General features: G+C 42.4%; 2 protein-coding genes, 2 long non-coding RNA genes, 1 other non-coding gene and 2 pseudogenes across 10 annotated transcripts; 3 read left to right on the plus strand and 4 right to left on the minus strand.

The window, feature by feature from the left end:
- Positions 1–3,107: 3,107 nt before the first annotated feature.
- LOC131493748 (U6 spliceosomal RNA) lies at positions 3,108–3,210 on the minus strand. The gene has a single exon (XR_009252839.1). It is a non-coding gene; the product is annotated as a U6 spliceosomal RNA (small nuclear RNA).
- Positions 3,211–12,825: 9,615 nt separating this feature from the next.
- LIPN (lipase family member N) lies at positions 12,826–34,256 on the minus strand. 5 transcript variants are annotated; one of them, XM_058696281.1, is made up of 12 exons: positions 33,107–34,255; positions 29,879–29,956; positions 29,477–29,553; positions 28,518–28,633; positions 27,685–27,802; positions 25,441–25,639; positions 24,010–24,119; positions 21,327–21,463; positions 20,380–20,526; positions 18,665–18,736; positions 17,824–17,895; positions 12,826–14,128 (listed from the first exon to the last, which is right to left on the minus strand). In XM_058696281.1, the coding sequence occupies exons 4-12, from the start codon at positions 28,620–28,622 to the stop codon at positions 13,895–13,897; spliced, it is 1,194 nt and encodes a 397-aa protein (XP_058552264.1). In that variant the 5' UTR covers positions 28,623–28,633; positions 29,477–29,553; positions 29,879–29,956; positions 33,107–34,255; the 3' UTR covers positions 12,826–13,894. The 5 variants fall into 5 exon arrangements, with proteins under 5 accessions (XP_058552264.1, XP_058552265.1, XP_058552262.1 ...); XM_058696282.1 differs by lacking the exon at positions 28,518–28,633 and having other exon boundaries at positions 33,107–34,256; XM_058696279.1 differs by lacking the exon at positions 29,477–29,553 and having other exon boundaries at positions 33,107–34,254.
- Positions 34,257–42,315: 8,059 nt separating this feature from the next.
- On the plus strand, positions 42,316–55,616 carry LOC131492601 (uncharacterized). The gene is made up of 3 exons (XR_009252156.1): positions 42,316–42,495; positions 49,289–49,399; positions 55,142–55,616. It is a non-coding gene; the product is annotated as an uncharacterized LOC131492601 (long non-coding RNA).
- On the minus strand, positions 45,589–72,347 carry LIPK (lipase family member K). Of its 2 annotated transcripts, XM_058696283.1 has the most exons (9): positions 72,243–72,347; positions 69,091–69,205; positions 66,102–66,300; positions 63,840–63,949; positions 62,450–62,586; positions 56,283–56,429; positions 54,121–54,192; positions 51,175–51,246; positions 45,589–46,421 (listed from the first exon to the last, which is right to left on the minus strand). In XM_058696283.1, exons 1-9 carry the CDS (start codon positions 72,345–72,347, stop codon positions 46,182–46,184), a joined length of 1,197 nt encoding a protein of 398 aa, XP_058552266.1. In that variant the 3' UTR covers positions 45,589–46,181. The 2 variants fall into 2 exon arrangements, with proteins under 2 accessions (XP_058552266.1, XP_058552267.1); XM_058696284.1 differs by lacking the exon at positions 54,121–54,192.
- A 692-nt stretch (positions 72,348–73,039) lies between these two features.
- Positions 73,040–73,218, plus strand: LOC131494185 (U2 spliceosomal RNA; annotated as a pseudogene).
- Positions 73,219–78,221: 5,003 nt separating this feature from the next.
- On the minus strand, positions 78,222–96,898 carry LOC131492600 (uncharacterized). Its single transcript, XR_009252155.1, has 3 exons — positions 96,778–96,898; positions 91,545–91,689; positions 78,222–79,308 (listed from the first exon to the last, which is right to left on the minus strand). It is a non-coding gene; the product is annotated as an uncharacterized LOC131492600 (long non-coding RNA).
- A 3,835-nt stretch (positions 96,899–100,733) lies between these two features.
- On the plus strand, positions 100,734–109,107 carry LOC131493660 (10 kDa heat shock protein, mitochondrial-like; annotated as a pseudogene).
- The last annotated feature ends 14,053 nt before the right edge of the window (positions 109,108–123,160 follow it).

A 123,160-nucleotide genomic window follows, 5' to 3' on the forward strand; every position in this document is an offset into this window, starting at 1 on the left:
TATCTGAGGAGTTGGAAGCCGGCGATCCTGACAATAGACGGCGCTCTTTTAAGCGGCTCCCGTTTGCAAGGTCAGGTTTAGGCGGACCTGCCTGGCCCTGGCTCTGAGGCTCTGCTCACCACCGGCTTGGTCACGACAACGCTTGGCAAGGAGGAAATATGGGAGTTTTCTGTCTAACAACCTGTACAGGCAGCTGAAGCAGAAATTCACTTTAAGGCTATACGATCTGATTTGATTGCGTTGATTAAATCAACTGGGTGCCTCCCACAAGACTTTTCTAATAAAGGCGAAGATTTTGAAAAGAACTTCCCCATTTGCCGCAGTGAGAAATGTCCATGCGCCATATCTTTCTGTGATGGGAAAACACGACACGAGACGTGTCTATAAGCTCATCTAGATATTCTAGGGAAAAATAGTCTCCCTTGCTTTTTTTTTCTTTAAGGAATTGCTCCATTTCTAGAACATCTCTTTCTATCCTTTTTCTTTCTCCAGTAAGAAAGTCAAGCGGAAGGTAAGCATGGTCTCTTATTCAACACGCGTAACATGAAGTGAAAAGGTTCTCCTCATTCTTTCCCCCCAGATAGTCACCACTTATTACCCTCTCTTTTACTCATTCAATCTTGCAATTAATTCCAAAAGTAAATATTCTTAGTTCGGAAATTTATTTCTAGGGGCCATCCCTGGCGAGCAAAAACAGCATAAGTACCGTATGAGGGAAATGGTTACATAAATTTTAGTTCATCCTGAGAAAAATACTCTCCAGTCATTACATATACATTATAGCAGCGTATTAACGTGTCCATAATAAGTTTCAAAGGGGAGGATGAAGGCTACTAAATAATCTTTACTGAATACTTTTAAGTGATAAACAGACATGAATAGAAAGAAGACCAGAAAGAAATCTATCAAAATATTAACCGAGTAGTTTTTCTCTGGGTGGTGAGAATTGTGGTTATTTATTATTTTCTTTGTTAGTGTCTCTGTTCTCTAAGATACCTAGGATGAGTATATTTTACTTTTGCCATTGAACACAAACAAAATAAACCTTTTTCTTTTAATTTAAGAGACTATTCCCAAACCTACTTGAAACCAGAGAAAGGCAGTGCAATTTAGGAACAGAAAGAATCATAGGATGACCTACCTCAGGGCAAGATGCATTTGCTGAAGGAGGGCTAATTCAGGAATGCTGTCGCCTCAGCTCAGATACTGAAGGAGGGGAGGAAGCAGGGCACTGACCACACGCGCCTCCCCTATAATCAGCCATCATCTCGGCGACCAGCTTCGCTGCCTCAGGCGTAAATTCTTCCGCAGTTGCTTTAATCTAAGGCTACCCTTCTCCCTGATGACCCAGTGGAGGTCCCTGTTTCCCCCAAAGGTAGGCCATCCTCCGCTGGGACTATGGACGATTTTAGCTGCTGCACAGGCTACTAAATAAACAATGGTCTTAAGTCGTATTGAACCACAGGATGGGAGAGTCCGTCTCTATGTTAGTTTCCTATTGCCACTGTAACCGAGAACCACAAATTTCGTGGTTTAAAATTACATAAGTTTAGGGGCGCCTGGGTGGCGCAGTCGGTTAAGCGTCCGACTTCAGCCAGGTCACGATCTCGCGGTCCGTGAGTTCGAGCTCCGCGTCAGGCTCTGGGCTGATGGCTCAGAGCCTGGAGCCTGTTTCCGATTCTGTGTCTCCCTCTCTCTCTGCCCCTCCCCCGTTCATGCTCTGTCTCTCTCTGTCCCAAAAATAAATAAAAAACGTTGAAAAAAAAAATTAAAAAAAAAATTACATAAGTTTAGGGGCACCTGGGTGGCTCAGTGGGCTAAGCGTCCGACTCTGGCCCAGGTCATGATCTCGCAGTTCGTGGGTTCGAGGCCCGCGTCTGGCTCTGTGCCGACAGCTCGGAGCCTGGAGCCTGCTTCGGATTCTGGGTCTCCCTCTCCCTCTCTGTGCCCTCCCCTGCTTGTGCTCTGTCTCTCTCTCTCAAAAATAAATGACCATTAAAAAAGGAAATAAAATTACATAAGTTTATTCTCTTGCAGTTCTGAGGGTCAGAGAGCTAAAGCTAGGATCAAGGTGTTGATAGCTGCATTCTTTCTGAAGACTTCAGGGGACAATCTGCTTCCCTTGCATTTCCTGACTCTGAGAACCTCGCACCGCTTCTGGTCGTTCCAAGGTACTCTGTCTGACTTTGACCTTCTTGCTGCTGCCTTTTCTTCTCTCCTTCTTCCTCTCCTTCCCCTCCTCCTCCTCCTTCTTTTTGAGAGAGAGAGAGAGTGGAGAGAGGGGCAGAGAGAGGGAGAGAGAGAATCCCAAGCGGGCTTCATGCTCAGCAGGGAGCCCAATGTGGGGCTCAATCCCACCACCCTGGGATCAGGACCTGAGGTGAAATCAAGAGTGAGAGGCTTAACTGACTGACCCATCCAGGCGCCCCACTTGCTTCCTTCTTATAGGAACCTTTGTGATTACATCGGGCCCACCCCGGGTCCCAGTGTCCTAACATAATGACATGGACCAAGTCTCTTCTGCCTTAGAAGGTAACAAACGCATTCACAGGTTTCTGGGATTAGGCCAAGGACATGTTTGGGGACCATGATTCATCCTACTACAGTCTCCCTAGTGAATTTCTTTCCACTTTCTGGGCATCTGGCTGCCTCAGTTGGTAGAGCACATCACTCTTGCTCTCAAGATTATAAATTCAAGCCCCACATTGGGTGTAGAAATTACTCAAAAATAAAAATCTTCAGGGAGCGCCTGGGTGACTCAGTCAGTTAAGTGGCCGGCTCTTGGTTTTGGCTCAGGTCCTGATCTCACGGTTCGTGAGTTCGAGCCCTGCATCAGGCTCCACACGGGGAGTAACGCTCTGTCTCCCTCTCCCTCCCTTCCCTTCTCCCACTCAAAATAAATAAATAAACTTAAAAAAAAAAAGGTAAGAATATTAAATTTTTTTTCCAAATAAAAGAAATAAAAATCTTTAAAAAACAAAACAAAACAATTTACTTTCTGCTTCATTCACGGTGTATTCTCTACATGGACAGAGGGTGGGCCAGGAAATCGGGAGAGACATCTTCTTCCATTCAGGGAGAATACAAATTAGCAATGGGAACATCGAACAAATATGGAACGCTTCATGAATTTGTAAGTCACCCTTGTGCAGAAGTGACGCAAATCTTCTCTGATTCCAACTTTAGTTTATGGGCTGTTCACACGAGCACTTAAAAGTGCTTATTACTTTGATGAAGCTTATGAAGACCCATCGTATCCCAAGTAAGTTAGCTTTCTCAGCCCAGGGGACTGAGGTTTGGTTAGGAAAGCCATCTGCACAGATTAAAATGACAAAGAAAAACCAAAGCAAACCAACCAAAAACGAACCAACGGACCCAGCCACGGGCCCGTGAATACAGAGAGCAAGCTGACAGTTTGCCGTGGGGACGGGGGTGGGAAGTTGGGCAAATGGGTGAAGGGGAGCAGGAGACACAGGCTTCCAGGAGTAGGATGAATAAGTCACGAGAACAAAAGACGCGGCACAGGGAATCGGGTCAACAGTATTGCGATAGCGTCGCGAGGAGACAGATGGGGGCTACGCTTGTGAGCACGGGTTGTCTAGGGTTGTCGAGACCCTTGTCTAAGGGTTGTCCACCCATTGTGTTGTGCAGCTGACACGAATGGATCGCTGTGCCACCTATGCTTGAATAAAACACTTCTTTTGAAATGGCAAAGGTGCAAATTGCTGAAAAAAAAAAACAACACCGGTGCTTTTCTTTTATTTATGCTTCACACAGATTTTTAATGACTGCTAGGTAGTATTGTCATTCTTCTTTTCATTTGGCTTGGCTCTGTGGGAGACGGGATGATGCTGATGGAGATTTTGAGGAGACCGAAGTCCCCTCGCACCCCGACGCTGGCTGGGGGAGTGTTTCGTAACCGTCAAGGTGTGAACACCAGCGATCTGTTTTCTCTACACGCCCAAAGCATTCCTGACATCCCATCGGAACTCTAAAATGTAATGAGAACCACATCAATGTTTTGTGATCTCTAAATATCAGATTAAGATAGGCGTGAAGGACTCTGCAGTCAAGTCAATGGAATCGCAGAGAAACTGACACTTCTCAGGGCAACGTATACAGCAGGTGTCAGCATGGAATCCAGCTTTGGGTAGGACTAGCAATTAATTCAAATTAATGACTCCAACCTGAGCGTTTTCTTCCTTCAAGTCACCTTGCTAAGCCCTGACAAGTTAAAAGGTAAAAGCCCGGGGCGCCTGGGTGGCTTGGTTGGTTGGGCGTCCGACTTTGGCTCAGGTCATGATCTCGCGGTCCGTGAGTTCGAGCCCCGCGTCGGGCTCTGTGCTGACAGCTCAGAGCCTGGAGCCTGCTTCCGATTCTGTGTCTCCCTCTCTCTCTGCTCCTCCCCCGTTCATGCTCTGTCTCTCTCTGTCTCAAAAATAAATGAACGTTGAAAAAAAAATTTTTAAAAAAAGGTAAAAGCCCGAACTTGGAAACAACCCAGAAGTCCTTCGGTGGGTAAATGGTTAAATAAACTGGTGGGCCCTATCATGGGTGCTACTTGGCAACAAAGGGGAACAAATTTCATACACATTAACAGTTAACAGTATGGATGGATCTCAAGTGAGTGAAATAAGCCAGGACTAAAAGGTCACGTACTGCAGATTCCATTCACACAAAGTCACAGAGATGAAGGAACTGATTCCTGGTCAGTGGTTAGGTTCAAGGAAGGTTGGGGAGCACTAAGAGTGGTATTTGTGTATACAGGGAAAGTATGAAGGAAATTTCTGTGACGATGGACAGTTCTAGATCCTGATTGTAGTGGTGGTTACACAATCTACCCAGATGATAACATTTCATCGCGTGCAACGCACACACGCACGCACACGCACACAGGAGTGCATGGAAACCTTGTGAGATCTGAATAAGCTCTGTGGACTGTACCAAGGTCAATTTCATGGTCTTGAGAGTGCAGTAGAGTTAGGTGAGATACCACCTTTGGGGGAAGCTGAGTGAAGAGTACGTGGGAACTTTCCGTACCGGTTTTGCAATTTCACATCAGTCTATATTATTGCAAAATAAAGATTTTAAAAGATTAAAAGGTTAGAAAGGCGCAGAAGCTATTCTCAAGCCACTTAAAGTGCACTAGGGAGATAGACTAAAGAGATAACTCAGAAGCATAATAAAAAGTGATTTGGGGCACCTGGGTGGCTCCGTCGGTTAAGCGTCCGACTTTGGCTCAGTTCATGATCTCGCAGGTTGTGAGTTCGAGCCCCGCATTGGGCTCTCTGCTGTCAGTGCAGAGCCACTTCAGATCCTCTGCCCCCCCCCAAATAAATAAAAATTAAAAGATATTTTAAAAAGTGATTTGGAAGAAGTATTAATTTGGGGGCCTGAGGTTCAGGGAAGTCTTGTCAAAAATGGTGGTGTTTGGGCCAGACCCTGAAAGGAGTGGGTGAGTTTCACAGGAGGAGAATGGGGAAGTGGTCAGAGCTGAATAAGCCCCGGGGGGTCAGATAACTTCCTTGCTCTTGGATTAATGAGTCTCAGAAAGCCATTATTTTAGTCTGGTTTCACCTCTCTGAAACTAATTGTACTTCCTGAAAGAAATTCACCAAAGGCTTTACATTTGACATGGATTCGTATTAGAAATTAATGTTATTATTTACCTTGTTCTACACAAAACATTAATGCGATATTTAGGCTTGAGAAACTATGGCACCCTAGTGAGCCTGTTAGGGGTTATGAGTTTCTTGCTTTGTGTAAATGTAAGGGTAAGACAAAGAAAAGGAGAAACATTGCCGAATTTTCGATAACTTTACATTACAAGGTCTATACTCTAGTGGATTGCTAGATTCTGCGCTTACTTGGAAGTGATCCTGGTATTTCAGACAAAGGAATGACAAACGTGTTATGATTGACCTGATTGGCAATCTCCCACTGATCTGAATTTTTCATCCAGCTTTATGGAGATATAACTGACATATAACATTGTATAAGTTTAAGATATACAACGTGATGATTTGATACACTTGTATATAGTGAAATGCTTACCTCAAATAAGGTTGGTTAACACATCCTTAATCTCACATAATGACTATTTTGTTGTTATGGTGAGAACATTAAAGCTCTCACAACAACTTTTAAGTACACAATACGGTATCGTGACCTATGGTCACCATGCTGTCACAATCCCCAGAACCTACCCATCTCAGTTACAAGTGCGTACCCTTTGACGACATCTCCTGCCCCCCACCTCAACCCCCTCCCCAGAAACCACCACTCTACTCTGTTTCTATGAGCTTGATGTTCGTAGGTCCCACAAATAATTGGGATCATGAAATATTTGTCTTTCTCTGTGTGACTTACTTCACTTAGCATGATGCTCTCAAGGTCCATCCGTGTTGTTGCAAATGGCAGGATTTCCTTCTTTCTTTATGGCTGAATATTACTCCGGTATGTGTGTGTGTGTGTGTGTGTGTGTGTGCACGCACGCACGCACCACATTTTGTTAATCCCTTCATCTGTGAATGGACACTTCGGTTGTTTCTGTGTCTAAGCTCCTGTGACTAATGAGGCCACAAACACGCAAGTGAATATCTTTTTTAGAGAGTAATTTCCATTCCCTTGAATATAGACTCCAAAGTAGGATTGCTGGATCATATGGTAGTTCTATCTTTTCATCTCAATTTGGTGGCTAGGGTTCGCAAAAAACACAGCAATCCACCCCCCGCCAAAACAAACAAACAAACAAACAAACAAACAAAAGAAACCCAAAACATTGTCTCCTCTTCTGCCTTAATTTTTCAAGTAATTTTGGTCTAGGGCAATACAAACATGGTTTTCTCCATGGGGTCCCATTGTCATATATATACCGCTTCGGGGGCGCCTGGGTGGCTCAGTCAGTTAAGCATCTGACTTCGGCTCAGGTCGTGATCTCAAGGTTCGTGAGTTTGAGCCCCACATGGGGCTCTGTGCTGATGGCTCAGAGCCTGGAGCCTGCTTCGGGTTCTGTCTCTGTCTCTCTCCGCCCCTTCCTCCCCCCTCAAAAGAATAAATAATAAACATTAAAATTTCTTATATGCCATTTGAACATATTTATACAGATATGTGCTGTCAGACTCCCTGGATTAAAATCATGACGCTTTCACTTATGTAATCTGAGGAAAATTTGGCTTTCATGGCTCTGTGCCTCAATTTTCTCATCTATAAAACAATTATGACCATGGTACTATCCCACAAGCTTGTAAGTTTTAAATGAGATAGTTGATGTAAAACTCTTAGCAAAAAATAAACTGTTACTCAGAACTACAATAGTCAATATATTTGCTACCATATGCAGTGCTAAGGTATAAAAAGTATTTATATAAAAACATTAAAAGCGTGAGGCATACTTCTGTACTTTTTAGCTTGTCGATTTAAAGCCGAAAAGCTTAGGGTTTTTAAAAAATATGTTTTAGGCAACCTGCGGAATGGGAAAAGATATTTGCAAATGACATATTAAACAAAGGGCTAGTATCCAAAATCTATAAAGAACTCACCAAACTCCACACCCGAAAAACAAATAATCCAGTGAAGAAATGGTCGGCAAACATGAACAGACACTTCTCTAAAGAAGACATCCGGATGGCCAACAGGCACATGAAAAGATGCTCAACGTCGCTCCTCATTAGGAAAATACAAATCAAAAACACACTGAGATACCACCTCATGCTGGTTGGAGTGGCCAAAATGAACAAATCAGGAGACTATAGATGCTGGAGAGGACATGGAGAAACGAGAACCCTCTTATACTGTTGGTGGGAATGCAAACTGGTGCAGCCGCTCTGGAAAACAGTGTGGAGGTTCCTCAAAAAATTAAAAATAGACCTACCCTATGACCCAGCAATAGCACTGCTAGGAATTTACCCAAGGGATACAGGAGTACTGATGCATACGGGCACTTGTACCCCAATGTTTATAAGAGCTCTTTCAACAACAGCCAAATGATGGAAAGAGCCTAAATGTCCACCAACTGATGAACAGATAAAGAAGTTGTGGTTTATATACACAATGGAATACTACTTGGCAATGAGAAAGAATGAAATATGGCCTTTTGTAGCAATGTGGATGGAACTGGAGAGTGTTATGCTAAGTGAAATAAGTCATACAGAGAAAGACAGATACCATATGGTTTCACTCTTATGTGGATCCTGAGAAACTTAACAGAAGACCAGGGGGGAGGGGAAGAGGGGGGAAAAAGTTACAGAGAGGGAAGGAGGCAAACCATAAGAGACTCTTAAATACTGAGAACAAACTGAGGGTGGATGGGGGGTGGGGGAGAAGGGAAAGTAGGTGATGGGCATTGAGGAGGGCACCTGTTGGGATGAGCACTGGGTGTTGTACGGAAAGCAATGTGACAATAAATTTCACATTTAAAAAATAATAAAAACAAGTAAAAAAAACCTTTTTATTGAAATGTAACACACATAACAGAAAATGTGCACACATTGCAAATATAGAGCTAGATAATTTTGATTGTGGTGAGAACACTTAAGATATACCCTCTTAGCAGATTTTCAGTTGTAATGATTATATCATTACAACATAAAAAATTAAAAAGAGTAAGTCACTCATCAAGTTTCTACCCTGATGTTGTATTGTCTCTGTTTTATGTTTAATAAATAAATATATATATATTTATATATATATTTATTTATTAATATGTGTATATATTTAACATCATAGAATTGTACCATTTTTACTTTGCTTCTCTTCACATAGCATTATACGGTAGATATTTTCCCCACTACTGCATGGCTTTCGTGGTGATCACTGTCCCCCATCGAGACATATACATCAGATTGATGAATGTTAGTTTGGGGGCAGAATGGCTCCAGATTATCCAGGAATCACCGCTTTGGAGAACACCGTACCCAAGCACAGCCTGCATCAGGAGACTTGGTCAGATGTATGGATTTGCCTGGAATCTTTTATTGGTCCCTTCTAACCCATTCTTGATCCAGAAGCTCAAGTGATCTTTTCAAAATACAGGGACTGAGTGTCCTTCAGGTAGAACCTTTAGGTGGCTTGCCATGGCTCTCAGGATGAAAGTCTTTAACATTTAGACGCTACCTTGCCTAGCCTCTGCTTCCATTCCCAGTTCAATCTCTGACTGTGCTTCCATTTGTCAGTTGTTCATGAACTATTAAAACACTAAAAAAAAAAAAAACAAAAAAAAAACAACCCACAAAAAAACCAAGCCCCAATCCTGTAAAGGGGGCACTGCTTGCTGAACAATGCAGCCTCCCTCTGATTATAAAAGGGAACTGATTGATAGAGGAGTACAACTCGTTTATGTTGCAGCGAGGATGGTTTTATCCATGTATTCTACTATGGGTCCAAGGACTCACTTACCCTGTAGCCATGGGTGGGATTACAGGAAGAGGTTGCCCCAGAGAACTTCCTGGATCTCTGATGCAATAGAGGCGTAGGAATGTCTAGCACAAGCCCAGCAAAGGCAAGACACTTTGACGGAGAAATTGCAAGTCTGTCTCCCAAATCCCTACCCTTCCCATCGCCCTGAAAACCCACGTGACTAAAAAGATAAGAGAAACGTCCAGACTTTAGAGGACTCTCAGCTGGGCTTTGAAGGTTCGGACCTTGCCATACGCTAAAAGCTGTAACTGAATTTGACTGAAATATCAAGTAGGGTAACAACTTTCTTACTTTTTGCCCAGTCTGTCTCATTGTGCACAAAGACGGGCAGATGGCCCCATGCATAGGTGCCTCTCAACATAAATAAAAGACTAAAGCAATCAGCTTGGAAAAGAAAATCCACTATCCTCTCTCCAAACTTTCATAGCCTGTCTGCTTTGAGACACTGTGTTTGGAACAGTTGTCGAACATAGTAGCTTTTCTGCCGCTCAGGTCATTCCTACTGCTATGCCAAGACGCTTTTTTACTACGAGGAGTGTATTTAATAGCTAATTTTGTTCCTCAACAATTTATATTCTAACAAATTATGTCTGGGCACGAGCTCTGTGCAGGCTGAGAATATATTAAGACATAATAGCTGTGGTCCGGGATCTTCTCTACTGGAGGAAGAGGGATAGGAGGAAAATGAGAAATGATGGCGTTGGGGGATTTCTTGGAAAATCAGAGTGCAAAATTGTTGAGAGTTTAATCTAGAAGTAATACATGTCTAACGATTCCAAGCGTGAATGAAGGGAGTTCTCTTTCTGGTGGTGTTACATCAATAAAGACATATTTACGACCTTCAGATAGAAACTCAAAACAGATTGCAACATACACTGAAGCCGAAGCTTCTTCCTTGTTGACTACACATGGCCAAGGCCGGAGGGTGACTGTCTTAAAGGACTACCAGGCATTTGCCTGGCATTCTCTAGAGTAATGATCACTTCTCTGTCATTTGGGGAAGGACACAGCAGGAACATTCCATTCTTCAACTCCTACAGGACACATGGCCTCGTGGACATTGTGGCCTGATTTAAAAAGAGCAGCAAACGCTGTTTGACCCCTTCTGCTAGGAAACCTAATGATTAATGTTACACAAAAGTTGTTATTATCGGTGGTCACTAGTATGGTTTGAACGTCAACAGACATGTTATTACCGTGTTTATCAATCTGCTCAGTTTCTAAGATGGTTGTGTGTTTCCGACGGAAGACTGCCGGGCGGTGGGGTTTGTCCACCACTCGGCAGGGAGCACCTGGGGGGTGTCCAGTTGGTTGAGTGTCCAATTCTTGACTTGGGCTCAGGTCATGATTCCAGGTTGTGGGATTGAGCCCCAAAGTGGGCTCCAAGCTGAACATCGAGCCTGCTTGGGATTCTCTCTCTCTCTGCCCCTTCCCAGCTTGCATCCTTGCTCTCTCTCTTACACAAATAAATAAATGAATAAATAAATAAAACCATTTAGATCACTCAGCAAAGTTAAAAATATTTTCATCCAACATTAAAATTCTACGTGGTCTTTGAATGAGCCACTATGGTTCAAAGACATTTCCTGTAGGTATAAAGGGGTATTTGTATCAACACTCGAAATGGTTTCTGTACAATATTTTTTGGAGTAATGTGGGTAATTGCGAAAGATCCTACTCCGTCTTCATGTCTGTTGGTAATGGCTTTTCAAGTTGTCTGTAATAACGTGCCAACATATATTAAGCGATCAAAGCAAAATGGGGACGCACGTGGTACATTTAGGTGAGAAAAACAAATGAGTATCTACGGATCTACTTGGATAGGCATGTATGATCCACAGAAGGTACTCAAAACCACCGCTGAGAGACGGTTGTCTTTGAAGGCGAGACCGTGTGACCAGGAGCTGGGGCGAGGGGAGAGACTTACTTTGTATTGCATTCCCTATTTTCACCTTTTGAGTTTTGTGCCTGCATGTGGTAGAATGGATTCTGTCCCAATTCTGCACCCCCGCGTAATCGCATTATGTGTGCACTTTCTCTGTCATGTGATTTGCAGCCTCTCCTTGTAGGTGAAGCAGACCACCCCACCGGCTGGGGTCGGCCTTGGCTGTGTGATCTGCAGCTGCCAAAGGCATGTTAGCAGACGGGCAGCAGGCGGAGGTTGAACCGTGCCGGTGTGATGGTGACAGTCCCCTTGTGCTCTTGGGACCTATCAGGTGAAGAACACGATCCCATGTTCTTAGCTGCTAGTTCCAGAATGAACTGGCCTGTGGAGGAGACCAGAACCCAACCCACAGAGTTGAGCCAAGCCCAAGTGATCCCAGCTCAAAGCCCAGCCAGGCCGCACGACTGTGAGCACGGAAAATAAATGTTCACTGTTGGGGCGCCTGGGTGGCTCAGTCGGTTAAGCGTCCGACTTCGGCTCAGGTCATGATCTCACGGTGCATGGTTCAAGCCCCGCGTCGGGCTCTGTGCTGACAGCTCAGAGCCTGGAGCCTGCTTTGGATTCTGTGTCTCCCTCTCTGCCCCTCCCCGGCTCATGCTCTGTCCCTCTCGGTCTCAAAAAAAAAAAAAAAAAAAAAAAAAAATGTGCACAGCTATTCACGACTATTTGTTATACAGCATTATAGCAACAACCAAATAAGAGAAATCCCATATAGGAACTCACTTAATTAACCTCTGCTTAACTAGATTACTATGTCAACTGATGCCTTCTTTTCTCCCGTAGATACTTGAACTGACATCCAATGACTCCTAAATGCTCATAACTAGTAGGCTGATTTGTTATAACATCTTTCCACTCTTTCCAGTTGAACTGTATGCTTGCTGAGAGTTAGAGATTTGTTCTCAGACTTACTTATGCCTGTTCTGTTTGTTATAACAGTTTAATTGTTTAATGCATTTTGGTTAATTTGGTTAAATGTGACTTCAAAAGACTGTATTGTTTGCATGAAGATTACATTTTACTCTTTGGAAGACCTCAATAAAAGTCACTAGAAACTGATAAAAATTCAATTTTTATCATTTTATTTTAGTCTACTCTTGGTAAATAAAAATCATACAAATATGGAAGGATTTGCATTTAATGTTGGGGTTCCCAAGTGGGGTGCCTGGGTGGCTCAGTGAGTTAAGTGTCTGACTTCAGCTCAGGTCATGATCGCATGGATCACGAGTTCAAGCCCCACGTGGGGCTCTGTGCTGATAGCTCAGAGCCTACAGCCTGCTTCGGATTCTGTGTCTCCCTCTCTCTTCCCCTACCCCACTCGCACTCTCTCTCTCTCTCCCAAAAATAAACAAACATTAAAAAACTCTAAAATAAAATAAAATAAAATAAAATAAAATAAAATTGCTTCCCAAGTGTTTTAAAATTGTCATTCCTTTTAAAGACACTGAAACTGAGGTTAAAAATCATGAATTATGGATTATTTATTGAAGAATGATGATGTGGCATTTGACATCCCCAAAACCCTGATCCTACGTGCAAATATCAGTGACCTAATCTACATTTACCCGTTTTAAGTTTAAATAAACTGTGGGAGGTATGCATGTGTATCATTTATTTATGATTCCTTGAGGATCGTAAACAGTTTTCAGTTAACGACATTATCATAGAAGGTCCGGAACTTTTGCAACTGAACTTCACGCTACTCTTGGAACTCTGTACTTAATCCTAGAATCAATGTCTGGCATCATTTAGAGAACGAAGGAGAGCAAGACTTAGAATATTCCTGTGCCTCCCTTGGGGCTTCTCAAATAGGTTTTCCGGAAGATGCTTTAAATGTCTCTTGTTAGCAGGCAATAGTGTAAAGTCCACATCGACAAAGAAGTCACCAGTAGTGATTGGTTTAGCTTCTCTTTAGAGCAAAAGAAGAGAGAATTATTTCTCATGTGTTCTAACTTAAGAGTAATCAGTAATTCAGCTTATCTTACCTGCTCATTCCCAGTTTTGTCTCCCTCTCTTTTCATTCTTTGCTTGGAACGGTAAAATGTGCTCCCGGAATACTTAAATTTTGTTAGTTTTCCTAGTCTGCCGTTTTCTTTCATGCTTGATGTGGACTGGGCCTTATCTCGTGGCTTGTTTACAGATAGCCATAATGACTATGGCCCTAACGTATGGCCCTATGTCACCCCAAGTACATTCCCAAGTGGCTGCCTTTACAGAGCTTTTCCTTCCGGGAAATTTTACTTTAACTAGGAAAGAAAAAGTCCTCTTTGAACTACTCTCCCAAGTGTACAGTTAGCAGAGGTGGAAAATCGGGCCTACCCTTGACAGAGGGGAAGGGATTTGGAGGGTGTGCGCATTTCTTAGAGAAAGAACAGGACGGTTGAAATAATTCTTGCTTGGATGTCAGCTAGGGGAGCATCTCGGCAACAGCAACGAGGCGAACGAGCCTGGAGAAGACTTTCCTGCTGATTAGTCTCTTTTCCAGGGCCTCTCATGGGCTTGCACGCAACTTTGAGCCCAGAAGTGCATGCGTCAGGAGTATGACTTCATCAAGTCTATGATTTTCCTATACACACGCTGAGGAGCGTCGAGGCCCCAGATGAAATCAAAGTGGTTCCAATCAGGCAACAGGTCGAAGTAACGGAGATTCCTGATCTGGGGGAGTATCCTGGCCACATCCTGGGGCGTTACAAGGACGTCATTGCCCCCAATCCACATAGCGGTAGGCACTCTCATGGTGGTCAAGTCATAGAGTGGGGGGCGGCTCTGGAAGAGACAGAAAGAGCATTCGTGACAGAAAACTCCTCATGGCCACCACTGGGTTCCGATAAGCAGACAGGCTGCTCAGTGAGCATTTGCTACAATCACAGTTCTTTCAGGCTCTGGGAAGTAGAAATATTACCTGCAGTGGTCCCTGTCTTCAAGGAGTGGGAAGGAACAAGGCAAGATAGGTACATAAGCATTTGCCTACAAAGTAGGGTATGTCAAAAGCCAAAAAATGGCAGGGAAGGTAAAGAAGAAATGACTTCCGACTGGGGGTTTCACAGAAAAACGAGTCATTTGAAATGACTTTTGAGGGAGCGTTGGATTTTGACAGATAGGGTTGAAGGCAGGAGGGCTTTCTAGCCAGTGGCAAGAGTGCGTACCCCCTGGTAAGGACGGTGAACTGTCCCGGGAACCCCAGGAAGAAAATACGTGAGTGGATGAGGTAGGAGACAGACAGTCAAGGTCCAGACTCCAGGCTAAGGTATCTTGACATCTTTCAGAAGTCGGGGGAAGTGAGGCAGGGTCACTTTTCAGAGCTCTGTCTTAAGATGACTGCATGGGCATCGTATGGGATGACCTTGAAGAAGGAACAGGCTGGAGGTAGGTCCTGAAACCATCTAGACAGGCAGTAGGGATGGTCCAGAGAAAGGGATAATGGAAGCCACAGGGATGATTAGTTTCTCCAAGGGAGAAAGGAAGAGGGGTATGAAGAATCTTGGAAGAGGTTGACAGTTTGCGAGTGCAGGGAATGGAAAGTAGCCAGTGTAGACGAAGGACAACAATCAAAAAAGGAAGGAAGGGGTGCCTGGGTGGCTCAGTTGGTTAAGAAGCCAACTTCGGCTCAGGTCATGATCTCGTGGTTTGTGGGTTCGAGCCCCGCATCAGGCCCTTTGCTGATAGTGTGGAGTCTGTCTGTCAAAATAAATTTATTTTTAAAAAGGGAAGGAAAAACGCAAGAGCACTACGTTATTGAAGTCTACGTTGGGGCAGTGAATGGCAAGGAGGCTATGGTGACTGGCAGACCATGTTACCTGAAGGCAAGAACGGGCCATTGGATTTGGTAATGAAAAGCCACAGGCCACTTTACATAAAGTAGCTGTATAGAAAGATGAAGGCCCAAACTACATATCCCAGGGTTCAGGAATGAGTGGAAGAGGGGAGGAAGTGGAAAAAGTCAGCCTTTTTAAATATTAAAAAATGTTGGTTACAAACAGAGGGATGGATTAGTGAGCGATAGAATTGGTAGGTTGACAGAAGGTTGTTTGTTCATTTTCCAAAAGGAATAACAGTTCACTGAAGATGATAGAAGGAGCCAGGAGGAAGAGGAGGTGGGAAGAGATGGGGTCAAGGGCACAAGCCCTCAGACTCGGGAAAGAAGAGGGCCTCCATTTTGGGAGAGAGGAGGGAAGAAGAGAATCAAGGGGACAGAGACATTTTAAGGTGGATAAGAGGGGCATTAAGAAATTTCATTTATGGGGCGCCTGGGTGGCTCAGTAGGTTAAGCGTCCGACTTTGGCTCAGGTCATGATCTCACGGTTCGTGGGTTTGAGCCCCACATCGGGCTCTGTGATGACAACTCAGAACCTGGAGTCTGCTTCTGAGTCTCTCTCTCTCTCTCTCTGTCCCTCCCCCACCTCTCAAAAATAAACATTAAAAATTTTTTTAAATTTTTTAAAAAAGTTAAAAAAAAAAAAGAAATTTCATGTATGCAGCCAATAAGTGTTAAGGGCCCAGGACATGCCCAGTATCTTGCCAGGTGAGAAAACACCGGTGAACAAAACAGAAGGGAATCTCTGCCCTCACGGAGCTTACACGGGCTAATTCTCTTGTTCTCTATCAAACACAGTGCACACAGAGACTGCGCTGGGAATTTAAGAGGGCAAAGTGTTGAGACCAGAATATAATAAAAATTGACTTCAAATGGCCTAAAATCAGACACACATAAAACAGGATTGGCCTGAACTAAGGTAGGACCATCTATCGAACCGCTGAGAAATTCTAAGCACGTTGACGCTCTCCCATACTTAAGTCAGCACGTTGCACCCTTCAATCTTACAATTCTATTTGTTAATTTTGCCTCAATAAAGCTGAAAAAGAAAGGACTGTGACTAACAATGGTCTTAAGGGAGTGTGTGAGATTTTTGTTTCATTCTCTCATAAACAGAAACAATATATAAATATAACATGCTCATTAAAAATAATGGAAGTGGAAGTATGTAAAATCCCAAATGAGAGCCTCCTTTATTCCTTCACGTTCTTCCCCTTCATTCTACCTTTCGTCTCCTCTGTGAAGGTAATCTCTTTAACATTTGTTGGTGGGTTTGTTTGTTTGTTTGTTTTCCTGGCCCGATTCTAAGACTTTGCAAATATATGCATCTGTGACTATACATGGTCTGAGGGGCAGGGGAAAACTTCGGGGGTAGCAGAAATGTTTGGTATCTTGATTGTGGCATGGTTACATGAATGAATGTATTTGTCAAAACTCACCGAATTGGAAAATCAGCGAATCTTATTGAATGTAAATCACGCCTTAATCAAGCTTAAAAAATAGTAAAAACATACATACCTCTCTTAGTCGTCTTAAGGTCTGGTAGAATAATTTCTCTAACAATTCAATCCATTAGTGAGAAACTGACTGGTCTAATAAATAGCCTTAATTATATATCAGTCTGGGAAAACATTGGAAACATTTAATTTAGCGAAAGAAATGATGCCAAGAGGATTAATCCCAAGTACGGAGGGTTAAGCGGGTGTACAAATCGTAGTGTGAAAAGTCAGAGGGAAAAAAGATACCAAAGGCTCAAGTCTTCATGGGTAGATAATATTCCTTTAATGTTCTTGCGGGATCCTATTTTTTTCCTGTTGGTATCAGGAACTGGGTATTCATCTACTCTGTACATTTTCATAGATTTTTATAAAACAATTTCCATTAATATACAGTCAACAAAATTATGTTAAAGAAAACATCTCAGTAACATTGACTAGATCTTGCCGTTACTGTAAATGAAAAAGCAAGATTAAAAATTGTGTCGGGGGAGTGCCTGGGTGGCTCAGTTGGAAGAGCATCCAACTTTTGATCTTGGGGTCATGAGTTTGAGCCCCACATGCGCTGTAGAGATGACTTAAATAAATAAAACTTTAAAAAATATGTCTAGAAGCAGCGGTAGTGAGAAGATTGGAAAAAATGCAGTAAAATATTGACACGTCTAGTGTTCTCTGGGTGGAGTGATTACAAATTATTTGAATTCCTTAAGATATGCTTTTTTTATTTCTAGACTTTCTGCGATGAATGCATATTTAAATGAGACGTTTCTTAAAAAGCTCTATCAATGAGAATGCCACCAATGGCCAGGTAAGACTCTTTTCACTCTCTGATAATTTCTTTCTCTTTTTTAGTGTTTATTTCTTTTTGAGAGAGAAAGAGAATGTGTGAGTGTACCTGTGCGCATGAGCAAGGGAGGGGCAGAGAGAGGGAGAGACAGAGCATGAGCGGAGGAGGGGTAGAGGGGCAGAGGATCCAAAGTGGCTCTGTGCTGACAGCAGCGAGCCCAATGCGGGGCTCCAACTCACCGACCGCAAGATCATGACCTGAGCTGAAGTCGGAGGTTTAACCGACTGAGCCCCCCGGGCGCCCCTCTGATAATTTATTATAATTTCTCAAAAGCTGGCTTCTGGGGCAGTTCCGAGCCGCTCACCTGATTGTAATGATGCATGTTCTCAGCTTCGCTTCCCCAGTCATACGCCCTGAATTCATCTGATCGGTAAAGCTGAAATAAATGTGTTTTGGAAAAGTAATTAGAGTAACAGCCACAACTGTTAACAGCAAGTCTTGGGAAACCACTAGGCACTGGTTAGAAAAAAAAGGCTCCTGGAGCACCAGAAGGATATAAATACATTTTCACTACTAGAAGCACAAGGTCAACAGAAAGGGAAGCAAGGATCTCCCTTGGTTTGAAGGAAGAACTCATGGAAAATCTACACCCCTCGGGGGGGGGCAGTCAAATCTCTGGGGGAAGGTTTGGTCTCCTCAAGCTTTCCCTGGCTACCTCTCGCTTCAGCTCAGGGTCTATTTTACAAGCTCCGATCTAAGATAGAGTTCACTTATGTCACCTGCTTGCTCTCCACCATACCTTGCCCTTTCCTTTAAAATCGGGGGACTCAGGGGCGCCTGGGTGGCTCAGTCGGTTGAGCGTCCGACTTCGGCTCAGCTCACGATCTCACGGTCGGTGGGTTCGGGCCCCGCGTCGGGCTCTGCGCCGACAGCTCGGAGCCCGGAGCCCGCTTCGGATTCTGTGCCTCCCTCGCTCTCCGCCCCTCCCCCGCTCACACTTTGTCTCTCGCTCTCTCTCAAAAATAGACATTGAAAAAAAAAATTTTTTTTTTTTTAAATCTGGGGAAATCGAACCAAAGACCGTGTCAAGGACAAAACAGACACCGGCTTTGAACTTTGAAGCTTCCTAGGGTAGACCGGCTAACCCTCTTCTTTCGGATGTAGTGAAATAAGCTTGGAATAGTTTTCCACGAAAAAGACACTACCTGTTTTATATGCAGGATGTTCTGTATCGATGATCCAGTGGGAGCGTGTGACATATACACGTCCATTCGACTCTGAAGGGAAATAAAACATGGCACAGCAAGACCCACCCAATGAAATAAACTACGCCTTCCAGAAGCCGAGAGCGATGGTGATAAGAATCAGCAATCGGAAGCTGGGGTTTTGGAAATGACCAGGGCGGGTAAGATAAATAAATCATGCCAGGCGCTTGAATGTGAGTAAACCCCGCGTTGCTTGGGAGCAAACTGCCATCAGCTTGGAAGCCGTGCGGTTAGTTGGCTGGTTTTGAAGTAGGAGAAGCAACGATGGTCATCACGGGGCAGTGTGCTTTAGGAAGGTGCTGTGTGCGAGTGCAGGGATGTGGTGTGCGTGTGCAGGGGTGTGCACTGTCACAAATCACGAGGCCGAAAAAACCCGGGTTTCAGGAAGTAACTTTGTTCATTAGGAGCTTTGTGACTTCGGGCAAGTCATTTCACATTTCGGAGTTTCTGTATTTTCACCTAGTCAGTGAACATACTAAAAAATCCTACCGTGCCAGGCTTTTGTGAGGATAAAAATAAAGTATCGCAAAAGAAAAGCAAAAAACAATCGCTTCCCTAGGTGCTGTACTTTGGCCTTTGCAAAACAATAGAGAGATGAAAATTATAGAGCTATAATAGTAATTGTAATCCTATGTCCTAGAATACCGTGTAATGAAAGTGATCAAGGGAACGATCAGAAATATTTACTTTTGGGGCGCCTGGGTGGCTCAGTCGGTTAAGCGCCCGACTTCGGCTCAGGTCATGATCTCACAGTTCCCGAGTTTGAGCCCCACCTCGGACCCTGTGCTGACCGCTTGGAGTGTGGAGCCTGCTTTGGATGCTCTGTCTCCCTCTCTCTCTCTCTGTCCCTCCCCCACTCGCGCTCTCTCTCTCAAAAATAAATAAACACTTAAAAAAATTAATAAATACATTTACTTTTGAACAAGCAGGCTTTGAACAATGGTTCCCATTGTATTTCCGTTGGGCACAACTTAGCCTCTTGAATAGGGGTAGAGCGGGCTGGCGGAGACCAGCTATTTGAGAACTAGCCTCACTGTCACAGCCTCACTGGCCGCCATATGGAATTCAACCACATCAGTCCGCAAATGTAAACTCCTCCTTCTCCTCCTCCTTGAATTCTCCTACCAGGAAACAAAGACTTGATGAAACAAGACTGTTCCTTTTCTGTGGGAAAGGGATTCGACCTCCATTCCATTGTGTCTTGTGCTTTCCAAGTGACGTGAGGAGTTTTATCTGAGGCCAACAGCACCCAGCAAATGAAGGCACACAGGAGATAAATTCAATGCTTGGATGTACTTCTTTTCTCTTCTGGGATTATTATTATTATTATTATTATTTAGGGCACAGGAGTGGTTGTAAAATGAAATGGACGGTAGTAATGGTGGCTGAGAGTAAACAGGTGAACCCTCTACTCGTGGTGGGACATCATCGTTTTCCTGCGTGTGACCAGGGACCGAAGGATGACGCTGCCTATTCTTTTCCCCGGTCTTCACAGTCGTGGTCCATTGAATACCTCATCTATGCTTAGCCAATCTTTGCCCTTATGCTTTAGAATATCGTATCAACCTTTGCCGTTTAATAGATACATCAACGAGAGCCAAAGAAAAGCTGGAATTTCTTAGAGCATCCAATGGTCCCCTGATCATCATACATACCACGTTCATATTTTTCTTGTTGGCTCCAGCCCATAAGGACATAATTTCACTACATATCACCCATAATATCTTATTGTTGCAGATTTTGGTAGCAGGTGCCTTGCCCATCTTGTCTTCTAAAAAGAAACCTTTGGTACCAAAAAAACGCTGTGAAAAGAAAAAAGAAGTATCCTTTCAAGAACCATTTGCAGACTCCTTGATGTTCCCCTCCATCCCCAGGAATGAGGATTCTCGGGAGATCGATCGGTTTGTGTTTGTATTTGCTGTTTTTGCCAAGGAGACCAAGTCATCCGGGCAAAGAAACGACTCAAGAATCCATCTCCCTCGAGGGAAGACTGTCTGCTCAACTCTGCCCAAATGTAGAAAATGTCCCAAACTGAACTGAGGTCAACACCCTTTGCAGCAGACCTGTCAACCACACAAAAGGGAACTTACGTCACTTGAGCTTACAGTGAACAACACAATAAAACCACTATGAAACCAGTCATTAGGGACTATCGAGATTCTTCCTTGTATTAGTTCACAATTGTTTTTTTCCATTCCCACCACTTCGCCCTAAAGCAGGGCTTGATTTTATATAAAAGTTACTATGAAACCTGAATTGGTCTCCTTGACTTCATTTTCGCCCCAATCCATTTTAGCCGACACCCCAATTTTGGCAAAACATGATGCTTTTTCTGGCGTGAACTTTTTAGAGAATCAAAAAGCAAACAGAAAAAAAAAATCTTTGGATGGATAAAGTCCCAAATCCACATTGGGCACCAAACTGTTTTTTCAGCCCTTGGAAAATAACCAATAAATGTCTGAATGAATAATCGGGCTGTAGGACATTTGGGTTTGGGCATCTTAACAAACCTCCCCTATGAGAAAGGGTGTATTATTCAGGCTTATGTAACACATGATCCAAGATGGGATCCTCAGATACATTTCGGTGAAAACGAGCCTACCTTGATTACGGAATTTGGAAGTAGAAAAAAACTGGTAAAAATGCCCGTGGGATATTTGAATGAGACCACAGGACCCAAGGCAAAATTCATTTTGATTCTTTGTGCCAGTTCAGGCATGGTGCAAAAGGCTACAAACCCTAAGAGAACAGGAGACAAGACAGTCTTGTAAAAATTAGAAATACCGAGGCAATGTCTGTACTAACAAAAGTAGGACTCTGCTTTGACGGGTTGTCTTTCTATTGCAATAATCTTGCAGATGAATTGGGAAACTTCTGAAATGTTCTGCAAAGATAATCTGCCTTCAGTACCTCTGCTGTCAAGTGTCCATTTTTCTTGGATTCTGAACAATGTACCTTGGTCGGGGAGAGCGAGGGGATAAGCTGTTGGAGCCGCCCCTGCCGAGGGGCCGGGGGCGTCTTCGCTCACAGGCATGGGCTAAGTGCGGGCAATGCTGTCATTTTACCACCAGCTCTGAGATGCCAGGATGAGTCACAGAGCTTCCAGGAGCAAATAATTGGTTCATGGGAGGTGGAACAATCAGTTCTTTATGTAGTATCATCCAGTTATTCCACAATTTGTCTTTCTCACAGTGCAACCAGATTTCACTACTCCCAGTGCTTAACTGGATGCTTACCAGCCTCCAGAATCTTCCCTGCTTTCCCTCGGTCCACTGTGGTCCTGGGAGACCAGCAGTATCCACCTGCTCTGATTTTCCTGCAACACTACAGCACCTGTTTCTAGTCCTCCCGGGACCCTGTCAGTGTGTGTGTGTGTGTGTGTGTGTGTGTGTGTGTGTGCGCACGTGTCGCAAACGCATGGGGACACAGCCGTAGCAGAGAATTTTTTTCCCCTGAAATTCTTCTTGAAACATTGAAACCATCTTGGCCAAAAAAAGAACTGACTTTGTATTGATGGGCTGAACAGCTGCTACAAAGACTGAAACGGGAATGCGGGTAGGGGGACACTTCTCCCCAGATCTTTGGAGATGTGCGGAGAGGAGTTTTTCCACGCTCACACTCACTAGTCTTGAGCTGGAGCCTGGGTTGCTAAACACCTTGCCAGGGACGGGCCCTTCTCACAGGCCAAAAATTGCTCTGCTGCAAGTGCTCCCTGGAAAAGAGCATGCCCTAAATGCAATGCAGAGCCCTGCTGATGGGATCATTTGTTTTCTTTGCAGGTCAGACGGAAGAGCATCCCTACGTCCTGCCCACTTTTCTAGACCCCACTCGAGTCATTCCTTCTCCTTCCGGTCCTTCCACATGTCCCACACCCCACTGGGGGCTGTCAGACTGACCTGCTTTGAATCTGTGCTCTTTCTGCTAAGACACCCTGACCAAGGGTCCTCAACACAAGACCCTAAACATAGTCAATGCTCGCTAAGTGTGCGCTAGGATACTGCAATTATTTGCCAGTTAGTGGCAGGTTTTTTGTTTGTTTGTTTGTTTGTTTGTTTTGTTTTGTTTTTGTCTCATTAAAATTTTTTATATCCTTTTATTTATTTTTTTCTTTTTTTTTTAATTTTTTTTTTTAACGTTTATTTATTTTTGAGACAGAGAGAGACAGAGCATGAACGGGGGAGGGACAGAGAGAGAGGGAGACACAGAATCTGAAACAGGCTCCAGGCTCTGAGCTGTCAGCCCAGAGCCTGACGCGGGGCTCGAACTCACGGACCGCGAGATCGTGACCCGAGCCAAAGTCGGCTGCTTAACCGACTGAGCCACCCAGACGCCCCTATATCCTTTTAGAATATGTCCTGGGATGCTCACTGGCTGTTCCAAACATATCAATATAAAGCACCAATAAATATACATCTGCTGTTGATGCTAATGGTGATAAGGAGACTGTAAGATTACTTATTTATTTTGCATAGTTTCACCCCAGCTAAAATATTGCATTCCACGTAATCTCTTAAAATGGAAAACGTTAGTGGAAGATCGCTAACAAATTGGCATTATTAATAGTATGGCTTCCTCTAAATTTGTACTTGGAACTGGATTTTTTATTTCTTTCTAAAAGATGTAGTAAATCATTAAGAAGTACATTTTCAGAGAGTAGGATCTTGGGCTTTTGAGAATTTTTCTACATAGTGCTTACATTTAATTGCGATGCCATAAATATTAAGTCACATGCTAAATGGGCCCAGTTGACGTATGCTTTTGTGTTTCAACTAAAAAAAAGTGATCGTATGTTTTCAGTTTGTTCATATAGAGATATAACCTCACCCTTTTACTATTTTTTAAAAATCCCATAGGGGTTGTGAGGCAGGTATGATTGATACATATTTATCATTCTTCAGGGTTATTTCAAGGCATCAGGCTTTACTTTTTCAGCTCAGAGGAAACCTAGACGCTTAACTCTTTGGAAATACTTCTTTAGATTTGGGGCACATGGAAATTATATCACGGTTACAAATGTGCTGTTGGGACCAGACATGGAGGAAAGATTTGTCCTACACACGGTCTCTGAAATTCAAGTTCACAACCACATAGGGCACTAGGATTTCACGTCCGGCACAAGACAGAGAATTAAGGGCAAATTCACAACCACTTAGGGCACTAGGTTAACACGTCCAGCACAGGACAGAGAATTAAGGGCATGATAAATGACAGTTACTCTGTTCCAGTTTAAAGGCGAACTCTTGCAAGGCTCCGACCTTGTAAAACACGGACATTTGTAAACATACCTATTGTCGTGCCAAGGGAGTGTCCAATGAAATACAGCTTCTCCTGACCAGTTTTATTTACAATGAAGTCTATTATTCCTGGAAGATCGTATTTGGCCATTTCATCAAAACTGTAAAATAAAACAGGGGCTTATAAACACTCGCTCCTAAGTTTAAGACGCAGAGCACCTGCTCACTTAGTTTTTATACACAGAATTCTGTGCTGTTCACTCATTTGCCTTGCATTTCATTATTTATCCGGTCACGTGCGGGCTATTGGAGCCTTGTTGGCTGCATTTCTAGGCGTTACTTTTAACGGGGCTGATTTCAAGACTTGTGTGTGCTGTCCGACGGTCGGTCCTACCCTTTCTCCCCTTCATCCCCTTCCCTTTTCCATCTGGTTTTTCTGCCTCTACTTCAAACACTCCCAGGGCGCGTGCAAGATTCATGCTCAGCTTTGGAAACAGAAGTGGTTGCAAATCACGACTCTGGCTGAGTAACTTCTGATGAATTACTTAAATGCTCTGAGCTTCAGGTTCCTCATCTGGGAAAGCAACATAATGCCAGGGATGTAGGAAGGCTGCTAAAGGTCGTCTTGTAGTAAACAGGCTCCACCTTTCCGACCAAGGGCCACGGACACAAAATATTATCCTGATGTTTGCCCCTGCCCCAAATTTACTCTATCCTTCCTTTATTCTTCCCCGCCAGTGGGTGCTGACCATTTCATTCGTGTGCTAGGAATGCACCTTCTGTTCTGGCAGCTGGCTTGCAAACCAGCAGGGAGGTTAGCCTTGGGAAGTCTCTCGCAGGCATCAGCCTGTCCTCTGATGCCCGCAGAGAACACTTTCCCTAAAAGAAGCAGGCAGCGTATTAGACCATTGTTCTCCGTTGTCCATTAGCAAGGTTTTAAAGACCTCCTATTGGGTCTGTGCTGAAAATGGTATTTAATACCATCTCAACCAGAGTTTCTGTAAATAAAATCGAGTACTGGTACACATCATCTCTGCAAAACTGAGTGACCGTCCGAGGGGAAAGACCTGTATTCGTAGCGTCGGAATGCACATAAGCTTCTCGAGGGCCGGTACTTTGCCTACCGCTGAGCGCTCAGGGCCCAGAACTATGCAGAGACGAGACACTCCGCAAACATTGGTTGAATGAGTGTGTGCACCGGTCCTAGAAACGTCCTGAGCTGCCCCTTGAGACATGCTTATAATGCACAGTACTGGAAAGAACTGGATGTTAAAATGATCCTGGGAAAATGATGTAACTTGCTTGTGGGAGAATCAGTGGAAATCAAACTCCTTGCTATTTCTCTGCTTTGAGAAGTTAGTAGAAGCTACACGGAACCACGTGACTCCCAATGTTACAGATTATTATTAATATCACCCACACTATTATATTCAAAGCAATGGTCCCAAAGTCTCTTCATGATTTTTCTTAGATACCGCTTACCTAAAGGCCCAGAATTTTTCTTCAGTCACTGAGAGCGTCTTGTGTCTTCTTGACCAAGTGTTTCCCCGACTGTTTCCCATCCAGACATCGTAACCTGCATCTGCTAGGAGGAATCCAAGGCTGCCATTGGCATAATTCTCAAGCCAAGAGGCATTGTCTGCAAACAAAGCGTGTTGCAAGTACACAACTGGGCGGGGACCTGGAAGGAGGGAGGAAGAGAGAGAGGAGAGAGAGAATAATTTATGATAAGTAGACCATCTCAGGAACATGAAAGAAACACACACATGCCCAGAAAAAGCAAAAACCTAATCAGCATTCACCTTTCCCTTTCCTATAGAGCATTTGGTTAACATGGTGTAAGTTTCTTGAGCACATGCGTTGCACCTAGTGGTATGTTGACAGATGGCCACAGATGAGCTTGTTAAATTCTCATAACAACTCCAGAAAGTAGCTACTATTTTAAGGATCCTCATTTTCCAGAGGAGGAGACGTGGCTTTAGAAGGTAGTTAGGTGACTTTCCCAAGGGGCCACCCAATTAACGGGGTGCAGAGCCAGGACTCAAGCCCGGTTCTGTTTCACAACCAAGTGGGTGCTTGTAACGGTGCTCACTGCTCCATGAACTCACTTTTGCGTATCTCCTGGGTCTGGCTGGCGGAGACGTGAAAATGATCATGCTTGATGGTGTTCTGTGCCTCTTCCAGGAAGGAGGGGGATGTGACCGTAAATGGACAGCATCTGGCTCCTTGCCAAGCTTCTAGCCAAACCCCCCGCCTCTGCCTACTGGAGAACATTTGAAAACCCAAATACAATACAACCAGCTCAATACCCCTCTGACAACAACCGAATTCCTGAGGGAGAGAGTCTTCAGGGTGGAAGGTTCCAAAAAGTCACCATCATTCAATGGGTAAGAGCACATGCTCTCTGGAGCCAGGCTGGATTTGAATTCTGATTCCATCACTTGCTATTTGTGTGACCTCGAGAACCTGCTTTGCCTTATCATCTGTAAAATGATAACCATGAATAGTACTGACCTCATACGGATGCTGAGAGCTTTATCTGATATAAATTGATGTAAAGCTTTTAGAATAATACACTTAATAGATGGCTCTTAATTCCAAATCTTCCCCAAACCCTCCCTCCTTAAGTAAAACCTTTCCTGGAGAAATCCTCTCCTTTTATGCTTCCTGGCCATTCCCCCCCCCCCCCACCCCCCCACCCAACTTGGGCTGGTATTGAAACGAAACGAAGATTAATAGAAGACCCAGGATGCCGTGTTAATGTGAATTTCAGATGAACGATAAAAAAACGTTTTGTATAAGTACATCCTAAAGTGGAACTTGTATGAGAAACCGATCTGTCATTGATCTGAAAGTCACCTTTCACAGGGTGTGTCCTATTTTATCTGGTAACCCTACCTAACCCCATTCCCAGTTTTCATTCCAAAACCCTAGAATTACACATTTCTTTGTTAGAGGCAGAGGAAGTTAAACAGCGTGATGTTAGTTGCCCCTGAATGTGACTGGCAGGAGAGCCCGTGCAGCAATCTGAGTAAATGACTTTGCCCTGGAGCCTCCCCAGATACTTTGCTCAGTCTTCCCTCTTTCTCATCCCGAGATCTGCAGTTATGTGTCCCTATTTAAAGAATAATTCCTCTGCTTTTGTCTGGCTGGCTCTTTATTCCAAAATTCAGACCTTCCTAACACCATGTTCTTTCATTCCACAAAACTTCTGTCCCTCAAATCAAAACATAGGTGAGTGTTCCAGGTTTCCTTCCTGGAAAAAAAGTTGCAGATATGTCACGATCATTTAACTTGATTTTTTCCCCCGTTTAGCCTACAGAGAAAAGCCTGCTGATCTTTGCAGGGGCAGGAGAGACTTCACGCAACCCAGTCAACCTCACACAGCCCAGCAAACGTCTTTCCAGCAGCCAGGAAATCTGCTTTCCTGGGATGTAACAATTTTCCGCATGAGAGATCAGTAATGAACCAGCGAAATGCATGCTTTGCCTTTGCATTTACACCCCTACCCACAAGCCAAGTCGGCCGCCTTCAGCAAGATCAGTCTTGCCCTGTGTATTTTTAGCTTCTTGCCTGGCTTCAGAGAATGAGAAAAAGAATGAAGCTCCCTGTTGACTATTTAAAGACTCATCCAGTTTTGACAAACCACTCATTCCGTTAAAGGAAAGCCAGCAGTCAATGTTAGTCATTTGCTCTCCTCCTTCGCAGGAGAGACACATCTCATACCTGTGTTTCTATCATCTGTTCGCCCGTGGGGGATTCTATTGATGCTGAGGATGTACCCGTCTTGAGTGGTGACTTCATACTCTTCACTGGGGTAGCCATTATAGGTGATGATCTCACTCTGTCCAGTGAAAATACAGGTATTAGCTCAACATCTTCTCCAGAGGTCATCAAAAGAAACCAGAACAAAGAATCTGGTGTGTGTTTATTGGGGTGAGTGATCTGAAATCTGTAGCCCCAGGTAACTGTAAGGTTAATTTACTATGTAAAGTCTTGATAACGAATAAGCAGACTATTAGAAAAGGTCTACTATTGGCAAATCTGGGGGTGAGTGGTTGTGTGGAGATATTATTTAGTATCGACCCATTCTTCCTTTTATTTTTAATATGAAATGTATTGTCAAATTGGTTTCCTTACAACACCAGTGCTCATCCCAACAGGTGCCCTCCTCATTCTTCCGACAAAACTATGTTCTCAAGCCAATTCTCCAGACCCCTCTTGGTTTAAAGATAATAAAACCACAGTCCACTAGAAGGCTGTCATATCTATGATCCAAATGGCTTAAAATATAAATTCTTAATGTTTTAAAAATATAATTTCAAAAGAGGAGGTTGCCTACAATCATGAGTTCGCTTTACGTGACTAGAGAGTATTATTTATTCAATCAGAAGAAAACATCAGCTTAGCTTGACTCAGAGAAACGTTAAAATCACCTATTTTTTTTTTTCCCATTGGTTTCCTTCTCTAAGATTTTTCTGCTATCACAAGACCTTTGCTAATCTCACAACCCACGCACCAGCCCTATGTGATGTCTTTCGGAACCTCGCATGACTTACAATATTCATCCACACTTCAGGATTCGCTTCATTTTCCAAATTAAAGAAGCTACCAGCATTTAAAGTTCCACAGAGCAAACAGGTTGTTGTGAAAAACAGCCACATCGTGGGAATGCCTGACATAAGACATTTAATAATCACAGATTAATCTTATACATCCACGTTGATGAAGGGATGAGAATAATGCCCTGGTGAAAACCGAAAGACGAGCGTCCTAGAAACACCGAGAAAGCGTGGGAGGAAGCCAACACAGTAAGCTATCTCTGAGCATGTGAATCCATTGCTCACATGGAAACTGCTATGACCCCGTCCAGTTCTTGAAGGAAATTTAATTTAGTATGGAGGCTTATTTCTTGGTTTTCTCTTACTCAAAGTTTTTCAATGATGTCATTCAGTCTCTGCTCACCTTCCAGTTGCCAGACACCTGAAGACACCGAGGACAGGTGTCTAAGCCACAGCAAAGTGGAAAGTGCCCCTATTCTCTACCCCAACCGGCTTCCCACAAGACAAACGAGAGCAATGAGCAGAGAACCTGACTATCAGTTTCCAGGGAAGGGATTATTTGCCTTGGGGACACCCAGAGGGGAAGGTAGCGCGTTGAAATGTGTTATCTCTTCCTGGGCACGGCTTCAAAGCATTTCTTCCAAGGCAGCCCGACCTCATTGCGGTGCAGAGGGCTCGTCCTATACGAGCTGCAGCCCCATGGTCCGAGATTGGGATCCAGCCTCACCACGGACAAGATTTCTGACCTTGGGCAACTGATTTAACAGCTTTCTCTCTTGGTTTCCTTGTGGGCAAAATGAGGATAATGACGTAACGTCCCTCACAGGGTTACAGGAAGGATTAAGTGACCTACCGTGCAGTAAGGGTATGTAAGCCCTTTCACTATTTTTCCTAATCTGAGCGTGAGCCAGAAAGGAACATCAGAGAGCTTTTCCTGGAACAAATTAATGACTCACTTCTAGAAATTGAGAGCTTCCTTCTGAAGTTAATAGCTTTCCATACATTTGCTGTCCGGTTGAAGATAATCTTCTACCTGCAAACGTTATGTAATTTTAAAGGTTTTTAAACCTAGCGGTAGCTAATGTCTACTCAGTGCTGAGTTCGTGTGGAGAATAGTGGAGAATACATACTTCGTGTATGTTATTTAAATCTCAAAGAAACTCCATGAAGTAAGTTCAATCATCCTCACCTTAACAATGAAGGAAACCAAGGCTTAGAGAGATTTTAGATCTATCTAAGGTCACAGAGCCAACAGGTGACAGAGGGGGACCAGGAAGGTCGGCCAACTCCCAGCAGCACCCTTACATCTGAGAACCATTCCCGACCCACCTCCCGGTTGTGATCTATCTTGATCTTACCTACTTAAGGAAGCTTCCCCTGCTCCCGAAGACTCCGTGCCGATTAGGAACCTCCGGACTTCTGCATGTGACATCAGGCTGAAGAATGAGATGTAGTTGCAGTGACAGTTAGAAGCTGGAGAGAGGAGAGACCGGAAGCCCATGGAAATGAGGAAACCCTGCACTAAGGCACCACCCAGGGCGTCTTCCTGACGCCCCAAATGTCATGATTCGCTTGTAGATTGGGAAATAGTGGTCTGCACGATGCCAAATAACCAGTTTGACTGAATCCTTCATGTTTCCACTGAGTGTCTGCCACGGCAGGGAGGGTTCAGCAACAGTTTCAAAGTCTTGCATGAGATGGGGAAGTAGGATGTACCGATCATCCTAATGGCCGAAACCAGGCATAACAATGCCTACCTTTCCAATGCCGTAGCGTTTTTGTCGTGAAGCCATGCATGGAAAAGCACTGATGTCAACCATGCAGCGTGGAGGGATGCGATTGATTGTGGCTAAGTTGTGGCAGTGAGACCATCCAGACTCCAGGCCCTGGACGCCCGGCGGAAACCAGTACTAGCATTGTGCCAGAGGAAACTGACCATCGTGGGTGCTGAACCACAGACCACGCCCCTTTACTTGAAACAAAGGGGAAGCGCACCTCGGTGGCTCCGTCTGTTGAGCGTCTGACTCTTGACTTCCGCTCAGGTCGTGATCTTCTGGTTCCTGAGTTCGAGCCCCACACTGGGCTCGCACTGACATTGCAGACCCTGCTTGGGATTCTCTCTCTCTCCCTCTCTCTCTCTGCCCCTCCCCCGTTCACTCTCTCTCTCTAAATACACAAATAAAATTTTATAAAATTATAAATAAAAAAAAGCAGAAGCAGAGGCCAGAGGAGAAGGAAGGGAATTTAGTTCTACACCCCACCTCCAATAGTGGAGGCCATGTGCATCAATTTTCTGTCCCATTCTGTATTCTGTACGCCTGTAGGACCCTAGCAGCCACCGAATCTCTCGGGGACAAGAAGCAGGAAGAAAGCTACCTCCTCCTTGGCCCAATCCAGTAATTTCAGTTCTTAGTTTGGACTCATTCTCCAGTTATCTCAGAAACAAAGATATTATTTGTGTGTATCCAAACCCTAAGATCTGCTGCACTGGAATGAGAAATTTCATGCCAATCACACGAGTGTGAATTCAAAGATGGCACTCAGTTTATTGGAAGAGGTGGAAGGATTATGGACCCTCCAACCTCCTTCTGCCTTTGAGGAAAGACACCCCCCCTCCCCCCCTCCCCTGCCTCCCGGTTCTTCATGGCCCAATGGCAGAGGCGTGCGGGGGTGCTGGGAAACGCTCAGGGCTTCTGACTTGAAAAAGCGCTTCTAACAGAACTTTAGTGGACTCTGGAGAGTTCTAGGAAGCACAATGTTCATACTATTAGTGTTGATTCATGGTCATGGCTCCATGTGGAAATAGCATGGATGGAGTTAAACGTCTCAGGCCTTTACAGGTTGTAGCCCAGCACAAATACAAAATAATAGTGCCTACTCTCTAGAAGCTCAAATTTTCCCTGCCTTTTTTTTTTTTTGCCCATACTTTTAGATGCTATTAGAACTAGATCGTGATCTTGGGCAAAATGTAGATTGAAGGGCAACTTTCTGAAGCTCTGTGGTATTTCTGATATCTTGATCCAAAGATCATACTGCAGTCCGAGCAAATTAAAAAAAAATTTTTTTTAATGTTGATTTATATATTAAAAAATTAATGTTTATTTTTTGAGAGAGATATATATAGAGAGAGACAGAAAAAGACAGAGCACAAGTGGAGGAGGGGCAGAGAGAGAGGGAGCCCAGAATCCAAAGCAGGCTCCAGGCTCTGAGCTGTCGGCAAAGAGCCCGACACGGGGCTCAAATCCACGAACCACGAGATCATGACCTGAGCCAAAGTCGGACGCTTAACCAACTGAGCCATCCTGGTGCCCCATGAGCAATTTTTTAAATGATGGCTGCCGGTTCAAATATCCAGGTAGCTAAAAATATGCAGTTGAGCATAGAACATAGGTCCTGGAATCTTGGTGTCTATCTGTGAAAATAATTCTTATTTTCCATCCAATGTTCTCATTCAAAATACATTTGCTATTACATCACATCTTTTTGTTTGTTTGTTTGATTCTTTCTCCCCCAAGGCTGGTTTTTCATAATATATACATTTGTATCAAAGGGGGATAGCTTTCCCCTGAAAACAACTGGAGGTTAAAAATATCAGGCTGTGGGGCGCCTGGGTGGCGCAGTCGGTTAAGCGTCCGACTTCAGCCAGGTCACGATCTCGCGGTCCGTGAGTTCGAGCCCCGCGTCAGGCTCTGGGCTGATGGCTCGGAGCCTGGAGCCTGTTTCCGATTCTGTGTCTCCCTCTCTCTCTGCCCCTCCCCCGTTCATGCTCTGTCTCTCTCTGTCCCAAAAATAAATTAAAAATGTTGAAAAAAAAAAATTAAAAAAAAAAAAATATCAGGCTGTAACTAACAAGATACAAAATAGAAGCTAATGAGAATTTTGGAAAAATAAATGATTTGAAACTTTTGCCCTGGAATAAAAGACTTTGCATGGGGCACCTGGGTGGCTCAGTTGATTAAGCCTCTGAATTTTGGTTTCAGCTCAGGTCATGATCTCATGGTTTGTGAATCTGAGCCCCACATAGGGCTCTGCACTGATGGTGTGGAACCTGCGTGGGATTCTCTTTCTCCCCTCTCTCTGCCCCTACCCCGATTGCTCTCTCTCTCTCTCTCTCAAACAAAACAAAACAAAACAAAACTTAAAAAATTTTTCCAAAAGACTTTTCATGAACAGGAACACAGAATTTGTTGCTTGCTCACTGGATAATTTATCTAATTCATTATACATCTTAAAATTCAAATAAGGCTCAATAAAGCTGCACACACACCCACAGTGTGATTGATTAGTACACTTGGGCTTTAGGAAAGGCACTTTAAATTACGTGTAGCAATTTTATTTCTTCACCCAGAAAGCAAAGTTGGCCATGCTCATAACATCTGTAAGATACAATGCTGTTTCTGAGATCGTCTGTGAGACTAAAGCATGTTGTCGTAAATGCTGCTGTCCGTGAATCTCCATGTCACCTCCACTAGACTACACCCACCTTCACACACCACATGGTGACAGTAAAGATGCAGAAGGGAGAAAAGGCAAATAAAATCTAAAATGCGCAAAGGAAAGACTGCTTCCATTTAAAGAGACATTACCAAAAGCGCAGGTCTGGGATGACCTCCACGTCCCCAGAGAGGCAGGATCAGGACTGTGTTCGTGGCAAAGGTCAAAGCTTTGTGAGAATGGAGAGGAGGGGCCATGCCATCTAATAGGAGGAGATTTATAGCATCTGATCCTCCAAGTAGGTTTACCTGCCCAGCTGCTTACTTAATGTGCAGAACTTATGTATGGTATTCTCTACAGGTCATTTTGTACTTGAATGCCTGTAGGAGGTATGTCCCAGCGGAGGTGCTTTTTTAAACACACACACGCACACACACACACACACACACACACACACACAGCACTTGGCCAAAAAATTCAAGTTGACTCTAGTTTGAGATACAGTCTCATCAGTTTGTGTAGGTGAATGAATGGAATGTGCAGTAAGGGTAACGTTGGTTGTTTTGATACATGGTCCTATTTCTTTTCTGAATTAGCTTTTTATTGCTTTAAACTGCTGTTGAATCACCTTCAAATCTCCCCAGCACCCCTGAGAATGGGTAGATGGCTTTTAGCACAGGATCTTGATTTCATCCCTCCCCTCATCACCATCAGCATCAAACATAGTCTCTGGGTGAGTGAATTAATGAATGGATGGATGAATCTGGAAGTCCAGAAAACATCGCTTAGTTACCCAGGAAAACTAATATTATTGTTATCCATAAAAAGGGTGAACTCTTGATTATTTATTGAATATTTACTTTGCATCAGGCATCTTACCTTGTTACTCTACCAGCCTGGCTATGAATTCTGCTGGGTCTCTTTGCTTTAAAAGCATACTTACAGTATGCTGCAAAGGACATTTTTCTTGATATTATTATATGGTAAATTTCATAAGAGAGCAAGCTCATAGGGAAAGTCAATCTTGCTTTGTTTTTGTACTAAGTTGGAATAATGCCACCGCTAGTTATAGATTGCTGCACATACTGACACAGTAAAAAATTGCTGCTGGATATTCCTTTTTCTGCTTCCAATTTGTCCTTAAATCTACCCATTAGGGCACAGTCTGGTATCTTTCACGCAATCTCTCTTCTCAACCTTATAAATGCAGAATTATTCAAGTTTTTCCCTACAAATAACCAGATTTCTTAGGCCATAATAACCTCTTTTCTCTAAGCCAGCACTTTCCGATAGAAACATGATGCATACTACACATATCATTTAAAGTTTCTTACGGCCACGTCTCTTAAAGTGTAAGGAAATGGGTGAGATTAAGTTTTACCTTATACTTCGTTTAAACTAATAGATCTAAGGGGCGCCTGGGTGGCGCAGTCAGTTAAGCGTCCGACTTCAGCCAGGTCACGATCTCGCAGTCCGTGAGTTCGAGCCCCGCGTCAGGCTCTGGGCTGACGGCTCGGAGCCTGGAGCCTGTTTCCGATTCTGTGTCTCCCTCTCTCTCTGCCCCTCCCCTGTTCATGCTCTGTCTCTCTCTGTCCCAAAAATAAATAAAAAACGTTGAAAAAAAAATTAAAAAAAAATAAACTAATAGATCTAAAATATGATCGTGTCAACATGCAATCAATATTATTCATGTGAGACTTTAGTTTATTTCTTGTTTGTTTTGTTTTGTTTGCACTAAGTCTTTGAAACCTGATGATTCTGAGACACTCACAGCCCATCTCCGTTAGGACTAGCCGCATTGTAAGTGCTTACTAGCCACATAGTGACTGTGTATTAGAGGCTAAATCTGTCTCCTATGGGTCTTGAAACTTTTCTCCAACTTGAAGGGACTCCCCTCAAAGACATAACTTTGTATCATATATTTGACCTTAGTTGAATATCCGCCTATCCAACTACTTACAGTCTGCGTCTGTGTCATCAAATTACTTTCTCAAGTGCTTGGCCTCTGCTCCCCCACCAAGACTTGAGTCTCACTATCCCGCAAAACGTTTTGCTCACCAATATGTAGCGACAATACTTTATCAAAAGCACAAGGGACACCAGTGTTCTCAAGGTCAGTAAATCTAGAGAGCTTGTGACGTTGACGCTACTCCAACAACAAACGCCAAACTATTGTTTAAAGTTTTTTATTTATTTATTTATTTATTTATTATTATTTTTTTTTTTAATTTTTTTTTTATTTTTTGGGACAGAGAGAGACAGAGCATGAACGGGGGAGGGGCAGAGAGAGAGGGAGACACAGAATCGGAAACATGCTCCAGGCTCCGAGCCATCAGCCCAGAGCCTGACGCGGGGCTCGAACTCATGGACCGCGAGATCGTGACCTGGCTGAAGTCGGACGCTTAACCGACTGCGCCACCCAGGCGCCCCTGTTTAAAGTTTTTTAAAAATGATTTCATATTTCCTGGTAAAGCAAATGTCACTGAAATGATTATGCCATCATTTATTTGTTTGTTTATTTATTCTAGTGTTTATTTTTGAGAGAGAGCTCGAGCGAGATGGGGAGGGGCAGAGAGAGAGGGAGACACAGAATCTGAAGCAGGCTCCAGGCTCCGAGCCGTCAGCATGGGCAGCCCCACGCAGGGCTCGAAGTCACAAACTGCGAGATCATGACGTGAGCCAAAGTTGGATGCTTAACCCACTAAGCCACCCAGGTGCCCTGATTATACTGTTACTTAAATTCATTTACAAGTTCGACAGCTTCCTGGATTTACCTCTTCCAAGAGTGTTGGTTAAACAAACAAGAGTTAGAAGACATGTGTGCAATTAGTACGGATTTTTGGAGAGGTTTTGCTTTGAGATCACACTTTGACTGATTGTCCCTAAAAGATGACTGAGTCCTTAATATGGAACTGAGAAAGTATTTGTCCATGGCTAATCTTGGGGTTCCAAATAGCCATGTAGTAGCCAAAGCTTCCTTATCTCAGCTGGAGCTCTGGAAACTTCTATCTAGATTCCCTGGATCTGCCTAATGCCTTCTCCATGTTGTGGCTATTGTCATCACTTGATTTTATTTTATTTTATTTTATTTTATTTTATTTTATTTTATTTATTATTTTAAAGTTTATTTTGAGAGAAAGAGAGAGAGAACTCCAGAGAGACAGGGAGGGAGAGAGAGAGAATCCCCAAACAGGATCCGCACTGTTAGTGTAGAGTCCGATGTGGGGCTCAAACTCACGAACCGTGATGTCGTGACCTGAGCCGAAACTAAAAGTCAGACACTCAACTGACTGAGCCATCCATGCGTCCCTACCTGTCATCACTTTATTTTTATTTATTTATTTATTTATTTATTTTTAAATGTTTATTTATACTTTAGAAAGAGAGAGAGTGCACATGAGCCAGCAGGGGAGGGCCAGACACAGAATCCGAAGAATCTGAGCTGTCAGCACAGAGCCTGACGCGGGGCTCGAACTCACAAACTGCGAGATCATGACCTGAGCCAAAGTCAGATACTTAACTGACTGAGCCACCCAGGCACCCCTGTCATTGCTTTAAAACATGCATCTGAATCTGTTTTTTTTTTCTTTAATGTTTATTTATTTATTTTGAGAAAGAGAGACAGTGTGAGTGGGGGAGGGGCAGAGAGAGATGGAGAGAGAGAATCCTGAGCAGGCTCTGCACTGTCAGCACAGAGCCCCCACACGGGACTCGAACACACAAACCCTGAGATCATGACCTCAGCCCTAACCAAGAGTCCGATGCTTAACCGACTGAGCCCTCAGGGACACCATCTAAGTCTCCTTTAAGCACTCTTGAAATTAACACTCTGCAATGGCTTTGCAGTCACAGTTCTGTAACCGGCCAGGAAAGCCTAGAGCCCAGGCTCTGCACCCCTCTGGCACTCACCTCGTCCCCTCTCTCCCTGGTTCTCTGTGCTTCTTCAACTGTCTCCAGTGAGCCTAGCTCCTGCCACCCGAGCCAGTCCCCTGCCTGGAATGGCTAAAAGACTTTACAGATCTGAGATGTACTTTTATTTGCTCAGACAAGACTTCCTTCCCCATCCACCTTGATGAGGGTGCCCTTCTTGTTGGTGGCTTCACCACAGTTATGATTAAAGATTTAAATTCTGTGAGGGGGCAGTTGTTAAATATCTGCTTTTACTCTTTAGTCTATAAATTTCACTTGGGCACAACAGCCTCTACCTTGTTGCTCTTTGTGGTCTGAATGCCTACTTAGATCACAACAGGCACTCACAGCATTGTAGCATTAAGAGTCAGAGCTCAGTACAGACGAGATTCTGAATTTTAGAAAACTGCTAATTTGGGGGAAATATCTACAAGCTTCAGTTCCTTAATCGATAAAGAAGGGATGAGAAAAGTACCACTTTTATAAGACTATCGTGAAGAGTAAACATACATGTATACTGATTAGACTGTTAGTTGCATGTGGAAAAGGCTCCATGTATTTGAAAGATGTGTAGGTGATGATTTTATGTCAAATCGTATACTTCCTCTGTGGTTTTTTTCCCCTGCACTCCTAGGATCTCCTATGTGTTTTATTACAGGGAAAGAATACACTAGTTTGGCCAAAAAATGGATACGATTCTTGTGACAGCTGTGGAGTCTAATGCAGATTCTAAACACATGTTTTGATTTATGCTTTGTCCCTTGCAAATTTCAGTTATGTGACTCAGCATGTGTAAGTGCAGTCATTTTCTGGGACACTGACAGTATCGAGTCAGGATATGCCAGTCTGAGATGCCATAGTCACCAAAGAGGTGCCTCTCTATGCAGCCTCCTGGCACTCTGCCAGCCACCCTTTCCCATTCTATATGACAAGAAATTCTTGACAAATGAGTCTTAGGCAAAATATATTAAATTGCATGTCTTGAAAGTACCCCTATTCCTATAGGACCTACTCCAGTGCTTGGAGGACAGAGAAGGTACTCCTAACCATTCAGCAACTATTTATTGAGTATTGGTTCTGTGTAAGCACAATGAGACAAATCCACTGTCGTTGGGCAGTTGGGGTCCTGCGCAAGTTCATTTGGAAACCAAATTGATCTCCACATTCTCTGCCTTTTACTTTCTGTGAATATCTCCAAGGCTGTCTCTACAACTCACGTCGTTCTCTTCCTCCTCTGGGATGTCTTGTCTGTCCTCAGCTTTCTATGATCGTTCCTGTCTTTGAGGTTCAATAACACTGTGCCCCACCATTCATGTGGCGCTTAGGGTCTGTGACGGTACGCCATCAACCTCCATGTACACGTGATTATATCCACACCGTGGAGACATACAGAAGTGCTCTTGGGAATTAGAATAACCAGTGAGCTATTTGCCATTTGACCTTGGGTACCTTAGTTAATTATTTCTGGTACTGATCTCCTTCATGTGCAAAATGGGCATACTAATATCTAAGTCATAAACTATTATGTGGATAGATGAGATAATGTGTGTCTTGTTCAGTAATGTCTTGTCACATAGCAGGGAATCAATAAATATTAATCCTCGTTCCCACGTACACACTCAGTACCTCCCCACCCCCCATAGCACTGGATAGTATGGTGTCAGATAAAATAATAGATATCATTTAATTGTGTGAATAAGTGGAGAATAATTGATTGACAAATACGATGATGCTGGTCATACTGCACCATGAGACTGTACTGGCTCCTGTACTGGACAGCTTTGGGTTCATCCCCTGCCCCCCAAAAACACTCCACGACCTCAGGAAGTTATTAACTTTTCAAACATTTGGACTTCTTATCTGTAAAACAGAGGAAACGTGGAGTCCATCTTCAGGGCTATGATGAGAATCCAGTGAGATAAGCATACAGAAAACACTGAGCTTAGTGCTTGGCAAAAAATAAGTAGAGATGATTTCTATTAATGTTACTCACATAAATGTATTCAAGTCTCAGGAGGCCAAGGAAAAAGTTCTTGGGATTAAATATGACTTTACACACGCCATTGAATGTCTTGGTATATGTAATTCCTATGCGAATTAAGAATTCTATTTTTCCATATAGGATATGGGTCATGATTGAAAATATTAAGCCATTATCTGTGCCCAGCACTTTACAAATAATAACATCTGCTAACCCTTTTCTTTGGAACTGGTATTGAGTTTAAGTCTTTCATGTTATCTCACAACTCAATAATAGAGGTACTTAACAATAGCTCCGTTTTACAGATGGGAAAAGTGTAGATCAGAGTGATTAGTTAACTTGTTTTTGGACATAATGAGAGCAATAGAGCTAGGAACCAAACGTAAAGACTTCAGGGCCCATACTGAAGGGCTGTGCTATACAAATATACTTCATATACAGCTTTTGTCTTCATGACAGCATATGGGTTAGTCAAGAATGAGTGTCTCCATGTTTGTTTGTTTGTTTGTTTTTAAATTTTTTTTTCAACGTTTTTTATTTATTTTTGGGACAGAGAGAGACAGAGCATGAACGGGGGAGGGGCAGAGCGAGAGGGGGAGACACAGAATCAGAAACAGGCTCCAGGCTCCGAGCCATCAGCCCAGAGCCTGACGCGGGGCTCGAACTCACGGACCGCGAGATGGTGACCTGGCTGAAGTCGGCCGCTCAACCGACTGCGCCACCCAGGCGCCCCGAGTGTCTCCATGTTTAAAAAAAAAAAAGAAAAAAAAAGAAAAAGAAATAGCTAGAATCGATGATAAATGACTTCCCCAGGGTCACGTAGTTAATCAGTAGTGGTGCTGGCTTTGAACTTCTGTTGATTTATGTTACCATGAGCACTCTCTCCCCAGCAATTCCACGTTACTGCTCGGTCAATAAGAGAAGGGGTAATTATACCTATGAGAGCCCTTTAAAATTTATTTTATTTTTTTAAGTTTATTTATTGATTTTGAGAGAGAGAGAGCTCAGGGGAGGGGCAGAGACCGAGGGAGAGAAAGAGAAGCCCCACGCGGGGCTCAAACTCGCGGGCCGTGAGATCGTGGACCTGAGCCGAAATCAGGAGTCGGACGCTTAACTGACTGAGCCCCCCAGGCGCCCCATTAGTTTATTTTATGTTTACTGTTGAAGTTCGGTTGGCATACGATGGTCTATTAGTTTCAGAGGCACAACATGCTGATTAGATAATCCGGCACATTGTTCAGTGCTCACCGCAGTAGGTGAGTTGCAGCCGGCTCCACAAGATGGCGCCCGGGGGATGGACCCCCAAAGGTGTGAAACCGGTCAGCCTCTTGAAAGAAAGCTCAGGTGCAGACAAAGGAAAGGCCTCTCCTTATAGAGGATGGCAGCTTCTCAAAATTTCCCATTCTACTAAATACAGACGGAGCAGTGTTTTGTTGAGGCTTGGGTAACTCAGCGTGGCGGGGCAGGGCTTCGCTGACGGGAATTAGATTGCGTAGGGCCAAGTGGATTGGGTAGGGCCAAGACGATGCTACCGCAAGGGGCTGTGGCTGTGGAACCGCCTGCCGACACACCTGTCAACAGATTTGTCAGACAAATACCAACCAGGCTGGCAAACCTGGCCCTCCTCTCTGCCAGTCTGGTTTTGACTCAGAACTGGGGGAGCCTGTTTTACATACACACCTACGTGCCTGCTCTGTCCTGACATGGTCCGTGTCACCCCCTGCCCTCCCTTGCTGGTTCGGCCGCTCCCTCTCTGCACTTCTGGACGCATAGATTTTTGCTTTAGTTTCTCTGCTTACTTTAAATCTGTACACAATTCTGGCCTTGCCCCCTGTATAAAGCCCCGAGAATCCCCTGACATCAGGAGTCTCCCTGACCGGGCAATCTCGTCGAGGCTTCCTCATCTGTATCTCTAGGGAGATAACACAAGGAAGTGTGAAGAGTTGGATTTTGGATTCAGATGACTCTGGGCTCAAGACCCAGATTTGCTCCTAATTCTTTGATATTTGGCCCGAGCCAGCGTGCACGTCTTCGGAGGCTCTGTGGTCTTTAAAATAGGATAAGCATAGCACCTTTATCCCAGAGATGTGGGCAGGGATAAACGGCTTGGGCCATGCCTTTGATAAATGCCCCAGAAGTTAGTAAGTGCTCAATGATGTTATTACTACCCTCGTTGGCTTGAGATTCCCCAGCATATTTGAAATTCTGTATAAATCACAGGATGAGGACCATGTTTTCCTGTTTCACGGCCTATCTCCTGCCTCTAACACAGAAGAGGTGCAGGGTACATTTTTGTAAATGAACGCCTTGTAACTTTAAGGGGGTCGTTCGAAAACCTCTTTGGCAAGGATCTCAAAGACACTCCTAGAAAAGTCTAGTCCTCTGAGTTCCCAAGTCCTTGCACAAAGTAGGCTTAAGGTGGAACTGAAAAGTTCCAGGTTAAAAGCGTCTCCCCTCTGGAAGCTACCAGTGTTTGGATTCCCGGGCACGTAATACCAAATCAAACTAAAAATATTAAATTCACATGATTTATGAGCGTGATGGTGACGTATCTTGAGGCTTCTACCAAAAATAAATTACAAATGAAAAAAGAATGCTTGTAAATAAAGCACGGAGGACCAGAAAATCCAACCTGATTAGGAAATGCAACGTTGTGATTTAATTGTAATAGAATTCCATTCAGCTTAAGGCAAACAGTGTGGGCAGATCCTGTCAAGGGGAATGAAGATATGTGTAGGTGTAGAGCCCTTATTTGAATGAAAGGTATGCATTTGATTAGGGAAGCAGAAGCAGATGTAGCTGGAAAAGCAAGGTGTGGGAAACTCTGAGCTATAGCTAGGGAAGTCAGGATTTGGTGGAATAAAATAAAAAGCAGTAGAGACACGGTAAGTTCTGGTGCAGCGGTATCTCGCGGTGAAAACACCCTTGGAGGGAGGAATAGGGAAGATGAATCAGTGGGAAAACTTGTAATTGAAGATGTTAAGGAGGAAGCAATAAAGCTTTTGCAGAGAAAAGCTGATGCAGTCGGTTAAGCGTCTGACCCTTGATTTTAGCCCAGATCATGATCCCATGCTTCGTGAAATTGAGCCCCTCATGGGGGTCTGTGCTGACAGAGGGATTCTGTCTCTCCCTGTCTCTCTGCCTTACCCTGAGCTCGCAAGCTCTCTCTCTTCCCCCCCGCAAAAAAATAAACTTGAAAAAAAAAGAAATACTACATTGGATCAGCATTTTGGAAATACAGTTTTAATCCCAGTTTAGGATTAGACTAACTCATAGATATGCCACTTCAGCTCTCTCTGTGTGTAATACTCACAGCGGAAAGCAGAGGGCTGGATTCCATTAGTTTCCTGCAACATACGAATCCTAAGAGACAAGTTTAGATAAAACATGGAGGAACTTTAAAATTGTTAATAGTTGTGGTTTTTCTTAATGACCTTATGTCGGGTTATGCTAGCTATGCATTGGCAGAATGATACAATCTTTAAAAAGAATCTTGACTTTTGCTTCTAGCCACAGGAGAATAACAGCGTCTGGAATTACCATTCTGCCACAAAAAAACCGGAACCCTGGAACCCAAATCATAACAGTTTTGAGACACTGGACATCGGGCCGCACAGGACTGTTATCACTGAAGGGAAGGACACAGATGAGGTATTCTCTATGCAAACCTTACTTTTCTGCCTACTGATCATTTCTAGATCACAGCAAAGGTAGAGGAACTCCAAGAAAGCTCAGTGGGGGTGGGGTAAAGCCACGGATGCCAGGGAGGCCACTGTGGTTGGAGAAGAACATGGGCCAGGTGCTTTGGGATCTGCACGCCCTGGGTTCTGCTCACACAGACCCCCATCCCTGGGGCTTCCTGGAAAACCACTTCCCAGGTGAGGAGGTGACACTCATCAGGAAGATGTATGACCATCTGACTCCCCTCCACAGCCTGCCTGGGGCCCCAGGCCGTCTGCATGGGTATCTCTTTGGAAGGCTCACTCTGATGCACAAGTAGGACAGTCCAGAGCCCGGTAGCCTTTGAGGGGCCCCTCTGATGCCCCCTGGTGCTGGGGCTTCTGCTTGAACCCCTCCCTGCAGCCACTGGGCAGCTTTTTCACCACCCTGGAGCCCTCTCCCAAGATGTGGACCCAATGGAAACAGTAACGCCTTTGGCAACGACAACAACAATAACAACAACAAAGGAAAGAAAGAAAGAAAGAAAGAAAGAAAGAAAGAAAGAAAGGGAAGGAAAGGAAAAGAAAAGAAAGAAGACAAAAAACTCAGGGGTTAGCTGACTAGTGGAGGCAGAGACTGGAATTCAGGGAGAAGGACAATAAAACCTGTGAGTCAGAATACCAGAGAAAGAAGTGCAAGCCAGAGAAAGAGCTTCTGGAAATAGGGGATGGCATCTCACGGAGCTCTGGCTGAATAATAATGTGTCCATGCTAAAGGCAGAATCCCACAAGAGTGGACAGAGTAAAACTTTCAGAGAAGGAACAAGTGCCAGGAAACTATAAGCAAAACAACTTCTAGAGTGCACGCAGTACCCGTAGGGATTCATTGAAATTCTCTCCGGCGAGCATGAGAGACCTTTCAGAACACCGCAGGGGTTGAGGTGGGGGACGGGAATTCAGTAGAGACTTCAGAAAATAGACGTGTCAGTGGCAGGGCAGAATTTCCTTAGAGGAGAGATTGCTCTAGACTGGCCTTTAGGTGATGAAAAACAAAAACAAGCGTGTCTCGAAATAATCAGACTTAGCTGCAAACAAACTGACTGCCAAAAAATTCCTAACCCCGTCTAAAGGAATAAAAGTTAGCACTCAGTGCCTGGCAATCCAATAGCCTGGCATCCAATAGCAAATGATTCAGCATGCAATAAGGCAGGAAAATATAACCCACAGCCAGGAGAGAATCATTCCATAAAACAAACTTATAAAAGGAAAGATAATTGCATGAACAGAAAGTATGTTGAAATAGGTCCTGAAAGATGCTTACTGTGTTCAAGGATTTAAAGGAAAACATAAAAAGGGGTGCCTGGGTGGCTCAGTCGGTCGAGTGTCTGACTTTGGCTCAGGTCATGATCTCACAGTTCATGAGTTTGAGCCCCGCGTCGGGATCTGTGCTGACAGCTCGGAGCCTGGAGCCTGCTTCACATTCTGTGTTTCCTTCTCTCTCTGCCCCTCCCCTGCTCATGCTCCATCTCTCTCTCCCTCTAAAAAAATCAATAAACATTAAAATAAAGAGAAAAACATAACATAAAGAAGGGAAAAACAGAAGATATAAAAGAGACTCAAATGGGATATCTACAGATGGAGAATAATAGTCTCCAAAATAGACAATGCACCAGCCAGGATTATGGCAGACTAGACACTGTGTAAGAGAGAATTTATGGGTATGAGGACACCCACAGACACTATTTGAAATGAAGCACACAGAGGGAGGACGCTGGGGAAAAAGCACAGCTTCTTTGACTTGTGGGTCAACACCAGGTGTCTAACATACAAATTAGACACCCAGAGTAAGTGAAGGTACCAACGATACTCAGACAAATGATGAACAAAACGTTTCTAAATTTGATGAAAACTGTAAATCTGCAGATCCACGAAGCCAGTTGAATTCCAAGCAGAATACACAACAAAACCACCTCAAAGTTCAATGAACTCAAATTGCTAACACTCCATTGGTAAAAAGAAAATCTTAAAGCAGACAAAGAGAAAAAAAGACAGTCCAAAGACACGAATATAAGAAATCACAGACTTATCAGCAACTGCATGCCAGAAGGTAATGAACAGCATTTAAAAGGACCGAGGGAGTAAGAACAAATTAGGAAGCACGTCAGTCTAAGGTTCTCTTGTCCGAAAAAAAAACAAGTCTTTTAGAAATGAAGGCAAAATGCCTTCACTGATCAGCCCAACCGGAGACTCTGGGGGCCTCTCAAACTTTTCCCAAAGATATACATCCACCATTTCTCTCCCTCTCTTTTCCCAGGGTGGGGATGAGGCCCCCAGGGACATACAAGTCAAAACCATGATGAGATATGCTCAACTCCTGTTGGTGGCTCTAACAAAAGCAATACTAATAATAAAACAAAACAAAACAAAACAAAACAGAAGTGTTGGCCAGGATGTGGAGAAATTGGCCCCTAACACATTGCTCGTGGGAATATAAAGTGGCACAACCTCTGTAGAAAACGGTATGGAAGTTCCTCAGAAAATTAAAAACACAACTACTGTACGATCCAGCAATCACACTTCTGGAATCTATTCAAAAGCATTGACATTAGGGTCTTGAAAAGATACATAGACGTCCATGATCATCCCAATAGTATTCACAATAGCTAAGGTATGGAAACAACTTAAATGTCCGTTGACAGGTGATTGGGCACAGAAGATGGACTTTATACGTAGATATAATGGCGTATAATTCAGCCTAAATGATGGCAAAACAAAGACTCTTTCAGACAAACACTGAGAATCCATCGCTGGCAGATAGATCTGCCAAACAAATTTGAAGAAAGTTCACCAAAACAAGAAAAATAAGGAAACTCTGTCAGCCCAGAGCCCGACGCGGGGCTTGAACACATGAGCCGTGAGATCATGACCTGAGTCGAAGTCGGATGCTCAACCGACTGAGCCACCCAGGCGCCCCTCAAGCTTTTAACCAAAGAGACAAAACAATAGTCACAATAATAATAATGATGATGATTTGTTATTACCATTAATAGTAGTTTACTATTGCTGATAACAAATTTCCGCAAACTTGGTGGTTTCAAAGAATATACATTTATTTTGTCACTCTGGCTGTGGGTCTGGGTATGGCACAGCTAGTCCCCTGCAGCTCAGGGTGTCTTCCCGGGGCTGCAGATGAGGGGTGGCCAGGCTTCTTTCTCAACTGGAAGATTTACTGGGGGATTCGTGGGCTTTTGAGTTCATCCAGGATGTAGATGTAATTGATCTCACAGCTGTATGATTGAGAATCTGGTTGTTTGCTGGTTATCTGCTATAGGCACAGATCCTAGAGGTCATGTAGGCTTCCTCCACATATCTGTCCTCTTCATCAAACCAACAAGGGAGATGTCTTCTCCAGTCTGCTTGATGGATTCTCCTATAATATGACGCAATCAGGAGTTGACGTCCTTTGCCACAAACATGATCCAAACAAGGGTGTGACAGCATGACCTTTGCCAATTCTGTTGGCCAGAACCAAGTCTCAAGGGCGTCCCACACTCAAGGGGAGAGGGTTACACCAACACACGGGCACTAGGAGGCGAAAATCATTGGAGCGGTCACCTTAGGGTCTGGGCGCCACAGTATTATTTTAAGAATCCACTTGCTTAGAGAAAGGGAAGCTATTTAATTTTGCAAACACCCGTCCATCAGTCTAATAAGGTCTTGGTAAATTTCCTGCGGTGCGTCCTGTCCAAGGTAAAAATCCACATGATTGTAGTGTGGAATCAACTTATAGTAAATAAGCCTGGGAATTTGGGGCAGTAAATTCTCAACGTCCTTGAGGTCAGCCACACGGTCGTGTCCTCCGCTCCACACAGCTGTGGGCACTCGCATCTTGGTCACGTTGTACAAGGGAGGTGTGAGCTAAGTATGATTAGAGACGGAGAGAAAAAACCAGATTTCGCAGAAAACCACATCGGGGGAGTAACCTTATCGATTGTTAAGCAAGTTCTTCAAATGCTAAAAGTATGCAGTTAGAATGCACTTAATGATTTCCAAACATTAAAATGTTAGAAGTGCTCGAGAGCACTTCTGTGCAATGGTATGAACTGTGAATAAAGAAAAAGGTAACCGTGATATTTCTGATTTGCACGTTGGGGAAAATAGGAAAGAATCCTCGAGGAAGGGGGCTCTTATTTCTATGGGGGACCATCTTTCTTTCTTTAAAAAAACTTTTTTTAAGTATATTTATTTTGAGTAGGGGGGATGGTCAGAGAGAGATAGAGAGAGAGAGAGAGAGAGAGAGAGAGAGAGAGAGAATCCCAAGCAGGCTCCATACTGTCAGCACAAAGCCTGACATGAGACTCGATTCCATGAACCATGAGATCATGACCTGAGCTGAAATCAAGAGTTGGTTGTTTAGGGGCGCCTGGGTGGCTCAGTCGGTTAAGTGTCCGACTTCAGCTCAGGTCACGATCTCACGCTCCGTGGGTTCGAGCCCCGCGTCGGGCTCTGGGCTGACGGCTCGGAGCCTGGAGCCTGCTTCCGATTCTGTGTCTCCCTCTCTCTCTGCCCCTCCCCCGTTCATGCTCTGTCTCTCTCTGTCTCAAAAATAAAACGTTAAAAAAAAAAAAAAAAGAGTTGGTTGTTTAACTGTCTGAACCACCCAAGGCACCCTTATGGGTGACCATCTTTCTAGTAGGGCTTGGCACTCGGAGTATGTCCTTTTGAAACAATATATATGTGTGTATATATATATATATATATATGTACACACACACACACACACACACACATATATATATATATGTATAGGATAAATGTAAATACCTCTTCTCTGGTGCAGAAATCTGGGCTTGGGGGGATTATTGACACTTGAGCAGACTCTTTGGGGAGCATTGAGACCAATGGATGAAAACAGTTGAAGTATGACGTGAACAAGGAGCCAGCCTGTTCCAGAGAACGTGATGTCTTTTCCCTTCTCTCTGGGATCCAACAAATCCCATCCCCCAGCTCCTCAGTGGCCCCGGATGACCCAGCCTGGCCAATCAGTCCTTCATCCCTCTGGCCTCAGTGACTGGATGAGAGATGGGCACATGGCTAAAACTGGGCCAGAGTTCTCTCTGGAACTTTCTGCCAGTGCTCCTGAGAAAAATACTGGCTTTTTCTTCGGGTTTGTGGTGGAAAGAATGATACGAGTTGAGCACACGCAGTCACAATCTTACTATTTTTGAAATAGCCTGAGAAGGGAAAGAGCATTTGTGAGTAGAACTGGGAGAGAGAGGGAGGGGCGCAGGGAGAAGGAGAGCCCGGAGGACAGCGTTCCAGTTCCCAGCCATTGTGAGTTGATCACCACCCTGTTCAGTACAGTAAAGCAGAAGATAGGTAGGTTTTTTAAAACCTAACGTAGAGTTGTCTCCTGCCATGCACAACTGAGAGAATACAGACTGCCACCATATTCCAGGGACCGAATTGTGTTTTCCCCAAATTTGGATGTTGAAACCTTAACCTCTAATTTGACTGTATGAGGAGATAAGGCTGTTAGGAGGTAATTGGGGTTAAATGCAGTCATAAGGGCCAGGTCCTAATTAAGTAGGACTGGCAGTCTATAGGAAGGGGAAGAGAGAGATCTCTCTCTCTCTCTCTCTCTCCAAGCGCACTCGCAGAAGAAAGGGTACGTGAACACATGACAAGAAGGTGACTGTCTACAAGCCAGAAAGGGGCTCCTCCCCAGAGCCCCACCAGCTGGACACTGACCTTGGACATCCAGCTTCCAGAATGTGAGAAATAGATTTCTGTGGTTTAAGCCACTCAGTCTATGGTCATTCTTTTTTTTTTTTTTTTTTTTATGGCATCCTGAGCAGATTTCTACACTGTTGTTAACAATTTTTGGCAGCAAGGTTAGGAAAAAAAGGTAACGTGGACAAAGACGCAGATCCTTGGGAAACTGTAACCTTGGCCAGGGAGAGGTTTCCTAGACTAGTAATGTACCCGATGACTGGGTTGGGGGCGGTGCTGACTTGGGGACCGTGCACCTTCAGTTCTCTCGGCAGGGCGATATACAAGCAGAGATCACAGGCTCGATCATCACAGAAGTTACTGTTAGTCGATGGGCTGGTGTCCGGGCCTTAGAGTTACTGAATATCTTAAGTATGTCGCCTGTCCCCTATCTTGCTGGGAGACCGTGGCCCTGGGCTTAGGAGCAAGTGATAAAGGAGGAGGTGAGAAGGCAGCGACAAGGCAGGGAGGCCAGTGAGCACAGATCAGGGCTCACAGTGGTGCTTTAAGGGCTGGGGAGAGCCCGCGCAATGCCCCAAAGGCCAAGAGCAAACTGGGGCAAGAGGAGGCATGCTTTTCCAGACTCTGGGTTTCTCAGCGGGATAATACAAAGCATAAATACTTAGATGCAAAGATGGAGAAAGTTAAAGAGTAGAAAGACAGCTGTAAATATTAGCAAGCTTCGTGGCAGGAGAGTGGGGCTGAGGAGCCCCTGAAATCAGAACACATTTACCACAATGATTTAGGACACTGTGAAGGATGAAAGGAAGCTCAGAAGAAGGCAGAGCCAAAAATGAATATGCAAATCAGGATGCAAATGAGACATGCTGACTTTGGGCCAAGACTTTTTTTTTTTTTTTTTTTACTTAGTAATGAAGGTTTGGTGATTGCACTGATAATTATGCCCGTCTTATTTATGGTCATTACTCATAGTTGTGACAAAGGTTATTGCTTTTTACACATACATGTTGTTCACCCTCAGCTTGTTTGGGGTTTTCCATTTCTTTCCCAAGGTCCCAAGCAAACGATTCATGTGTAAACTTGAATCACCATGTATCCTGAAGATGGGAAAGATCATCCCTGTGACACAGCTCTCATCCAAGTTGACGTTTAACTCTCACAAAGTAAGCTCATCATCCAAGACTCTTTCCTTTTAGCAACTATCTACTCTTTCTAGGGTAAGAAATTCGTTACTCACAAGACAAATTGGGACTTTGACATAGTATGTGGGTCTGTGTGTGGCAAGCAGCCTAGAAGAAAACTATAGCAGTTTGGGAGGAAAATCAGATTCTTCACTCCAGCTAAAATTATGTATCTTCTCTATCGCAGTTACTACAGTGGCACTGAAAATCTGCTTTTTTGAAAAATTTCCAAATTTCCATACCCCTTTTTTGAAAAACTCATGTATCTTTGATGGCCACTTGTGTAACCTGAGTTCCCTCTATCAGCAGGAAGCCAAAATCATGTATGGATTTTCTTATAAACACTGGGAAAAATAACAACAAATAAAACACCACATATTTCCATTCAATAGAGAACTTTGGCTTCAAAAGTTTTCATAGATTATGTCAAGAAATATCTTGACATACCACTCTCTGGCAGATATCAGTACTTCTTCCTAAAAGTGATATTTCTGTCTAGTATATTTTTAATGATATATATATATATATATATATATATACACACATATATATATACACATATATATATACACACATATATATATACATATATATATACACACATATATATATACATATATATATACATATATATATATATGTATATATATATACACACACACACACATATGTTAAATGAGCAGTAATTTTCATCCCAAAGAACTAATAGGGCAGTGTTAGTTCATTTTATAATAGATGGGTAAGAAATGAGAGCATATGTTCCAGAAACAAAGATTACATATCTTTAATTCTCCTTTTAAAATATGGTCTTGGGGTGCCTGGACAGCTCAGTCAGTTAAGTGCCTGACTCTTGATTTCGGCACAGGTCATGATCTCACAGCTTGTGAGTTCGAGCCCAAAGTCCGGCTTTGCACTGACAGTGTGGAGCCTGCTTGGGATTCTCTTTCCATCTCTCCCTCTGCCTCTCTCTCTCTCAAAATAAGTAAATAAATGTTAAGAAAAACATGGTTTTAATTAAGTGCTGAGAGTGTCTACTTTTTTTGATGTTTATTTATTTATTTTGAGAGAGAGAGAGAACTGGGGAGGGGCAGAAAGAGAAAGAGAATTCCAAGCTGCTACCTCGGGGCCCGACATAGGGTTCCATCTCACGAACTGTTAGATCATGACCTGAGCTGAAAGAGTTGGACGCTTAGTCGACTGAGCAACCCAGGTACCCCAAGAGTGTCTATTTTTTGAGAAGGAATAAGTAGGGCTATAAAATCCAGGAACCCCTGAGTCATATCCTGGTTCATTACTAAGCTAAATAATTTTGACAATTTACCTAACCTCTCTGAGCCTCTGCAAACGTGGAGGCAACATATTTACCTTGTAAGGTCATTGTAAGGATCAAAACTAATATGGAAACATCAAATTTTTTTTTAAAAAAGGGGCGCCTGGGTGGCTCAGTCAGTTGAAGGTCCGACTTTGGCTGTGGTCATGATCTCATGGTTCGTGGGTTCGAGCCCCGCGTCGGGCTCTGTGCTGACGGCTCAGAGCCTAGATCATGCTTCAGTTTCTGTGTGTGTGTGTCTCTCTCTCTGCCCCTCCCAGCTGTCTCTCTCTCAAGATATAAAACATCAAAACATTTAGAAATAATGGTATGGAACATGGTAAGAAACCGATAAGTGGAATCTGATCTATATAAAATATGTGGCACAGTGTCGGAACCTAGCAGGTACTTAGTGAGTGGAGACTGATGACCACGGTCATCCATGTACCTGGTGAAAGTGCATCATGTTCTCATCAGGGTTTCCCCAGTCAAAAGCTTGGAACAGACCAGAATTAGCAGCCTATGATAAAATAGAAATAAAACCACATTACGATGATGTAAGGAAACAACACGCATTTAAAGACTGTAAACAGAGGCACACCTGGGTGGCTCAGTCAGTTGAGGGTCTGACTTCAGCCCAGGTCATGGTCTCATGGTTCGTGTGTTCGAGTCCCAAGCCGGGCTCCGGGCTGACAGCTCAGAGCCTGGAACCTGCTTCGGATTCTGTGTCCCTCTCTCTCTGCGCTCCCCCTCCCCACACACACACTCTCTCTCTGTCTCAAAAAATTTATAAACATTAAAATAAATAAAGACAGTAAACAGAAAATATACAAAGAGGATGATATTACATCCCACTCTTTAGGCATGAGAGCTAAAGTCCAGTAAAGATTAAGAAGCTGGATAATAAGACTGATACGAGCCGATATAGTAATTCACAGAACTGACTGACCGTCTTTTACTCTCCTCTATACCTCTCCAGTGAAAATTCTCAGATAGCAGTGTGTTTATTTTTTTAAGTTTATTTGTTTATTGAGAGGGAGAGGGAGGGAGAGAATGAGTAGGGGAGGGGCAGAGAGAGAGAGAGAGAGAGAGAGAGAATCCCAAGCAGGCTCCGTGCTGTCAGCGCAGACCCCGACACGGGGTTGGAACTCATGAACTGTGAGATCATGACCATGACCTGAGCTGAAACCAAGTCAGACGCGGAACCGACTGCACCACCGAGGCGCCCTGACGACAACGTCTTCGGGTGTTATAACACTCTACAGAGGAACGTCTACAAGGATGCTGCGATTGAATGATTCTTGACCATCTTAGCTTCAGGAATTGTCATAATTTTTTTGAAAGAGGCACGAGCTGTTCATCGACATTGAAAAGTGACCGACGTTTTCCTACACAGCTGTGTCCAGTATCCCTGTCAGGGTGTCGTCACTACATTCCCTGTTCTTGAACACTTTTTGTTGCTCCTGAAGGGAACGTGCGCGCGGAGTAGCTTCAGCGCTTCCCGTGTGAGGGGCTCTGTCCCCCCAGCAGCCAGCCGTGTCGTCAGGAGCGGGGCCACCTGCTGAGTGTCTGAGACACCGGGCACGCCACTTGGACATTTTCATGTTCAGACTTCCGCTACGAGAATGGAAACGGTCATACACCTGCACGCCTGGGGCTTCCTTCTTCTGTGACTTGCCACCCACGCTGGACCGAAGAAGGAGGTCACGTTCACGTTCACCTCACACGTTCCGGTAGGTGATTCTCAGTCTGTCCCACGTTTTTGTTTTTGTTTTTGTTTTTTTCCTGAACTTGAATCTCAGAGATTTTTTCCCACACTCATTGATTTAATCCTGATGCTTCGTTTAAAATCATTCCCATCATGCTCTCTATTGACAGAGGCGGTCTGCTGCGGTGGTTTTTCACCAATGGGAAGCAGCAGCGTGGGCTCCTTAAGTATCTGGGTTCTAGCAGCAAACAGACTTGGTCTCAGTCCAGGCTCAACGGATTATTGAATGTGTCATCCACGGCAAGTTACGTATCTCCCCTAATTCCCGTCTGTGAAATGGGAATGATAACATTCTCCTCATAGTAAAGATTCAATTGGGTGATGCATTAAACAGGGTGCTAGGGTGTAGCACCTAGAAATGCTCAGCAAACCTCTTTTTACTAACATTACTACTCTCGTCATTGTCGTCACCCTTGCCGTAGCCGTCCGCATAACTTATGACCAAGTGTCTCACCTCATCCCCCTCCCCACCCCCCTGACTTATTTCTGTCCTCAAGAGGACTTTCTGCCACAGGAGAAGAGATCTTTTTAAGAGCAGTGAGCTGTGAGACACGTAAGGGACAGGCCAGGACATTTGTGGCATAAGGGGTATCGATGCCTTCGTGGAAAGACTGTTAAGCGAATTCAGTGAGACCGAAGGAAATCACACGTACGAACAGCAAGGACACATAGTAAGTGCTCAGGGAAAGTGAAATTGGAGTTGTGTTACCCACCACAGACCCTCTCTGTCTCCTCACTGGGGGGAGACATTCTGTCCTGAGCATCTTTCTTCCTGCAGGAACTTGAGGGCTTATCTCCTGGGCGTGGAACTCTTCAAAGGAGTTCAGAAGTCCTCAACTAGTGTTTCAGGCTATCTACAACAGTGATTCTCAACCGTAAAGCATGGAGCAAACTTATCAGGGTGGAGGTGAAAGTGTAAACTCGTAGGGATCTCAGATATGTCAAAACTTCAGGAAGACCCTTCTCTCTCCCCCCCCCCATACACACACACACACACACACACACACACACACACACACTCATCACACTTGGTTCAGAAAGCTGGGCCAATTGAATATGACTTCTCCCTGAACTTGCTGAATATTGAGCAAAACGGTAGCACACACACAAATTTAAACTGAGAGTGAAAACAGAAACCGTTGACGGTAGCACACACACAAATTTAAACTGAGAGTGAAAACAGAAACCGTTAATCTATTTTCATCTCTATCTCATACTTAACTTGCGCAGAGTAAAGCATTATTTCCACACTCTGAAATGGCCCATTCGCCAATAGGAGGATGCACAGATCTTTCCGGAATAGCCTCTATCGTGTTATATAAAGTTCTGTTAGAACTGATGGTTTCCCAAAAGAGGAAGTACAAACCTTCCCTAGAAAAGGCAGTTGGGAGTAATCCAAAAATCAGAGTTCAGTCCGAATAGGTGGGAACCAGGCCCAAACACCAGCAACCGAGGACACAGAGAACAGAAGAGAGAACAGGGAATGAACACGAGTTGATGCTGATTTCGGAAGCATCCACCTGACAGAGGCAGGTGCCTGAAAAACCCCGCGATGGGCTCTGGGAGTCCTCCTCAGGGCTCTCGGGGCGATGTGTGTGCATCAGACCAGGAGTAGGGAGCACGTACCTGGGCCCAGTGCAGCATGGTCTGCACGGATGTTCCCGCAGAGCTCTGTGCCAAATAAACATCCAAGCGACTCTGCAAAGTGGAGATTATTTCTCACCGGGAGGCTAATCATATGACCACACCACAAGTAAACTTGAATATTCTCTTTCTCTCTCTGGGGAATAAACATGGACCATGCCCTCTTTAAGAACTTTCTCCTCCCGTAGCTCTGTTCTGTCTCGTACAGTCTTCATAAAGCCCACAGAGGCCATCCCGCCGGTCAAAGACACGAATATGCCTTTTCTCTCCCGCCTCACCTCAGATGGCCCAAGAGTACAGGGGGGTTGAGGGGTGAGAGCCCCAGTGACCTTCGTCACCCTGTGTGAAGTCCCAAAGGACATTCTGAGAGAGTTGTTCATCATGAGACATTGAGAAAAGATCTAAATGTTTCCTTTGCCTTCTGATTTTAAAAACATAGTGAGTATTCCACAGGGCTCTCTGAAAGTTTGTGGAACATAATCCATCCAGGATTGTAACCTCCACTGACATTTAGACTTTTTTTCTGGATTAAAAAAAAAACAAAAACACTTGATATTTTTCATTGCCTTTTTTTTTTTTTTTTTTTTTTTTTTTTTTTACATTTTAGTATACAAAACGGTTATTTTTCCACCAAAGTGAGCACAGAAAGAGCATGGAGCTTTAAAAAAAAACAACACTACCCCTCATGAGCTAGCCAAACCTACTGAATCAATATCAAAATCTCCAGGGTTGAGTCCTGGACATGTGTATTCCTTCAAAGTTCCACAAACTCTACTCAGACATCCCTGGATATCCTCCACTAAAATAGACATCCTTGCAGAGATTCCATAGGCCGGCCCCCAACAGTTAAAAAAAAGGGGGGGGCAATTTGACTGTATAAATGTACAACGAGGGCCCTCAGTGAATGTTCTAGAGGGTCACGTTAGGAAGTCTTCCTCTGGCAAACTCTGAGGCCATGTCGAGAAGATGCTTTTGAAATGATCCCTCTTGTGCTTGCTTACAGCTCTTTGCCAGCTCTGCCTACATGATATGCTACCATCTAAGTGACAGGCACGTGCAATCCCCTTGGCAAATGGAGAAAACAGAAAAGGAGTGTGAAAAGGCAGGGGTTAAGGCGTGCTTTGCATAAACGGCTATTTGCAAATCTTGTCTGAAAGCAAGACAAGTGTTTAATCCGTGCTCTCCAGTAACAGAGGGAGACTAGGCTCTGGGCGGAAATCTGTGAGATAGTTGGAGACCACTTTCAACCATGTCCTGCTTCTGGTTTCAAAGATACCTCCTCTCTGGCTGGGGAGTGAACAGTAGCTTTCCGTCTTCCACCTCCCCCCAGTCAGCTCATGGTGACTAAAGAAGAAAAGGATTTCAGCTGGAGAGGACTCCCCAAGAAACCCAACTGATCCCTCTCAGTGTCCCTTCAACTGTGAATCTGTAGCTGTCATTGGAAAGCCATCCCTTAATCCCAATGGATTAAAGAAGTCAGTGGTGGGGCGCCTGGATGGCGCAGTCGGTTAAGCGTCCGACTTCAGCCAGGTCACGATCTCGCGGTCCGTGAGTTCGAGCCCCGCGTCGGGCTCTGGGCTGACGGCTCGGAGCCTGGAGCCTGTTTCCGATTCTGTGTCTCCCTCTCTCTCTGCCCCTCCCCCGCTCATGCTCTGTCTCTCTCTGTCTCAAAAATGAATAAACATTAAAAAAATTAAAAAAAAAAAAAAAGAAGTCAGTAGTTCACAAAATGACTATTTCTAGATCACCTATGAAAGTGGAGAATTGGTTTAAAAATTACAGATGCTTGGGCATACTGAAATTCTACTTCAGTAGGTCTGAGATAGGCAGACCTCAGGCACAGTGAGATAAATTTCAAAACCATAGTCTTCATGTCAGTGGAGGACTTTTCCAATGGTGGTGCTTTGGCCAACAGCAAGAGTTGGTGAGAATGTTCAGTGGCAAAGCCTTCTCAAATCCTCCTGCTAAAGCAGGTGGAACCGCCTCCCGCCCCCCAGCTTCAGTTGGAAGCCATCAACATGTAATTTCAAATCAGGAGACAAAAAGGAGACCTTGAGATGTGGCTTTCGCGCAATTCAGAACACATTCTCCTCTCCTCTGTGAACAAAATAATTGCTTTTCTGGATCCGACTACTTACACATACCATGTTTAAGTTTTTTGGGTCAAATCCACTCAAAGTAAACAGGAAGTTGCTGCAGAGATGACGGAATAGCTTCCGGTTGCATACCTTGGTGGCAATGAATTGGTCAAAAAAGGTATGAGGGTAGAACATCTTGTCACCAAATAACGCCTGCAAGATCAATTTAAGATGCCATCAGATTTCATGGATGTGGATGTCAAAAGTGGAAAGTGAGTGGTCATTCAGCCAAGGACTGGACAGAGGTGATATCTGCTCAGTGCTAGTCCTCAGTAAAATGGAAAGGCCTGGTAAATTTTGTTTTTGGTTCTCCCAACCCACCTTTGTGGTCTTCTCAACACCTCTCATGATTCCCTTTCCCAAGGTCCTCTACTTGGGGTGTTTTTCAGAATGCCCTGTGAGAAATTAGCCACCGTAGGAAATTGATAAGGCTTTGGAGTCACAGATACCTTGGTTCGATTCTGGACTCTGTCTTTACACCTTAGGGAAGTATTTAATTTCTATTATCCTGAACTTTCTCAATGATAAAATAAAAAATTAACATGCTATGTTGTGAAGGACTGTTGTCAAGATAATAAGTCATGTTTAAAATGTACCTACTGAATCTCCTAGAACCTAGTAAACATTCCCCAAACAATAGCTATTATTACAAGTAGTGAATGATACAGACTTAATGAGCCATTCCTTCCAGAATCTTTTAGTAAAAGCTTCCAGAGGCAAAACTTAATTACCCTAAAATGAATCTTTACTAGTGAAATTTCAGGCAATGTTGCCAGTGAGTTGAACTTACTTTTTGAACTTTAGGAATCCCTTCAAATTAGAACATACATTCATATCAAACTCCTGTGCATATAAGACGAATCTTACCTTTGCTTCACAAAAACTAGTTTTATAATCTTAGGATAATAAACTAGATATTAGGATGAAAAAGTATCTTTTAATTCTTTTGGAAACATCCATTTACAGTAAAAAACAAAAACAAAAACAAACAAACAAAAAAAACAACCAAAACAAAACAAACCTCGCTTATCTTTTTCCTGGAATCCTTTATTGACTGGTGATTACAACAATCAATTAGATTAGATTAGAACAATAATAACTAGCATTTATTTTTATTGCATTAGTGCACGACAAGATCTCAGGCTATCTTTGGTAAACTCGGTCCGGTGAATTCCTCCTGGGTAGAGTTGGTTGAATTCTGAATTTGAAAAGTGGTTATTTTATATGATCAAAGGTAATCTTCATTTAATGGAATATTTGATATCCCATGGAATATTAATGAATCTATGATACACCATGACTTTATCTACCCCTTCCTACAGGAGAGGGGGAGGGAGGAAGGGAAAAAAAAAAAAAAAGAGAGGCTATAATTGTTAAGCTAGTTCAAATCATATTTCTTTAGGTCGGGAAGGCAATAATTAACCATGGCAGACATTATCTAATTCATTCTGGCCTCTTATTCATTTTGTCTCAATCACTGGGACACTTGAACAATATATTAGATAATTTATTAATCCACTTATCAAATTGTAACTCTTCCTGTGTAACTGTCTACACGGTAATTAGTAATAGCCACAGACACATAGAGAGAACTTTTTTTTTGTTTTGTTTTTAAAGAATGGCTTCTTTAAAAAAAAAAAAAAAAAGACTTTATTTTTAAGTAATATCTACACCCGGGGCACCCGGGTGGGCTCGGTCGGTTAAGCATCTGACTCTTGATTTTGCTCAGTCATGCTCTCGCATTTGTGAGTTCAAGCCCCGCATTGGGCTCTGTGCTGACAACGACTCTCTCTCCCTCTCTATCTGCCCCTTCCCTGCTTGCTCTCTATTTCTCAATCAAAATAGAGAAAAATAAACTTAAAACAAAGTAATATGTACACATGGGGCTCAAACTTAAACCCTGAGATCAAGAGTCACGCGTTCTACCAACTGAGCCAGCCAGGTGCCCCTGAACTTACCTCTGAAAAGAACGTTTTCATCTATTCTGTTCTCAAGTGCAATAATCTAAAAGGAGTGGCTGGCACATGAATACGTAGTGAAGGTAGGAAGCAGGGTCTGGTTTTCACCAGTGAACATTTTTCTTTTTCTTTTTAACATTAAAAAAAAATTTTATAGTGTATTTGTTTATCTGGAGAGAGACAGCAACAGTGCGACCAGCGCAGAGCCCCATGGGGAGCTCAAACTCACAAAACCACGCGATCGTGACCCGAGCTGAAATTAAGAGTCCACTGCTTACCCGACGGAGCCACCCAGGCCTCCCCTAACATTTTTCGTTTTCAACGACCAATATCTTCATCATCCACCCTTGGCAGAAACTCCGTATGAAAAGGAAGTACCAGTTCAGAGAAGTGAGCAACCGTGGAAGCATGATGTGAAGAAAGAGGTTAGGGGCACCTGGGTGACTCAGTCGGCTAAGCGTCTGACTCTTGATTTCACCTCAAGTCATGACGTCACGGTTTGTGAGATGGAGACCCAAGTCGGGCTGTGCGCAGACAGCGTGGAGCCTGCTTGGGATTCTCTCTCTCTCTGACCCTCCCCCATTCACATGCACTCTCTCTCTCTCTCCCTCTCTGTGTCTCAAAATTAAATAAACATTCAAAAAGAAGAAGAAAGAGGTTCTATCTGCCATAAAAGACCCTTGTTCTTTATTCTGACAGCCGGTATTTCCAAATACTGGGTGAATTAGCATGGCAGTCGCTGACTTTACCTCTACACCCATGCATGAGTGACTCAGCAAAACGGTCATATATTTACCCAGGGACAAATAACTGCTCCTACCCCCTAACCTAAAAAGAGAGGAGAGTAATGCAGGCCAGCCAGCCACATTGCACCCATTTGTACAGCGTGGTAAACATGGCTTGTAGAATGTAATTCCAAGTTCATTCTGGAGGGGGCGTGTGTGTCCCATAACAGCACAAGATTCTTCAATTTGCTCTTTGGGTAACTGGGTGAATTTAAAAAGGCACCACTTCTTTTGGGTACACGGCTCCATGCAGGGTCACATGACTTGCCAAGCCGACCATGGGCTGGATGCCGCTGTCCGTGGCTTGCTGAGCGGGGCACCCTAAGGATCCCGGACTGACTTCTTCAGGCTGGCATTGAAAAGGTGGGGGAAATAACTACACAGAAGAAAGAGCACCCACCATCGATGACCTGGTCAGATCTGGGTTCAAGTTCTGGTTCTGTCACCCACTAGCTGGGTCATTCGGGACAGGCTGCTTAGGCTCTTTGAGCCTCACAGTTTTCTTTTAAGAAACGAAGACAATACTAACAATGCTCACTGTTTAAATAACATGTAAGGAGCAAAGGGTCAAAGCAAGCAAGATACAAGAACACGTAAATGCCCAGGGACCAAACAAGGGGCGGGAGCGAAGGAGGGGATAAACAACTGGCAAACAGGAAATCTGAAACGCCAAGTGCTGTGGCTTTGAATCCAAAATAAATTCAGTGAATTCTACTAGATAATATCTACTGAATACCTGCTGTAGGCCTGGTACTATACTTAAACATGTATCATCTCAGTGACTCTCCCAAACAACTTGACAAATTTTTACCCATTTTTTTACTCATTCATCCATGCATGCGTGCATTCATTCATTCACTTTCAACTTTATTGAGGAATAATTGACACCATAAGACACTAAATATCTTATAAACGAAAGTTTGTACACTTTGACCTACATTTCCCCATTTCTCCTTCCTCCAGCCCCTCGTAGCCACCGTTCTATTCCCCTTTTCTAGGAAATTGGCTTTTTAATATCAGATTCTACATATAAGTGATTCAGTACAATATTTGTTTTTCTCTGTCTGGCTTATTTCATTTGGTGTTATGCCCCCCAGTTTCACCCATGTTGCAAATGGCTGTATTTCCTTACTTTCTTTTGGCTCTTTAATACTCTTTAAAATTTTCCCATTTTCGTTTGTTGAGAAATCTCTACACTGTTTTCCATAAGGGTTATACTAATTTACATTTCCACCAGCAGTGTATAAGGGCTCCCTTTTCTCAACATCCTTGCCAACATTTGTTATCTCTTGTCTTTTTGATAATAGCCATTCTAGAGGTGACTGGGTGGCTCAGTTGGTTAAGTGCCTTACTCGATTTCAGCTCAGGTCATTATCTCAGGCTTCATGAGTTCAAGACCCGCATCTGGCTCTTGGTTGGTAGCTTGGAGCCTGCTTGGAATTCTGTTTCCCTGTTTCTCTGCCCCTCCCCCGCTCATGATCTCTCTCTCTCTCTCTCTCAAAAATAAATAAACATTAAAAAAGATAATAGCCATTCTAACAGGTAGGAGGTAATACTCCATCGTGGTTTTGATTTGCATTCCCTGATGGTGAGTGATGGTGAACATCTTTCCATGTACCTATTGGCCATTTGCATGTCTTCTTTGGGAAAATGCCCTTTTTAAAATTGGATTACTTGCTTTTCTGCTATTGAATTGTATGAGCGTTTATATATTTTGGTTATTAATCCCTTATCAGATACATGGTTTGCAAATATTTTCTCCTATTCTGTAGGTGGCATTTTCAACATATTGAAATGTTCCCTTTGCTGTGCAGAAGCTTTTTGGTTAGTCCCATTTGTTTATTTTTGCCTTTATTGCTTGTTCTTTTGCTGTCTTACCCAGAAAATCATTGGCCAAGACCAAGGTCAAGGAGCGCTTTCCCTATGTTGTCTTCTAGGAGCTTTATGATTTCAAGTCTTAAATGTAAGTTTTTAATCCGTTTCAAGTTAATTTTTGTGAGTGGTATAACATAAGGGTTCGGCCTCATTCTTTGGCACGTGGCTATCCAGTTATCCAAACACCACGTACTGAAGAGACCATCTTTCCCCCACTGTGTCCATAGCACCCTTGTCAAAATTTAGTTGACAATAGGAGTGGGTTTCCTTCTGGATCCCTAACACACTGCTCTATGTACCTGTTTTTATGCTAGTACAATACTGTTTTTATTACTATAGCTTTGCAATATAGTTTGAACTCAGGAAGTGTGATGCCTTCGCTTTAGTTCTATTTTCATAAGATTGGTTGGGCTATTTGGGGTCTTTGTATTTCCACACAAATTTTAGGATAGGGTTTTTTTTTCTATTTCTGTGAAAAATACCATTGGAATTTTGATAGGGACTGCACCGAATCTGCAATTCACTTTGGGCTGTATGGACATATTAATGGTATTAATCCATCCAATTTGTGAACATAGGCTATCTTTTCATTTATCTGTGTCTTTGTGGGTTGTATCAGTATAGAATTGAATCCCCATGGGCTAATTTAATTACTTCTCACAAACCCAAATCTCTGGCTTCCGTAAAGATTATCTTACTTTTATCCGCTTTCACTGAAATCACTGAACACAAGGATCGCTCTTAGTCAGCCCTGGGAGAAGCCCATATCAATATGGAAGAGAAAAACACATTAAGCCACATGGACCAATTCACTTCAGCTGAATAACTGATCAGATTAGTTAGCCGTCAGCTAGCACAGAGAATCTGGACTTCAGGATATTGTCCAGATTTTGAGGACTTGACAGACTGAGAATCACTAAAAGCTGGACTTTCAGTGATGGGGGGAAGGTATGGTCTGTGCAAATCATGACAGCAACAAGTAGCTGATATTTATTAAAAGCTTAGAACGTGCAAGTCCTGGTTCTAAGGGATTCACATGTCTGACCTCAATCCTTAAAGCAGCCCTATGCGTGGGAACTATTATGATCCCCCCCTTTACAGATGAAGAAAATGATTCCCCAAACATTTCAGGTCTTGGCCAAATTTACCCAGCTAGCTAGGATCCAACCCCATGCCATCTGGCTCCGTGTGGTGATTTTAACTACTACTCCATACTTCTCCTGAAAAACCAAGGGCTGCCAGAGAGAAATTTAACCTACTAGATTAAACAAATCAATTAATCGAATCAACATTTGCTTTATCTGTGGTTGAGGAATGACATGGACAGAAGCCTGTAGATGTGTATTTAGACAATAGTGTATAATGGCATCGGAGTGAGCCCTCTGAACCTTGTTGGTAAAATTACACCACGGTACGTCTCTATCGATGGCTTATATCTGTTATGGTCTCAGAAGTTTATAAAATGCCATTTTGTCTAAGGTTCTCTTCGCTTGAAATCAGCGAAAACGGAGCTCGTTTTAGTTACTACAGATTTAAACTTGGAGGAGCCACATACCTTGACTACTTTTCTGGAAATAGTTGTTAATTTTTTCATAGGACTTTGGGTGTATTTCACCGTGATGACTGGAGCCAATGCGAAAAATATCTTAATCCTTTTAGCCAGCTCTGGATTTGTAGAGAATGCTATGAAAGCTGGAAGGGAAGAAGACACTAGTTTGTAGGTTTCGAACAATTCTTCATTCATCGTAAATGATAGCAAAAGTAGTCCTATTAAAAAGAACAACAACAGCAACTGAAAAAAAAACAACAACAACTTAGAGTAAGTACCATCTGTAGGAAGAATTCTCTAAACTTCTCAAGGGTGGAATTGACTAATTCAAAATACAGTGACTTTCTTGTCCCTGGAGAATTTAAGTCTACTGGTAGAGAGTGTTGCAGAAAGGGTTCAAACACCCACTGTGGGGCATACCTAGGTAAACCCCGAGGGCCATTCTCCTTTGGCCACGCTCCTTAATACTAGACAACATTGGGCTATGATTGTGGCTTCCCATTCAATAGATGCGTGGAGATTTGAGCACGTTACCTCCCCACGCAAGTCTCCGCTTTCCCAATCTGCAAATGTGGAAAACAGGATCCTTCGCGGATGAATCTTTTGAAGGTTAAATTACGTATGCATAAAACTGAAGGTATTATTTGGCATTCTCACCATTAGAAAGGATTTCCAAATTCAGTCGTTTGTAATACATGGATGATAGCGATCTCAAATGTTTGTAGGTCGCATGAGAGGTGTGGGGAAGATGCATTGCCTAGTACGGGCGTGGAAAGACCTACTTTACGCCAGAAACCTGATTAGGATCCAGATACAGAAAAGAGCCTGGTGGAAATGGTGTTGGTATTGTTGAGGCGTCTAGCTAATGGGGATCAGGGAAGGGAGCGAGGTGCCTCGTGGCATTGCCCACACGGCCTCAGTGCCTCTCGGAACTGCAAAAAACACTGATGGTGACATTTCATCCCCACGATCTGTAATTCTCTGCTTTCTTTTTGGTGTCCTCATTAGACTGCAAGCTCTTTAAGGGAAAGATGCATATGATTTTTGTCTCTACCTCCCCAGCATCTAAACCGGTGTGACAAATGTGTGTGGTATACACAAATGAATAATTCTCTCTCCCTCGGGCTTAGCTACCAATCTCCAACAATCTCCAAATTCAACCGGGGGTGGGGGGGGGGAGGGGGGGCAGCCCGTGTGTGTGTGTGTGTGTGTGTGTGTGTGTGTGTGTGTGTCCCTGTTGTCATCCTTGTTTTAGTTACTCTTTAGAAACCAGCCAGAGGGTTTCCCAGGTCGAGTCCACAGGCTAGAGACACTGCGCAGAGGGAGGTAGCCCTGACCCCTTCCGTGAACACAGAAGGTCCTCTGACACTCTCAGGTCACCCCTGCCCAAACACACCGATGGTGGTGCCTTGGGAGTGGCCCACGTAGTAGAGTCGCTCTTGTCCCGTTTTCTCTGCAATAAAATTGATTGTGGCTGGAAGGTCGTAGTTAGCCATCTCATCCAAACTGCCAAAGAGAAAGAACAACAAAATTGGAGAAAAAACACCTCATTGTCAGGCCTACAGTGTTCGAATACCTTTACTGCAGCCACAGATACTTGGCGCTTGTCGATTTAAGACTGGAGTCAATATCTAGCATTAGGCATCTCTGCAACTTCTGAGGATGTCACCTTGATTGCAAGAGTAACAGGGTTAAGAAACCAGAGTCAGAAAAATCTGCTTTGCAGAGGCCCACAGAGGATCTTCCTGTAAGGCTGGTCATGTTTCTCCTCACTCTACGGCAGATTTACCAAACTCCCTTGAAAAGAACAATTCCTGGAATGCCTACGTTGTAAACAGAATAAAGCAAGTAGATTTGTAGACCTCAGCCTGGACAGACTGCCTCGGAATTTCCGGGGAAGAGGCCTGGTAATCTGCACGTTTTTGCAGGGCCTCTTTTCCTGTGCAGAGTTGGGAAAACGCTCCCCTAGGGCATATCCTCATGCTGTCTGTCATCACCCGTGACACAACAGCACTGGGGTGTGGAGTCAGGAAATGCCATGTGGCTTCTAAGAATGAAACCAAGGAACAAATGACTTCAGGGACCTTCAAGGCAGGCTTCTTAGCTCCTGTGTCAGCACGGGGCTTCCTGCTGTAATGAAGCAGCCGTGCCCCAGGGGCACTGCTCCTCAGTCATTCTGTGGTCAGGATTTCTCTTTCTTTCTCCGGGACCTGGCTCCAGGGACGGCTTCAGCCCCGCCAGCCTATGGTTTGTTCACTACGGAGTGAATCAACATTTAAAATACCATTTGCGCAAACTCTCTCTAGGCTCCCTCTTGGCTTATCAGGGATGTCTGGCTCCCAGAATTTTCGCCCAGAATCTTGTTTCTGGTCCCATTTCTCGATTGGTTTCCTTTTTCCTCTTTAGTAAGCACACCTTGTAACCTTCCTCTGGGGTCCACACTGACAAAGTGAGAGTCCTGGAGTTAACCTTCTAAAGATGACCTTTGCGTTTTGATTTTTTTTTGCATATATACCTTGCACACACACGTCCTCCAGACACCAACACATGGGCTTTTTATTGCTTTTACTTATTAAATTTTTTTTTAATTTTTAAATTTTAAAGCTGGCTTTAAATTGAAGCTGGCTCCAGGCTCTGAGCTGTCAGCACAGAGCCCAACGCGGAGCTTGAACTCAAGAGACATGAGATCATGACCTGAACGGAAGTCAGATGCTTAAATGACTGAGCTACCCAGGTGCCCCAACAAGTGGGATTTTTTTTTTTTAATTTTTTTTTCAACGTTTTTTATTTATTTTTGGGACAGAGAGAGACAGAGCATGAACAGGGGAGGGGCAGAGAGAGAGGGAGACACAGAATCGGAAACAGGCTCCAGGCTCCGAGCCATCAGCCCAGAGCCTGACGGAGGGCTCGAACTCACAGACCACGAGATCGTGACCTGGCTGAAGTCGGACGCTTAACTGACTGCGCCACCCAGGCGCCCCAACAAGTGGGATTTTTTTTTTTTTTTTAAATTTTTTTTTTCAACTTTTTTTTTATTTATTTATTTTTGGGACAGAGAGACAGAGCATGAACGGGGGAGGGGCAGAGAGAGAGGGAGACACAGAATCGGAAACAGGCTCCAGGCTCCGAGCCATCAGCCCAGAGCCCGACGCGGGGCTCGAACTCACGGACCGCGAGATCGTGACCTGGCTGAAGTCGGACGCTTAACTGACTGCGCCACCCAGGCGCCCCAACAAGTGGGATTTTTAAAACAAATATCAGTGCAATGAATAAGGACAATTTCTTCAGAGCCTGGGTAGAGGAAGATACGTTTGTTTCTTTCTTGAGTATTCCACTGGGTGTGTTTGCACAGTAAGGGAAAAATCAAAGGGTGTTGGTCCATATAAATGAACAAAGCAGAGGCACCTGGGTGGCTCGCTTGGTTGAGCATCTGACTTTTGGTTTCAGCTCAGGTCATGATCTTGTGGTTTGTGAGATCAAGCCCCACATTGGGCTCTGTGCTGACAGCACGGAGCCTGCTTGGGATTCTCTCTCTCCCTCTCTCTCTGCCCCTCCCCTGCTTGTGCTCTCTCTCTCTGTCTCTCTCAAAATAAATACACATTAAAAAAAAATAGATAAATGAACAAAGTACACACTTCATCAGTACGTATCTCTTTACCTGAAGGCCCAGAATTCTCGTGATTTGGGTGAAAATTTCAAGTGTTTTCTGGACCAGGTGTTTCCCCGGCTGTTCCCCAGCCACACATCATAACCGATGTCTGCCAGAAGGAAAGCCAAGCTGTTGTTCGGAAGGTTGCAAATCCAGTTACTGGCAGACGCAATTAACCCGTGTTGCAAATACACGACAGGCTTTGGAGCTGCAAGACACGGGCGACAAGAATTTCATGTCTGAACCCTCTGAGCATCTATAGGAAAATTCTGTTCCTGACTTCCTCTGATATAGGACAGAGGTTAAGGGATGAAATGTGGCACGGGGTAAACCTGGGTTCTAGTCTTTTATGAACTACTTACTTGGGCAAGTTATTTATCCTCTCGTGTCTTGTTTTCCTCCTTGTAAAATTTTGATTTAAATAATATATTGTGTTTTCCATAGGTGCTGGAGTCAGGCTGTTCTTGCTTAGAATCTATTCCTCCCAGCACTAACCCCTTTGTGCCTCAGTTAACTGATCTGTATAATGGGCAACAGTAACAAATGCTATCTCATAGTAGAGTCACAGGAATTAAATTAGGATAAAAATACATAAAAGACTGTCCAACACAATAAATCATTTCCCCTATTATTATTATTACTTCTACGAATAACATTTTATTTCTTAAGGAGTCTCTGTTTAGAAAACTAAATTTTTCTCAAAATAATAACAGAAACAATAAACATGCCAGTTTTGAATATTGACGAATGTCAGGCACTAGGCTAGATTTTACACACAACCGCATCGTTTCATTTACATCGTCGGGAAGCAAAATGCAGAGACGTTCAGTGAAATGTTGTGTGACATAAAGTTGTTAACTTGATATAAAAGTCCTGCTCACAATGTAGAATTGGAGCAGCTTGACTGAGGAGAAAAGAAAAGGAGGAGGTAGGGAGGTGGTGTTGAGACACAGACAGTAGAGAGAGAAGGGACTGCCATGTCCCTGGCTTTTACAAATGGTTTGTGGTCCTGTGCTGGTACCCACGACCCCCTGAGCTCACTGTGGCGCTAGCCCAGCTTCCTGAGATCAGACAGGCTACACGGGGAGATACTCTGGAAGAGGCTCTGGCCACCACGACCCAAGGAACCGAAGTCTATGTCCATTCAATCGAACTTTCCAGGGAATGGAAAGAAGAGGTGTTACTAATTCTCCTAAATCATTGCCAAAGAGCAGTCAGAGGCCGTAGGCCCTCTCTGATCTGAGCCCCCACAGCTTCTCATCATACAGACAGCCGTCCAGCTCATGCGTCTTGGCAGCTACCTTGCCTGGCAGAGCTGAAATCGAGTTTGGGCAGACAGAGTTCTCACGAGTGTTTACAAAGGTCATGGAGTTTTCTGGGGGCTGGCGGTTGGTTCTATAAAGTCAACAACATCTCCCTCTGTTTTTGAAAAGCTAGATTTTCTCTTCACATGATTAAGGATTGTGATACTGGGAGGTTTTGTTATACAACACTCCAAAGTATCGAAGGAGCTAAGAAATGAGAGAAAAAAGCAAATAGTGACTTTGCTAAGTGACTTCCTCTTTCCTCTACAGGGATCCATCTTGATTGTAGGGAACTAGAAATGGGTGTTTAATTAAGTTTAAGTATAGTACAAATAGGGTCAGACTTGCTTCAAAAAATTTTTAATATTGGGGCGCCTGGGTGGCTCAGTCGGTTAAGCGTCCGACTTCTGCTCAGGTCACGATCTCGCGGTCTGTGAGTTCGAGCCCCGCGTCGGGCTCTGGGCCGATGGCTCAGAGCCTGGAGCCTGCTTCCGATTCTGTGTTCCCCTCTCTCTCTGCCCCTCCCCCGTTCATGCTGTGTGTCTCTCTCTGTCTCAAAAAAAAAAAAAATTAAAAAAAAATTTTTTTAATATTTATTTATTTTTGAGAGAGAGAGACACAGAGCAGCAGGGGAGGGGCAGAGAGAGAAAAGGAGACACAGAATCGGAAGCAGGTTCCAGGCTCTGAGCTGTCAGCACAAAGCCCGACGCAGGGCTTGAACCCACAGACCATGAGATCGTGACCTGAGTTGAAGTCAGACGCTTAACTGACTCACCCACCCAGGAGCCCCGGGTCAGATTTACTTCAAAAATGAAGTCCCAATGCCTTAGGAAGAGAACTAATTACAAATGAAGTACGTTGAAAAGCTATCATAGTAGCTGAAGCAAAAGATGGTGATCACGTCCAAGCTGAGAGGAGTTTTTGGAGGAGAGAGAAATTTAGAGGCAAAATTGATAGATCTTGGTGATTGGCTGGATATAGGAAACGAGGGAGAAAAAAGTGTCAAGGTGACTCTTAGGGTTCTGGTTTTTAAGCCTGAAGAGAGGGTATCTCTAGAATATCCTGTGTGTGTGTGTGTGTGTGTGTGTGTGTGTGTGTGTGTGTGTGTGTTTTGGAAGGAAGACAAAATGATGGAGAAAAAAGAAGACTACATAAACAGTATACAATTGACTTTTGAACACCATAGGTTTGAACCTTGTTGGGTCCCCTTATGTGTGGATGTTTTTTTGAGAAATACAGTACAATACTAGAAATGTATTTTCTATTCCCTAAGATTTTTCTAACAACATTTTCCTTTCTCTACCTTACTTCATTATAATAATACAATATATAATATGCATAACGTACAAAACATATGTTAATTGACTGTCTATGTTCTTGATAAAGCTTCCGGTCAACATTAGATTATTAGTAGTGAAGTTTTGGGGGAGTCAAAAGTTATATGTGAGCGTTCAGCTGCTTGGAATGGGGGTAATAGTGTCCCTCACCCCCCTGTTGTTTTAGCCAACTGTATATCTAACTGCTTTCAAAAGTCCCAAGGATTATACAAGTGAAATGGAGTCTAGCGGTGGAGGTGATGAGTTTCTTCTGGAACAGGCCAGACTATTTCAGAACAAAGGCTACCCTGGTACTGTGAGGAGACCTAGGAATCTCTGCTTTAGGCATGATTCCTTCCAAAACAAAATAAATCCTACTTTTTCTTGGACATCCTCTTCCGTGGGGAATCCTGTAAATTCCGAGGACATAACCATCCTTGGTCACTACGTCATACTCTTCATAAGGATAACCCCAGTAGGAAATAATCTGGCTCTGAAAAGAGGGGAGGAAAATAGACACATTCATGATGTCATGTCTTGATAAACTGCAATGTGGTACTTTAAGTTATACAACTACTGTTCCATGACGTCCTGGGACAGAATGCAGCAGGAAAATCAGGATAACTTGAGGAGGGTTTTAGGAAGAGGTTGCATACAGAAGCATGGGAAGGCGAGGTAGGGTGACCGTACATCCTGGTTTGCCTGGCTTGGTATGACGAATGCACCCAGGGTTCACTCTCAAAACATTTGCAAACGAATTATATGGTCATCTGATGAGGGAAACCATGGGGGATTGTGTGGTACCCTGTGGCTAGTTATGAGTGAGTTGTTCCCAACCCCCCATGAAGGGAGGTGGGAGAAAGTGGTCACCAGGCCCAGAGTGAGATAGAGAGAAAAGGGCACATGGAGAGGAAGTATGGCCTTTGGCAGAAGGGCACGGCCCGCTTAGGGTGACCTCATGGAGGAATCCAGGGCAATAAATCATCTGATCTCACCCTCTTTCCGCCTTCTGATCTCCTGCTCAAGATCTCAGTTGGCTGAACTGAACGGAAAACCAAAGTCAAGGGAACTTGTTGCCTCACTTCTGACAGGTCAGCTTCTTGGGCAGAGAGAAAGGTGTGGAGAAGACAGAGCGGACCCAGTTAAAAGAGACGTCCCACAGAGATACACACGCAAGAGGGGAAGTACCGTTTACTGGTCATCTTCCGCACAGAGCAGTTTATGTCCCCTGCTTGTTTAATCCTTACAACAGGTCTTTGAGATGGGATTATACCCATTTTACAGCTGAAAGAACAGTGTCAGCAAGATGAGCAATCTACCTGAAACTGCTCTAGGAAAAGCTAAGGACAAAATGAAAGTCTGAGTAAGTTGAGCTCCAAAGCTCACGCCTTTGCCACAGGATTCTGCATTTGCCCATGCAACGTGCACCAGACATGTGCCTATATTATGGGACTATTTAAAACAGTGGTTATGAGCCTAGATTCTAGAGACAAACTGCACGGCACCGAATTCCCGCTCTTTCTCTTGTTAGCCAGGCAACTTTGGGCAAGTTATTTAACCTTTTTGTCCCTCGTTTCCCTCAACCGTAAAATAAAAATAATACTAGTGTTTTTTCACAGATTTGCCCTGAGGGTTATACATAAAATATCTAGAACGATGCCTGGCACAACGTAAGTGCTCTAGAGATGTTTATAATTCTTGTTATCTTTATAGAATAATTAAGAACCAAAAAGCACCCAGGCTGGGAAGGAAGAGAATGTGTGCGAATATGACAGGAAGAGGGAAATTTCGATACGAGGACATATAGCCATGGACTGTGAGTTCAGCCATGTAGGAGGTTAGGGGCACCTGCTGGATAGTGTGGAGAGAGGAACACACAGGAGACAATAATTAGAAACTTTGACAATTTCATTCTTCTTAAGGTTCTAACACAAACTTGGCACTGGTGAAGACATCAATGGTGCATAAGGTATACAAGCTGTGGAGCATCCCATTGGAATGAAGCCCTAATGGTGGACATTGTCAGTCATTTGCCTCCTTTTCTTTTTCTCTCTCTCTTCCTTCCTTCCTTCCTTCCTTCCTTCCTTCCTTCCTTCCTTCCCTCCTTCCTCCCTTCTTTCCTTCCTTCCTTCTTTCCCTCCTTCCTTCCTTCTTTCCTTCCTTCCCTCCTTCCTTCCCTCCTTCCTTCCTTCCTTCCTTCCTTCTTTCCTTCCTTCCCCCCTTCCTTCCTTCCTTCCTTCCTTCCTTCCTTCCTTTCCTTCCCTCCTTCCTCCCTTCTTTCCTTCCTTCCTTCCTTCCTTCCTTCCTTCCTTCCTTCCTTCCTTCCTTCTTTCCTTCCTTCCCTCCTTCCTTCCCTCCTTCCTTCCCTCCTTCCTTCCCTCCTTCTTTCCTTCTTTCCTTCCTTCCTTCCTTCCTTCCTTCCTTCCTTCCTTCCCTCCTTCCTCCCTTCTTTTCTTCCTTCCCTCCTTCCTTCCCTCCTTCCTTCCTTCCTTCCTTCCTTCCTTCCTTCCTTCCCTCCTTCCTCCCTTCTTTCCTTCCTTCCCTCCTTCCTTCCCTCCTTCCTTCCTTCTTTCCTTCCTTCCCTCCTTCCTTCCCTCCTTCCTTACTTCCTTCCTTCCTTCCTTCTTTCCTTCCTTCCTCCCTTCCTTCCTTCCTTCCTTCCTTCCTTTCCTTCCCTCCTTCCTCCCTTCTTTCCTTCTTTCCTTCTTTCCTTCCTTCCTTCCTTCCTTCCTTCCTTCCTTCCTTCTTTCCTTCCTTCCCTCCTTCCTTCCCTCCTTCCTTCCCTCCTTCCTTCCCTCCTTCCTTCCTTCCTTCCTTCCTTCCTTCCTTCCTTCCTTCCCTCCTTCCTCCCTTCTTTTCTTCCTTCCCTCCTTCCTTCCCTCCTTCCTTCCTTCCTTCCCTCCTTCCTCCCTTCTTTCCTTCCTTCCTTCCTTCCTTCCTTCTTTCCTCCCTCCCTCCCTCCCTCTCTTCATTCCTTCCTTTATTCCCTCCTTCCCTCACTTCCTTCCTTCCTTTCTTCCCTCCCTCCCTCTCTTCCTTCCTTCCTTCTTTCCTTCCTTTCCTCCCTCCCTCCTTTCTTTCCCTCCTTCCCCCTTTTCTTTCTTTCTTTCTTTCTTTCTTTCTTTCTTTCTTTCTTTCTTTCTTTCTTATATTCTTTGACTAGCACACTATTCCATTCCACTTTTGATATAAATTTAATATAAATTTCTGATATAAATACATTTTGATATAAAGATCATCAGTATGAACTCTTGAGACTGTTCTTCAGGAAACCACCATCAGATGGTACCTCAAGCCACCAGGAAAGGGAATATTACTGGCCCAACTTGGCTTGGGTCTTTCAAAGCTTAGATTAGTAACTTTCAGCTACTGGCTAACCACACCAGGGAAAGGGGAGGAAGCACAGATTTAGTCGATGTAGAACTGGTTGTAGACAAGCACATCGATTATATCTAAATTATTGTATATAAAATGATGATAAATTACTACTTCTTTATCTTAATGTTTTCTTTTCTTAATGAATGACTTACAATATTCATAGTAGCCTCAGGATTTGTGATGCCTCCTTTCTTGTGATAACCATGTATAGGTCCAAGAAGAAGCATCCAGTAGGCTGCTGCTAAAAGCTGCCACATTGGGGGTCTTCCTGGGAAAGGAAATATTAACATACGTGTCATCAAACAGAATTCTGAAAGTGAACTTTGCTGGAATCCTTCTATAATACTACTGCGAGAGAGCATGGGAACATGCTTCTAGTGTACACTTTACCAGGCAATAAACTTAATATTCAAGACTCATTCCATGAAAAATCAGAAAGTATAAATTTTTACTAAGAAAGAAGGAAGGAAAGAAGGAAAAAAAGAAAGGAAGGAAGTCAACTTCAAGTAAGTCTCCAATAGACAGCTGAACAAAAGAAGGGAATGTAGAATTTGCAGAAAGAGAAATATAATGGCCAATATATTAATAAAGCACACTTAATATCTCTAGTTATCAGATAACGTAATTCCTTTTCTTCTGATCAGGGGAGTGAGTGCTGGCATAACCTTTATGGAGAGAAATTTATTAGCATGTCTTGCAAATTTAAAAATATTCATCGGGGTGCCTGAGTGGCTCGGTCGGTTAGGCATCCGACTTTGGCTCAGGTCATGATCTCACGGTCCATGAGTTCGAGCCCCGCGTCGGGCTCTGTGCTGACAGCTCAGACCCTGGAGCCTGTTTCAGATTCTGTGTCTCCCTCTCTCTCTGCCCCTCCCCTGTTCTTGCTCTATCTCTCTCTGTCTCGGAAATAAATAAACGTTAAAAAAAAATTTAAAAATATTCATGCCTTATTGCTTCTTGGCCTTTTGGCTAAGATCTGTTCTTTTCAGTGTAATATCTGATGCATCTTTTATCTGAGGACAATATATTAAATAGATTTTTGGAACTAGAAGAGGGAATAGGAGCTTGCTCTATTCCCTCCATGCATCAACCTGGTATTGCTGTAAGTCCAGGAACAATGCACCCCCTGGGGGGAACAAAAAAAAATTCGTATCTTTCACTCAGTAATTCTATCTCCAGCAGTCTAGCCAAAGGAAAAACAATATATGTGTAATAATAAAAAAATATATTATAAAATCATTCCTGATTATGTATCTTAATATAGTGAAATTTACCACATAAGAGATCGATAAAATAAATTATGGGTGAGAAAGAATGGAATTGTTCAGCCACCAAGTATGTTTATAAGTGTTATGTGAAATTTCTATTATATAATATTGAGAGAAAAGCGATGTGAATTGTGCATATATTTTGAAGCCCAGTGATAAAACAAATTATAAAGAGGAAAAAAAAAGAAAGAAAAAGAGAAACCCCTCATGATTGACCGCAAGACCTGACCTTTACTGCCCACCTGCATGTACCTGTCTATATTTGTCCACACTTTCCTAAAGTTCTTTTTTAAGAACTTACTTCTAAGCTTATATCTTAACTCAGGAAAAACCCATGATGGGCACAGCATCCCATGATGGAAACAGAAACGACCCCGCAAGCAATAATGACTGCCGGAGGGAGAGCTGTGGTGGCCCAGACCACCCAGACCAGTTTGAACTCAACCCCTGACTCACACCTGCACAGAGGACCATGCTGTGACCAGCTGTTAACCTCTACCTCATTATAATACTAAAATCTCCACCCAAGGAGGAGCAGAAGCCTCATTTACATAACATACAACCTGTGTATAAGCATGTTTCCTTAAGGTACAAGTATGACCTTATGCCTACCTCCATATTGGATGACGAGGCTCCTCTCTCTAAATATTCATCCTAACCCTATGTGAAAGGAGCCCATCCCATCGGGGATTCCTGGCTTTGGAAGTTATTCCCCATGATCTCCTTATTTGCTGCCCATAAAGTTTATTTTGTGTGACCACATAGACCAGTCTCTACCTATGACTCACCAAGGAGTGAAGTCATGTGAGTTCAGTTACATAAGCACCAAATTTTAATTACGGTTATATTTAGATGGTGACTATTTGGGTGATCACTTTCTCATTTCCTAGGACTTTCCATGCTTTGTAATTTTTAAATTTTATTTGTATTTTTTGAGAGAGAGAGAGATTACGTGCACAAACACATCTGTGCATGAGCAGGGGAGGGGCAGAGAGGGAGGAAGAGAGAGCATCTCAAGCAGGCTCCCCGCTCAGCTGGAGCCCAACACGGGGCTCAGTCTCACGACCCTAAGATCATGACCTGAGCTGAAATCAAGAGTTGGATGCTCAGTCAACTGAGCCATCCAGGCTGGATGGAAATTCTGGAAATGATGGGGGAGAAAGATGATTATATTCCTCATTTGGCTTTGAGACCACCTAAGTTTATTTTTTTAACTAAAAAAAATTTTTTTTTTTTATTTTAGAGAGAGACAGAGAGCACATGAGCAGAGGAGAGGGGCAGAGGGAGAGAAAGAGAATCTTAAGCAGGCTCCAAACTCAGCACAGAGCCTGACATGGGGCTGGATCCCACAACAACGAGAGCATCGCCTGATCTGAAATCAAGACTCTGATGCTTAACTGATCCACCCAGCTGCCCTGAAACCACTTAAGTTTAAAAGCAACAAAATGAAGACAGATGGTAAATCGCAGCCGGTAGGAAATGGAAGGATTTTTCAGAAGATGCCTTCAGTATTGTCATAGAAAATTCCATGAATCTCTCTCTTGGATTCATCAAGATCATAATCTCTGTTGAGTATATGTATGAACATAATTAATGTATAGTATAATTAATACGATTAATGTAGTAAATATGTACTTTTATATCAACATAGCACATTTGTATGTAACTAATATTGATTAATAGAACTTAACTCTGGTTGATCACAATGGTAGTGTTAACACCACCAACAGTAACAATGATCACTATCACAACTATTGAAAGCCGATTATATGCCAAGTTAGGTGTCAGACATATATGATCTCATTTCATTCTCAAAATTATCCCAAGGGATAGGAAATATCATCTCCATTTTATTTCAAATGAAATTGCGTCTCAGAGAGGTCAAGTCATGTGCCTGAGCTCAAACAGAGTGATGACGGCAGAATCTGACTCTTGTTGCCAGACCGTGAAGGAAATTTACCGACCATTTTGTGCCCTTGACCAACTGGTGGATGCAGAAAAGGTTTACAGGGCCCTCTGGCTACTAAGCGCCTGATTAGTATAGGCATCATGATTACCATTAAAAAAAAACCCGCCCCAAACCCCACAGTGATAACTCTTAGAATCCACCCCAGCCAAAGTGAATGAGACTCTGTGGCGGTGTCCAGGGATCTGCATTTTCAGATTCCAAGTGATTCATATGTCTTCCAGCGAGTGAGAAACAGCTAGGTGGCTGGGTTCCTTGCGAACAGAAATGTTTTCCTTCTCATTTCTGTCTCTCCGGAGCTGGCACGGAGGGTCTCACAAACCGTGAGATTACAGCATGGAGGTTCTTATGAAGGCTTGTCAAATAAATAAATGGGTGAAAGACTGAATGAGTGCACGACTTAATCTTAAAGATGACCCCATGCTGACTCACTATTTCGTCCGCCAGTGAGCCCTCTCGCTCAGGTGTAGACACAACAGGGAGAACCAGAAACGGAGCTCCACACACGCTCTAACTAGAACCCCTTGTACTTACTCTTTATCGCACTTCCCTGAGGCATTGACCAAGACGTTTTGCAAGAACATTCCAACCAGCAGACCAGAAAAGCCCTGATGGCAATAACGAAAGGCCTAGAAGACCACCCCCACAGGTGCCCTTCCCTGCCTGTGGCTACGCACCCCCATCCAAGACGGAGCACCCTGCCTCCTCTCCTGCACGTACCCCTCCCCCTGTCCCCAAACTCTCCCATGAAACCCTAGGTGTCCTTGCCACAGAGAGGTGGGTTGTTAAGACAGGAGCCTGTCACCTCCCCCAGCTGCCACCTCTCCCCCCCCCCCCCCCAATTAATCCTTTTTTTCTCTTCCAAACCCTTGTCTGGCTTCTCTTGAGCCGAGTTTATCTGAGTTTGTTGGGCAACAGTGCTGGCAGGCCAGCCCAGAACTCTGTTCTCTATTCGTCGGGACCCCTGGTCCCCACCGAGAGGGAAGCTGGCCTTCGGAGTCCCAGGGCTTACCTGCTTGTTCCCTGAGTCCGCTGCTGTGATCATGGATCAGTAACAATTCCTACCCGCCCCCACCCCCCATCCCTTCATGGGTCCTCTCTGACAGGTAGGCTTTGAGAGTTGATTACACCCTTAACTCAGGATTTATCTTATGGGAAATCATTAGGGAGTTTTTTGTCTTTAATGGTCTTTTGTCTCAAAGCATTTACAATTTAGATGCCCCGGTGTCTGCAGAGTGGTTGGCATTTGAGGCCTCCGAGTTACAATCCTTGCAAGTGAATCTGAAGGCCACGCTGGAGAGCTGAGGTGGGGTGGGAGGGGGGGAGGGGTAGCGGGGGAGGGGGCCTGTGCAGAGGAGGAGCGCTAGGTGGCTTTCCCGGGGTGCAGCTGGTAGAAAGAGCTGGAGTCTTCCCAAGGGATGGCGCAAGAATGTACCGGTCATGACAGGCTGTGCTTTGTAGCCGTGACATAGAGCCCCTTTGGCCGCTTTGTTTCATACCTCTGTGCAATGGGTCTGGGTTTGGAAGGGCGACGTGTCCCGACAAGAGGAGCCTGCGTGTTCCATCCTGTGGCAGGTTCTAACCCAACAGCCTTTCTTCAGGCACCCCTCCCCAGGCCTCTGCTTACCTGGCCTTTCCAGGGGTAAGTGCCCTGCTCGGCCCTATCTGAGCCTCGTAGTATTAGCTATCACTGTCGGGTGAGTCTGCCCGACTTAGACACCTCTCCTTCGCGACACTCCAAGAGTCCTCGTATTTCTCTGACGTGTTTCCATGACAGCATCTCACGTTGACATCCTCCTGATTCACAGCGGTGCCCAGAGATGTTAGGACTAAGAGCGCAGACACGACAAGTGCCAGGGGTGCTCAGTCCTTAAAGGTGAGATCCTGGGGCCTCAAGTCGCCAGACTTGGTCAACACAGGTTATGGGTATTTTAGATTTATTTATATAAAGAGATTATATATTAGACATATATATATATATAATCTATCTATCTATCTATAATCTATATATATAATCTATCTATATATATAATCTATCTATATAATCTATCCATATATATAATCTATCTATATATAATCTATCTATATATATAATCTATCTGTATATGTAATCTATATATATGTAATCTATATATATACAATCTATCTATAATCTATATACATATATATCATCTACATATATATAATCTATCTATATACATAAACTATCTATATATAATCTATATATATAATCTATATATATAATCTATATATATATAATCTCTCTCTATATATAATCTATCTATATGTATATAATCTATCCATGTGTATAATCTATCTATATAATCTATCTATCTATATAATCTATCTATAATCTATCTATAACCTATATATATACAATCTATATACATATATATTATCTATCTATATAATCTATCTATATAATCTATCTATATAATCTATCTATATATATAATCTATATATATGTAATCTATCTATATATAATCTATCTATAATCTATATACATATATATTATCTACATATATATAATCTATCTATATATGTAATCTATATATATATATAATCTCTCTATATATAATCTATCTATATAATCTATATATATATAATCTATCTATATATAATCTATCTATATAATCTATCTATATATAATCTATATATAATCTATATATGTAATCTATATATATAATCTATATATATATAATCTATGTAGATTATATTGAGTTATCACTCTAAATCAGCATTTCACACTTCTTTTTCTAGTAAACATGATTCCCGAAAGGTGCTACTTGTAAGAGCTCAGGGGAAAGCATGTGTTAGACTGTATATATTATACACACATAGGTATGCACATATATAGCTTATATCATATACATAAATTACATATGATCATATGTTTATCATCCCTGGTTCTTGCCCATGAAACGACAAAAGCCACGCAGTAGATCATGCAAATACCCCTCGTCATCTTTCTAAATGTCCCCTGGAGTGAAAAATACTGCTGTCGTTATAAACACATATATATACAAATGCTATATGATGACGTGCTCAGAGAGTCTTGGTTGACAATATTATAATTAAGGATCAGTGTAGTTCTGCAATTCTGATCCTGTTTGACTATAATCTACTTTTCTGCAGTTCCACTTGCTTGTGAAATTTTATTCATTGACTAACACCCGTAAACATACTGTGGCCCAAATTTTCTAAGGAACGCTCTTGGGAAATGCTGCTTTATTACATATATATACATGTATATATATTCTTTTTTTCTATTCTCTACACCAAAAAAAAAAAAATCTGTGTAATTAAGTGAAGACTAAAAGGACACAAGTAGCCAAAAATTGGAACGTCATCTGTGAAAGTTTTCTGCAGGCAGATGTCCTCCGCGGTGCTGAGACCCTGCTATGCACTTACCCAAGTTCGCTTGGAGAAAGGCGATCAGGAACGGGACTGCTTGAAGGACTGTCCTCCGCTGCTCAAAACTCTTTCTCTCCTGGTCGTTTTCTGTCTCCCCCTCCAGCTAGTGCAGCCAGGGAGACGCAGGAGACGTCCTAGAGAACATTGTCCTGCTGCCTTTTCTGTCTCACATTGAGTTTCACTATTTTATATCACGTTCATGTGGATCATCGGGAGGCAGCTCTCACGATGCATTTGGCACTGACAAGATACATTGACGATCGCATCAAGGATACCGATTTCTCAACCCAAAAATGATAGAAATAAATAGAAACTTTCATTCTACTTTTCTCATTGCTTCACAATAGTTGCTGTCAGGCTTATTAAGCGGACGTTCAACCAGGGCTGATGTCGATGCTTGGACAGCACTCTCAGTGAATCCGCACCCCAATTTTTCACTCTGTTGCAAAAATGGGGTGAGAATTGGCCAGAATATGAAGGTACAGAGACTCCATCGTTAGCTTTATTCATTGAGCAGACTGGGATTCATCAGAGCCAGACACAGAAACTGGCCTTCCTGGGTTTTCAAAGCTTGCTTAGGAAATATTTGCAATTGAGTGAGTAAAAAATATTACATGTCAAAATTAGTAATATGTAATATAATTATGTTAATTTATAATGTAGCATATAATAATGTATATTCACTTATATTAGGAAAGAGGAAAGTTAACAATCAATGACACAAACTTCTACCTTATTGAAGGAAAATTAAGCCCATAGTAAATAGAAGAAAAAAAGTAATAAAGATAAGAGGAAATAATCAATAAAGTAAAAAACAGAAGATTAGAGAAAAGTAACAAATCCCAAAGTTGGTTTTTTGAAAAGATTTATAAAATTGATAAGCACTGGGAAAAAAATAGAGTTATATAAAGCAGCAGAATAAGAAATTAAAGAATGAATATCATGAATGATATTACAAATGATAAAATTATAAGAAGGGAATACGATGAAAACTACAAGCTAATAAATTTGATAAATTAGATTAACTGGACGAATTCTTTGAAAAACACAACTTTAACAATTTCTGTTTCAAAGAAGAAGTAGAAGATTTGATGAACTGTATTCTATTAAAGAAATTAAATTTGGGGGTCCTGGGTGGCTCAGTTGGCTAAGCATCTGACTCTTGGTTTCAGCTCAGGTCATGATCTCACAGTTCATGGGTTCAAGCCCCGCATCGGGCTCTGTGCTAACAGTGCAGGGCCTACTTGAGATCTTTTCTTTCCCTCTCTCTCTGCCCCTTCCCCGCTCATGCTTGTGCCTACTCTCTCAAAAATAAATACAAACAAAAATCTCACTTCTGAGTATCATGACTAGTAAATATTAGTCTTATTTGTTAAAAATGATTTTTGTTTGAGTTGGGGCAGGTTATACTTCAGTCCTTAAAAAGACTTATGAATAATATGGGGTGCCTGGGTGGCTCAGTCGGTTAAGCATCTGACTTCTGCTCAGGTCATGATCTCACGGTTTGTGGGTTCGAGCCCCTGCATCGGGTTCTGTGCTGATGGCTCAGAGCCTGGAGCCTGCTTCTGATTCTGTATCTCCCTCTCTCTCTGCCCCTCCCTCATTCACACCCTGTCTCTCTCTCTCTAAAAAATAAATAAGCATGAAAAAAGTAAAAAAAAAAAAAAAAAAAAAAAAGATTTATGAATAATAAACAAAGGAAACCCTCATTGTTTCCTTAGTGAATATCCTATTTAAAATTTAAGGAAAATGGGGCGCCTGGGTGGCTCAGTCGGTTAAGCGTCCGACTTCAGCTCAGGTCACGATCTCGCGATCTCACGGTCCATGAGTTCGAGCCCCGCGTCGGGCTCTGGGCTGATGGCTCAGAGCCTGGAGCCTGCTTCTGATTCTGTGCCTCCCTCTCTCTCTGCTCCTCCCCCGTTCATGGTCTGTCTCTCTCTCTGTCTCAAAAATAAATAAACATTAAAAAAAAAAATTTTTTTTTTAAAATAAAATTTAAGGAAAAAATTATGACAATTAGGCCCCCTCAAAAAAAAAAAATAGAAAAGGAAGAAACACTTCCCAAATCATTTTATGAGGCAAAAATAAATTTACATCACATTTTAAAGTGATCTAGATAGCCAAAATGTATTGGCAAAAGACGTGAAGTTGGATGACTGACACGACTTGATTTCAAGGTGTACGAGCTGCGGCAATCGGCACTACGGGGCAGTGTCATATGATAAATGTCTAGTGCAATGGGACACGACAACTGTTGCACAAATATAGACACACACAGAGTCAACTGATTTTGGACAAAGCCTCGAAGGTAATCCAATGGAAGAAAATCATATTTGCGAAAACAGTGCTAGGAGGGTACATAAGAGAGAGAGAAAAAAATCTCAGTCCCTAACTCACACCGTTGGCAAAAGTTAAAAGTAAATTATTAGCCTGACCATAAAAGCAAAAACTGTCAAGCTGAAACAAAAACAAAGGAAATCTTCATGACCTCAGGGTAGGCAAAGATATCTTAGGACATAAAAAGCATGAAACACAAAAATGATGGATTGGATCTCATCGAAATTGAAAACTGTACTGCTGAAAAGACAACACTAAGAAATCCAAAAGTCAAGCCATAGACTTTGAGAAAATATTTATTTGTTTTTAATATTTATTTATTTTTGAGAGAGAAAGAGACACAGAGTGTGAACAGGGGAGGGGCAGAGAGAGAGGGAGACACAGAATCCGAAGCAGGCTCCAGGCTCTGAACTGTCAGCACAAGAGCCCAACGCGGGGCTTGGGCCCACGAAACGCGAGATCATGACCTGAGCCGAAGGCAGACGCTCAACTGATTGAGCCACTCGGACGCCCTTAGAAAATATTTGTAAAACAAAAATCTGACAAAGAAATTTTATCCAGAATATGTAAAGATCTCTTGCAATTCAATAGGAGGTCGAAGAGCCGCTAATAAAATGGACAAAGACTTTGAACAAAAGAAGGTATATAAGTGACTAATAAGTACTATAGTCCATAGTCTTTTAGGGTTAAATATACAGTATTTATGGACTAAGTCCATAGGCTTATAGGGTTAAATATACAGTATACAATTACCACATGACTCACTATTTCCACCCTTAGGTATTTACGAAGAGACAGGAGAATCTATGTTTTCTAAAGGATTTATAAATAAATATTCGTACCACGTTTATTCACAATAGGCTTCAACTAGTCATAACCCAAATAGCTGTCAATTATGGAATGGATGAACAGATATGGGTTATCTGTCCAGTGAAATGCTACTTAGGAATAAAAAGGGAACAAATGACTGATACGTATAACCACATGGGTAAAACTTAAAAGCATTATCTTGAGCCAAAGAAGAAAGTCAGATACAAATATATATATATATATATGTATATATATATATATATATATATATACATATATATATATATGTATATATATATATATATATATACACAGATATATACAGATATATAGACAAAAATCAATATTAATATGTGGTGAGAGAAATCAGATCGAAGGTGATTTGGGGCTAGGCAGCAAAGAAACATAAAGGGATTGTCTAAGGTGAGGGATATTTAATATCAAGACTGATCTTACGGCAGTTACATGGGTATATTTGTCAAAGGTCCTGACTTGCACTCTTATAGCAGCAAATTACATCATGATATGCAAGTTATACCTTAAGAAAGTGTCGAAAACAGAAAGAAGACGCAGCCACAGTGGCCCAATATCCTTGCCATGTTAGGTCCATCCACTCTGTTTCTCAAACCTCAGACTCTTTGTTTGTATATGTTAAAAATACTGGGATCTTCAACCCTATCTCTCAGAGATTCTGATTCTAAGGTAAAGTATAGACTCAAGAGCTGCATTTTATTATTTTATTGTTTTAAGAGCTGCATTTAAAAAAGTTTATTTATTTTTGAGAGAGAGAAAGTGACAAGGGCTGGGGCAGAGAGAGAGAGAGAGAGGGAGAGAGAGAGAATCCCAAGCAGGCTCCACACTGTCAGCACAGAGCCTGACACAGGGCTCGATCTCAAGAACTGCGAGATCATGACGTGAGCCAAAATCAAGAGTTGGAGCTTAACCGACTGAATCACCCAGGCGCCCAAGGGCTGCATTTTTAATTAGTACCTCCAGGTGGTTCTGGATCTAGATGGCTCCAAATTCATACTTGGAGAAGCATGTCACCAGACAGATGGAATTCTTGTTTCTCTGCCTTTGTCCCTGTTTCCCACACCTGTGATCTCCCTGCCTTCATCCCTCCCGATTCTCTCTCTTCTGCCTGGTTCAACTCTTTTGAGTTAATCCCCGCCCTTTGCTCTGAAATGTGCTTCTAATGAGCTTGAAGATGATACCACAAAACATCAAACCATTTTCCAATTGTTGGTAATTCTAAGTGGAAATTGTTCCAATTCTCTTAAATTACATAGAAAGCTGCTTGTCACACCCTTTCTTCATAAACATTTCGAAGACGAGTAGTACGAATTTTGGTAACAATTGTGTAAGCTTGAATTCTTAGCCTTTTCCTAGGAGATCTGAATTACGATGTCTGTAGAAATAACCCCCAGATCCCTTCCAGATCATCAGCCGGGTTTGCTCTTTTGTTTTGCTTCCTGGCTGACATTTCATTTAATTATTCAAAAAGAAAATATCTTGGCATTCTGCTTTGTATTTCACCTCTCAGTCTTCATTTTAAGGGCAGTTTTACAGGCTTAGTTCCTGAAAGAGAACTTACAATACTTGGCACATGTTAGATACTTGATAATACTGTTCGATTCTAACTCAACTGACAGGTCACAGAGCCAAACTCATTCAGTCTCCACGTGCTGCTACGTTATTCAAACTGATTTCTTTTTCGGTTATAAGTTTTGCAGAGAAATGGTACTAGTCTCTCCTTTGTAAATGATTCTGGCAGGACACAATTAGTCATGCCCTGGCAGTGAGGGAGCAGAACCATGGCTATGCCAGAAAATCCAGTCCATAAAATCATGTCTCTTTCAGGAATACATATATTTTTTGCTTTGAATACTCATCTGTCTCTCTTTTCCAGTCATCAGCGATAAAAGTGGTATTATTAGTGACATTTATAATGAAAAAATAAAATACAATGATAATAATAGCAGCTATGGGGGGGTGGGGGGGGAGGTTAAGATGGCAGAGGATTAGGGACACCTTAAGCTTGTCTCATCCCTCAAACAAAGGTAGGCAGTTATCAAGTCATTCTGAATGCCCAAGACACCAACTGAAGGTCTGAGAGAACAAAAAATGCAAGTCTACTAGCAGAAAAGCGACCACCTTCTGGAAGGTAGGAGAAGCGTAGAGTGGTCTTGGGAGAGATATAGCTGTGGGTACGGTGGGGAGGGAGCCTGTTTAGGGAGGCTACCACAGAGTATTATAAGCAGTGGAGCACAAAATCTGACCTTCTAGAAGTCCGCTACAGTGGGGATGTGACTGGCTTGAGGGTGCTCTGATGGCAAAGCAGGGAGGAATCTCAGGAGTGACAGTGTGGGTCTGAAGACCCCCCGGGGTGGAAAGAAGGATGGGCGACGCCCGCGTGCTATGCTCCAGGCACAGGAGCAGGTTACTAGGGCTGAGGGCAGCAAGCAAGGATTCCAGCCTTCGGCTCTGTTTTGACATAAACTCTGAACCACTTCTACAGGTGTGCCACCACTTTCCTTGCACAGGCGGGCAAAAGCCTGGCAAGACCCTCCTCCAGGAGAACAGAGCAGGTTCTCCCAGGGGAAATGAGTCCCTACAATTTGGAATTTTCTAATTCAGTTGCACGCCTGAGATAAAAAAAAAAAAAAAAAGCTTGGAGACAGGCCGTGTGACTGCAGGATTCTGACAGAAACCAGGGACGCAAGGGGGTGATTGATTGTTCTTCTATGAGGGTTCCCTGAAGAATGGGGAAGCCCATCTTTCAGCTCTAGGGCCAGGGAGCTGGGCGCCATCATATTTATTCTGCTCATCAGAGCTGACAGCCGTCAGGGAGCCAAACAGCGCCACCTAGTGGAGGCCAGAGATGTTTACACCAAGCCCCAACCCGCTGAAGCCTGGAATCGCATTTCCCCTGAAATAAATCAGCCTCAGAATGAGCACGGCAAGCACTTCCCCCAGAAAACCAGCACAAACCCCTTGCTCCCACCAAGTCTACTGAGGACAGGCTGCTACCAAGCTACACCTCTAGGGGAAATAAGATCTAGCTTCCTGTTTACTTTTATTCTTTATTGTTTTATTTTCTTATTTTTCTATTTTTATTTGTATATATTTTATATTATTTATTATTTTTTTGTTTTCTTATTTTTATTTTATTTCAATTTTTGGAACTAGATTTTTTTTTTAACAAGCAAACCAAAACACACCTAGGAATTTTGCCTTTTTTTTTTTTTTTTTTTTTTTGTCTTTCTTTGCTTGTTTTTTCTTTCTTCTTTTTCTTTTCTGGAAAGAATAACAAGATGGAAAAATTCACCCCAAAAGAAAGAACAGGAAGTAGAACTCATGGTTAGGGGTTTAATCAGTGCAAATATAAGTGAGATGTCTGAAGTCAAATTAAAAAAAAATGATTATAAGGATTCTAGCTGGGCTTGAAAAAAGCATAGAAAATATCAGAGAATCTCTTTCTTCAGAGATAATAGAACTAATATCTAGTCAGGCCGAAATTAGAAATGCTATAGCCAAGATGCAAACCTGAATGAGTGCAATGACAGCAAGAATGGATGAGGCAGAGGAGCGAATGAATGATAGAGTAGATAAAATTATGGAAAATAATGAAGGCGAAAAGAAGAGAAAAACAAAAATTATGGATCATGAAGGCAGACATAGGGAACTCAGAAACTTATTAAAACATAGTAACATTTGTATCATAAGAGTCCCAGAAGATGAAAAGAGAGAAAAAGGGGCAGAAGGTTTATGTGAACACATTACAGCTGAAAACTTTCCTAATCTGGGGAAAGACAAAGACATCAAAATCCAAAAAGCACAGAGAACTCCCATGAAATTCAACAAAATTCAGAATTCAACAAAAGTCAACCATTGCCAAGACATATCACAGTCAAATTCACAAAATACACAGACAAGGAGAGAATCCTGAAAGCAGCAAGGGAAAAAGTCCTTAACCTCCAAGGGAGGACAGATCAGGTTCACAGCAGACCTATCCACAGAAACTTGGCAGGCCAGAAGTGAGTGGCAGGATATATTCAACATGCTGAATAGGAAAAATATGCAGCCCATTTTTTTTTTAATCCAGTAAGGCTGTCATTCAGAATAGAAGGAGAGATAAAGAGTTTCCCAGACAAAAATGAAAGTTCATGACCACTAAGCCAGCCCTGTGAGAAATTTTAAGGGGGAATCTGTAAGTGGAGAAAAAAAAAAAATACCAAAAGCAACGAAGACTAGAAAGGACCAGAGAACATCACCAGAAACACCAACTCTACAGGTAATGCAATGGCACTAAATTAATATCTTTCAGTAATCACTCTGAATGGAAATAGAATAAATGCTCCAGTCAAAAGACACAGGGTATCAGAATGGATAAAAAAACAAAACAAAACAAAATAAAAAAACCCAAAAAAACTTACCCAAGATCCACCTCTATTCTGCCTACAAGAGACTCATTTTACACGTAAAGACACCTTCAGATTGAAAGATGGAGAACAATCTATCATGCTAATTGACATCAAAAGAAAGCCAGAATAGCCATACTTGTAACACACAAATTAGATTTTAAACAGACTGTAATATGAGATGAAGAAGGGCATTATATCATAATTAAGGGGTCCATCCATCGAGGTCTAACAGTTGTAAATATTTATGCCCCCAACTTGAAACACTCAAATATAGAAATCAATTAATAACAAATATAAAGAAACTCATTGTTAATAATACAATTGTAGGGGACTTTAACACCCCACTTACAACAATGGACACATCGTCTAAGCAGAAAATCAACAAGGAAACAATGGCTTTGAATGATGCGCTGGACTGGATGGACTGAACAGATCTATTCGGCAAATTTCATCCTAAAGCAGCAGAATACACATTCTTTTCAAGTGTACATGGAACTTCTCCAGAATAGACCACATACTGGATCATGAATCAATCCTCAACAAGTGCAAAAAGATTGAGATCATACCATACATATTTTCAGATCACAACACTATGAAGCTTGAAGTCAACCCTAAGACAAAATTTGGAAAGCCCTCAAATACATGGAGGTTAAAGAACATCTTACTAAAGAATGAATGGGTTAACCAGGAAATTAAAAAATAAATTAAAAAAATACATGGAAGCAAATGAAAATATGATGGTCCGAACCCTTTGGGATGTAGCAGCAAAGGCGGTCCTAGGAGGAGAGTACATTGCAATTCTGGCCTACCTCAAGAAGCAAGAAAGGTCCCAAATACACAACCTAAAGGAGCTAGAAAAGTAACAGCAAATAAAGCCTGAAACCAACAGAAGCAGGGATAGAATAAAGATCAGAGCTGAAATAAATGATATAGAAACCAAAAACACAGTAGAATAGATCAACAAACTAATAGCTGGTTCTTTCAAAGAATAAACAAAAATGGTAAACCCCTAGCCAGATTTATCAAAAAGAAAAGAGAAAGGACCCAAGCAGATAAAATCATGAGTGAAAGAAAGGGATCACAACCAACATCACAGAAATACAAACAATTATAAGAAAATACTATGAAAAATTATATGTCAACAAACTGGACAATCTGGAAGAAATGGACAAATTTCTAGAAACTCACAAACTACCAAAACTTAAACAGGAAGAAATGGAAAATTTGAACAGGCCCATAGCCAGCAAAGAAATTGAATCAGTAATCAAAAATCTCCCCAAAACAAGAGTCCTGGGCCAGATGGCTTTCTAGGGTAATTCTACCAGACATTTAAACAATTGGGACACCTGGGTGGCTCAGTCAGTAAGCGTCTGACTTCAGCTCAGGTCATGATCTCAAAGCTCGTGAGTTCAAGCCTCCCTCCGACCTCTGTGCTGACAGCTCAGAGCCTGGAGCCTGCTTCCGATTCTGTGTCTCCCTCTCTCTCAGTTTTTGCCCCATTCATGCTCTGTCTCTGTCTCTGTCTGTCTTTCTCAAAAATAAATAAACATTAAAAAATTAATAAAAAAAAAAAAAGAGGACACTTGGGATGAGCACTGGGTGTTTTATGTAAGTGATGAATCACTGAATTCTACTCCTGAACTCATTACTACACTATATGTCACCTAACTAAAATTTAACTTAAATTATATGTATTTATATATAACAATAATAGCAGCTACCATTTTCAGTATGTGTCCTGTATAACAATAATTTTTGAAAATAACCTTGAGCCAGGAGCTTTTAGAAAGTGGTTGATATGAATTAACGTATTTCAGCCACGGAACAACTTTATTCGTAGGTCCTAGTATTATTATCTCCTTTTCATTTGTTTGGCAGAAGGAGAAACTGAGGCACAGAGAGGCTAGTTCGTTCGCTAAATTCACGCAGGCCGTAATTGCTGGCACTGAGATTTACGTGGAGGTCATTTGATTCAAGATACTACAGTCAATCCCTCCTCTACACTCACTCTCCTGTGTGTGCTCGAGCGTTCCTTCAATCATTTCACGCCTTTTCATGACCACCAGCGTGATCATGTTCATGGACTTTTCAGTAATTCAATATACAAAGTCATAAGCTAAAAATCTCATTCAAAAGAAGTTGGTAAAAAAAAAAAAAAAAGCGGCCGTTCATCTGGCCGCTTCCTCATTTCTGACCCTTTGGTAAAAACTGGGATAAACTACTTTATTCAAGACAAGGAGAAATTACTGATGTTCGTTGTGCACCGTTCGAAGGTTTCCCTCTGTCTCTCAATCTCTTCCTCCTTCCCTCTCCCCTTCCCTCTCTTCCTCCTTTTTCCTTCTACGTCATTCTTTGTCCCTTCCCCCGTCCTTCCCTCTGTAGCAGGAAGAATAGCATTCGCTTTTTGGTGTCAAAGGGCTTCTACAGAGGACCATGCTCTCTGAGGCAAATGAACAGAAGTGAAAGTGGAAACGGCCCAGATAAATCAGGTTTAGATCCCCACAGAGGCCGTCATTAGGCCGAGCACGTGCTGTGGTTCATAGAAGAACGCAAACTTCGGCTCAAATGGCTCACAGAGCGGAGTCCGGAGAAATCAGGAATTATTCTGAGGAAGCGGTAACGTGTTTATAGCAAGCACTTTAGCTGTCCACCACTTATGGGAACTCAGGCCATTAATCTGTGGCACATGGTAGGTCCACAGCCTGGATTTGCCGACCAAACGTGAGAATGGAAGCAGGTAGCTGCAGATTACTTGCTTCCTTAGTTGTTATTGTCATTGCCGGTTCTAGCTCTCTTAGCTGAAAATACTACTGAACTGTATGGTCCATTTCTTATGTGGAAAAAGTGGCAAAAGAAGATGTGACTTTAACTGAGGGAGCTCGGTTGGGATACTTTCCTTCCCGATATATTGTTCTGAATCTTCTGGTAGCCAGGACAGTTAGAAGACTACAGAAATGAATCAAATTAGCAAATAAAAGATTCGTTTCAAAACTAGAAAATATATTTGACAAAACTCAATTCCTCTTCCTAACCGAAAGTTCCCAGTGAAGTATAAATAGAAAGTCCTCAGTAAGTCGAAGGGGTCGTGTGAAAGATTCTCCAGCTGTAATTATGATCAGCAGTCAAATACTGAATACTTGCCCTTTAAAAATGGGACAAAAGACAGGATACCTGCTCCTCTCCCTTCTATTCAGCAGGGAGCTGCAGGTGGTATGGAATAAAATAAAGCAAAAAGAAAAAGGGAAAACGAAACAAGAAAGCATAAAACTGGCAAAGGAGAAGTGAAACCGTATTTAGCTGCAGGTGACGTAAGAGCACATTTAGAAAATCTTAACTAATCTGAACAAAAATTGCTAGATCTAATGAGGAAAAGCGGAAAAGCATCGGGACGTCAGGTTGTATAAAAAAAAAAGCAATTGTTTACCTTATGCTAACCAAAAATGCTTAGGAAACAGCACTTTCAAAAAATGAGATGATTGGCATAAAAAACAAAAGTAATACGAGACAATCTGAACAAGAGACCAGCAAGATCTTCACGTTGAAAATCACAAAACTTAAGGAAACGTAAACAAGCGAGAGGTATTGCCTACTTTATACATAAAAGACACCATATTGTTAAGCTGGCAGTTCCCAAATTGAACTCTATATTGATTAAGTTCCAAGGAAAATCCCAGCAGACTCTGTCTTAAAAAATGACAGGTTGATTTTAAAATTCCTATAGAAATACAAAGTCCCTACAGTAGCCTAAGGTATTTAAAAAGAACAGTGAGGCAGGAGGGCTGACATTACACAATTTTCAGATTTCCAACGGAGCCACCTGTAATCAAGACAATGTGGTATTGGCATAAGGATTGGAAATGATGCATCACAAGAATAAAGTACATAAATAGACCAAATTGTATGTAATCTGATTACTTTTGACATAGGTTCTAATGCCAAACAATGAGAAAAGAAACATTTTTTTCAGTAGTTACTGGGTAATTACTGAGAAATTACTAGTAATTTCGCTGGGACAACTGGATATCAATTTTGGAAAAAAAACGATGCACTTCTTCAACGAGGCATAAAAGCACACTTGAGGTGTATTGCAAATCTAAAAGCAAAAACTAAACTGTAAAGCTCTTAGAAGAAGATAGAAGATAATATTTTTACAATTTTTTTACAAATATTTTTACAATATTTTTACAAATTTTTACAAGTTTGGGACCGACAACTATAAAAGAAAAAATATATTTATACAATATTTATATCTTCATATCTTTATAAAGGAGGCTTTATAAAATAAAAAAAACTTGTGGTCGTCAACAACACCGTTAAGAAAATAAAAAGGCAAATCACAGATATGAAAATATTTCAACCGATATCTAGTAAAGTACGCATGACTAGGAGCTTTCAACATATAAGTAATAGTAAGACATACATTTTTTTTTTATTTTTTTTAAGACATACATTTTTTAAAATAACTTCTTTTTTTTAATATGAAATTTATTATCGAATTGGTTTCCATACAACACCCAGTGCTCATCCCAACAGGTGCCCTCCTCAATGGCCATCACCCCCTTTCCCCTCAACGTGGATGGAACTGGAGTGTGTTAAGACCTACAATTAAATTTAAAATGAGCCAAACACTTGGAGAGTCACTTCACAAAAGAGGGTACAGGAAGGGCCAATAAACAGGTGAAAAGATGCTCAATATTGTTTATCATCAGAAAAATGCAGAATAAAACCCTCGTGATCGACTGCTAAACACCTGTTAGATTGGCTAACTTTAAAGAGACCAACAAGCGCAAATGTTGGAGAGGAGGGGCCATCAGATCTTTCATACATTGCCGTTGGGAGTTTATAACATTACAACTGTCATAAACTTAGGCAATGTCTCCACTCGGGACTCTCTCTCCATCTCTCTCTGTCCCTCTCCTGCTCTAAATAAATAAATAAATAAACTTAAAACTCAGGCAATTTCCTAAAACCCTATAATACTACCGTCCTATTTTTAGGTAGTTGCTCAAAATGAAAGAAAATATAGGTCTATGCAAAGACTTGTCTTCGTCTTGTTCCTTGAAACTTTATTCAGAATAGCAAATTACTGAAGGTAGCCCAAATGTCCATCAATTAATAGAAGGGATACGCAATTGTGTTGTATTAACACAGTGGAACTCACGGACACATATAACAGAGGTAAACCTCACAAACATGTTGCTGAGTGAAAGAAGCGAAACGGGAAGGAATGCTTACTTGATAATTCTTCTTCTACGAAGATCGAGAACAGGTAAAATGAGGAGTGCCTGGCTGGCTCAGTTGGGTGGAGTGTGCAACTCTTGATCTCGAGGTGGTGAGTTCGAGCCCGGTGTTTGGTGTAGAGAGTACGTAAAAGTAAAATCTTCGGGAAAAAGAAAAGAAAAGAAAAGAAACAGGTAAAATGAATGTATTGGAACCGAAAAAACGACAGCGTCTGGCGGTGGCATTGGCTGGAAAGGTACAAGAGAAAATTTCTGGGTGACAGCAGTGCTCTGTATCTTGTCAAGGCTCACCAAACTGCATCCTTAAGATTTGTGCATTTTTATTGAACATAATTATTACTCGAGTGAAAAGAACCTGGAAACTATGTTGCAAAGCAGGTGTTCTCAATGATTACTGGTTTCAGCATATATTAGTGCAACTCATTTGGTAAACAACATTGCTATCTTTACAACACCCTCTTAAGACTATTCATGTCTTATGTCCCAGAGGTTCTACTCAATAAATGGATACTAATAGAATACATTTTGCAGGATGCCTGGGGGGCTCAGTGGATTAGCGTCCTTTTCTTGATTTTGGCTCAGTTTCTGAACTCAAGGTCATGAGATCGAGCCCTGGTGCTGGGCGTGGAGCTTGCTTAAGTTTCTCTCTCTCCCCTTCTCTCTGCCCCTCCCCTGCTTATGCACACGCATGCGTGCGTGCTCTCGCTCTCAAAAAAAAAAAAAAAAAAAAAAAGAGGAAATACATTTCTCACTTTTAAGATGGGGTGGGGGGAATCTTTTTGTACAAAGCTGCTTTCACTCCTTATTTGAAATAAAACTTAAAAACCTGTTCAATCGTAAAGAGGTGCTTAAATAAAATATAATGCGTTTATTAAATATACTAGATAATTATTTAATGACCGTAGATAGAGCTAATGTGGGAAACAAAGGCAAAAGAAAACAAATAAATTTCCTTACAACTTAACAGCCCACTGACAAGTCTTTGAGACAAGGCAGAGTGACTGTCCACTAAGGAGCTCAGCTGCCTTGATGTTGACACTTTGTTACGGTCAAAAGGCAGTCTTAGCACGATCCCCCAGGATCCTGTAAGTCTACTGTAACATATGAAAATTCCTTTGGAAACTTCCTTTATCTCTACTCTCCAGATACATGTTAACAATCATCCTCCAAGCGTATGGCCCCCTGATACACATGTGAAGAGTCTCATGACTAAGGTTTTACTAGACAGCACTGTATGACCTTCTCCTAACAACAGCTAGTCCCTCAAGGTCCTGGAAACCTTGCTTCCAAGTTCCTTAGAGACTTATGCTATCCCTGACCCCCTGCCAACTTAAAGGCATATAATCATTCACTCCTCATGACCCCTGTGCAGCTCCTTCTGCCCACGGGTCCTGTCCCTGTGCTTTCATAAACCCACCTTGTTGCACCAAAGATGTCTCAAGAATTCTTTCCTGGCTGTCTCTGAACCCCAACATTTCCATATCAAAGCCCTTAAAATGTTTCTGGAAACTATACCATAACATGAAGGCACACTTAGGATATCACATTAAGTGGGGAAAAATTGTCGGGAGGAAGAATCATATATGCCAGTGGTCTTCATTCCAGAATAGGCAATGATTTTCCAAGAAATACATAGACACATAAGTAATTTTTAAGAAATCAGATTCTAGATCTTTGACTCCTAACATTGATATGACCTGAGAGTTTCTAGCTTCAAGCTGGTTCTCCTGTTCTAACTCTACAAAAGTCAGGTCTGCCTCTCCCCTCTCCTAAATCTTAGTAGGATGTAGGGTATGCAGGAACACTTGATCACATTGACATTGGTGTCGGCAAAGATATTGTTGATAAAGAAGCAGTTCCTTTCCCAAGGGCAATTCACCTCTGCAAATGTGTTAGGTTTTACTTCTTTGCTTTCAAAAAACTAGGAAAGAATCTACTTGAGTTGTTAGGGGGTAGATGATTAAAAATAACTTTTCTGGATCTATCACTATGTGATTTGTGACACACAGCTGCAGAAAGAATTAAAAGAATTGAATAGCATTATATAAACACAGTTTTTCAATGCGTTGTATAAACACGTTTTTTTCAACACGGTTGAAAAATAAATGGAAAATAACTGATGCTGAGTTTTGTTTCATCTGTCAATAAATAATCATCACCGGGTGTATGAATTAGAAAATTCCATTCATGTCATTAAGAGATTCATTGCTAATAAAATTTGGTTTTAATGCTTAACAATTATTCATTAAAGTTTTAATCTATTTACAATCCTTTGACCAATTATATACTAATAAAAATTACAATGAAATCCCTGAAAAATTATAAGAAAATGCAACTTGGTGGCTCAGTCGATTAAGTGTCTGACTTTGGCTCAGGTCATGATCTCACAGTTTGTGGGTTCGAGCCCCGCGTTGGGCTCTGTGCTGACAGCTAGCTCAGAGCCTGGAACCTGTCTTTGGATTCTGTGTCTCCCTCTCTCTGTCCCTCCCCAGCTTGTGCTCGCTCTCTCTCTCTCTCTCTCTCTCTCAAAAATAAATAAAACATAAATACGAATTTAAAAGAAAATGCAACTTGATCATCACAAAATGAAAACGATTTAAATTTCAAGTGCCTCCCTTGCAGTTGTTTAAAATTACGATAAAAAAAATTATATGTTGGCCTAAAAGTTTGTTCACATTTATGGAGTTTTGCACAGTTTGTCTGGGACCATAGAGTAAAAAACTATTTTAAGCAACTTAAAGATCTAACTACAATTCTACTTGTAAAATATCTTTAAAAAATAAGCCAAAAAAGTATGATCTTCAAAAAGACTGGAAGGATTACTCTAAAATGCTAATGATTATTTTTGGACACTAGAAATAAAAATTTTCTCTTTTGCTATGCATTGGTTGTATATTTTCCTTAATGACTTTATCAGCTTGAATTACTCTTGTAATAAAATTGCACTTAAGACTTTAAGAAATAATTAGGTGTAAATGTAAATATTTAAATAATAATCAGGTTTAAATTTAAGCCCAGTGTCTACTGGGGTCTCCCCTGTTAGGGTTCACCTGGGCTTGAAGCACAGAGCTACTGGCCTCTCAACCCTATTTGAAGATCCTGCCCAAGCTGGCAGTCGGTTGAACGTCCAACTCTTGATTACGGCTCAGGTCGTGATCTCACGGTTTGTGAGTTGGAGCCCTGCATTGCGCTCTGCAATGACAGTGCAGAGCCTGCTTGGGATCCTTTCTCTCCCTCTCTGTGCCCCTCCCCTGCTTGTGCTCTATCTCTCTCTCAAAAAATAAGTAAATAAACTTTTAAACCTAATGACTATTGAGTAAACGCCCTAGAAATCTTATGGGGCAAATCCACAAGTTTGAGTATTTCAATTTTGTAATAACCATCTCAGCAGCCCCCAGACCCCACCTCACTTTTTGTTGATCACAGGCTTTGGGGCAGTGGCATCAGGGACTTTGCTGGCCGCAAGACTCTCTCCTGTCGATTAAGATGCTTTGGTGTTTGCCACTTTTTCCCTTTTTATCCAACATAATCCATCAAAAACCAATTGGGCTGTTTACAAAAATTCAAATTCTGTCTTGTCCTCACCTCAGCGTCCTTCACAAAGCTCTGATATTCTCCTCTCTCACCAAAGAAGCTTGACTCACAAGGTTGCACAACTGTTAGCAGCCAAGTTAATCAGAATTGGGATCTAATTTGGTTCTCTGTTTTCTGAATTCCACCACCCACAGAGTGAGAGAAGAAATCTGGAAGGGTGAGGAGAGTATTAACAAGTGAATGGGATGAAGTCATTACACAATAGGATTTTCAGGCCTGCAAATCTCAGATCTGGGGGTTTAGCACTTTGTACCAAAGGAAGGACTCTGGCAGCTTGGGCAGGATCTTCAAATAGGGTTGAGAGGCCAGTAGCTCTGTGCTTCAAGCCCAGGTGAACCCTAACAGGGGAGACTTTTAGGATAAATGGGGAATTAAATGCTCAAGGGAGAAAAGAAAAAAAAAAAATTGACCAACACTAGAGGGCACCATACTTTCACGGCTCTTCTGCAAAGTGGAGGGCCAAGCCCTTGAACTCTGGAAGACTGTTGCTTCAAAATAAAAAATAAAAAATAAAAAATCAATCAATCAATCAGATAACAAAGGAGGAGCGGTGGAGGAGATAATTGATCCCTCAGTTTCTTGTATGAAGTAAAGGAGACATAGAATAAATAGGTCGGTGAAGGAACATTAAAACCAGTTCTATTAGAATCAAATGACCCTGGACACTATGTTCTTATCCCCACTCGCAGTGAGTTCCACACGGTATCACATATCTGAAGTCTTTAGTGTGCTAAAGGGATTATATATTTAAACAGGTGTCTTTTTTTCTGAACGTGAAGAAAGTCTGCTACCAACTTTTGTGTTTCTGAAAACAGAAGATAAAAGGTAAGTACATTGTAAAAGCAAGGAAATAACCATTTGGCTTTGACACGTAGAAGGAAAGGACAATCATTCCATCTTCCAACGCCCAGGGAGGTAGGAGTCCACCAGGCTGGCCCATCCTCACGTCCCTGACCTTCACACAGGTCTTCCCTTATGGGGCTGGAGGAACATGTTACTCTTCAATAATGGCCACATTAGTAGGAACCACTTTTTCATGCCTCACCAGTAGAGCCCTTCATTACAAAGCAGCAGAAAAGGAGAATGGCATGTCCTTGCAAACTACTGGAAGAATGTTCCATAAGCAGGAATGTCACTTGGTACAGTAACACCAGCCAATCACTTGGCCCAAATTTTCCCGCAGATGAAGAGATACTCAAGGCCACCAGAACGCGGTAATAGGGGACCTTCTGAAAATTCCAAAAAGTTCTTAAAACGTGATCCAGACATCATTTCCCAGACCCCTTAGATGCACAATCCAAGAGAATGGTCTCTTAAATCCACAAAATCTGCCACTTGCATTTCCTGGGTGTGGATTTAGGATACTTCCCCTGGAGGAGACTCAAATATGGCAATGTCTGCTGTCTCAGTGCCACAGCTTTCTGAAACTCATTATGACATGTCTTAGAAAACTCTGCATTCTATCTTCTCTGTCCAGAATAGTCACATTATACTCTCTCTATCTCTTGCTCAACGTGGTAGAACCAAAATACAACATTCCTCACCAACGTGTAAAGTTCCTGTGCCTCCAAATATTTCCCATGTCTCATTGACATACTGTGACCAGTCCCCGCAAATAGATCGCTAGTCATTACCTGGTCTCTGAAGTCCTTGAGGGCGTGGGGGTGTCTGCTGTCTTCAAGTCCTGGGAGCTTCAGATTAATTCTAGCTCTTAGAGGCTGCTGTCAGGAGAGCATGCTCTGTCCCAGCCAGCCCACAAGGTGTTGCCACCAGAAATTTCTCAACTCGAGGCAGATTAATCATGGCTTCAGATATGACAGATGCCGCCCAGGCAACCTCGTTAGGCGAGTTCTTCGCCAGAGATGAAAAAAAAAGTGTGAATGGATTAAAACCCCACTCCTCCAAGCCTGTCCCTACTTTCTGTGCCTCAAGACTCAGATCGATTGGAAGCTCCTCAGCAGAACATAGATTCTCCATCCGGGAAATAATTCCACCCAAGGATGGTTGCAGTGACCCAGTCATACAAACATCCCCATAAAATGCCTAATCCTCCTGCATCATTAATTGTGATGCTTGTGGTGCTGTTCATTCCCAATTCCTGCTTTGGTTTTCCTAAATTCGCTCTACCTTCTTATGTAAACTGAATATCAGAACTGGCTGGAAACACAGAAAACGTATGTACTTCTTTCAACTGAAGCCTAGAAACACAGCGTCTCATTCAAGATCTCCAGCCAGCCAAAGGCAAAGCCAGGGGCCTTCCTTCCCTCCAACCAGTCTCCTTCCTAGTGAACAGTCCTTTTTTCCAGTGAAGAGCTCCTGTGTCCACACTGGGTGGAGGGTTGGTGGTACGGAACCTGCAGAGAATTTTCAGAATATTCGACCTGCGCGGGCTCCTGCTTTCTGTTTTCACAATTATGAGGGTGCAGATCTAATTTGATGACATTAAACCAAGTAAACCTTTCAAGTGATGCAAACACTAACATTTTGCAGCTTAAAAGTCATCTGAAGAGGAGGGAGAGTATTCCTGGGTTAGCTCCTAAATTTTCACCATTGGTTCGGGCATGTTCTTGGCCACTCAGAGCACGGGAGATAGTTGCAAATGCACCAGCAACAGAACTTGCATTTTAGTTCGGCAGTAGGACTTAGTGGCATGACTTAAATACCTTCAAGTCTCTTTGGGTTGTTTCCATTAATAACTGGCTTGGACTCAGGGGCCCCTGGGTGGCTCAGTTGGTCAAGCATCTGACTTTGGCTCAGGTCTTGATCTCACGGTTCATGAGTTTGAGCCCTGTGTTGGGCTCTGTGCTGACAGCTCGGAGCCTGGAGCCAGCTTCAGATTCTGTGGCCCCCCCCCCCCTCTCTCTCTAGCCCTCCCCTGCTCATGCTCTGTCTCTTTCTCTCTCTCAAAAATAAATAAACGTTAAAAAAAAATGTAATAATTAGTTTTTGACTCAATTTGATTTAAAATTGTAGTTGGGATTGGTTTTGCTTCTGTTACTATAATTAATTATTAATATTAATTAAATTATAATTATATAATTATAAATTTATAAATTATAAAATTATAAATATTAATTAAAATGTTTTGTATTTTGATTTGCTTTATTAGAAAAGTTTTATAGCCCTATGTTTTTATTTTATTTTTCTGAAGTTTTATCTCTTTATTTTGAGAGAGACAGAGAGAGAGAATGGGGGAGGGGCAGATAGAGAGGGAGAGAGGGAATCCCAAGCAAGCTTCACGCTGTCAGCACAGAACCCGACGTGGGGCTCGATTCTACAACCCTGGGATCATGACCTGAGCCAACATCAAGAGTCAGACACTCAATTGACTGAGCCACCCAGGCGTTCTTATATCCCTATGGTTGTAATAGGCGATGCCACTTACAAAGTAATTTTTTCTACTAGTATGCCATTTTGAGTCTGGAAAAACAAAACCAACTGGGAAGATGGTTCATGTGTTGGCAATATATAAACAACTGGAATCTAGTCTATGCTAGAAAATCAGATATTCTTAGGCAAGAAGAAGTGGAAAGGTGAAGTGTTCAAGCTTGGTTGATCTTGAACTATTTTACTAAAGGTTTTCTGCAGGGTCTCCTTCATGCAAGGGAAATCCAAATCATTGTCATTTGGAGACTTAAAGGGAATAAGTTATTCATCCCTATAAGGGTCTTTTGTGGTTTTGTTTATTCTTGTTTAACTTTAACCTTTGTCTCGGATCCCCACTCCCACACATTTGACCTCCTTTCTACTTTAACCTTGTAGGGTTTTTAACACCCTGTTGTAAAGTAGATAGCATACAACCTTTCCATATGGTATTTTGCAATAAAGCTCATCCTTTTTCCCACTTTTCTCTACATTACCCTCATGAACAGGACTGGCTGCTTAAAATGTGAGAACAGGCACAGAATGACAATGTAGGACCCCTTGTTTAAAAATGATCAAGGGGGGCGCCTGGGTGGCGCAGTCGGTTAAGCGTCCGACTTCAGCCAGGTCACGATCTCACGGTCCGTGAGTTCGAGCCCCGCGTCAGGCTCTGGGCTGATGGCTCGGAGCCTGGAGCCTGTTTCCGATTCTGTGTCTCCCTCTCTCTGACCCTCCCCCGTTCATGTTCTGTCTCTCTCTGTCCCAAAAAATAAATAAAAAACGTTGAAAAAAAAATTAAAAAACAAAAAAAACAAAACAAACAAACAAAAAAAATAAAAATTATCAAGGATTTTGGGGTGCCCGGGTGGCTCAGTCAGTTAAGCACCAACTTCGGTTCAGGTCATGATTTCACATTTCATGGGTTCGAGCCCCACTTTGGGCTCTGTGCTGACAGCTCAGAGCCGGGAAGCTGCTTTGGATTCTGTGTCTCCCCCTCTCTCTATCCCTCCCCTGCTCACTCTCTCTCTCTCTCTCTCTCTCAAAAATAAATAAAAAACTTAAAAAATTTTTTTTAAATGATTGAGGATTTCAAGACACAGACAGCAGAGCAGTAAACAGTGTGAGAACCTTCTAGATCCTGTGTGTCGCATCTGTGATACACCTGTCAAGTCAGCCCTGCTTGTGAGAACATAGCATGTTGCAGTCTGCACCTGTAGTGTTGTTTTTCTTACTGTCCTACAAAATCTCACAATATCTGCTTTTTAAGTATCTTGTCCCCACCCCCCCGCCTTCGAGTCATTTCCTCAACTCCCCCATTGTTAAACCCATTAGCCTTTATACTCCCTATTGTGGAATTGTGTGAGAATTTCTTTGAGATATATTTCTAGGAATGAGATCCCTTGGTCACAGGCCATGTAGTTGCCCCACTTTACTACACGCTGCCAGATTGTTCTAGAATAGGCTGTGTACTCCCATCAACAGTGCGGAAAGTACCCATTTCTCTACTTATTTTGCTAGTTGTGCCGTTGTAAACATCTCTGTCAATCTGTCATTTCTTTATTCGTCTCGTCGATGATTTGACTCAATGAGCAGAAATCCAACTCTGTTTGCATATCTACTTTTACGTTAACATCTGTGTTTTGGGGATCTTCTTTAAACTTCTTCCCCAACCCCTAGGTCACAAAGTAACAGGGCAAAGATGCTTTCCCTTGGCAGAGGGGGTGGGGCCTTTCTTGCTCTCTGGCTTCTCCTTCCTGACTTAGGCTGGAAGGTAGGTGGTGTTCCAGGAATACATCCTCCCTCTTTCATCAAGGTTTCTAAAAGCTCCAGGGTGTCAACGCAGAGCACGGGAAAGAACAGAATAATTAATCCCTGCTTGACTCATGCCGCAAGCTCTTACTGGTAGTGAGTGTGTTTATCCAGCAAACGTGTTCTGGGTGTTGGAGAGGTCTTAAAGGGAATGCATCTTCACCGTGGAGTGGAGCTGGGTCCCCAGTCTGAACACATTTGAAAACCTGTGCCTTCAGAGGGTTTTGGGGGCAATGACAAGACTCTATTACAGTATACTGGTAGTATACTGGTTACATGCCATTATACATTTGTTTGAATGGCTATAACGCACAACACCAAGAGTCAACCCTAATATAACCTATGGACTCATGGTGATAATGATGCGTCAAAGTAGGCTCATCAGTTGTGACAAACGGACCACTCTGGTGAGGGCACAATGAAGAGTGGAGACTACGCACTGGTGGAGACAGGTGATATATGGGATATCTCCTTAAGTTCCTCTCAATTTTGCTGTGTACCTAAAACTGCTCTAAAAACATTGCCTTAAAAACAAAAACAAAAAACTCTATGCTTTTAATTCTGAGCCAGGCATTTGGCATTGTTTCCTCCATGAGATTGTATGCCTTGGTGTTTGCATAATGACTTGTATTGTTTTGATTTGTTGCTTTAGTGTTCTGTCCCCTGGGCTTTGCATTTTTATGGGCCCGTTGGTTGCTAGGGACGTAGGCTATCTGTGAGGTTCGAGATTTCTATTTTAGGGTATGTAATCTTCCAAAGTTGTGCACTGAAACCTTTTGTATGCGCTTGTGTGTATATGCACCTGGTATCTTGAATGGCTGGAGTATACTGGAGATGATGAGTCACAGGGCAACGAGGCCTATGGACAAGACAATCACCAAAACTCCCTCCCTCTGTGTTGACTGTAGTCATTCATTAAGGCATGCGGATTTTCCCAGGGAGGGGTGTTTCATTTGAAAGGACTGAAGACCTTACGGTATTTTTTTTTTTTTTTTAACATTTTTAAATTTATTTTTGGGACAGAGAGAGACAGAGCATGAACGGGGGAGGGGCAGAGAGAGAGGGAGACACAGAATCGGAAACAGGCTCCAGGCTCCGAGCCATCAGCCCAGAGCCTGACGCGGGGCTCGAACTCACGGACCGCGAGATCGTGACCTGGCTGAAGTCGGACGCTTAACCGACTGCGCCACCCAGGCGCCCCCTTACGGTATTTTGTTGAATCTAAGATGCCCTCCTCTATAAAATGCACCTTTCATTAAATTCTGTACTCCTGGGAAAGAAAAACAACTCCAGCCATACTTGTAAGACATCGAAGTAAGAAGCATTCTGAGTACAGAGATGTGAAAATGTAAACAAAACAGAGCAAAACAAAACATTTTGAAATCAACGAAGTATCATTTGTTATAATATGGCCACACTGAATTAAAGTGCAAGATTTAAACCACAAGATCTTTGCAAGGATTTGCTTCATGATTCAGAGGTAACAACAGGTTAAAACACTCGCAGACTTTGATATATCATGAGGTGAGGTCCCCTGGGATTCTGCAAGCACCAAAGATCTCTTTTTAAAATTTTGTAGGGGTCTTAAAAGGCCATAACTACTGGGAAAAAGGGTCCTGAGGCCAACCTGTTAATTCAAATTGTCACCCAAACCCTGCTCAGTAGATATTATAATGTCCATTTTAGAGGTGAGGAAACTGAAATTCAGAGACACTATAATGTGCTTGGAGAACTAGCTGATGGAGGACAAATAACATGGCATTAACCCCTCACTGGGACATTTAATTCTTGGAGTTCCAAATGCCTGAATGGTCCTACTATGTAGATATTTGATATTTTGTTATAGGTCTCATAGCCCAAAGGGCCATTTGTACACACAGTCCATATGCTTTGGAATATGGAAAAAAATTATAATTCAGTCCAAATGGAGTTTCTAAGTCAATGTTTATCCCTGTTTGTGTTATTATCCAACAAGCTAGATGTACAGATGGGACCAAGTCTTTCCATTTTATAAAATGGGAAGAGGCAACAAGAACAAAAGAATTCCTCTTCTACTCAAAATATTTTATCTACAAACTAGTTGTCTATGGCACCTGTCTTTACAGACAACTTGGGAATTAATATTTTTTAATGTTTATTTATTTTTGAGAGACAGAGTGCAAGCAGGGGAGGGGCAGAGAGAGGGAGAGACACAGAATAGGAAGCAGGCTCCAGGCTCTGAGCTGTCTTCACAGAGCCCTACGCGGGGCTCAAACCCATGAACCATGAGATCATGACCTGAGCTGAAGTTGGACGCTTAACCAACTGAGCCACCCAGGCACCCCAGGAATTAATATTTGTAAAGGAGGCCAACATCACCTGGAAACCAAAGCCAGAAAAGGACATTACTACAAAACAACAACAACAACAACAACAACAACAACAACAACAACAAAACACCCCTATAGGCCAATATTCCAGATGTTAGATGCAAATATTCTCAAGTAAATATTTGCAGACTGAATTCAGCAGCACATTAAAAGGATCATTCACCATGATCAAGTGGAATTTATGCCTGGGATGCAAGGATGATTCAACACACACAAATTCATCAATGTGATAATACCACACTAACCTATGATCATCTCAATAGATGTAGAAAAAATCTGACAAAATTCAACATCCTTTCATACGGCTGTCTCTATTTACAGATAACATGCTTTTTATATAGAAAATCCTAAAGACTCAACCAAAAAACTGTTAGATGTAACCAACAAACTCAGTAAAGTTGCAGGATACAAAATTAACATACAAAAATTCTATTCATTAACAATGAATTATTCAAAAAATAAATAAATAAAAGTAAAATGGATTCCATTTACAATAACATCAAAAACAACAGACTATTTAGGAATTAATCTAACCAAGTAGGTAAAAGATTTCTATTCTGAAAAGCATAAGACAATGATAAAAGAAATCAAAGAAGGCACAAATAAATGGAAAAGTACCCAATGTTCATGGATTGGAAGAAATAATATTGGTAAAAGATCAATACCAGCATAAGCCATCTATAGAGTCAATGCAATCCCTATGAAGACTCCAAGGGCATTTTTTATAGAAGTAGAAATAACAATCCTAAAATTTATATGGAGCCACAAAAGGCACCAAGTAGCTAAAAAATCCTAAGAAAGAAAGACAAAGCAGGAGGCATCACACTTCTCTATTTCAAACTCTACTATAAAGCTACAGTCATCAAAATAGTGTGATACTGGATAGAAACAGAAGAATAGAGCAATGGAACAGATGAGAGCTCAGAAATAAACCCAAGTATATACAGTCAACTAATAGTTGACAAAGGAACCAAGAATACTCAATGGACAAAAGGCAGTTTCTTCAATAAATGATGCTGGGAAAATTGGATATTCATATGTAGAAGAATAAAACTAGATCTCTGTCTTACACATTCACAAAAATTAACTCACAGTAGATTTAAGACTTGAATGTAATACCTGAAACCATGAAATTGCTAAAAGAAAATATGGGAAAAATTTCCTTGATATGGGTCTTGGCAGTGATTTTTTGATCTGACACTTAAAGCACAAGCAACAAAATAAAACAGGTGGACCACATCAAACTAAACAGCTTCTGCACACACACACACACACACACACACAACAACAACAACAACAACTACCAACAAAGCTAAAAGACAACCTATAGAATGGGAAAATATTTGCAAACTATATATCTGATAAGGGGTTAATATATAAAATATAAAAAGAACTCACACAACTCAATAGCAAAACAAACAATCTTATTTAAAAATGGGCAAACGACCTGAATAAACTTCTTCCAAAGAAGATTCATGAATGGCCAATAGGTACATGAAAAGATGCTCAGCAGTCATCAGGGAAATGCAAATCAAAACCACAGTGTGGTATCACCTCATACCTCACACCTCACACCTGTGGTATCACCTCACACCTCACACCTGTTGTCAAAAAGAGATAACAAGTGTTGGTGTAGATGGAGAGAAAAAGGAACCCTTGTGTGCTGTTGGGACGGTAAACTGGTATAACCACTATGGAAAACAGTATGGATGATCTTCAAAAAATTAAAACTAGAACTATTGTATGATCCAGTAATTCCACTTCTGGGAATGTAACCAAGGGAAACAAAAACACTAACTCAAACAGATACCTACACCCTCATGGTCATAGCAGTATTATTTACAATAGTTAAGGCATGGAAACAACCTAAATGTCCATTGACGGATGAATGAATAAAGGAGTCCTGATTTATATGATTTATCAGATACATATACATATTAAATATAATATTATTTACCCATAAACACTGAGGAAATCATGCCATTTGCAACAAGATTGGAGGACCTTGAGGGCATTATGCTCAATGAAATAATTTGGACAGAGAAAGACAATACTACGTGATCTCAGTTATACGTGGAAATCTAAGAGGAAGAAAAAGCTTTATAGAAAAAGAGATGGGATTTGTGGTTACCAGAGGCTGGGAAATAGAGGCAAAGGGAATTGAGAGAAGGTGACCCAATGATAACTTCCAGGTAAAAGGTAAATAAGCACAAGGGATGTAATGTACGACATGATGACTATAATTACCCTTACTGTATTACATATAGGAAAGTTGTTAATAAATCCCAAGAGTTCTCATTACAAGGAAAAGCATTTTTCCCCCTTGTTTCCATTTATTTGTATTCTATCTAAGATGATGGACATTAACTATACTTATCGTGATGATCATTTCACATATGTAAGTCAAACCTTTATGCTGGACTCCTGAGACTCATAAAGTGATGAATGTCAATTATATCTCAATAAAACTAGAAAAATGGTTTTGAAAAGTTGTTTGCACCCATTGCCTGCTGCAAGTTTTGGCTTTTTCCTTTCTCTCTCCTTTTGACGTTGACCATTACGCATTCTTCCTGTTCATTCTCCTAGCATCCTTTCCTTTTCTTTCACTCAGTTTAAATACTTAAAGCTATAGCCTATTGGATTTTTGGAAACAAATTCCCAGTGACTTCCTGATTTCAATTTCTTTTCCATTAATTGGGAGAAAAAGAAAACTTAAAGGCGTTCGAAAAGCAAAAATGAACATACGTATTCAAAAGCTAATTATTTGAGTAAAAATAATTGTATAAAATAGAGGAAAAGCAATATACAAGATTTAGAATAAGAAAGGTAATACAATTCTTTGTAAAGTAAGGATTTAAAACCAAATTTAAGGGGATGTTCTAAGACATGGCCTTAGCATTTTCCAAAGTGTGAAACTTAGAACCATAGTTCTAAGAACTGATCACAAAAAGATCAGTTAAGCAACAAAAGGTTCCTGGGTTCCTGATCAAAACCATTTAAAACCCCTTTAGGTTGTGCTCAGAGAGATTCATAATGCACATTAGCTTTATGGACACTTCTGGATGAAATGGAAAGCTTTATTGTGAAATGTAAATGATTAACATTAACTCTAGAAGCACTAGAAAACCTGAATAGATCCCTTTGTGAAAAAGGCATCACATTTAAAGGAGTCACAGATTATAGTTCTATCAAATCGTTAAAGAATAGACAATTCTTAGGCTATCTAATCTAATACAGAGTATCAAGGATATTTTTTCTAATGCATTGGATGGGTTAGAATTACCCTCATTAAAAACAAACAAACCCCCCCCAAAAAGAAGTAAAAGGCAGCTATTGACCATACTTACTTATACACTGTGGTACATCAATGCTAAATGAAACCTAAGTGAATCTGATATACCAAGCAGGGTTCATTCTAGCTAGGCAAAAGTATATAACAAAAAAATTTCCATATGAAAATGCATCTTAATACCAAGACTTTGGAAGAACACAATAAAGGCTTGTTTCAGATGTGTGGACAGGGGCGCCTGGGTGGCTCAGTCGGCTACGCCTCTGACTGGGGCCTCAGGTCATAATCTCGCAGTTCATGAGTTCGAGGTCCACATGGGGCTCTGTGCTGACAGCCTGGAGCCTGCTTCGGATTCTGTGTCTCCCTCTCTCTCTGCCCCTGCCTCACTCACACTCTGTCTCTCTCTGGCTCTCAAAAATGAATAAAAATGGGGCGCCTGGGTGGTGCAGTCGGTTGAGCGTCCGACTTCAGCCAGGTCACGATCTCGCGGTCCGTGAGTTCGAGCCCTGCGTCGGGCTCTGGGCTGATGGCTCGGAGCCTGGAGCCTGTTTCGGATTCTGTGTCTCCCTCTCTCTCTGCCCCTCCCCCGTTCATGCTCTGTCTCTCTCTGTCCCAAAAATAAATTAAAAAAAACGTTGAAAAAAAATTTTAAAAAAAATGAATAAAAATGTTAAAAAATTACAAGAGAATTTAGATGTAATATACAATAATACAAAATCTGAAGGAAATGTAGGTAAATATTTTTTATGATATTTCAGTGGGGAAGGGCTTTCTAAATATGATACCAAAGGCATAAATTGTGGCAATGAATCATTAATGAAGCCACGTAAAATCTCAGCACTTCTACATTCTTAAATGCAGCCTAAAGAATCATCAAAAGCAGTGAATTTAGAAAAATATTTACAACTTACATAATAGAGTTAATAATCTTTGTATATAAGGAGTCTTTAGGAACCAGCAAATAAAAGCACCCAACTTGAAACAACGGGAGAAGTTCAGAGAGGAAAAGTTACACAGAGGTTAAATATAAATAGACAGAGTATGTATGAATGACTGTTTAATTTGTTATGAATCATAGAAGGACAGAATCACACATTAAGAAATCACCCGATTCCTATAAAATTAGCCAGTATAAAGCCTTGTGCCCAATGGGTGTCAGTGGCCTTGGCAGAGCAGAGGGTTGGTGGCCTGGGGAGGCTGAGAGAGCCCAGCAGGCACATGCCCTATGTGTGTGGCCTGCCCTGGGGGTTTACACATACAGTGTGGGCCAAGGGCAGGGAGTGGGTGATCCGGCGTCTCATTCCTTCCGGCCCTAAGCCTATTTAAAACCATTGCATTGAACAAGCAAGGTGTCGCTGAAACAACTCCGTTTTTGTTTCTTACTGCTTTCGTTAATCTGCCACATGGAGCTGATTATTCCCCTGTCCGGGTGAACACTCCGGAAAATCCTGCCACTTCTCCGAGAAATTACCGCGATTCCATCTTGACTTAGAATGAAAGTCTCTGCACCTTCCCCACGTGAGCCTGCGTCCAAGCAGCCTGAGAGCAGAAGCCTGCATTCGGAAAGGGAGTGTTGGCTCACTCTCTCTCTCTCCTACCCTTTCTCCCCGAGCTCTGGAACTCTGGTTTCTATTTTACTTGAGCTGGGACACGGCGGACAAAAGGGGAACAAGTGCTTACTACTTGTCCTGTCGTATTGCCAGCGTTTTCTGGACTTGATTATTTTGAAAACTGACTCTTGTGTGGGATTCTTTGGAGCAGCCTATCTGTGGCTCCTTGGACGACGCACACGGTCTCTGTTCCAGATGCTCACTTACCTCTGCAGCTCTAAGCTATTTGATGATGCCTCCGGTCTCTTCCGGTCTTCCAGGCAGTCCTCCAGATGAAAGACGAGCAACTGTGGCTCATGGGCTCCCATAGCCCACTTCTTTCCTAGCTTAGAAAGCAGCCGTGCAGGGCATCCCTCGATCTTTAGCTCTGCAGGTGGTCTCAGGAACCAGCTTGCTGATTCCCAAAGTGCAGGGTATATGCATTATGCTCTCCAAGTCACCCTGGTGGCGTGAACTGGGGGGCAAGCAGGTGCATCTGTGCCCCTGGGGAGACGGAGAATGGGGGAGGAGAGGGGGAGGGAGATTCATGGCACAGTAGTACATTTCTCCAAAAGTCCGTCCCTGAAATGCACAATCTCTGACCTTTTAGAGCCTTGAGATGGGTGTTGGAGGCAGTCACCCAGAGGACATGACCTCTGGTTGACTCGCAGGCTGGACCCAGAGCCCGGAGGCTTCTCACCTCCTTCCCGGTCCTCCGATCGGCAAACTTTGCTTGCCTTCTCACAGTGGAGGCTGCCCGGGAGAACAGCCTGCGGAGCAATGTGTCGTTGAGTCCCCGGGACTGCGTACATTAACTGAATCCAGGTAAGTTCTCTATAGAAACTTTGAGGATTCTTGGGGCACCTGGGTGGCTCAGTCGGTTAAGCCTCTGACTCTTGGCTTCAGCTCAGGTCATGATCTCACGGTTCATGGGTTTGAGCCCTGTATGGGATGCAGAGCCTGCTTGGGATTCTCTCTCTCTCTCTCTCTCTCTCTCTCTCTCTCTCTCTCTCTCTCTCTCTCCCTTTTCCCCTCTCCCCTGCTCTCTTTCTCTCTCTCTCTCAAAATAAATAGATACACTTTAAAAAAAGGTTTTTTTTAAAGGAAACTTTTAAGATTCTTGTGAGCGGGTGTGGAGACCTACTCACCTTGCGGCTGTTGAGTCAAACTTGAAAAGTAGGTTTGTTGCCTTATTATACCTGCCACTTACCGTCCTCGGTGCCCCAGAGCGGGCTACAAACTGCCGGCAGGACGGGCGTTCAGGAACTTTCTTCCCCTCCCGGCCTGGGTTTTAGTTGAAAGGAGTGCAGCCGAAACTATAAACAGAGGAGGCACTGTGCTTCCAGAAAAATCTTAAGGAAAACACATTGCAGACAACAATAGTAGCTGTTGGATCGGGTCTAAAGTAAAGTGTGGACTGATTCCACCAGTCAGCGTGGAAGTTGGGGTAGTTCTCCAGAATAGGGAGGCACCAACGTAGTTCTAGATGACTAGGATTATTTCTCATTTAGAGATGTTGGCATTCTTGCAAAGTATGTAGACTGAAGTAAGTCACTATTGACATGGCATCACATGAAGCTGCCCCTTGTAGACAATTCTGAATTCTGTCATCATGTGAAAATCGCCATCTCTCTCTCTTATGATAAACTATGACATCCCAAACCCCAAAACAAAAACGAAACAACCCACAAATAAACGCCTGCCGCCCGTCAATCTGTAGCGGGTTCCCCTTTTCCTCTGGGGAGGGGGCCAGTTCATAAAACAACAATCTAAGAGGAAAAATGATTTCTCCTGTCTTTAGTGTAGGTCTTGCCTGGGAGTCTAACCTTTCAGTCTGGAGTAATGTTTCTACCGCATCAGGCCTCGACAGAAATTTCTGTCTTAAGGCTCCCAAGAGCTATTACATGTCTAAGCATTTATTAATTTTAGCCCACTGAAACCCATTTTGGAGATCTGACCTTCAGAACTGTGAGATAGTAAATTTGTGACATGTGAAGTCACTATGTTTGTGGGGTCCAGCAGTGGGAAGCTAATACGTTATCTGTATATTTGTGTGTTTCTCCCACTAGATTCTGAGCTGCTTAAGGATATGGGTATTGTTTCATTCAAGCGCAGTAAAGTAGAAAAGCAAGTAAGGGGGGTGCCTGGGTGGCTCAGTCGGTTAAACGTCTGACTTCAGCTCAGGTCATGATCTCACAGTCTATGAGTTCGAGCCCCGCATCGGGCTCTGTGGTGACAGATCAGAGCCTGGAACCTGCTTCGGATGCTGTGTCTCCCTCTCTCTCTCTGCCTCTCCCCTGCTTGCACTCTGTCTCTCTCTCTCTCTCTGTCTCAAAAATAAAATAAAAAATTAATAAATTCTTTAAAAAAAAAGAAAAGCAAGTAGGTTTAGATGTTAAAGTTTTTCCAATTTGAATTTATCAGAGGAAGCGGTTACATAGGTATCTGATGCATTAACAATCACTTCAGTCTTTTGAAGTGTCAGTAAAAAATTGGGTTTATCATTTTTTTTCATTAATTGTTTGCATGTAAATTTTACATCAAAAGAGAAAAGAGGTTTGTTTCCAAATTCAACTGACAGTCCTATGAATCTTTAACTTACTCTCGTCTCTGTCTATGTTTGGGTGCTTCATGAGATTGCTTCATAGAATCATGGGATCCTCAGAGATTATGTATTCTTATTTCTTTGTTTCAAGAAAACTTGCAATTTTGACAAGCATCGATTAACTGATAGCTTGTGTCAGAGCTAAGGCTACAACTGATTTTGTGTTCAGTATTAATTTAGTATTTTCCTTAACTGAAAATCACAAGGAAAAGTACATGCATGTATATACATGTATACATCACTGTGCGTGCATACACACACACACACACACACACACACACACACACACACACACAGATTATTTACAGACCACCCACAGATTCTGGAGATTGTGAGGTAAATATATCTTTGAAGGACCATTTTTTCCCCAGCCAACCACAAGCATGCATGTGGGCTCAATAGAATGGATCGTCTTTTCTTCTCATGTCGGGTCTGGATGTGGAGTGTCAGATTTGTCGTGTTTTAGAGCTCACAAGTGTTGCATACATTCTTTTGAATATATCACATATTACTGGACAAAAATATCTTTTTGAAAGGGACTTACTCATTTAGGGACTTATAATTTAGTGCTAGAAGTTTGAAATGCACACAAGTAACTATAACAAAACTGATAAAGTCATTTTTGTTGTTGTTTCGAGAAGTACTCTGGTCGCTCGACAGAAGTGAGTCCATTGAAAACACTGGGTGCCCCAGACAGTGAAAAACCACCCTCTGAGGCAGAAATTCATCTAGCGATCATTGGGTATGTATTAGTCGTGTTAGTTAACTTTAGGCATCTTCATGACGAAGGTTTTCATTTCAAAAGTGATCGTGGCGTCCAAGCCTTAAGACCCTTTCGCACAAGGGACGCGTCAGGGTTTAATAATGGAAACCCGGTGCTCTGAAAGAAGGGTTCTGAACAGAGCAGTATGCTGGCAACTCCAGGCTTCTGGGATGATGTACACATTAGTCCTCCCAAAGGCAACTTGCTGGGGCAACATGAATAACCAGTTCTTTCCTCCTCTTTTCCAGTATTTGGCAAATAGAATGGGGAGCACCATGTTATCTGGACCTTGACTGGCAATATATTATGCACTATGGAATAGTGTTTCCTTCTGCTTTAGTATTTAAAACACTTCTAAAAATATATCCCCTCCCCCAGTTTTGTCTTAGACTTATTTACTGAGTTTCTGTGATATATACTGGGTACTTTTGAGGCAACAGTGACCCAGCCATGAAAAAATTAAATCTTTACCCTTGTTGAACTTACATTCTAGACATAGCCAAGGGCACAAAGCTAATTCTCAGCCTCAACTGAACTAAGCATAACGCTCTACCAGTGAATACAACCACAAGCATTGTAGAATCGAGCTTCTCAAATTTAATGCGCTACAGATCACCCGGGGATCTTGTTAAAATGCAGATTCTGATTCAGGTAGTCTGGGTGGAATCTGATATTCTCTATTTTGGATAAGCTACTAAGAACTTGGACCAGACTTTGAGTGGCAAGGCTAGGGTGGAGGCGATGAGGTTTGGAAAAAAAAAAGTGCTTTGATTTGAATTTTGACTCGGTTGCTTTCGCAAAAATCCATTGGTGTGTCAGTGTCTTTGTTTGTTTTGTTTCTGCTCTTGTTTTTTTGGAGAACGAGGACAATTATGGCAATTATGATGATCCAGCTACCATTTATTGAACATCAGCGCTGGGCTGGGCACTGTGCTATGTTTTTGACCTATATATTTTAATCCTCACCACAATCCTGCAAAGTATGAATGATTGCTCCCATTTACAGATTAGCAAAGAAACAAACTGTGCTTGAAGAGGTTAAGTCATTTCCTTAAAGCCGCTCACCAGGCAGGCGTGGGAGCTGGGCTCTTGCTCTGTGCGCAGTAAGACTCTTTTTTGTAAAATGAGGGCAGAAAGTAAGGGTGACGATGTGCGCGATGTGCCTAGGACTGTGCTTGATGTTTACCAGGGGTTAAATAATGGTCTGTCCCCTTTCGTCTTTAGGGAGGTTGTGGGTGCCATGTGTAACTATGATTGGGAAAGATGGCATCATGCGTTGACAAGAGCTGGGAGATGGCGCATTCTGGAAATCCTGTATTTTTCCTTCCCAAGAGACCCACTCCATTTGCCCAGAACTCACTGTGATTGGTGGACATATCCTCTTACCGTCCAGGGCCCATGGACCTGCGGAGAGTAGTTACCAAAAGGAGTCCAATCCAACTACCTGTCTATCTCCTACCTAATCCTTCAGTAGGGCGACTGCTGACAACACCTCCATCCAGTCTGCATTTCCTAACCCTCTCCTCCTGCCCAAACCTTTTTTTCCCCCCAACTAGCAGCAACGCCAGTGTCAGAGTCTCTGCACCCCCCCTTCCTGGTATCCTGAAGCTGTGCGGAGGGAAGAGAGGCTCCACGCAGCAGTATACGAGCATGCGTGTGTTTTACTTGTTGGGGATGATCAAAACTGGGACTGCTCCTGTGGACCAAGGAGCCCCGGCGTCCCTGGGAGCTTGTTAAAAATGCAGCTGCCTTGGGGCCCACTCCAGATGTACAGCATCAGCCTCCTGGGCTTGGGTCTCTGTGATATCACCACGCTGTCCGGGAGAGTGTGATGTAGACCAAAGTCTGAGAAGCATCATTTTCAGGGGAAAATGTGTTGCAAGGTCCAAATGAATCATTTAGAAATTAGCATTCAGAGACAGCCCATTATTAGTGGAGGTGGTGTTGGCTTTACAAAGAGAAGAGACAACCCCTTCTTTAAGGCAGAAGGCTACTGATGCTGTCTCCAAGGGCCAGATAGTAGAGCCTCTCCTCTACCTCCACCTCCACCTTTTCCAACCTCAAGACAATGATCGAGCTGAACGTACTTGGCCAACATAAAGTTTCCGTGTGCATCTGATTTGTGAGGTCGGAGAAAGCTATGGGAGGTGCAGAAATGTTGAAGTTTGGCTTTTTCCAAATTTAGGTTTGTTCTCGCCTCAACATCTTACCTCAGCAATTATTTTCACTGAAGTGATGCTTATATTCAGAAGGGCAGTTAATATAAGTTGAGGACAGTAGTGTTAATGAAAAGACACATGCTTATTTCTGTTGTTGCTCGTTTTTTTGGCTTAGCTCAATTACCCCGACTATTAAGTGCCACTTTCTGCCCAAACCTGATTGACCAAGGGCAAATTCAGATCTTTGGGTCTGTGTGTTCTTGAAGCATTCAGCAGGGGCTTTTGCACATACTAACATTCACTGGTTATTGATTAGTAGAGGAAATGCTTGAGTTTTATATTAGAGAGCAAATTGCTCAATGCAAAAGAAAAACTCTTAGAAGTAATAAGAAAAATAATCAAGTGACTCCATGAAAAAAAAAAAAAAGCAAAAACAATGAACCCAATAGTTTTGTTTTACTTCAGTTCACTTAACATTGCTCCCTGCCCCCGTTCATGATGGGTGATATGTATACTTATAAGTAAGGCGGTGAGGGGGTGGGGTGGGGGACTATGTTCTAGAAGATGCATCGGAATCCCTGAGGGTGACATAATTCATGCTATCCACAGAACCATAAAATTCCTAGGAATGTTTTGAATAAGAAATGAGAGAGGGACGCCTGTGTGGCTCAGTTGGTTGGGCATCCTACTCTTGATTTCAGCTCACGTCATGATCCCACAGTCGTGAGATCAAGCCCCGAGTCAGGCTCTGTGCTGAGTGTCGAGCCTGCTTAAGATTTTCTCTCTCTCTCTTCCTCTGCTCCTCCCCCACGCTCATGCCTTCTTTCTCTCTCTCTCTCTCTCAAATAAAAAAGATTTTAAACTTAAAAAATTAAAAAAGAAATAAGAGAGCCCCATATATAGGAAACTTCACACTTTTACTAAAAGACATCGAAGACAACTTGAATAAAAGTCCAGACACAATTTTGAAGATTCTGCTTGAAAAATGATCAATTCTTTAAGAATTATTGGAAAGGTTAGTGCAATTTTAATAAAAATCCCAGTGATTTTTTTTTTCAAACTTGCTGAAAGTTTAAGTTCTACTAAGAAAAAAAGGACAAAACTATTTGAGAATATTTATTTAAGACTATTCACTTAAAGGGGCATCTGGGTGGCTCAGTCAGTTGAGCGTCCGATTTTGGCTCAGGTCATGATGTCACGGTTCATGAGTTCAAGCCCCACGTCAGGCTCTGTGCTGACAGCTCAGAGCCTGGAGCCTGCTTCAGATTCTGTGTCTCCCTCTCTCTCTGTCGCTCCCCTACTCCCGCATATAATTTGGATATACCTTATGGTCTTAGAGGAAATGGATTGCACTTGGCAGGAAAAGAATCAATATAAAGTTTTCTCAAGGATGGATTGTGTTGCCGGATTAGAGAATACCGTCAATAAACCTATGGGCAGAAGAAATAAGAAAACAAGAAGGAAGAACTGGTATAGATGGAGTCTTTTTATTTTATTTTATTTTATTTTTTTAAAGTAATCGCTACACCCAAGATGGGGCTTGAACTCACAATCCCGAGATCAAGAGTCACATGCTCTACCAACTGAGCCAGCCAGCTGCCCCAGACGGAGTCTTCAGATAACTGTAAACCAAGTACAATGCACAGGAGTGCTTTTGTCCTGATTTGAACAAACTGTAAAAAACACATTTATGAGACAATCAATGAAATGTGAACATGGCCTGGATATTTGATCATATTAAGCAATTTTTCATTCGCTTGGTTTCCAGGTGATACTGTAGCTATGGTTTTAAATTTTTTAATGTTATAAAGCTGTATCATAAAACATTTCCAGACGAAATGATACGATGTCTGGAAGTTTGCTTGAAAACATTCTGTTGCTGGCTGTGTTGGGGTAGAGAGGAAATAAAGCTGGTCGTATAATTTAGGCTGAAATATAGATATTTTTTTTTTGGCTGAGAGATATTCGGGGGATCTACTACCTTCTCAAGTTTTGTGCTTGAAAACTTCAGAAATAACACTTTGAAAAGAAATAAATAATAAGATGACAAAGTAGATGGAACTCAGGAAATTTTAAGTTTTGTATCAAGTTTAGAAACACTTCTGGGAGGTAAGCCAGTCCCAAGTGCGTTTGCTATTTACATGTGATTTTTAAGAGAGCTTGGCACCTTAAAGAAGTGGACAGGTTAGCTACATGGAAAAAAGTAATTATTTGTCAATAAACAGTTCGTAAAGGTACCAGAAAGGCGCATAATGATATGTCTCAGCGATGAAACAGGAGGTCTTAATGTGTCTGCCTGAGCCATGCAACAGGGAAGAAATAATGAGAAGCAATTCAGTTTCCCAGAGATAATAGAGTGTACCAACAAAGAAGCCGTGATAATAACTGTTACACATACCTGCTGTATAAAACAAAGTGGGAAGAGTGTAACAAAGGCAAGAATGTACTTTGTAACATAGCATCATGGGAAAGATTTATCTGGATTAGGACTTGATATGTTGGTATGCAATTGTGACAGACTTGGTCAGGCAGACCTGAATTCAAATCCTGCTTCCACTATTTGCCACAAGATTTTTGCACAGACGATTATTTTTTTTAACGTATTGATTTGTTCGAGGAACCTGGGTGGTTCAGTTGGTTAAGCGTCTGACACTTGATTTTCGCTCAGGTCATGATCTCACGGTTTGTGAGTTCGAGCTCTGCGTCTGGCTCTTCATTTGATGGCACGGAGTCCGCTTGGGATTTTCTCTCTCTCTCTGTCTCTCTCTGTCTCTCTGTCTCTCCTCTCTCTCTCTCCCTCTCTGTCTGCCCCTCCCCTGCTCATGCTCTCTTTTTCCTCAAAATAAATAAAATAAATATTAAAAAAATTAAATTTATTTATTTACGAGAGAGAGAGAGAGAGAGAGCATGTGCACGAGGGAGGGGCAGAGAGAGGAGAGAGAGAGAGAATGCTGTCAGCACAAAGCCCCACCTGAGGTTGGAGGTGGGGCTCCAGGTCGGGCTCGAACTAACAAATGGTGAGATCGTGACCTGAGCCAAATCAAGAGTCGGATGTTGAATGGACGGTGCCACCCAGACGCCCCTGCACACACAATTACTCTCTGCATGCTTGCATTGTACAACTGATCTATTACCTTCTCTTTGTGAATTACTTTACGACTTAATTCCTAATTTTTTTTTTTAAGGTAAATTTTCACAATTTTTAATGTGGGGCCTTACCATGCTAAGTATAACGGGCACAAGCGCCACCTATTGATTAAATAGAGTAAATGCCTTGGATAAGAGGGAGAGCGGAAGCAAACCTCTAAATTTATGTTTTAGTGGCAAATTTGGGTAACAGTATAGTTCCCGCAAATTTTCCTTGTTCAAATAGATTGTGAATACACAAACGTTTCAGATAACAGTAAGTGTTTTCTCATAAGAATAAGCTGCATGTCTGTGCGCTTATGGAATTAATTTCATGGAACAGTTCAGTTTTAAAGCTGTAAAAACAAAACACTGCCAGATTCACGACAATTCTGAGATAGCCAGAAAGCATAGCTGTGTATTAATGGTATAGATTTATGGATCTGTGTGCAATCTGAAATATCTATTACTATTAGGTCATTTAAAACTCAATTTTGACTTCCAAAATCTTTTAGAGCTGAACAGTATGTTATGGTAGATGGAAAATTATCAATGCTTTTCCTTTTTATTTCTTTTTTTCTTTTCTTTTCTTTTTATGTTTATTTATTTTTGAGAGAGAAAGAGGGACGGAGTGTGAGTGGGGGAGGGGCAGAGAGCGAGGGAGACACAGAATCCAAAGTGGGCTTCAGGCTCTGAGCTGTCAGCACAGACTCCAACATGGGGCTTGAACTCATGAACCTCGAGATCATGACCTGAGCCCAAATCTGACGCTGAACCAATTGAGCCACCCAGGTGCCTCTTTCTTTCTTTCTTTCTTTCTTTCTTTCTTTCTTTCTTTCTTTCTTTCTTTCTTTCTTTCTTTTTTATTTATTTTGAGACAGAGAGAGAGAGAGAGAGAGAGAGAGAGAGCATGAGCAGGGAAAGAGCAGAGAAAGAAGGAGAGAGGAGAATCCCAAGCCACAGAGCGCTGGAACTCATGAACTGCGAGATCATGAACTGAGCTGAAATCAAGAGTCAGATGTTCAGCTCAGCAGACTGAGCCACCCAGGCGCCCCCAATGCTTTTTAAACAATGCCAATATTTGCACCTCAGTCAGTACATCCTGGGGCTATAAACTGGTATGTCCTTAATATCAACATTAGGCACAAGTTACCATTAAGATTATTAAGATAATGCCATAAGCAGGATTTTTTTTTCTCTATTTTTTCTATAATTTTCTCTATTTTTTTCTATTATTTTCTCTTTTTTTTTTCTATTATTTTCTCTATTTCAGCTGTCTCCTTTGTTTCATGTCTGGAATGGAAGTATAAAAGTCAATAAGCTGAACCACATTATAAGCTATGAGAATTGTTTCTAATAGGAGATAAGTTACCGGGGCACCTGGGTGGCTCAGTTGGTAAGTGTCTGACTTCGGCTCAGGTCACGATCTCACAGTTCGTGCGTTCAAGCCCCGCATCGGGCTCTCTGCTGTCAGCATAGAGCCCACTTCAGATTCTGGGTCTCCCTCTCTTTCTGGCCCTCCCCTGCTCATGTTCTCTCCCTCTCCCTCCCTGAAAAGTAAACATTAAAAAGAAGAGATCCGTTACTTACCAGATTTAACGCAATAAAAGATCACCATAGACATAAGCAATTAGAATTGTGATTTTCTGATCATAAAGCGTAGGGAAATGAAGGCGAGTTAGTAACAACACAGCCAAACGTGGTCTGTTCGATAGACTTAAAACAGTGATTCTCAAAGTACAGATTCCTGACCAGCAGTATCACATCATGTGGGAACTTGTTAGAAACATAAATTCTTAGACTCACTGCAGACCAATTAAATCAGGAACATTGTTGGGCGCGTGGGTGCCTGGTATGTTAAGCATCCGACTTTGGCTCAGGTCATGATCTCATGGTTTCTGAGTTCGAACCCTGCATCGGGCTCTCTGCTGTCAGTATGGAGCCTGCTTGGGACCCTCTGTCTTCCTCTCTCTGCCCCTCCCCTGCTCTCTCTCTCTCTCTGTCTCTCTCTCTCAAACATTAAAAAGTAAAATTTGGAACCCTGGGAGTTAGCCCTAGAAACATGTGTTTGAACAAGCCTTCCAGGTGACTCTGATGTATGCTAAAAGTTGACATTAGGATACTATTCTCCAGGGTATTTCTGCACATCTCAGGTCAATTTTCCTTTCAGGTTTTTTTCAAAGTTGTTTGGGTAGCGACCCAAACCCTCTGCCTTAGAAAACAGAGGTAGTATCTCTCTTTTTAGGAGAGAGGGCTGGTTTGTTCCCGACCAGTATAATGAAGACAGTGTCCCTCCCTGGGACAGAGATTGCATAGGTTTGCTAGACGCCCCCTTAATCCGACTGGGGGTTCTCTAAGTTTAGGGTTCTTCACTGTGGTATAGAGCCACTTGTGCAATGTCCCTCTGGGTCAGCTTTCACATCATCCCCACGGGACTCAGGCAACAAGGGCCAGATGGAGGTCATGAGGTCCGCTGTGCTGTAAGAGACTCCTTTGTCTCTGACCTGGGAGTTTCCTGTCCTTTGCCAGCATCGATAACATTGTGGCAGGATCCCTTGATGACTTGCAAGACAGTGTAGAGCTACTGGGCCAGTCACTCAAATAAATGGCATCTCTCCCACTCTGGTCCATTCTCTGCTCAGATGTCACTTCCCAAGGGAACTTGTCCTGATCACTCCATTTCACATAGTGCCTTGTGTCCTTCCCACTCCCCTACCTGCTCTATCTTTATTATCAGTGATTATTATTACCCGATACCATAATATATGTCTGTTTATATCTTATTATCAACCTTTACCACTAAAATGTAAGTTCTATGAGGCCAAGAGGTTTGTCCTTTGTTCCTGCACCTAGAATAGTGTCATGTCAAGTTTTGTAATAATTTTTTAAACATTTTTTAATGTTTTATATATTTATTTTGAGAGGAGCAGCAGAGTGAGAGAGAGAGAGAGAGAGAGAGAGACAGAGAGAGAGAGAATCCTAAGCAGGCTCCACGCTGTCAGTGCAAAGCCCGACTCAGGGCTCGATCTCAGGAACCAATAGATCATGACCTGAGCTGAAATCAAGAGTCCAATGCTTAACTGACTGAGCCACCCAGGCGTTCCAAGCTCTGTAATTATTTATTGAATGTCAATATTTATTAAATGAATATCAACATATTATATGTAATTTAAGCTTATTAAATGAATATAAGTATTTTCTACAAGCAGAACAGGTTTAATAGAACAAGAAGTAGATTTTTTTGAATTTTTAAAACTTTTTTTTTTAAGTTTATTTATTTTGAGATGGGGCGAGTGGCAGAGAGAGAGAAGGAGAAAGAGAGAGAGAGAATCCCAAGCAGACTCTGTGCTGTGAGCACAGAGCCTGACTCGGGACTCAAACTCACTACAAGGTCATGACCTGAGCTGAAACCAAGAGTCGGATACTTAAGTGACTGAGCCACCCAGGTGCCCTGAACCAGAAACCTTTTAAAAAATTGAATCTAGTAGATCCATTTTGGCTTGTTTTGATAAGTTCAGCCACATTTTGCGATGAGATGCTTCAAAATGAAGATGTAAAACAGAATCTTTAGGTCACTAGAAAGGATATATTAATGCTTGGATAATTAAAATTTTTTGGCAGAATATTTATTCAAGGGAAAGTAATTCTTTTTCTTTTTTATAGCTTTTTAAAAAATGTTTATTTATTTTTGAGACAGCTCAAGCAGGGGAGGGGCAGAGAGAGGGGGACAGAGGATCCAGAACAGGCTCCATGCTGACAGAAGAGAGACCAAAGTGGGGCTCGAACTCATGAGCCATGAGATCATGACCTGAGCTGAAGTCGGCCACTCAACTGACTGAGGCGCTCAGGCGCACCCAAGTGATTCTTTTTCTGACTGTGTGCCTGTGTCTGTGCACACACATTCTAAGTAGTATATGTGTGTATGAATATATATATATAATTTTATAAGTATATGTATATTATACAAAGATTATTATGTACACAAGTATATTTATACACATATAAAATATACAACACGTATTTGTAAATACAAGAACTCAGGTATTTGTAAATACATATATTTATGCTCAGAGATATATTTTTAGACACACATACAATGAGTATATATTCTTCCGTGTTTCGTAAGTTGAGCTAATACATTTATGATAAGGAGACAAGGATTCACAAACAGAGTCACTTGATTCTCCACAGGCATATTGTACCTCGGCACTTCATAGGGACTGACCTTGCTACAGTGACACAAATTGAACAATATAGGGATATACGATAGACGAGAAGCTGGGAAGAATGAGCAGGCCAACCAAATGAACACAGGAAGAGGAAAACATTTTCCCAATGCTTGTCAGTCTTGGAAATCCATCTTGAAATAATTATACCAGATGGTTAAAATTCAGAGAGGTATCATTCAGTAAGGAATGTAAACTGTATAATTATTAAAATGAAATAATCAGATGGAGGCCAGCTGGTTCCTAAGATTGTGTCTAACTGGTCTCCATAACTGTGTATAAACTTGGGCTTCCTGCTTTTCTTACTGTGACTTTGTAGGTTTACTTAAAGATAATGAGGCTTTGAGGAAATGATTTATGCTAAGCAAAATCACAGAAAAGACCCGAAGAGCCAGAATATCAATTGCTTTACGTGCAGAGACATGGCCTGCTGCGGAGTAGAGCAGACACTTACATTGGCTGCTCTCACAACTTCTCATTTAGTAGTTATTCTATCCTGAAGCTAAGTTACTGTGAGAAGATTATCTGGAATACAAGAGCAAAGAAAGATGCCCTTAACAGAGAGTGTCGTGGAGGTATAAAAATAATAATGGGTGATATTGATTGGGTGCTACTACTTATATTAAATGTCTGGCATAGAGAAACCACACAATGGATATTTATTGGTTCAATGAGTGAATATGGAAAACCTCACAGCAGCTCTGTGAAGTCAATGCTTTCATTTTTTCCACCGGAGAAAACTGAGTCTCGGAAAGATAACTCCTTTTTCCGCAAAATCAATCAGCGATCTGCACTTGCTGGTCGCGTTGACCTGGTCCCAGGTCGCGTTGACTTCCTCGTTCATGTTTACAGCAGTTTTGTCCTGCTGCTTTCTTGACCACGTATGTATTCTTCTCTACCTGCAAATTGACTACAATCCATTCAGTTCTAGGTTCCCGTGTATCCTTATTCACTGCAGACCTTGTTATGACATCGCCTTCTCACGAGGCCTTGAAATGTTGTACAGTTTATTTAGCTTTAATCGAATGTCCTCGGTGATGTTTTTTGCACTCACTGCTATCATCAGCAACCTATCTGAAAACCAGCTTCTTAGGGTGGGTTATTTAAGTAGCTCATCTTGTCCACATCTCGATTTGTTTTCTTGAGCGCTGCTTTCAAAAGAAAATTCTAGAGTGGCCTCTTATGTGTATGCCTTGAACGCTTTCTCCTGTTAGCTTAGAGTGTATGTGGCTTTTATAACCTCCGAGTTGGGCTAGGACAATGACCAGCTGAAACAGAGGAGGTGCACATAGGGAGGTGCAAATCCCGTGCCATCCCTGCAATATCTTCTCTCTTGATTTTTTTTCTTGCCTCCACTTCTTCTTTCTCAATCTGTCATCTTTCCAGCTAGTTCTGCCTTCTCGCACGTTTTCAGAGATACCTTACATTCACCCGGCGATTTTCTCACCAGAAATGTGTCTGGAGCCTAGGCACTCAGACGTGCAGGACGACCCTGAATAATGCGTCACCAAATCCTCAGCATTTCTTCCCTCAGGTAACTCTAGAGACATTTAATCTGGGCAACAGGACAGAGCTATTTATGTCAGCTTTGTGAGGCAAACAGAGAAGATTACTTGCACGAGGATATGTGGATTCCAGTCCTGGGACTCAACCTCGGTGAACTTTAATATCCTCCCTGGGAAAATGCTGGGATTAAAGCCGGCAGTTGCTTCAGATCTCTTTTGATTTCAAAGCACCATGATGTTCAAAATTTTGAGTCGTGTTATTTCTGGTGAGTTTTTTTTTTTTTTTTTTTTTTTTTTTTTTTTAACATTTTTTATTTATTTTTGGGACAGAGAGAGACAGAGCATGAACGGGGGAGGGGCAGAGAGAGAGGGAGACACAGAATCGGAAACAGGCTCCAGGCTCCGAGCCATCAGCCCAGAGCCTGACGCGGGGCTCGAACTCACGGACCGTGAGATCGTGACCTGGCTGAAGTCGGACGCTTAACCGACTGCGCCACCCAGGCGCCCCATTTCTGGTGAGTTTTAAATTACAACACACTTCTCTGTTCATAGGTATTGGTCTTCAATGCGAGTTGTGCACAGAACACGGAAACCCACTGGCAACCCCAAAATAAATTAGAAAGAATTCTGGAGGGGGCTGTGAACAACAATGTCAAGGTGCAAGTTAAGAGGTATATTTGCGACATAAGGAAGAGCTGATTGGACTGGAAGGGAGGCTACTGGATAAAGCAGTTGCGGGAGAGCTAGAATAGATAAGGAACTTTAGATTTAGGAGGAGTTGGGATGGTAAATTGAGGAATTTGAATTTAGGAAGTTGAAGAGGGTGTTAGGGATCAGTTTGGAATATTAAGCATGGACACTAGAGAAAGGAAGGCCATCTGAGATGCTACTGCAACCGTTCGAGCACTGTGTGTTCACAGATATCATGGTGGAGAAGGAGATGAAGAGCTGACAGTTTTAAAAAATCGACAGACAAATGAATATGAATGCCTGATGTATTTTGTCTTCAAGGCCCAAAGACAATGACCAACCCAATAGCAATGATCCCCCTCACTACTAGAATATGATTTTTTAAATTAAAAAATATATACATCTTTTTTTTATTTTAGAGAGAGAGTGGGCATGAGCCAGGGAGAAGGAGAGAGAGAAAATCCCATGCAGGCCCCACACTCAGCACGGAGCCCAATGTGGGGCTCAATTCCAGAACCCTGGGC

The sequence above is a fragment of the Neofelis nebulosa genome, chromosome 13, assembly GCF_028018385.1.
Source record: "Neofelis nebulosa isolate mNeoNeb1 chromosome 13, mNeoNeb1.pri, whole genome shotgun sequence".
Taxonomy (NCBI): Eukaryota; Metazoa; Chordata; class Mammalia; order Carnivora; family Felidae; genus Neofelis; species Neofelis nebulosa.

What these genes read in the sequence shown, in the direction of transcription:
- LIPN (XM_058696281.1), bottom strand. Translation starts at nt 28,622, where the DNA reads ATGTGGCTGTTTTTCACAACAACCTGTTTGCTCTGTGGAACTTTAAAT. An exon ending in TTCCAAATTCCGTAATCAAG is followed by an intron (nt 20,527 to 21,326) that starts GTAGGCTCGTTT and finishes TTCTTTTCACAG; the next exon opens with CGTTTTTTTGGTACCAAAGG. An exon ending in ACATCCTGCATATAAAACAG is followed by an intron (nt 17,896 to 18,664) that starts GTAGTGTCTTTT and finishes CATTTATTTCAG; the next exon opens with CTTTACCGATCAGATGAATT.
- LIPK (XM_058696283.1), bottom strand. Translation starts at nt 72,347, where the DNA reads ATGTGGCAGCTTTTAGCAGCAGCCTACTGGATGCTTCTTCTTGGACCT. An exon ending in CGAGAATTCTGGGCCTTCAG is followed by an intron (nt 63,950 to 66,101) that starts GTAAAGAGATAC and finishes TCTCTTTGGCAG; the next exon opens with TTTGGATGAGATGGCTAACT. An exon ending in CCATGCTGCACTGGGCCCAG is followed by an intron (nt 51,247 to 54,120) that starts GTACGTGCTCCC and finishes ATTTTATCATAG; the next exon opens with GCTGCTAATTCTGGTCTGTT.